Genomic DNA, 144179 nt, shown 5'->3' on the forward strand with positions numbered 1-144179 from the left:
ATAAAAGCAGCTCATGACGGGGGCTACTAATGTGCTAAACACCAACATATGGTCAAATACACAATAAGGCAAAAAATCCTCCCTCAGCCAATACTACATTGTAGACACAACTAATTATTAACATGCTTATGAAGTTAGTAAAGAATGGTTTAATTAAAGATCTTTTTGTCAAATCTCTCAGCTGACATGTCTTTCAATTTTGTTGCTCAGTTGTGTAATCATAACTTTAATTAATATTCTTTAGATGACTTCTTGTTAAACAAGAAATTGAAACACCACAAGTAAGAGCAGTGCAGCAATTATGCTAATAGGCATTGCTGCACATACATCAACACTGTAAATCTGCCCAAAGTTTGGGGAATGAAAGGAATGAAATAGAGCTGTTTGTGGTCACACCATCAGCCATATGGCAGTCATTTGGGTTCAGGAAGGTAGGAGAGGGGAGAGAGCCTGGTTTGCATTCAGATCTTAGGGGATTTTGTTGTCATTTTTTAAGTCTAAAATGCCAAAGTGAAATACTACACGAGTGAGATTAGATACTACCAGTTTTTCTAGCCCCTCGCAACACTGATGTTGAGCTGGACTATCCCATCCAAAGCTAAATACAATTGGGCCTACTTCAAAGCCATCAGCTTTCCGTCACCATTCTTCCAGTCTCAGATTAATGGTGCTGCAGGCAACAGGTGATATATACACACACAGAGAACCAGCAGTCAAATCAGCCATCAAAATCATGCTTTGTTAAAAAACCACAAAACTCTCTGCCCATCAGCAAAGGTACAGCTTTGTCATAACTGATAGCACATCGATTTTGACTGAAAAAAAACCCACGAAAAAAATCAACACATGCAAAAGATATTATACATTAATTCAACAGATCCCTTAACGCAGCAGAAACAATGTTTTAGAGTTTACCACATGTAAGTGTATAAATTTCCATCCATGTGCTCTTTAAATTTTGAGTACTGTGAAGACGACATTGAAGTTGTTCAACTTGCAGTGTTACCATCCGAGCAAAATTAACGTTTCATACAAAATAAACAGCACTGAGTTCACCTGCAGTGCTTAAACAGACTGTAATGGATGATTATAAGCCTACTATGTTTTAGGTCTATCTTCAAAAAGCAGACTACAAAAATAGTGACATGTGAACACCAAAAATCTTTCCAATCTTGCACAACCGCAAACCAGTGAAAGTTTGGTAGCAGCAACACATCCACATAGCATGTCAGATTCTGCCTGTGTCCAGTTTAGAACAAGCCTTTGATAAATAAAATTTACCCATGCAAAAAACCAACCCCATATAGCATCAGCTGCTGGTATTTGTTATAGAAATCCTCAAAGAATGCAGATTCTGTAACAAGCAGCACTTGCACAGAAGAAACACAGAATAAATAAAATGCTTTTAGGTTTTACTTACATGCTGCTGCAATTGAAAAGGTTCAGCCAAAATGCAAATATACGTATGGGGGTTTTTTAATATGTAAAATACATTTTTATATATAAAATAATAATGCAGGCTTCATTGCACACACAGATCCTTCCCTTTTCAAAACTCCTGATTCTCCTCCCTCTCAGCCGTCAGATTCTCCCCGACCCATGAAATTCACTTCTCACCCCACGGCATGGCAACCAGAGCCAGGCCCTGCAAGCACAGAGGCTCCCTTGCAAAGTCACTTCCTCCATCTGTGGGCACTGCAGTTCAGGCACCCGGCTTCCTCCTGGTGCTGTCATTCTTAGGGCAAGAGAGGACTTTAAGAAGTTGGGTATAAACTTGGTCTTCACGGAAAGACAGGGATAAATCTGAAAAAGAGTTTTCTTAAGCAAGACTTAATACTTTAACTTTTCTATTTAAACTACATCTGCTATTTCGTCCCTGAAAGTAACAGTTCTAGTGCAATTCCACACATACACACATATCTGCCTGTACACCCACGTTTGCTACATCAAGGCCTCTGCCCCAGCGTCCTAAGCTGTTTGCTGTGGTTTGCTTGCCTTTCTTACGCTGCTTTGTTTCTCACTACGCATGACCTGGCGGCCAGTTTTCCCCACAGTGTTTAGATATTTAAACAAATACTCATGAAAGATTTTGGAAAGCATTTAGAAACTTAACTCATATTATATGACTAGCATCTGTCCCCTACTTTCCTGTAACTATAGTATCAGAATAAATAGGACACACAAGGGCTTCCAATCCAGTTTTATTGCAAGAATGGTGTGTTCTTATGTGTGCTGTAGACTATGCTTACTTTGTGCCCCATGTGCTTTCCACGTCCTTGTTATTAGATGTGAATACACATTTTGTATTAGGCCATATTCACTTCTTGAGTTACTAGTTTATATACATCATCTGAATTCCTTTCTGCATTAGGGATTATTCTGAATACAACGAGATGATTTGATATGTTAAAAAACCCCTTCTGCTCATTCTCAAAAAACAGAGCAGCTATTATGAAAGCAATTATTTTCAAACCTCCTTTAATTAAACAGAGCATTTGGGGAAAAAAATCATGTCAGAAAGACATAGGAAATCAAAGTCAGACTTCACCAAAGAACTAAGTGTTGGGGAAAACATAACAGCTTGTATTCAGATCATTATGATGCAGGGGAAATAAAAACTACTAAGAGAAAAGAAAAATTTTGTGAGATGTGGGCCCAGGACTGATAATTTTAGAGAAGTATCTGACCAAGAGGGAGTCAGCCAGGCAAAGTTATTTCAGCAGTCCTGAGCAGAAAGCCCCAGCCAACAGAACTGACCGTGTTCAGATGGGATACTTAATGAAGGGAACAGAAAAGGTCCACACAGCTGTGGTTTACCTGAAGATAGTCAGAGCTATAAATAGAAGATACTAAGTGAAGATATACAGTTGAAATCAAGTGCTCTTTTTTGATTGTTTTTTTTTGGTGGGTTTGTGTTTGTTGTGGCTTGTTGTGGGGTTTCTGTTTTGTTTTTTTTAAAAGCATGATTTCATCCCATTTACGGAACAGTGGCTGCTTGTTTAATCTAAAGTTTCCATCTTTCCACTTAATGCACCTGCTAAAACAAAACCTCAAGAAAGATCTTAGAACTATCAACTGGAAATTTATCCCTAAACTTTTATGTAAGTATACCTTGACAAAAAAAAGGTTGAAACTAGTCATGAACCTGTGTGGCCATTCACACACCACAAAGTGCATTATCACAAAACTAGAGCTGGAACAATCTTGCACAGAACCATCTCAGTTCAAGACCAGACTTGACCATAAATCGGCAGCTATTCAGCTTCTTGCTGAAGTCTTCTGAAGGGACTAAATCCCTGGGCAGCTTGGACAGCTGACTCGAGAAAGGGTGGGAACCAACATTTTCTGATCCTTAGTCCCTCGCTTTAAAAGATGGCCCTCCTCCTGCTACACCAAATACAAGGATATACTCTACAAAAAAAACATAGACCACAGATACCACTACAAAAAAACTGGGGTGAACAATTAAATTCACAGCAAGATGCAGCACCGCCTGCACAGGCTAGTACCAAGTGTACTTGCATCCCAATCCTAAATTTTATCCTATTCCTTTTACAAGGGGGAAGCGGAAGCACCACCCACCAACGCGCTCCAAAACTGAATTTTTGCTTCAACTCTCAGCGCACCACTTTTCCCAAGCTTGTTGGTGCCGCTGTGGTGCTGGCCGCGGAATTTCTGTCCCCACTTCTAAGCTGAGCACTGGAATTGGGGGCAGCTGCACTCTACAGCGTACAAGGGGAAGGCAGCTCACCGCAAGGCAGATCAGAGGCTCAATCCTGGTCCTGGTTGGCTCCTTTACTTTTTTCCTTCTTTTTTTAAAAAGTTCTTGAAGGGCTAAGTCTATTCTGTGCTCCCTCATATTGAGCTGTCAGTGAGCAGAGCTAACTGTTAAAAAGTCTCCAGGATCATCACTTCTTTCATTTATGCAGGAAAAAAATAGTTAATGCACAAACAGTATTTTCAGAATTTAGTTCCTAAACATGTGTTTACATTCCTGAGTAGAAATAAGGTTGTTTTGAAAAAGTTCTTGGAACTTTCACTTACGTAAACAGGACACACCAGTGCCTTGAATATTGAAGTCTGCTCCTCCAAAGATCATACAATGGATTTGTGTGCCTGGGGAACTTGCAACCCTGTTACACAATGCCATTTAAAAATGCTGCTCCACGCCTAACCAGAGATTACAGAGCCTAACTCTGAACACCATTTGTTTCAACATTTTGGTCTCACCTGTGAATAATTTTCTAAAAATAACTAAATATGTACGACATGATTTATACGTATTGCTATGAAGACAACCTCAGCGGAGGGCTGAATCGTATTTCGATGCAATTAACTCCACGCTCAAACTGAGGTGCTCCAGCAGGCCAGTCTGAGGCATCTCAGGAAAAAAAAAAATCCTAAACAAACATTTCAATTAGTCTGCATAGTTTACAAACGTGTAACTCCACAGCAGAAGTGCACAGAAACAAGTAGTGATAACTTCTGCTAAAATATATTCCCTGAAAATAGCATAAAACCATGAAATCTTGTATCATTTGAAGTCTGGTAGGAATTCAAGAAAACAATGCATTATACTTTCCTCCTATTCTGGCCATCTGATTAAAAAAGTGTAGTAAAGGCAACTTTCAGCTGCCTGGTTGTATGTGCTCCCATTCAGTACCAATGATCAGCTTTCTGGATACCAACGCACTTTCTGTAAACAGGGTTTCACAACAGAAATCTGTACTTCACCTGTCGCTTTAAGTGGTGTTCCCTGGGCATCTAGTGGCACTATTAGATTATACAGCTAGTCACTAGCTGGTTACAGCTAGTTCAAGAACAGCTCAACTCTCCTGCAATGTCTACAGCTAAACTTGAATAAAATACTGAGACGCCCTCTGCGAGACTTTTGTTTCTACAAACCCAAAGCATTCTATTTCATACTTAAAAGTGGTCAGTTGATTCTAAAAGTCATACCAAGCCCGGTTCTACTTTGTATTGCACCTTTTAAATATTTTTAGCTGGATTTCCACACCATCTCCCCAAGTGCAATCAAGTTCTCCGGGTACCCTGTGCAAACCCCATGTACACACTAGCACCCAACACCAGCCAAAAAGAACCTCAAACAGTATTTAGTGTAATCTTATGATAATAGTAGGATTCGCCTTTTTCAAAACACATTTTCTTACTGTTTCATTGCAGGTATAACTTACCAGGAAATGGCTTGGCGACAATGATTGATCCTGTAAGAATCTTCAAGAGCGAATCACAATGGTTACTACAAATGCTGAATATTTTGAGAGTCTCCATTTTAACAACTTTGTATTTTATATTCTAAACTGTGTGGGATTTTTCTTCTATTCCATTTTACCATAGTCAACTAAAATATTTCAAAATTAATAAGTTTTTCTAACATTTACTTTTTGTTCTTAAACACAGAAGTAAAGGGCATTGGCCCAGGCCTTGTGGTTTAGAAACTGAGAAATAATTCTACGGGCTTGCTAAATTTGGCATTGTACCGAGATACTTATTTTCCAAGTTGGTTTTACCAAAACGTTTAGTGTTTTTGAAGTTACGTGTGCATGCTGCAGATTACACAACTGTACACTTCAGCTAATTTGTTTCTTATAAAAAAGTTGAAGCAAACAGAGATCATTCCTTTCAAATAAAACATGGGAATTTTCTTTTAAAGATCATCTAAAAAGAAAACCACTGGCATCAGAACAGTCCAGCTCTGTTTATCTAACGACAAGATGACAAAACCCTTTCAACTAGTCATGCATCAAGTACCTGCTCTTCTCCCACTTTTGTTACTGAAAATTAACATCAAGGATGCTGAACCATAAACATATACCGGGAAACTTTTAATGTCAAAGACAATGTTCATAACCATCTCAAGCACCTTTTTTTGTGCTACTCTGCACCTCATCAGGTTGAACCCGCACCACATTGCTTGTTCAGTTAAAACAAAAATCCAAACAAAAACCTCACAACTCAGTATTTGGTTCATCTACACCCAAGCAACACAATGTTTTTGTGGAACATTTATTACAGTAAGTGCTGGACAAGCTCTTTTTTTTGTGGTCATGGACCACATGAGTATGTTCCCATGTAATAAGACAGGCAACAAGAAATGAATGTTAAGAAGTGGTGTTTGGTGCAATACACAGAGATGTAAGAAATATAGAGAATAATCTCCAAATTTAAGTTCACCTGTGGATAGTTCTCAGCGTCTTAAGAGCTATAGGTGTAAAATATCCAAACAGATTAAGTCATATTATTGCTATCTAAAATTACACACTGATATTGTATGGCAATACCTTTTTCCTGAGCAAAAAACCCCATCCTTTGGCTTTTCATGACACAAACCACTACAGTAAAAGAAGGAATAGAAGGTTCGTTCAGAGCTGGTAAGTTTCCAAAGTAGTTTTGCAAGACACTATATATATAATATATAAACTGACTGCTGCAGTCAGTAATAGCTAAGCTTGAATTTCACTGCGATAAAAATCTCGCTTAGCTCACAGAGCGGTGTGACAGCTATAGAGCTGCCCATCGTTCCCCATTTAGCTACATGGAGCAATGAATTCTAAATTACTTAATTAAAACCGCAAGACTGTAATTTGTCTGTATGCCCTATGTGTGGCACTATGTCACAACTGCCATACGTGAATGAACTGTTAATATTTTTTACATAAATATGAATGTCAGTAAAGTAAAAAAGACTAATGGTCACATTTTTATCTTTTTTAATGTCACTTTATAAGTTTTTAACAGAACAGAACAGCTGTGTTTGCACCTCCACTTCATGATGTAACAGTGATTATGTCACAGTGTGTAAAAAGTGTGACCATTGGTACTTACCAGATAACATGTTGTTCAGATTATAGCACGGTGCGATACCTAACCATCTTTAGAGTCAATCTTAGTGCACAAGGCACCAAGTTTTTCTTTTGATTTTTGTAAGCACCATTTTGTGCATTTGTAAAAGACCTATAACACACACACACATTTGCAGTTTAAACTGCCTCCTATTTACGACACTTACAGCAATGAAAACTATATCCACAACTGGTAACACATTGTTTTAGTGAAACAAGAAAGAACTTGGCTGTTTGAAGAACAACACTTGGCAAACAACAGTCACAAACTACTTCTACACTGGTATCTACTGGAGTTTCCACCAGCACCCATCTCTCTCATTAGTGTCCTCACAAAGCTAGTAACTGAAAGTTACACACAGTTAACATCTGTCTAACTTGCTTTCTACCACCTACAGTTTTAGGATTCCCATTTTTAATTTAATGTTCACACCCTCAGACTATCCAAGAGCTCAGACAGACCTGCAGCATGAAGCCCCACGCTAGCTTTATAGGTGAACATGACACGTATTATCCAGAGTTAGTATCATGTCTCTGATTCTGAACATACTTTGGACAACATGTAAGTTGAGAAAATGTACTACTAGAATTGGGGGGAGAAAACTGCTTAGAAATCTAGTTAAAGAGAAATTTCATACTATTACTTAAAGCATTATACTGTCTGTACAAGCTGAAAACTGCTGTTTTCCTTAACAAAAGGAAGGGGAAAAGCCTAGAAATTAAGACTGGGTTGTGAATCATAATAACAGTTAGCATTGTGAATGCTGCCAAATCAGGAAAGAGTAAGTGCAATCTGTAAACCCAGGACAGGTATCAGCAAACTTCAGAGCAAAACTACTTTGTATCACTAGCTCAACAAGAGAGGCTAGCCTAGGAAACCACTTCTTCTAAGCATTTATACTTCACTGTCACAGGTGCTTACAACACCTGAAAAAACAGTCTGGATACCTAAATATAATCACCACTGCTTGATTACAAAAACCCAAAGAGTTTTAAAAGTAATACATAGTTGTGTAGTTGGTAAATGTTTCAAGGACAGATGGGTTAGGGATAGGTAAAAGATGAGCAGCCCTTCCAAACCTTCTCCCTCAAATTGCCCCGTCTATTGAGAGAATAAAGAAACATGAATTTGAAACATTCCAAGTTCACCTTACTCCTTGGCTGCGCGCATGAGTGTGGGAGTCCAGAGTATGGCTGCTTCTCCCTAATGGCAAGCACCAAAACAATTCTGTAGGATAGACAGCAAAGTGATTCTCTGACCACATCTGTTAACGAATTACAGGCATCTCGGCAGTGGAGATGTACTGCTGTCATTGCACTGATAAAACGCCTAAAGCCAGTGTCCTAAACCAAAACTAACATTAGTTTAGTTATCAAATGCTCACCATGCCTATGGGTGCTTCAGCTGTAGCATCGGTGAAGAAGAGTTTATTACTGGATAGGAAGCCCGTCAAAGCAGAGTTGAGCTACAGCTTTATGGATTTGAGCTACTTTTGATTGAGCCATCAAGGTCCCCTGGCTCACATCACTTCTGCTGGCTCCCAGAAGACTGGGAATTCAGAATATTTGGCTGCTTGGTGCAGGGTTTTAAATCAGAGATTGATTTTGAAAACTGTGTTAGCTGTACATTTTTTTGAGGCATACTAAGAGGTAATCTACAATTTTGCAAAGTGTGGTTGGTACCGAGGCACTTCCATAGACGCATTAACATCCATTTGCTGTTTAACAGGACAGAGTTTACACATCAAAACTGAACAACTTGATTTATTTAAAATTCACCTCAAAATGCATTTTGTTTAGTTTCTTCTTTAAAATGAACATTCAAAGCATCAAAATATTACTAATTTAAAAAGAACCTTTGTTAAGTACAAGATAATTTACATACTGTAGCTTGTGGCTGTGAGGGGAGAGAAAACAACCAATGGTATTTTAGGCACAGTACTAAGGCCAACATGCCAGAAACAACACAGCTCTATACTCAATTTTTAAGTGATCTGGACAAAATAGAACAATTAGGTGGGAAAACAAAACCAACCACTTACTTGAGGGTGTTTGTGTAAAAAAAAAAAAAGTGTTAGTAACTTTTCTATCTAGACCTAACTCATTCACGTATTTAAAGAACTCTATCTTCTTCCAAATAACAAAAAAACATTTCTAAACCAAGGCAGATTATTATTTGGAACTGGCATAGTAAAATAAATGATCACAGTATACAGAGCTTAAAATCCTGTACCAGGAAAGAGCAACAAGTGGTTTACAAGGGGATCATTTATGTATATTATCTAAATTTTAAAAACAGAGATATAAAATATCAGTTGCATAGGGATTTAAATATAAGGCCAAGCAGGAGATTAAAGTAAAATAGAGATCATAAGAAGGGCACTATGGTGTCAAAACATAGTATTTCCATTTGAATTAATGTCTAATTCAAAATCACAGTATTTTGCTAGTACTACGAACAGTGAATGTCAAACTGTCCCATTAATCTCGAACTGAAAACTGACATTAGAACTTCTACATAGTACAAAACTAAAGCTCATTGTCTAAACCTGATCAGTGTATTAGCACAATAGTGCTTGGTACGTACCTGATTTATATACTCTACCTTCTGTAAATAATATAAAGGTTACTTCTTGTTAATAAGTGTGAGATCACAATATTACTGCATGCCATCAGTGGTTTGCAGGCTTACTTGATATTTAATTATTCAGTCTTTAAAAGTGTAAGATCCCACCCTGCAGAATCTTCACCCATTGAACACAGAAAACTGTCATTAATATAATACAATAGAAGTTCCACCACTAACAACTAATATATAAGCCAGGATTGTAGGTCTAAACCCAGTACAGTTCATTATTATTAACTCACAGCAATTTTTGTTAGGAAGGTAACCTGTAGACTTACAAATAATCTTGCGTGTATTAAATATAAACAAGTATTTAACTAACGGTTGTCTCTTGGTATTTCAAGTAGATTATTCAATTGTGAAAGTATTTCCGCAAAATCAATTTTAAGTTGTTAAAATGAAGTTCAAATATTAATTTCTGTATCTACATGTAGCTTAATTAACCTAAAATTGTAAGGAATAGTAGTGTAAGGAAAAACAAAATTCTCCAGATGAATTAGGCGTTAAGGTACACTAACTGGGAATACCTGAACCAACATTGTAACTGGAAAAAGTGCATAAACATCGTAATACTACAAATGTGTTAACTAAAGAACAAGAGGTTTTCTGAAAGCTAAGCAATACTATTTTACATGTTATTTACACATTGCCGTTTTTCCAGAGACCACAGAGCCAATTTACGATCTTAAAGTTCCTTTGATATATTCAAAGTATCCTTTGGCTTCTTCCATCCTATTCGGTCAAGAACCTGTTCACACACCAGTGAATCAGGTATTGTACAGTCGAACAACACTGCCATTGTGGTTCTGTAATTCTTCAAAATTCACTCCTTTCTGTTCTTTGAGGAAAAATTAGCATATTCATTTCACACTTTTCGTAGGTGTTTCAGATTCTGTAGACTGTCTGCCATCAGTCCATGCCTCTCGTGTGCTCTTCAGCGCCAGCGTTTTCTGCTGGTCGACCACAACGTAATCAACTCTTTCATCTGCCACGCTGCTGCCTGAACCACTGCTCTTTTTCTGGCAAAGGCAAGGGAGAGCGAAAAAAATATGTTAAAATAAATTAACAACAGAAAGTTGATGTCCCAAACAGACACAGAGCAAGCACAAGCTTCTCTGCAAGGTCCAACACAGGCTCTCCGATTCACCATTTGACAAACTAGTTAAGATGATCTTGCTGGAGGCTCCCTCTTTCCCAGCAACTACCTGTGAAGAAATTTTCAGCTTTTGATGGCAGAAATACAAGCACTGAAGATTAGCTTACCTTACGAGGTGGGGTAGATTTTCCTGAATCTAGGTCCAAATCTAAATATTCTACTTGTTTATCTCCTTTAGGTTTTACCATAGGGCTGCTTCCTCCATCAAGACTGTTGCTTCCAAACAAATTCTGAAATTATAATATAAATAACTTCAGCTACAAACGTACATGCTAATGGTCCGCATTATCAAATATGCTTACTATAAACTGCCTAAATATTAAAGCACTGACTGAGAATTCTTGCATTCAGTTAAACCATGCAAATTTTATTGACATTTTATAATAAGGGATATATTCTAAGTCAAAACTGAGACAGAGTTGAAAGCCAACGGGGGAAAAAACCCAAACCCAACCCCCCAGATTTAAGGTTGCCACCAACCAATCTATGCCTTTCACCTAATGTCCCTTTCATATCATGAGGTAAGAATGGAGTGTGCTTTGTTCTTTTTAAATGAAGTTGTTACATCTCAAATTTAGCATTAATTATAAACTTTTAAATTTCCTTGAACTGCTGTTAGATACCTTACAAGAATTTCAGCCTTACAACAGGGGCACAACTTCAAATGAAACTTTTACATTTCATTCAAAAGCCATCATGATTAAGCTGAAAATCAAAAAGTATTATTCAATTGGTAAGACCAAAAGACTAAAACTTTGGAAAATTCGTGAAAGGCTGCCTGAACTGAAGTTGCCCTGTATATACCTACATTTTGATTAGCCCAGACTTATACAACCTCACCTCCTCTGTCCTCTCCCAGCCTGATCCCTCCCTCTTAACAGGTGTTATAGGAACAGTACAATAGAAGGACTCTTCTCTAAAAGATAAAGAAAAAAAAGGAAGACAGAGGGCAGCAGTCAGCAAAAAATAAAGAGGAAGGCAGAAGGAAAGACAGAAGGGTAAGGCTGACAGCAACTTGAAAGAAAAAGCAGAGTATTGCTGATTTCATTAAATCAAACAGAAGTATGACATGTCCAAAGAAGATGCTTTGAAGCTGAAGACACAAAAAGATGAAAAAATATGGACTCCTTTGTAAGATGCAGTTGGAACAACTAAAAATTTCCAAAACGGCTATGTAACTGGCACATTTTAAAACAAAGGCCTTGAGATATCTGGAAACATTCAGGTTCTCTAGGAAATAAAATATTTTATGGGTTAAAGCTTAATGGGATGGGCCTTTTTAAATTGAAGTTATGCATTAGATCTGTATCATCCAACTCACTTAATATTAAGTGGTAACAAGGACAAACACAAACAACTGAGACAAAATTCATTGTTGTTGCCCAAATTCTCTAAACAGATTTCTGCACATTTAACACACAAAAATCAGGTTCTCTATCAATGTTTCCAGCACAAATAAAAAAGCTACTACTCTTTAAACAAAAATGTCATTTCAAACAAACTAGACAGGCAGAACATACGCATTAGAAAACAGGAACTTTAAATATACTTAAATGAAAGGAAATTTGTAGAACAACCTTACAGAATGAACAGTGCAAGCAAACAGAAGATATTAATGACAGGCTGTCTGAGCTGCAATATTAATTATACCATCTTGGCTTGAAACTGCATTGTAAGAATCAACAGAAATCCCCAATTTGGACTGTGGCTCTGGTGCAGGGAGAACTGCGGGCATCGGTGATTCTAAACCTTTGTGCAAAATAGGATGTCTGTTGCATCTGCAAAATGGGATGTTACTGATTACTTACCAATGCCTCTTGCAAGAGAGTGGTAAAGTTTTTACACCATCAGCTCCCCACTGCCAAAGCACACTTCACCTGGGAAGCGCGCCCGCACTGCTGGCAGGTCAGACACGGCACAAAGTGCAGGCCAGGATGCTCTGCAGGTGCCTGAGCTTGCACTGAGCCAGAGCTGCCGCAGGGGAGTCAGCAGGAGGGGGATGCTCGGGGGGGACCCTAAGAGGCAGCATCCAGAGGCAGCAATGGTGAGCTGGAGGGGAGGGAGACTGGAGGAGTTCAGGGAGGGTATCCAGAGCAGCAGAGGATGGGGAAGCAAGCAGCACTGGGAGAGGAGGTGAGTCCAGGGTGGAGTGAAATGGGCTAGCACATGCCATAAAAGAAGGCAGACAAACGAACAGAACAAAAAGGGTGCTAGACAGGCCCTCCCCAATGAAGGTCTTTCATAATTCTTTAAAGATGAGACGTGCTGCTGTATTCTCTACTTACAAACCCAAGCTGTGAAAATGTGGTGAATGCATTGAATTATACTGAACAAAAAGCTGAGCTCAAGATATAGGTTTTCCTCCAGTGATTTATGGGTGTTCTGGACCACATTTTAGTTTAGGCCTACGTCCACTGCTACTCTCTTACTTTAAAATAGTATTACTGGTTCTTCTTTTTCTCTCTCTCCTTCTGTCCCAACCAAACAAAAAACACAGCACACATAATTAACTTTTCCTAAGTAGCTCTTCACTTACTGCACTGCAAGCTGAGTATCTGAAACTTTATTATCTGAGAAAATTCTCCCCCAAAGGGAAAAAGTGCAGACATTCAATACACAAAGACCCTCTCTATCTTCTTTTTTTTTTTTTTTTTTTTAAAAAGCCTAACAAAACTACACATGGGTCAGTTTTTACAGAATGTAAACAACAAGTACCAATCCTCCACCTCCCCCACCCCGTTCCTTCCACATTTCTTTGAAGATGTCCTTTTAATAAAGGTTTTTAAGCATGTCTCATAGGTCCTAAGACAGCTTATTTCCCTTGATGTCATAATACTGAACTGGTGCATAGCCCACCAGAACAAGCAATTACATAAAGGAGACAGTTTTTAGGGAAAAGGAAAAAAAAGAAGTCACATATTGAACTGTTTTGTACCATAGACAGGTATAGTAACCATTCTTTTTATATATGGTTATGCTCTTAACTCCTCAGTGACATCTTACCAAAATTAGTTTTTCTACAGAGATTTTTTAATTATTATTATTACTTTGATCTAGAAGTATAAAGGGAGTGATGTTGAGTGGAAGTATCTGTGTTTGCATGATTTAAAAGTAAGGACTGCACAGGAAGAGAGTAGTTAAGATGTAGATTTTACATACTGGGTCTTCAGTGGACTGATTTGGATTCATGGATACATAATTCTCTTCACTGTCGTGCGAGTCACTGCTGGAAGTTGTGCTATGAACTGAATCCGGTCTGGGAGACATGGGAAACCTGGAGGAGCTAATTACCAGGAATTATTTTTACAAACAATACATCTCGAATATCTTAAACCTCCTGGTAAACAACAAAAATAAGCATATTAGAGCTGAAATTTTCATTCAAGTTACTACAGTGTCACGTTTTTTGATTATACACAGTCCCTTATATTTAATATTACAAAATAAAAATTCATATGGACACACTTTGTTTCAAAGCACATGAGCATATATATACACACACACATACACACACAATTCCAAAGGAAACCTCCATTTGTATTTCACAGGTTAAAAATATAATACAGACATTTATTAACTCTCTAGTCAGCAAAACCAATTAATCTGAATGAGGAAAGCTGAGAAACTTACTCTCGTGCAAAGCTTCTGGTAATAGGAGATCTCACTGGGGCTTGTAATTCTTCCCATTCAGGCAGAGGTTTTATTTCTAGTGGAGCTGGTTTTGCTATATAAAAAACAGACAATCTTAAAGCATGGAACATTCTTAAACAAACTTCAATTTAATAGATTTTCAAAGCCTAAATACAAAAAACCCACTATTTTTTAAATAGTAAATACTAGTTAGGTACTAGGTAAAGGAGACACTGTTCAGTTCTCACAAAGCCATGATATATTAATTTATATTTTTAATCTTTCAAGCTACTGACAAGCAACATCACTTAGGAAAAAACCTCACAATTTAAGAATTTTGCAAGATACACTTGTACATAGTACTTCTGTTTTGAAAAGAAACTCTGAAAATGGCAGCATCACCTTCTGCCTTTACTCTGCCACGATGACTTGTTGAACTGACAGGCCCAGGACAAGGCTGATGGACCGTTTCAGCAGAGCCAACCCTGGGTACTTTTCCTGGCTCACGGACAATTATCATTATGCAAACTCTGCCCTCGCTGCATACATGTGCCCTCACTGATGAGGCTTCACAGCTAAAAGTGTGGGCAGGATCTGCAGCTACAACTAAGTTTGCAAAAGTGAGAGATGAGCCAATACCCAGCTTCAATTCCAAGAGCTGCTTGGCTTGCTTCAGTGCTTATCAACAGACAAGCAGAGTAGCAGCATGTTTGTGCTATTAACGAGAGCTAACATATTTCTAGAAAATGTGCCATTTTAAAATTCCATTTTCAGAACAGAACCACAAATAAAGAATTACCAAGAAACGCATCATTCCTCCCTCCAGCTTGTATGTTTCACCCCTCCTAAATGTTAGGGGGGGAAAAAAAAAATGTAAAAGGACTTGTGGAAAAAAAATTTAAAAAAGAAAATTAAAAAAAAAAAGATCACACGAACTGTTGTCACAGTTTGAATCTCAACTTCATCCTCCCCAAAACTGTTTTTAGAAAATAAAATTCAATGCCATTGTAACACCCCTTCCTCTCCTCGCCCCCACCATCACTTTGCTGCCTGTTGGCAGATTTACCAAGATCGAATGTCAGCCATGTAGCACTAGTTCATGTGGAGTAAGAGCTGTCATAAGTGACCACATGAGGAACTGACAGAAATCAGTTGCTTAATCAGCGTGCTTGTCTCACAAGAAAAAAGCAGAACTGTACTCATACATTCATTATACTCGCTCTTCAGATTGAGTTTACTGAAAAGTCAGCAATTGCATATTGAACATAAGGACTCCCAGTTCAAATTTTCTGGCTAAGTATCAGTCTTTAGTATCCCATGCAGTTTTCTCCTTTTCTCTGTTAAGAAGTCATAATTACGCACTCAAAGCATATCAAGCCTACTCCAGTAGTTCTGCCACCATAACTCACTTGCTCATAGAAAAGCTGTCACCACAGACTCAGAAGAGGAACTACAACGCATCTGTCTCAAGATGTAAGGTATCATGAGATAAAAGTGGCAGAACTGGACATGACGTAGGCATGATGATACTAAAGCATGAGTGTCACAAAAATGATCAGCTTGGCTTAAACCCTCTATAAAGGCCTGCGACTACCTGGCAGGTCTAAATGATGGGCAAGGTACTGCTACAGCAGAAATAGAGGCAGGACTTTGTCCAAAGCCCACGGAGAACAGCAGGAATATTTCATCCAGGTGCAATGGGCTTTAACAACCAAAGGTAATGATCAGTGACATTCCTGTGAGATATTTAATGTTATTTGTAATCACCTCTACTTCTTGTGACTATACAAGGCACCAACTCAGCACCTTCAATAAAGCCCATCAGACTAACTGCAATATTCATTAAGATGCATAAATAAATCTCTGTACTAGTAAACAGCCAGAGGATCAATATTTTGCTTTATTTCAGTGTTTAGCTAAAAGCAAGAGACCCAAGTCAAGTGCGATTTCAGGTTATTGCCTAACAAAAGTTATTTCAAGCAACTTACAGGTAAGCCATACATACTTGCTTCTAAATAAACAGACAAAAGTAAATTCAAAACATGAACAGCTACAACTTAAGAGATCAGAACACCCATGTTAATGCCAAGGAAGTGTTTCCATGTGCTATTCAAGCCAGAAAGACTTTAATTCCTTATATAGGAAACTTTTTGCTTGGCAAGGAAAACGCATCCATGATCTTAGATATAATAGAAGTAAAAAGACTATACAAGAGTTAAAGTTATTCTAGAATAACAGTTTTCTTAATTTTTGTTTTACTTATTTTTATAAAGCTCCATATACATACAGTGCTAAAGTACATACCCTTTCTTCTTGTAGTAAAGTCACCTATGGTTTGTGAATCAGTTCGCTCTAAACCATGTGGTTTAGGTCTTAAAATTTTAGGACTTTGACCTAATTGGTAAAAAGAAGACTCTCTTAATAATATTCTATTTGTAACTGGAAAATGGAATTTTGTAAATAAACAGCACAACCCCCTGCAGAAAGGTTAACGCCACAAGCATAAGCAAGCTGCTGAAGGAGAGTTTTACATTCTAGCTAGATCTCAAACTAAGGGCTTAAGCACCAAACCAGAAACAAAGAAAACACTGCATGCAAGTAATTTGTGGGAGGCAAGCATAAAAGGTGTACAAAAAGGCTAAAAAGTGCATCAACAAATATTGTAACCGATCACTACTATTAACTGGTTTCAAGCTGCGTTACATAAAAAAAAAAGAAATCTGTATTTGAGGAATATCTGCATGACAGCAGAATAGTTATGTTTCAGATGCAAGCTGAGGTTCCCTCAAAGAAATTAAGTCTTCTTTAGACACAGTATTACTGTGGAAATAGTGATACCCTTGGAAGGCCTCCTATCCATCATGCATCTCCCACTTGAGAAGCCCCAAGAATCTATTTCCACACTGTACTTGTTAAACTCGTTCCCCAGAGGTCTATATCTGTACCAAAAACACTTCTCCGACCTTGCAGACACAGGGGGACTTTCTCTCCAGGCTCCCAGCCTGCATACTGTCCCCTTGCCATGGGGCAACCCAACCTCCACCACAAACAACTGTCATAAAACTACATTCTCTAAATCTTTTTTTAACTGTATATACCTATATACAAGTGCAGTAGACACTAATCATTCCCCAATATGTTATGCTAACATACGTTATCGTGCGGTTATGTTATCAGCGTAACATTCCCCTAAGTTATGCTACCACACAACACTTCAGATGAATCTGGTATCAAGGTGAAGAGTACAAACTAAGAGAACCTTAGAGTCAATAAGCTCCCTACAGGCAGTAATATAACCCCTCTCCCAACAAGGAAGTTCTTAGCCAACTTGACCAAACTCTGTAAGTGTTTCAGGTCACATTGTCTATTTTAAATAAATGCAATCAATAATGCATAACAACCCTGACCTTTCATGAAAGTCTATCTGACGAAGTGTTAATATTAGAAAAGGCGAGTGCCTTCAAGTGGTACACCAAGAAGCAGTATGAAAGGTAAATCTTTACAATAAATCAAATGGAAAGTTTAAGTCTGATTATATTAGAAAGTTGCCCTACAGCACAAAATGGAAAAGGACTGGTACAGACTCAGATGTGGGCTGGTACTACCAGCAATGAGTGAGAATGCTTTGTAAAAAATAAACTTGGCAACAAACACCAGAAGTTTGCAAATCTCTACCCCAAGGGTTTTGCATATGAAGTGCTCTATTACTGTTATCACTGAAGTACTGGGAACAATCAAGTAACAACAAGAAAGGTAAACAGAAAGGTTTTGTACTGTATCTTAACTTCTACACAGTACTTCTGAGAGACCATACAGGTAAGACAAAATGTATTTATTTATAGTAGTGCTGCATAGCAACTCCCTTAACAAGAAAAGGACAATAAATGATTTCACACAGACAGTTCTTTTACAATTTCAAAATCAGATGCTCCCTTAAAAGGCTCGAAGTGCCGATAAACAGGCCGAGCAGTTGGGCCATGCTGACCAAAGACCCAGAGCATAAAGTGGTACACAAAGCATTTCTGTAAAGTTTGATGTTGACAGGAGCTATGTCAAAAGCATGACCCAAGATGTTGGCATAGTTCATTCTGAGCTGATTTGATATTGTTAAGTACCTTGCCTACAACTCTATGATAAAAGCTTGCCTATATAAAAAGACCAAGATCTTCAACTCAATTGCATAAAAGTAGAAGTTCAAATTCATACACCTTTTGTTAAGAAAAATTTGATGCTGAATAACATCAAAGTCATATTAATTTTGTGTTCCACAGTTTTATAATCTGATTTAAAAGAAATTTGGCCTAATACAGCTCAATTTAAAATGCCAATCAGTGTATTGACATACAAGCACAGATCCTAAGTATGGTGAGAAATCTAGCAGAGGTAACAGGGTTAACGAAATTATTCAACCAGTGTGTACCTCATAACCTCTCTGCTCTTACAGCCAAACATAGGCTGAAGTTCCTGAAACCCGCAATACAGAAGATAAGCACAAGGAACTCAGGGCTATGACTCATTATTTCTACTTGTGTTAATGATGCCATGTGGTCTCGTGCAGCTAACCTTCCCAAACTAAGATTATCCCCATTTGTAATAAGTGGATATTATGTAACTGCTTGCCTCATACTTAATTTAGCACTTATAAACCATTCTGAAAGTTACAGAAGAGCTATATAAGTAAGTACAGGTCCCTATAATATTTCTTTTCTGCATCAGACAAGAACACACAAAATGTTCCAGCATAAAATAAACTCACTGAGCTTTCATCTCTCACTGCTGAAAGATTGTTCAGCCTAAATAAATTTGGTGGCAAAACAGCTTGCTGCTACCAACCAGCCAGGATATAATGCAATTCCTCTAGTCTTAATATGTCAGAGAATTAAAATATTTGTGCAGGGTTGTGCTGTTTTTCTCCTCCCTACAAAGCAAAAAACAAGAGGCCTAATCTCTGCCGAGGAGCTTATACTATGCAACAGAAGAGACCTGACCCCAGGCAAAGGAAAAGGGGAGGGGGGTTCACAATCACAAAACTGAGGTTACTTATTTGTGTTTGTAGTGCAGAATTCCTCCACTCCAGATCTGTGAACAGAAATAAGATATAAAGTTCTAAAAAAATATGTGAAGTACTGCAACTGAAATTCCTGGTGCTGCTCCCAAGTAACCTCATTAATTTTTTCCAAGAGCACATCCTAGTACCTCTGAGAAGCAACCAGCTGGTTATAATACAAAGGACAAAGTGCCTCACGCCTGTACAGCAGACTGGTCTCCAACATCTATTCTATTTAGAAATAATCACTAAAGGCGTCATAGGGCTGTTCTCCAAAACAGCTTAGTGAAGGTGGAGGGACAGTAGGTCTCTATGGAAATACAGCACTCCAACAGCAGCAATACTGAGGAACACATTTCCTGTGGTTTAAGCCCACAGGCCCAAATTTACCTCATCTAATGTTTAGGCATTCACATAAGACAATGCTTTTAACTTACATGCCTATTCTGGGAGAGATAAATCTGGGTAAAAAAATACAGGGTTTTTTACATATAGATTTTTTTTTTCTGTAACTGAAAAGGAAATAAATTGCGTTCATATACCAATGGATGCAAACCTGCAAAGGGGAAAAAAAAAAACCCAAATAAGTTAAGGCAACTGAAACCAACCAAACAAGAAGTGAAAACCTGGATGTTTCCACTGTTCAGTCACCACCTGTGAAATGCAAAGTGCTACAGCCAGGAGACAGAAGCTTGGCTTCTGCACATTCTATCAGATGAATACTACACAAGGGCACTCTGAGCTGAAAAATCACTAATGAAGTCTATTTTTCTAACAAATGGCTGCTTGTAAAAACTGCCAAGCAGAACAAGAGATTATGGATCTAGCATTAGAGTGCACTCAGATGGCATGAATTCTGCTCCTGGCATTTTGGTGTGTGTCAATGCTGCCTTTGTCTGAGAAGTCATCAGGAGAAGAGTCCATTTCACATGTTGGATTTACTTTCAAACAATGGTTTAAACTGAAAAACCTTTTGGTTTTTCCATTGGCTAGTGTATTCTCTCTTTTTGTTTTCTATAAAACACTTGGACTATAATATTGGGTGGAAAAAAAGCGCTCTCACTGCAGCAAATTCCTGCAGAGTAGGTGGGTCCTAACATTTTTGGTTTTGAGGACATAAGCCACTCACTGAAGAGCCTCATTTGTTTTCAGGCTATCGCCTTGAAGCACTAGTCCTAAACAAGATTTCCATTAAGAACACTTCTTTTCTGACTGGCTGCTTGCTCCATGGCTTGCTGGCAAGGGATTTTACATCAGGAAATTGCAAACATCCTCATGAAAGAGGCCAACGCTCTATTTAAGTACCAGCTATTTAGGGTTTAAAATTTTAAGGTAAATCTACTAATGTGACATGAAATTTAAGAAATGCGTGATCTGTTAATGCTGTTTCCCGGCCAACAGGACTAATCCTCATGAGACAAGAAGATCAGACGTAGGAATGCTAGAGCAGTGCTTTACTTGGGATAGGAGGGGGACAGCAAAAGGCAAAAGCAGCCACATAAGTGCCCTGCATCCACAAAAGTACTTCCAGTGAGACATAACTAACAGCACTTTCTCATTTCCATTACAAAACACGCATCGTTCCCCCTTTCCTCTGTAATTAGGGGAAACTGAAATTTGCACTGAGGTCCAAGAATTCCAGTACTCAGAACCACTGCAGAGTTTTCCTTAAAAAAACAAGGCTGAAGCTCACGGTCTTACTCCCACAGGGTTTATTATTTGGTTTTCAATTCTGCAGAATAACCTCCCCCTTTCCTTCCCTTCCTCTTCCTCACCCCAGTGAACTCTGATTCTCAAGTACAGAGTCTTCAGCACAGAGCTCTACAAATATCCTGAATTTTCTTTTTCATCTCTGTTTTTATTAAGACTATTTCCTGCCAAGGTACTTCTAATTAGAAACATGTATTTAGTTATACAACATTCATATCCATTTCCATACTAGTATCCAGCAATAAATAGGAATATCAATAATGTGCTTAGTTCTGGTCAGTGATACCACATGGATGGTGGTAACTACAGTCTCAATAGGACAGTAAAAACAAGCTGAATTCAACTTATTCTTTCACTATTATGAAATAGAAAAAGCAGTCATCTAAAGAGAGGCTCTCCAGTCTTCTTAGACAGCTTTATCTTCTCAAAACAACTTCTCTCAGAGCATGGGTACTTTGAATGCTCCAGAAATTAAGAATTAATTGGAAAAAATACCTGATTATAAGGAAGTCCAACTGCATCTGACAGCTAAGGTTCACTGGTATTCAGAAAATACTCTCCAAATGCCATAAAAACTATTCACAGAATACCAAAGCTATTAATCATCCAAATACTACATGACTGCTCTAACTGGCGAGTAACTCTACATGTCTGTCTTTAAAAAGGCCCCAAAGCATGATGAACTAAAAGCATTCAATAACAAAGACAGTGTTTTAGTACCAAAGTACAGTGTTCTGAAGTGTTAACTGATTAGCAGTTTAAAGCTGCACTAAGATTCATGAAGTCCAGGGTAAAGGGATACTACTTGAGATTTTTTTTTTTTAAACCAAACAGAAAAAACTAACGGAGTTTGTTCACTAGAAAATCAAGCCTAACACTAAGTCTATAAAAAAGCCAACGGAATAGCACGATAAGATGTTTATCAAAAACTATGGCTCCTTAAAAAAGCATTAAGCACACAGGGAAGAAAACAAAAATTGTATGGAGGGAAGAAAAAATAGGGCACTACTACCTGCGTTCTCTTGTTCCTACTCTCCCTGGCATGTCTGGAGTTCAGTATCAGCGCAAGTCTTGCAGTTCATCTTCAGAAAACTCCTGTGTTAAATTTTTTTAAAACCATTACGTCCAGTAAGCCATAGCTTCCTTGGCAGCTGTGATGCAGCCATCCAAAAGAAATCTTTACTTGAGATTTTGTGTTGTTTCAAAGTTTTGTAAGACAAATCACAGCTGCGATTTAAGAATGGTGTATCGTAGGAAGGAGCTATATAAACTTAATTAAAAACTAGCCTTGTAGAAGTAATTTAGTACAGCCATGGAGGAAGCACAATTCTCAGCTAAATGGAAGTCTTTGGAGCTTGTTTGTGTGTGTGGAAATTAATAAATTTGTATTCAACCTGCTTTAGGAACTCTGAGGAAGCACCAAATATCCTCCAAAGTCTTACTTTTTCCTAAATGGAATGAACAAGAGCTGTAGCCTCCAACACTAAATGGAAGGATTAAACACATGGATTTCTTAAAAGCAAAATGAACTGTACTTCTGCTCAGAAAAGTCATCATGAAAATGACAGTTTCTTTTTCAACAGATCTTCAGTTCTTGCTGCTGATTGAAACCACCATTCACAATTCTTCCACGCCTACTTGTCCTAAAGCTTGAGAAAATGAGTGGTCCTTTATTTAAGAGTATGCAAGATGATCATGATAGGGTAGAACACAAATAATAACAATTAGAAGTCGGTAACGCTGCGGTGAAGAAATGTCAGTTCCTGTTTTCACAAATGCCTTAACCGTTTCTCTGTATATTTATTTCAGGGTGGTGTGGTGCTCCTGCTACATCAGGACATGCAGTATGTTCACACTGTCCAAATCAGACACTCAAACACGTATATATTGAACAAGGAAACAGTTCAGTACGCTATTTAGAACTAACTTCATGATTAATGAGAGTTCTTAATTTCCTTACCAACTACCTACTTTCATTGGGATTTTTACATCATCATACTACACTAGAACAACAGGCAATTACACCGATCATCCAGAAGCATCATAGTGGGTCCTATGGGGGCCAGAATGCAGCAGATGCTGCCTGCCACATGAAAGCTCTGTACTCAATTACCTCTTCAAAGTGGGCCTATGCTCTCAAATAAAGAAAATTGAAATTTTCTATGAAGTTAATCTGTTTGGGAGATGTTCATAAGTAGCCATGGCAAAGATGTAGACTCATTTTTATAAGCAAGCCACGTATTTGTAGTTTAACCACACAAATTATGTCTTGTAACACCTTAAATGAGAAAAATCTATAAGAAAAACAACAAGATAAAATTTTAAACATTTTTAAAAAGTCACAAGTCCCAACTCCATGAGGACTTTTCTTCCTCTCTCTTGGTTTCTTTTGTTTGTCTGCCTTCTTGTTTTCAAGTTGCAACTGGGTATTTTGTTGGCATGAAAAGAAATGTGTGCATCATTCACTGTCTCTAAATCCTAGCTTAGCACTTGCTGGGCTGAAAATTACCAGGGCCAGGCAGCGGTCTCTTTTAAAGGCAATTGTATGGACTCAAGTCGCAGGAAGTATCTCAGACTAAATGCTAATATATTTTTGTTGAAAGATAAGCCTTTTGTAATAAAAAAAAAAAATTCCGCCATCACCAATTCCATCAGTGACTTAACTATTTGATTAATAGATTGAAAAATGACATTTTGTCAGTCAAGATGGCAAGCACATATTTCTAAAGAGCTTTGAACTTTACAGATGAGATGTACACACACACGCATGAGAAATGTTACATAGCTCTAAGGAGTCCTTCTGAACAGCTCCTAAACAAGTATTTTTTTAAAAAGTCTCGTTTTATAGTTGTTTGGTCTTAAAGTCTTGCTTTAAGATCACAAACCCCACCCCCAGACACAAATCATGGGGCAGGAGGGGGTCATTATCATGCCCAGAGGCTTACAGACACCCCCCATCTCTTAAATGCTGCATCACTCAAATGCTGCTGCCTGACCTATAAAAAAAACCAAACCAAAAACAATTCACACCCTACCCCTTTTATTTTCAACCATGCATTTTCCTTGATCTCTGACTTATGTCACGTTTGTACTGAAGATTAAGATCGTCTAGACTCAGAGACCTCTGTCAGGCTTTAAACCCTTCTTGTGGGCTGCCAGCACAGCCACCCGGGATCTGCCTTGCTACACAAAGTGGTTCCCTGTGGAGCAGCGAAACGCTCACTACAATCCTGCAAGCTGTCAGCAGGATGGAGATCACAGGATCCACTGCCTTCTATCACAACATTCTTCATATATTTTGAAGAGCCCCAGGGAAAGTATGAGGTGGAGCAGAAGAGAACCTGGCTGTTCTATGCTGGTTTAGCTGTCTAGGGAGCCTTCACCTCACTGCATTTGGGCACCTTTAATTCTACTGCTCCTTCTTGGATAAATGGTATTTTGAGGAAGGAACATGTGGCTTTCAAAACAATGTCACATAATCGCTCTGTGGCAGAACTAGTCACAGTCTTCGTACAATTCAGAGAGTAAGACTCAACTGCATGGATGGATGCAATACTTCTTCTGCTTGAAGCCTTTTGCTAGCAACAATGCTTCCAATTTAGCATCACGACGACATGCAACCATGGCAAGCTAAAGCAGCCAAAAAGCAGGAATACAAAAATCAACATAGACAATAGTCCCTTATAATAAAAGAAATAGCACCCTGAAAAAAAGAAATTAAAAAAGAGATTATTTTTGTCATTCAATTATAAGTGAATGCAGAAAAGCACCTGGCCAAACGCCCTCCACTTTTTCCCAATCAATATATCACTTACCTTTTGGTACACTTCTCTAAAGAAATTGTAAAGTGCTTTGGTTGAAGATATTGGGGCAGGAAGCCAACACCATGTTTTGAAATTACTTTTAAGACTTCCAGAAAGTACTGGAAGCTCCCCACTTTTACAGAAATGGCTGTGAGCTAGAAAAATGAAACTATATGAAAATGTAGTGCAGTCTCAAGGAGATATACACATATCTATAGGATATATATATATTTATTTTTTAAAAAAATATTATTATTTTTTAACCCATTTTCTAAAACAAAGCTCTCCTAGAAACTGATGGAAAAAGACACGGGGTATCTTGCAGCTCACCATGGCTCCTGGCCCAGGCTGCTCCTACAGGTGGGAATACTGAAGAGCCCCAGGCTCTCACAACAGGGCTGCACAAGTACCCTCCTCAGAAGAAGAACGTCCACATCCTTTAGTAATTTTAGACCTATTTACTACCTACATTTAGTTACCCATGTTATTGGTTTTTCATAATTCAGTTCTCTGTCACAGTCACCACCTCTACATAACTGTACCTATTTTTAAAAATTTGGAGAATTGTAACAATTTAATAAATTATCCAGAATGTCAGGTGCTTATATCAGAGCTGCGAAGACATACACATTACAGTCACTGCCGCTAACAGACAGATTGCCAGGTCCTTGCTGCCTGACACATTATTCTACAAAGACATCAGAAGCAGAAGTAACCGACTATGTGTTTCACCTCAGGTTTACAAAACAGAAACAGCAGAGGGAAGAGCAGGCTACATGCAACAGAATGGCTGCTGCCATCACCGAGCCCTCCATTTTCTACCCTTATTAAACTACACTGCCTGTAAGCAGTAAGCCTTTAAACTGAAGAAAACTCAAGGAGATGCTAAGCATATACATTTTACAGCAAAAAGCAGTGCATTCTTTACGTGCTAGTTTCACTGCATTGTTTCTTTGTCAAATGTATTTTTAGCACCGAACGTAACAAAGCTCCCTGGCCAACTTAGAAACGTTATTGAGCTAGAGCTAATGCTCACGTGAAAAGTGATGGTGATATTTCTCAGCAACAAGGACAGCTACCAAAAAGGAATTGTTACCTGGAGGCAGCGCAAACACTATTTTTGCAGCAATCTGCAAGCAATAAAAAAAGATACAGCAGCTTCTTCAGACAGGACATGAGACAGGCCCTCGTATACCTGGAGGCCTTGTCACCGACACACTTGGCCTCTGCAGTAATACCATCTTTTGGAGAAGCAGCAGTGGTCTTCAACAGAAATTCTTGAACCAATGGCATATTTTTAAAAAAAAAAACAAAACATTCAAAGGAGCAATACCCAGAAAGTAACTATTCTCTGTACTATTTCCTCCCTTTCTATGTCTGCCTAAGTTTTACTGAACATGTTGGCCAACTTGATACTTTCCATTCACTAATTTGTAGCAGAAGACCATCGTAGTAATCAGAAACAACCTGATAATAGAAGTTGCTACAAGAACTTGAAAACTGGAAAGTAACACAATAGAATATAAAGTACATACTCATTTTAGTTAGGTAAGGGTCCGTTAAAACGAGGTTTATCCTATTTTAATTCAAAAGGAACCGCAGTTTTATTTTGCCAAAGGTATTTCTGGAAGGAGTTATTTGCATGGAGAACTCAACTACTGAAATGTGAATATATTACCATCTTGATGTGTCATCATATCTGCTCTTCACAATAATGGAAGACTTGCAGTAGTACACTCGATAAAATTTGTGTGAGCCAGAGTGTGTGTATTGCTAAGATAAACCCCTCAGAGATAAATCAGAATTGTTATAATTCTGGGTAGCTTGAAATCTTCAAAGATTTTTGTCAGCCCCTAAGCATTTACTATACAATATTTACTTTTGGGGACAGTTTTACTTTAAAATTACTTTAATCTTCTAAATTATATTAAATAATCATATTATTTTACAGTGGTAATAGCTTCTAAAAGTCTACAGGCAAAAAATACAGCCTGTCACTCTACACTCATTAAGACATATGTTACTAGATCTAAAAATCTTTTCCCTGATGTTAATTAGTCTTTCTAGCTGGAAAGCATTTGAGGACCGTAGCAAAGCAGTAGCCTTACACCGCCACACTTAGAACACAAAACACTAATTCAGTTTAAAGAAGAGAGATGCAAGACCAGCCATGCTGCCCCAGCAGACATCTGTGTGACTGCTTTGCACTGCCAACAGCAAAAGTGAGCAGCTTTTCAACACAGAAATTTACTACTTTTGAAGGTCAAACATCTTATCAGTAAAATACAGAAACTTGCCAGTCAGGGAAAATACTTTAAAGCAGTTCAGTGTTTATTTTGAGAATGTTTTCCAGTATCAGCTTTCATCAATCTGTTACTGTCCAGTATTTCTTAAGAGCTAAACGAAACTACTGTCTGGTAACATGGAAACAATTAGACACAAGCAGAGCCAAGGTCTTGAAAAAGCCCATGGCTCCTTTTCTGAAGACGGACAGCCAGAATGAGATGTGGTACTTCCATCACCTATATCATCATAGTATTATCTACTTCACTACAGGCTGTTTTCACTTAGTGGTAAAAATACTAATTTAAAGGTTTAGTTAGTGAATATTTTGGATCATCTGCATATATGCCATTGAGTTTTCCCCAAAATTAAGTCGGCCACTCTCAATATAAATACTAATTTTTCGAGCACGCAATTTTAAAAATAGGACTTACTTGAATGCAAAATAGTGCAGACATTTGACCTAATGTTCTTTAGGTCCCAATTCGACAAGAAAGTTAGTTATCTTGTCTGAAAAACTGCATAGTAGGGAAATATCTTCCTTAAACATTTACCTGCATTTCTGATAGGCTGGCTGATAAAAAATTTTAGATTAACTGGAAAGTCTAAGCTATTTATTAGTGATTCTCTATACAAGTATCTCTTACAGACACATCACAACAGCATCTTCTTTGTTTCTTAAGAACACTGGTCACCCAAATAATCCTTATTTTAAGGAAGAGTAAACACAGTTTACACCAGATTCAAGAGAGTAATTTTTTAGGATAGCTTTGAAGGGGCTCTCTAGAATTTGGTTTGGTTGGTTGGTTTGGTTTTTTTTTTTCAGCTTTGTCACTGAACTTATTGCAGCTTCCTCAGACTCGGTCATCTTCCATGCATTCAGCAGTTTAAAATATTTCCACATAAAGCTCATTTTCCTTTCTCTTTAGGACTTTAATCTACCACACTCTATAAAGGCAAGGAATTTTTCACCTACTACAGTTTATACAAATTTCAATATAAACATGGCACCCAGTTCCTGTGATAAAGCAAACATATCTTAAGAGCTGGCTTGAATTAGCAGTTCCCTCCTCTCATTTGGATCCCAAGGAAAATACATATGGTAACCTCACTGCCCACATGTTAAACATCTTCCCATGATTGCCCTATGTGGCCACTAACACTGAAGCATTAAGCAGCTCCAACATCAAGCGATTTTCATTGCTTCTACAGACTGAAATGAGGAGTTAACATTACCTACTTAGTAGTAAACACTATTTCTTCAACCTAATTCTTCCTTCATTTGAACATATTTGTAAGAATTATTCCATGTAAGAATTGTAAGACCATTGCAAACTTTGAGTAGGACTAAAAAGCAGCCCAATATACAACTTGTTATAACAATTAACTTTCACTTCATACAATGAAAACGCGTACCGATCCTGTAACAAGCATTGTTATGGCTATAAATTTGTATTCTATCCAATGCCTTGTGTGCGCTCTCTCCATCACAAATCGGCTAGTGTCTTCTACGTTTAAGGACTAAAACTGACCCTTCTGAGGGTTAGCAATTCTATGTCATTTTTTCATTAGTAAATATGGCAATAAAATTTAAGCCTATGCTTTCATTTCGCACTGTTACTGTGATGTTTTAATATGGTTAAAAATAATCCTAGGATTCCTTCATGTTACGGCTCTCTCATAGGATAAAAATTATATTGTTAGAATTTCTAAAAATATGATAAATTTCCACTAATCAGAAGTTGGAGACCCACATTATTTTATTAGATGATAAAAGTGAACTTCTACTGGGCATTTTCCTCACCTTTTCTGTCTGGTTTGAGGTTCCGATCCACTGGCGGTGGCTCACATTCTGCAACAGGTACTGACCGTCTGGGAGGGGTCTTTGGACTGGACCTGAAACCCATGTGAGCAGGAGGAGGGACTTGCTTTCCAAATAACGGAAAATCAAACGTGCCTGGTGTCATTGGTACATAGTTTGTTTCCTGGATGGGTTCAGTGAAGCTGCTGGAATGCTGTCGTGGAGGAGAGTTGGGATTCATTGGGACATAATTCTCATCTAGTTCTTCACTTGAAACACTTCCCACTGTCAACATGCTTCTGTTTTTCTAGAATTAACATATATTTCCTTTAACAAAATAAGTTATGCAATCAGCTGTGAATCATATGAGTTTTTTAACCTAATCTACTCAGAGTAATATATTCTACTGAAACTGAAAAAATCACAAACACCGTACAGCTTGCTGTTATACATAGGAACAAAGAGCATTCAAGCACTGTCACTGTCGCCTCTCATCAGATCAAGTCATACTTACAAAGTGGTTATGGAAGCCCTCCAATGAATTAGATCTGTCATTCGGAAACGTTCGTGGAATATCATAACAGTCTTGAGAACTAATTTCTAAAGAAACAAGAAGAGAAAGTGGCTATTTATCATCCCTGTTCCTGTCACTTCGCACCAGGCATCCAGTGTCTGTTGTTATTTACTGTCTGCTTCTGAGAGCATACAAACACACCTCCTGAAGCTGCGGCACATAGATTTCAGCTATATACTCGAGAGGCGTGTGTTCACAAACAAACCTGGCACTCATCAGTCACAACCTGAAGCTCTTACAGTGGCATTTTTCCATGGCAAGAAAACAAAAACTAATTCTCCCTTTTAAAGCAGCAGCAAAGTCATCCTTTCAAATAGGCAGGTGTAAGAACTTAAGGTAAGAGTGGGATTTGAGATACTGGACCCTCAAGAAAAACCTATTCTAAAATAAACAAACAGCAGATGTAATTTAGGGTCCGGAGAAAGGTTTTCTGACCGAACACCCTTCCCTTGGAAAATGCTGATTCAACAGGATTCAATCTGTTGCAGGAACAGGTGAATCCCTGCTCTCAGCTCCCCAGTGTGGTCTCCAGGGGTTTTCAGCTTGAACAAACTGCTACAGAACCTAAGATCACCCCGTTTTCAGAGTCCTGGCTCTTGGCAGTCCACGTTAAGAAGGTACTCAGCTTTGTGGCTGCTTCTCTGGTGGAGAGGAGTGTTTGTGAGACATGTAGCTCCCAGGTCCTGCTCACTCATGCAGACGACAGGCTGCCTTACGCTGCAACATGCATGTCCCTTCTCCTGATGCAAATACAGAAATTGTGGGCAAACTCTGGGTTTTATCCCTGCCTTGGCCTGAAAAAAAGCTCTAAAGTTTTCTGAAGATTTCCACCTCAGAGGAAAAATAAACACTTCTGTTACTAAGTGCCAAACTAAAACTATTTTCAGAAAGGCTACTTTTCCTGATGCTGACAATCTCAGCTTTAGTGGAGTACTCTTACAAACTTAGCAAAATGAGAGATGGTTAAGTGGAGCAAACAAGGGTCTTTCAGGGTGTTACTTTGCCATTCTAAAAGACTAACAACCGCCAATATTAATTACTCAGCCTATAAAATTAATGACAAATAGGATAATACTATCTGAGCACCTGTATGATCATATCCATTCTGTATATTGCCTCCTCTAAAAGCCCTGTCCCCATTCCCCTCCTCATTTCAGCTGTACCTAGCACAATTCAAACAATTCTCCTCTAAAATCCCCTCTAACATTAGCATCGACCCTAACCAGTTTAAAATTTCAATTTAAAAATAACACTGTAATGCCCACCTGCCCCAGGAACCTGGAAAAAATGAAACTCTTGGCTCAAGAGTGGTTAACAAGACTAGAACAACTGCTCCCTGTAACAATAAATATTAGCTTCCCAATCTCTACCTCTCACTGCATTTCTCAAGTTTAAATCCGAGATAATAAGAACAGGAGGAACAAAAACACAGGCAGAAAAAAAACCCCAAGAAACACTAAATTCTTTAGGTAAAAGTAGCTCCATCAGATTTGCTAGGACCCAAAAATACACCCAGCTGCTAAAGGAAAAACAGTAAAAATAATGCACTAGCACATCTGGAATACCAACGTCTAGGTGACTATAAGGAACAACTTTTACTTAAAAACTGCAGTATGCATTTCTATCACCAGGAGAGAAATAAAGGTCAGTGGCAACAATCACCAGATCAGGGTTGATCTCAAAGCTCCGGGTATACACCAAGTCCCACTGACCTTCATGAAACACTTTCAGCTTCTGCAGATTTAGAACACTGTATGCTAGGCTTACTTTGGTTGTTCTGAAAGACTGATAATGGCAGTATTGAACTCAGCTATATGAGCTTATTAGCAGAAAAAAAGATGATTAGTTCTTCACTGCTGTTTTCTAAAGATAAGTAACACCACAAATATGTCTAAAAATTCACATATTCTTAGCTAAGACTGAATGCCACAGTGCAATATACATCCTTTACTGATGTTCTGTGCTTTGCTGTTTTGATGGTTTCCTTTAATACTCTTCTCTTTTTCCCCTTTCTTACATATTTTAAGTACTGTGACCACAGGCCACTTTGTGAAGGGCTACAGACTTGCTTTTAAAGCCTAGAAATGCCCCTCATATCATTGATATCACTCATATCACTTGATTCATCACAAGATTACATCATTTAACACAAAAATCATGGAAGAGCAGGATAAAATATGGAATACTGACCTTTACGAAAGATATTCAAATCTACAGTTGAAATGGTATTACTGCGTGAGGGTGGCATTCCTGCTGTAGGGATGCAATAACTACTATCAGTGTCTGAAGTAGTGCGACTAATGCTACATGTTTCCACAGGAGATCGATCTGCAGTGTGATGAGGTTTTGGTGGCCGAGGTGGAGGAATATCTGGAATAGTCTCCAGTTTTGAAGTCTGAGACAACGTTCCCTCTGGAAAAGTTCGTGGAATCTGGTAAGTACCTCCAGGTGTGGGGGGAATGTCATAGCTAATGGAGATGTGTCTCATCTGTGCGTCTAATGAAGATGTTGCTGACGGGGTACTGAAAACATGTTGCTCTCCTTCTGCATCTGTCCCAGATGGAGATGCTGCCTTCGGTAAAACATCCTGTGAGTAACTCCTAGGCAGATTATAAAGGCTGCAGTCTGCCAGCGTCAGTCCAGTACGAGAAGGCGGAGAGTCATAGACACCTTGCTGCTGAAAAAAGCCATTCACAGCATGCTTGCTCGCTGATGGAGCAGGGTTTTTGTGGGAGGGCACATTATCATTGCAGTCTGTTTCAGAGGAGCTGGATTTTGCCGAGTCAGCGTGAGATCTACACGTAAGATTGTAAGATTAAAATGTTGATGAACATATAAATAAAAACAAACATTACAAATAATAAACACAACATTTAAAATGTAAACAAATAAAAGGCTATCAGTCTCTTCCAATTTTTAATATTTTTTTTTAAATGAAATGCAGGAACTCAATTGTTAAACAAACAATAGTACTTAAGAAGGATCCTAAGTAACTACATACATACAAATCCACGCATGTGAAACAGATAACACAAGTGTGGAGCTTTAGCAGCAGCTAAACAACAAGTTGATGTTTCATAAAGCAAGTGATTTCCGTGATGCCAGTTTGGAGCAGAGTTTGCTTGGGGGCTGGGGATTTTTCTCTTTTTTTTCCTTTTTAACCCATAATGCAAACTAGCAGCACTTTACTTTTAACAGTGTGATTAAAAATAATCCACTCTACCCTTGGGTTTACAGTACTTGCTAGTTCTAATCAGTATGAAAAAAACGTTAGAGGAAAAAAATACAACTGCTTGTAACACCCTTAAGTGCATAAAGTTATCCACTGACCATATAAAACTGGTTTGAAATACATAAAGGAGAAAGAAAAAACAGATAAGAACAGAAATAGGAGGAAGACAGCATACTCTTTGGGGGGGAAAAAAATTCCATAGGATGTATGTGAAACAGAGCACTTTTGTCTTGAATGCAAGTTAAGGCAGCATTGTTAAATTAAACTGCACAGTAGTTTACCTTTGATTTCTTTGGAAATTCCATCTTTTACGAGAATAGCACTCATTAATACTGGTACTAACTAGTACCAGTAAACTTACATGGAAAGTAAACACATTGCAAACTTTTTTTTTTTTTAAAAACTTCCCCAGTTACCTTGCTCCAGGCAGAGAAATTCTGTCATCAGTCTGACTCCCTTGCTTAAATGAAAGTCAAGACAGTGGCAAAATACTAACAACACAGGTGGAGTTAATGCAGTCCATACACTTTTTGATCAATCCTACCACGATATTTCCTATTTTCATTACCACAGTACCATACCATTGTGTTCATTTATACACACGTATGTAAATATTTCAGCATGCACGCGTGTCAATGAAGAGCTGCTACACTACTCTTACTAAGCTCTATTAAGCAACTGGACCATGCAGTTACAAAACTACTAAGGAATAAAATACATAAAAATGCACAGCATGACTACCACAAGAAGCATTTTCCCCTTTATTTTAAGAGAGTCTCTACGTCAAAGTGATCACAACCAGAATTTATTATTCAAATTTCAGTTTGTTAAGATCGCACAAAACTTTCTTTCTTAAGGGACAGCTGGATTTATCTCCAGGGGTCCTGGTAACCTGAGGAGAAAGGAATCCAGTTCAGCTATTCATTTAGGTTTCCTCTGCAGTCATTGGAGAAATGGAGACTATGTGAAACACAATCTGTTGTTCTTCGATATCCATCTAAACCTGATGAATCACTCCCGAAGTGCCTCTCTGCCAGCTATCAAGGGAACTGACACGATTAGCTTAGCCCGGACATTTGCAGGCAAGAAAAATGTTCACCTAACCAACTGGTTTTTGTTCTGTTTAACAGCAGAGATACAATCTCTCATCAGTCTGAGCTTTCTCTGGCTTTAATTATATTACCTTTTCCTATTAGATTGTTCTTAGTTTTTGGTGTGGGTTTTTTCATTAGAAGTACATTAATTTTGCTCTGGTTACTATTTTAAACCTAGATTTAAGTTCTGTCTCACTGGTTGGAATTGGTTTCTAGATGACTCTGACCATTAACCTCCATTTAGTTTAATAGACCTTGAAAAAAGAAAAGAATGATCTCATTAAGTATTTATCCTTGGCACAAACAAGGGAGTGAAGCTTCCTATATTTCTTATGATGCTGACCATCAAAAACAAATCTCTTGCTTGCTAACAGTTCACTTCCTTTGCCTCAGAGCTTCAAAAATTCACTAGTGAACCACTGGAAGTTTAACACACTTGCAAAAAATAGAGCATATAGGACTGAAGGAACTACATGAGGTTCAGAGTGCATAATAATTGTGAACATACTGTGTGACTAGTAACACTCCAAGCTTAGCCCTGTTGCAGCCCTTGCTCTTTACTCAAAGGACTCATTCAGGAGTTCCTCACTTTCTAGATGTACTCTTCTAGTTCTATGGTATTCATTCAGACCAAAATCCCAGCAAAAGTTATGTGTGTTTTACATGAGCAAGTATCACAAGGATTGTGATCTATATTTTATATGCTATAAAAATAAAGTGGTCAGTCTAGAGAAGCTGGACACTGACACTCAATTGTAGAACCAAAATTATTAGTTCAAGTCCACTAAGATATACTTTAAAATGAAAAAATTTGCAAAACTACAGAAATAAAATATAAACACTACATTTATCTTACAAAACCATGCAGGAGTATATAACCAAAGCTCAAAATGCAACAACAGCATATGTACAATGCCAGTGCTTGAGGAGTACCCATCATATGCAAGCAACAAATGCTATCATTTTTAAATCTAGGAGTTTTTCTGGGTCTAAATGAATGCTGCTGCTTCTTTCTTGACCACAAGAAACAGAAGACTTTCAAAAACCATGACATATGAGGCATCCAGGCCTATCATTTGCTTAGCTGATGGCAACTTACGTTTCTCATTATAAGAGGGCATTTCTGATTTACTTCGCATTTTCAAAAGTAACCTTTTGGAATCAACTTCTTAGTCTACTGAAATCGTTTTCAAAATACAAATGGGTTGTAACCAATCTGATTTTGCAAGACCAAAAGTTTGAGGACAGTCTGAAACACGGGCCAAGAAAGCAGCTTATGCCAAAATGAGGACAGGAAATTCAGCCCCTGAAGTTTAACTGCTTCTCAAAAGTCAGTATTAACCACTGATCATAATTTGAACACCATGTACAATTTTTAAAATCTACAATGCATAGTTGATCCATGGTGCCTTGAGGAAATTTAGGTTAGGACTAGAGTTCAGGGACAGACTTTCCTCCTTTTTTTTTTTAAAAAAAAGGATCTCAGATGGAGGATGCTTGATGACTTCTGCACTTATGAAAGCTACCTGAAAATTTTAATTTTTCCCATGCACTTCAGAATAGCTCAACAAAAAAGTAAACTGGCTTAAATATTCCATTAACAATTGGTTATTAAGCTAAGTACTAATGTTTTTTTACACCTCAGTTTAAAAGAATGGCAAAGTTGGATATAGCGCAACGAAAACTGCTCACTCTATAAGCAGAGGATGACTGCGACATGAATTCAGTGTTATCACATGTGGGCACCACATATCTGCAAATTACACTAAGTGGCCAAACTATTCCTTACTCAGTGCTAGGACTGGACATCTCTTTCCACATATCAAGAAGAGATAACTGTACAGCCGGCTGACCTGTAAGGACTGAACGTTAAGATGCACAGAGAAGAGGTAGGGAATTGAGGCAGGAGGAGCCCAATAAAAAGCCTGCCTCCACATATCAAAAACTACTTGTTGACAGAAATCCAGAAAAAATGTTTTAAAAGCAGTTTAGTCTGAGGGGCAATCATTCCATTTTTGAATATGCTGTATTTGGTCTGGCTTGACTACTCATCCTTTCAAGCTGATTCTTTTCCCATCTGCAGAAATTGATACAACCAATTAAGCAGAATATTATGAACAAAGTGGCAGCAAAACCACTCTTGTGTACCAGCAATCTGGGACAGAAACAGCAAGCATAGTAAAAACGTGGATGGATAAATAAAAAAATAATAAACCAGCTCAATTTCTGGAAAATGCAAGTCAAAGTTACATAGTTTTTCTGTTAAAACTCACAGAACACCATGCAAGACATCTCAAACAAACAATATTTTCAGGCAAGTTAATGGCTCTAGGATTAATTTCTCACACGCATTCCAAGAATGGCTACTGTTCACTCACTGCAGTGGAAACTTTTTACTTTCAAAATCTTCTAATAGCAGGTATTCCTGCCCTTCTTCTGAGAGAAAGGGTGACCCTTGGCTTGTTCATAAACATAGGAAAGATGAGGACAGCATTTAGTATTTCAACATACCTCCCGAATGAGCCAGAACAATAAGGGTTTTAGAAACCGTCTTTGGCAGCATTTTCTTATTTAGGATCCAAACATGAACCTTAAAATCTCACTAAATGCTACAGTTGAACAATGCTCTCTCTGAAGTCAACAGTGATCAGAGCATAAAACTATTTTAGACAAAATACAGCATGATTATTACAGCTGCAAGTGCTGTGTCCAAGATGTTCTCACAACTGTATGTGGTGCATTGCATGACACCGTAATGAAGCCTTTCAGAATGGTTTGTTAGTTCTGAAACATCACAATTCCTAAAAATTTCAAAGAGGCAGCTCGGATACTTCCTCTATGTTTCACAGTTACCTGCCTCACCTGGAAAAGAATCCCAAAGCCTTGAAAAAAAATTCAGTCGTTCCCAGATTATCTATAAAGTAACATGCAAAATTAGAACACAAAATGTTCCCTCTGCACATAGGCAGCTTTAAAGTCTAAAGGGAAAACGTCATAGAAATAAACCATTCAAGTAACAATACCTGCCTATTTAATTACACATATAAAGCTCTGCAATTTATACTAAGGAAAAGAGTTTGTATGACATACACATGTAAATTGTTCCCAGTCTTTAAATTAATGGAAAATGAGGCAGCCGTTTAATTTTTTTTTTTCACCTGTAAGGACGTTGATGGGGGTAGTGCACAGAATGCCCTCTAACTGATCATCTTAGTAACATGCTGCACAGATACAGAAAACTAATTCCAAAGGGAAAGGTCTATATCCTCTATACTCTGGCCTAAATCCAGCAGAATACCTACTGTACCAGACATGGAACACAAACAGTCCTTTTCGGTGGAACTGAAACTCCAGCATAACTATTATTCTGAATTTTCGTTATTACAGCCTTCTTAATAAAACGACATAGCTAGTTAACTATAATACACTAAGTCTATATGATTTCCAAGTAATCACAATGCCAATGTTTCACTGTCTTCAAATATTCCTATAAAAACATAATTTATTTAAACAATCTCTACATTCTCAAAGGCTTTGTTCAGTTCTTTCTCAGTTCCCTCGGAATTTTATCTCCTTTGAACCTTCTGCCTTCCCCAACACCCAAATACCTTCTCTCCTTGTCACCAGTGTCTTCCTCAAGAAATCTTGCAGGCTATTCCTGACTCTACATCTTGCCGCATTTTGTGCCCCCTTTTACGGTCTCCTCATACTTTACTCCCTCTACTTAACCGACATGTCACACAACTGTGGAAGTCAGGTCAGAAAGTCAATTACACATCCCAACCATGATCATTCCTAAAAAACACGCTCCATGTAGTGGTGTTAGAAATCCACTCTGTGCCCATCCCTTGCAGAAGCAAACGGGCACTCAGACACATTTCTGATGAGCTAGGGCAGTGAAATTAAGCAGACAAGATTTCTCTGCCAAGCTGTTCTGGAAATGATAGTAAACTTTTTGATAGCTTCTGGCAGGAACGGTGAAATACCTCTCAGGCACCATCAGCTTCTAAACATCACTAAACACTGAAACCTTTAACACTGAGAAAGCAAACACTAGGCTTGCCTTTCTCTTGCAGGAGGCTTTGGGGTATGTCGTGCTGCCCATAACCTGCACATTCCATACTCTGGGGCAACTGCAGGCTCATTCTTTCATTTCATAAGAAAGATTGTTAACGGGTGGATGCTTTACTACCATGTAATCACTAGTAAACAGAGCAGGAAACTCCTCAGGCACAACAGAGCAAGATAAAAATACCAAGGGAGCAGAGAGCACATGGCACAGGTAAAACTGGCAAAGCATCAAGGTGTTGATGAAGAAGGCACTGCCACTAAAAGGTATGGCCCGAAGGGAGTATGTGAAATACTCATGAAAACACTTTCAAAGGAAGCTCTCTTCAGCCTTCCATGTACTTGTCTGCAATCACAAAAAGAATATGACGTTTTGTTTATTTTTTTGGAAATACCCCAGTAGATTTTATTTTAAATTACTGCGGTAAAGAAGCTTCCCAGAGAGATTTTTAAGGTTTTCCCACAGAATACTCAAGACTGGAAGTGACCTCTGAGATTATCTGGTCCAGCTCTTCCAACACCTCTAAGCAAAACCAACTTCAAAGTCAGGTGAGGCTCCTTAGGAGCTTGTCCAGTCAAGTTCATTTGTGGTTGTTTGTTGTTTTGAGGGGGTTTGTTTGTTTGGTTGTGTTGTGTTTTTTTTTTAAGTCTCAGAGGACAGAGATTCCACTAAGTCCCTGGGCAGCCTGCTCCACCATGATTCATTCTGAAAAACCATAGTGAAATTTCCCAGGTAGCTACCATAAATATATCCTCCTACATAGGAGGTGCTGTATATCCATTTAAGTTAGAAGTAGCAGCTGGAGAAATAAATATACATTTAATTCAGTAGAAGTTCTCAATTCTTTCCTTAAAATTTCCTATTGCACACTCCTCTGAAGAACTGACTGTGTGGGTACTCTTTATTCAGTAAGAAATAAGGTTTATTTGATTTTTTTTTTTTAAATATCTGTTATTTGGAAAAAGTTAAAATTCAGGATACAGAAATTCAATGGGTTTAGTCTCCTGCATTCTTAGTCATCAAAAAAATAATTATCTTTTACTCTTGCTTGAGAGTCTGAACCATGTTAGTAGTAGTCAACAAATACCATTTGAGGACTACTATAGTCAGTGATGTGATAATCTGTCAGGTGATGATAAATATTGGCATGTTTTACTGAATTCCTTCCACAAAAGCCTTAACTAGCAATACTGGGGCACCAAATGCCAGAATGGAGAAAGGCAAAATTTCTCCACCTTCTTCTAGTCCTAGACTGGACTAAACACACCAGATTGTGGGTAAAGAAAGGGTATTTCTCTGTTCTGTGATGTGCATCACTCCAACTTACAACGAAATGCTTGGATCACTACATTTATCTGACACTTCATGTTGGCAATTGCTGTCCACACTTGCGAAGAATGCATTATGGGTCTAGCACTGATCAAACAACTTACTATTGCTGCAAAAAGTTTAAGCACAGAAAGAAAAGAACAATTTGCAGGCAGCTTCCCTCCCACAGATTACGTGCATCTAAATGTTCAATGACTCGGCAATAAAAAAGTGCTTTTAGCACAAACATTCTTGGCCTATATTACAAGTAAGTGATATTAATAAAAAAAAAAAATTACACTTACCTCATAGGTTCAGGTTTTTTACTTTGACAGTTTATTAGCAGTAGGTAATCTTGAGGATCTTCTTGACCAGAGGAAGACTCCAGTGGGGGGATGTTAATAAGCTGATAAGGAGGAGGTAGGGAAGATTCTGCTTGCATGGAAGGTGGTGAAGTGCTGATGGGCAAGGGTAACTCAGTCGATGGTTGTAAAGAACTGACTGGTGGCTTCACAGCATCTGCAAGCACAAAAGCAAAGCATTCTTTTTAAAAGGAAGAAATAGTCTTACAATACTACCAAAAAAATTATTAATAGATGATGAGAAAAGTCAGGGGGTTAAATTCAAAATTGTAAAATCAGTGCACGTAACATCTGGATATTAACAATTGTTTCAGAGTATTGATATATAAATCTTTATAAACCCTTTATGTTTTTTCAAACTATAAGCAATTTCTTAAGTATGCCTTGGAAATAGAGGTTAGGCCTTGTTTAATGACTTATTTAACCTGTTTTCTGGTCACAGAAAGAACAAAGATGCTGACAGCTGTAGCAAGACAGCTAAGAACACAAACCTGTTGTTTTAATCCAGAGCAAAAGCCCATAGGTTATTACTTGAATATGGCAACCTGAGTCAGCACTTGCACGTATTGATCCCTTTTTAACCAAGGTCACTACAACATTTGAGATTAGCCACCAGTCAAGAACTGGCCTCTTTCAGTATCTGAAAAGCAACAGGAAAACCACTGCTTCTGCAATGGAAGATCCCTTACGACAATAAAAATAACACAGAGGTACAATAGGTACCATGTTCCACTAAGTCCTCTCATTACACACCCCAACTTTTTATTTTAGTGCAATAAACAAAGTAGTTGTGGTTTGTTGTTGTTTGGTTTGTTTTTTGGGTCAGGGTGGGGGAAGGGAGTCGTTGCCTTTTTTTTTTTAATAACCCTGTCTTTATAATTCTTATCCACGTCCTATTCATGTATATTCTACAGTAACTTCTTCTTTCCTTCCAAATACATGTATTCCGACTATTAAATTATCTGGGAGACTGGAAAATATTGACATTGTCAAAGATTAAACAATCATTTAGCTTTTTCATTGTTTTAATGAAAAGTGACTAAGAACACCATAATTAAGCAAATTGTTCCTCAATTATCAAGGCTCCCTTGTACTTGCAACTCATTGTATGTTCCAATTTGCACATCCCAAGAATGGATGCTGATTATTAACATTGTTTAAATGAACTTCTTATTATCCAATGCAGACTGCTCCTATTAGGCTTACAGGCCAGCTATGCACTACAAAGTAATTTCTTCCTTCATCTGTTTCCCAGAACTATCCTGGGAAGAACCAGATGAGCAGACCAGAACATAGTCCTCCTGCTTCCAGTGCTGTGTACACCAGGTACGAGTGATTTAGACGTGGAAATGGGAACAGCAGTACTTGCTTTGAACTCCCAGGCACTTACAGGGGCTCAGAAATTAAATCCCACCACACCCATGTGGGTGGAAGAAGTCTAGGTGTATGAAAATTCCTCAACTCAACCTACCTGAAAAGGTAGGATAACCTAAAAAAAAAAAAAAAGAAGTTTTATAAAAGGTTGTGTCTGACCTATCCACCAAACAAGTCAGCAGAACAAAGGAAAAACTGACTGCACCCAGTGATCACACACACACACAATAAAATGGTTTCTTTACTACATGCCAAAACATTAACATATGAACCATTTTCTATTATTTAGGAATTTCAAGAGCTTGAAGGAGTTTATTTGAGGCACCTACTGATACTTCTTAATTCCCCTAATGATGGGGTTCAAAAGCAGGAACAGAAAGGTGCCTGAATGGACCTACCAGGCATGCATTTCTTGCTTCTGGAAAAGAGGTAGTGGGAGAAAGGACAAGCAGCTCTCTGTCCTGTCCCCTCCAGAACTGAGGAATGCAAGCAAATTCATGCATGAGTAAGAGCAGAGAACAAAGGTTTCCTGCCAGATGTATTATCATTTTTTGGCCACACTTACAGACAAGATCCTTAAGAGTTTCAGTGTACCACAATCCCCACCCCCGTTCCTTGTCCCTGACTACACGTGACCTTCACATCACTAGATCAGCTTGGTGCCAAGTTCACACAAGGGGAAAAAAGAAATCAAAGAGGACATCCCTGCAGCTTCCAGGGAAGATGGGTGTGTCAATTAGACCACAGGTAGTCAGGAGAGCTCAACAGGTATGTAGGCAGATGCATGCCTACGTGAGGCATTTAAACAAACCATGCACTAGCATTCCCAGGAAGAGTAATAAGACTCAAGGGTAACTTCCCAGAGAAAAAATAAAATCAAGAAGCTTGAAAGAGGACCAATGCATCCACCAAGTTTGGAGAAAGAGTTACTTTCTTGGGGGAGTAAGAAAAGAGTGTATGTGTGAGAAAGAAAAAGTAGTTAAAAGGCTGGCTATAACTTGTAATTGGTGAAGGCAAGGTGGTGAAGACCATGAGGGTAAACAAACTGGCTCAGATCTGCAGTCTCTGAAGCCCACAATGCCATCTCCAATGGTGACCTGTTGCAGACAGACTGAGCACAAGCAGCAGGGCAAGGCTGCCATACCGCCCCCAGCTTCTGGGGCTCTACAGCTTTGGGGCACCACTACAGAGGCTGCACCCACAGCCTATGCTGACCAGCCTTCGACAAACTTTTCTCTGAATTTGTCCTACCCCTTTTGAGTACATTTATATTTTTGGCCTCTACTACCATCCTGTGGCAGTGAGCTCCATACCTTATGTATGGCATGAAAAAATACTTCCTTTTATTTTAAACCTGCTGCCTGATAGTTTCACTTGAGATCCTTCAGCTCCCATCTTCAGAGAAACAGTGAACAATTGCCTCTTATTCACAATCCCCATTCCCAACTTTACACAACGTGGTCACAGCTTTGCCGAGTTGGTGCTGCTTAATTTTTATTGGTACAGAAGCCATTTCATTGCAGATCTGATTTCCCTTCACCGACACCTTTCCTAGCTCTACTAATTCTTTCCTAAGAAGGAAAATGAACTACTGTATAAAATGTGCAAAAAGAGTCTGGAACACACTTTCTGATTTACGAAGACATAACAATAACCTGTTCCCACCCTAACCATTTGCCTTTTGATTGTTACTGAGTATTAAAGGCGACACTGTCCAACTGTCCAGAAGGTTCATGATCTCTTCTCTGAGCAAGGATTTGGAGCAAATTAATGTTAATGGATCGTTAGAGATATTTCCCTTGTGATGAGCTGCCTCATTTATTTTGACACAGATACCATTTGACAAAATCCCCGAGTCCTCCTGCAGATCTGTTGTGGGGTTTTGTATGTGATTTGGTTGGATTTTTTTTTTTTTTTTGCACTGAATAGAGCACAAAACTATTCAAACACCAACATTCTGATCTGAAATTCATCCTCATATAGATACTCTGTACGTGTTATATAGTGTAGGCTAATGCCTGATTTAAAGAACAACTGATCTAGGGCATTTCACTTCTTATTTGCTTTACGCACTGGGCTACTTCTTACTTGCTTTACGCATTCAAGCTATTTCGAATTTGACTACGAAGCAAACAGTAATGTTAATGACTTTCATCACTGAGCAAATGAATGCTGTTTGCCTATCTGCACCCGCCCAAATATTCTCTTTAGCCATGTACTTCAGAAGCTGATATGAAGGAGTTTCTCCCAGCAGCCTATTATGATTTCAAAGAGTACAATCATCAACTTGCTCCATTTTGGACTAGCAGATTTTTAGGGAAGGGGTCATCTGCACACCAAAGAGCGTTGTAAGTCATTTGGTTTGTTCCCCGAGCCTTCAGACACTCGGACTGCTTTGAAATAACTGGGAGCTGGAAAAACATCCAGAATATTTAACATGCAAATGAGTGTAACAAGAATCCTACTTTGTTTTTATAATTCCTGTATTCAGTACAGCTAGAACAAGCAGCTTTCTCAAAACAGGGCAAGAGTTTTATCTTTTCTCAATTGGTTTGTTAAGAGCAGTTACAGGCATCATCTTCGCTAGAATTTATAGTTTTTTGCTCATAACCATTTTTGTATTTGCCTCACTAATAAAACAATCATAAAATTAATGAGGTAAAAAGAACATTTTCTGAGCAAAAATAATAAATGGCTCCCCTCTCTTCCTTGTTAACTATATAAAGCTTCTTTATTCCACCTGTTCCTATATCTGTGCTTCATGAACAATCTAGAAGATTTGAGTGTGGGAGTTTGCATTTAGGGTTGGTTTTGTGTTTTTTGGATTTTTTTAAATGAGAGCAAAAATTAAATTGTTTCCCGCATTATGACACAGTTTCTTAATATTCTAATTATGTAAATACTTGAAATGTTCTCATAGTGAACAAAACACAGAAGCCTCATTACAGCAAGCATTTCTTTAAATCTCCCAATTGCAATCAAAATAAGAAAAGGCATTCTTTGCAGATCATAGGTAGAAAGACTAAAATAGAAATGGGATTTTCCCCACTGTAACAGTGAATCAGCAACAGATATGCAATCATATGATTCTACTGTTCTGAGATGTCTCATTCAATCCATTTACTACGATGCAGATGTTACTAAAACAACCAATGGCCAACGAAATATTACAGTAATAACCTTGAACAAAGATTTACATATACAACAGTGGAAGCCATAATAAAAAACCAAACCAGCTTCAATTTAATCCTTAAACAGATAGGTTCTTTCCTTTTTTTTTTTCTTTTTTAAATTAAGTCTGTTAAGTCATTATCTGTGCTGCTTAATGTAGTGAGATACATCCTGAAATACACTGCTGGAGTTTCATCTAGTGACAGCTTCTACATGGTCTCAACTGAAAGATCCCGACATCAAAGGGCCACATGTGTGTGCATGTGCACGCACAGAGCACAAGCATGTGTATGCTGATGGCCACAGACAAACAAGCACTCGCTCTGTTCACGTACTTAACTCAATAGACTCCAGGCCAGATGATGCATGGACACATTAGTCTGCATTTGGTTTTCAGCATAAGTGACCAGCTTCCAATCAATATGAAATCTATGCAGTGAGCCTCATTTCTGAACCTTTCTGCTATACCAGAGAAAATGCTTTTAAATACTTTAATAAATAAAGTTCCTGTGCATTTTGTAAGTTTGTTTTCTTAGTTTAATATAATCTCAAAGTATTTCTCTCCTCCTGAAGATAAACACGATACCCTATTTAAAGAATGCTAACAAAGAATTCAGCAGTTGCTCGTTGTATATTATGCTCAGGACAATCCTGCCTCCTTTTGCATCCAAACCAGAAACATGACTGACTGCCCCCAAGTTCCTATCACATGTTGAAGTTCCAGGCTTTCAGAGCTCACATCTAAAATTTAACACTTACTATCTGCAGTTCATATGTAATTTTGGTTACTCATTTAAAATTTGAAAATACCAAAAGCATTTCCACTCAGAATTTCTTCGCCCTCTCCACATGCAATCTTCTTTTGAAGACTATTCTTTCAAAAGGAGGAAAGATAGAAACATCTGTAGCCTGTTCTCTCCATCTTCAGATGGTACACAGGCTGGGTGACACAGGAAAAATAATCAAGGAGTCCTGCCATAGACTAACTTCTGTAGGTGCTTGTGAAGAGAAACAGTGTAGCCCATCACATTAAAATGTTCAGGATTTTTTCTTTCACCAAGAAGGCCTGGAGCTCTCCTTGGCAGAGCAGGCTGCTCTAGCCACATGGTGAGTTTAACCAGCTGGGGCTGGAGCACGCTGTCTGCAACTGTAGGCACCTCTGGGCTTCAGAGAGGTTTTCAGCACTCCACATGCTGCCTCACAGCACCTCATGACTTGAAAACTAGCAATCTGCAGTGTGGTTTTCCAACCCACCCTCTTGCAATCTCCTTCTCCTAGCAACCCAAGAGATGATGTTAATGCCAGAAAAGGTGTCCAGCAGGAACCAGGGAAAACTAAGTTAATTATCTAGGCATATTAGATTCAGTTTATTTTTCATTAAGGAAGAGTAGAAGCACCTTCTATATGAATTTTTGTCACATGCAGCTGGCAGTTTAAGATTAAGATTCTGACTGCACTCCTGATAGTAAATTATATATTTTTAATAGATGTATTTTTTCCTCGCATACTTGTAAGGGAAGACCTGCTGTTGCAGACTTTGTGCTCTATCCATCATCATCTCACTTAGCCACCCATCCTTTAACAACATCATCTGAAGTCAAAGACATCTTAGTTTTCTCTGCTGTCTTCTATTTCTGCTTTGGATAACAGGCAACAATTATCTCAGCTTTGCCTTCCTTTACTCAGCTCTTTAACCACCACCTCTAGAGCTACTACCTCTACCAAACCTGCTATGCCAAATCTCAGCTCCTTCTGTGGTTCTGCTTCTTCCAATTTTATTATTCCTCTGCAATTTTGCCACATGAAATCTTGCAACTCGGATAGCCTTCTTCACAGTCTATCCTCACCTTCCCCTTAGCAATTCCACCCTCAAAAGAAAAAAAAAAAAAAAAAAAAAAAATCACATTTGTACATCTTAGTGGCCATTAACCCCCACTTTACTTCCTCAAAGCAAGTAACCAAAAAAGCCTCCAGAAAAAGAGATGCTCTTGTGCCACTATTCCCTCTAAACCTACTGCCTCACTTCTAAGACAACAGACCCACAATCTTTATCCAGAAGGTCTCTCACCTATTGCTTAACTCAATCCTTTCACATCGTTCTTTACTGCAATCCAGGCCACCAGTCCATCATCCTCCTGGCATGTCATATTTGAGCTGACTTTCTGTCTAGTTAATCATATCCAAGAGATACAAAAAAATCTCATCATTAAGTACATCATCTCTATGGTGCAACTCCGTTGTACAGACTTTTAAGCTTACTACTCTGTCATTGTATTTCTCTTTACGCTCCTTCAGAGCCTCCCTTCCTTCCTCTAAAAGTTCATGCTATTTCTCCTCACTTTTGAGCCCTTTCATGACCAAAGTCTCTAATATTCATCGTATGTTATTGAGATGGTGATTTTGATTCGCCAAGTGTGCCAGCCTCTATCATCCACTTGTTAAAGCTGCCAAAGGAGAGCATTTTCTGTTTATTACAGCCTGACCCTTCACGCAGGAACGGCACCCTGAACACCTCTAATGTCCACTATTTATTTATCAAATAACCCCGGAAAATTTCTTCTCAAAACCCCCAGAGTTCAACAACAGTCCAACAGCTAAGTCTAACACTAAGACCACTTATCTGTCACAATGGTCAAAACCACCTTATTTGCTTTCACTTCTTCCCACACCTCTGGCTCCTATGTTGATGTCTCTTATTGCAGATACTAAGTTCTTAGTGGCAAAGCCTGTTTTCTGTTCCACGCTTGTGTTACAGGCAGCACAGGGTATGCTCATCCGATACGGAGACCTCCCACACAGCACAGCAGCAGTGACGCCTGATCATGCTGCAGAGGGGACACAGGAGTCAGAATCGGAAGGCAGAGTTATGTTCATCTTGCCAGTCACTGATACTGCAACCCAGGCTACAATCAACCTGCAGCGCATGTATTATCAGAACACCATTTACAAAAATGCTTATCTGAAAATATTTTTACTGTTCAAAATGCAGAAGGCATAAGAGGCATACACCAGATAGCAGCTGCCTGAACAGAAATACTGCAAACCTGGAAAGTGTTGTGTGTGAAGCAATCTGTAGCTCTTTCAAAGCATGGTCCTTATGATAACACAAACTTTCTTTAACACATGTAATTATTTGTGTAAATGTAATTGTAGATTTCAACATCTTGTACTTCCCTCCTTTTTCTTCTGCTTTACTTTGTTATTTCTTCTGGTTTACTTTGTTATTGCTATCTTTATTCAAATGAATACATGCAAGTAACATGTTTGCATATAGTAAGATTACTTCCTCCTTCCCTTACTCTGCCAAGCACGCAATTCACTAAATTACAGAAACATGGAGCTGGATCACGTATAAAACATCCATCACAGATGTCTACGGAATTCCAGGGAAGGGCTTTCACAGCCTGTGCATAAATATCCTTAGAAGGTTTTTCTTTATCATTACATCGCTCACTGAAAGAGAAACAAATTACTTCTCACTTCAGATAACAACTGATCCATGTCCCGCTTATCATAGCTTTTTATACTTTGGAAGTCGGCTCTTCCCTCAGTATTTTCGTCTCAGGAAAAACAAATCCTTCAATTTTTCTCCTCATTGATCACTTTAAAAAATCAATTTCCTTTATTTCCACCATTTTTAAACATTTATCGTCATCATTTTGGAAGCTCAGGCCACAGTATTTTGGCTGAGGTCTCCACAGCACCAGGCAGAGGAGAATAGTAATTTCCCATGTCCATGTAGTCTCTCCATCCCAGAACATTTCTTACTGGAGTTCAAAGCACACAAAACACTGGCAACACATTTTTGTTTACAGTTACATTTTAACTTCTAAATGACCTATTATATTATGACCTTACAGAGAAAATATGAATATTAAAAGTGCAGTATGAAACTCAGTGGTAAACCTGAAACCCATAGTCATTTATAGCTCCCCCCATCTTTGCACATGCATTTTAAAAGAAAGATGCTACATAAACAAGCATTTTACAGCTTCCATTTGAAAAGAAGCATTAGCTGAAGAAAACATAAAAAGTACCCAGAAATTTCTTTTAAAAAGTAGAATTATTTAGCTTAAAAAAATTCCTTCATGTTTCCATCTTCCTGTAAATTTAAAGGACCTAAATCACTGTAAACCCTTCCTTAAAAGAAAGCCCCTATAAAAAGCCATATAATGTAATTGTAATGTAATCATTACAGATTACACTATACGATGATGCAATCAGAAAGCTAGAGACTCAATGGCTTGCAAATATAACTAAAGAATATAATTATCTACTCAGTCCAAACACAAATGTAACATTGCAGATCTCTAGAACGAACAGATTTCATGTGCATAAATCCAATTCTAATTGGAAGGTCACAACAAGACATTAGATATTTAGAAATTACAGTGAATACTCATTTTTAAGAAAAGCAATAAAAGAAAACAGAAACTTCATGTCACAGGAACTTCTGAGTCTTCACTAAGTACGGAAGGACCAGCTCAGAGCTAGTCTGAAGCGATCTTTATTCTCTTGGTCTCTCCACAGTTATGATTAACTCTTTCTCCTCCATTCCTCCCAACACCAAAACAACAACTCCATATTTGTTTTTTAATAGCACTAACCATCACTATCTCATTTTTTTTTTTCCTTGTAAATCCAAAGAGGCAATTAGACCGGGCTTCCAAACAAACACCAGCAGGTACAATAGACCAGTAATGCCCTCAGTCCTTGATCAAGCAAAGGATGCCAATGATAGTCTTCTCATAACAAGGCCCTTAACCAGTCTGGCAAGAGACATTTTGTGCAGCTTCAAAAGAAAACCACCTTCTGCTTCCATAGGCTAAAGGGAAAGTTGGTTATGACCCATAAAATCTTTTTTTGTTTAGTTCCATACTAAAATAATAGTGCTTTTTTTATTGTCTGCAGTGAACTTCACCTACTCTAACTTCTCAAAATAAACTGTAGGTTAATACAGATTTTATAAAGTACATTTATGACTTGCTCTTCCATTAATAGGAAGATTTACCTTGTAAAAATAAGAACTTGGCAATAAACAGACACGCAGCAACTAATTTTCCCATTTTCCTTTTTTAATTCTTCCTCCACACACATTGCAAGACATTACTAAACCCATAAAACAGAGAGTAATGTCAACTCTCAGTTATGTAAAGTAAAGGTGTGGAATAATTCAGACAAATCTAAAACGTCAAAGATGAAACATGCAGTCAGAGTATAATGGGGATGTTACTGATACAACTGACTGAAGCAAAACCCACTGCTGGTCCAAACAACCAGTGAGGGCATAGTTAATTGTCTCCACATTCATAGCACGTTTCATCTTCAGTTCAACAGAAAGTTAAGTATTAGCAATACACCTGCTCTCAGCAAGGGAAGGCTTCACGGCCTCTCCGTTCCATTCAGTGGCAACATGCTCCTTTGTGCTCTCACATATGCAAGAGCTGCCAGGTAAACACATTTCCTCTTTACTTCCCAGATTCCTTGTTTGTCCCCAGTACGAACGATTTCTGAGCACCTCCCGCCCGTGCTGCACTGGTGCACTAGTGTATTATCCACTGCAAAGCAACCACCTGCCTACCTCTCTCCCGTACGTAACGGATGCCTGGCAGACTGAATACTGAATCACATGGCAATCACTCTTAGAAACATGCTGTGGGTGGTCTCGGTTATGTTCAGGATGTCATAAAAACAGGCTGGAACTGTCAAAACAAGTACCCTTCACTGAATTTGCTATTAGAGTGGTAATTCATACATGTTTTCGTGACAAAGTTTTAGTACAAAACTGCAATATGGAGAAAGAAAAGGCTCCTTCTTCAGAAAGCAACAATATTTTCCAGTCATTTTTAAAGATTTTGCTGGAGTAGAAGAGATGCAAGGCCTGTTTTCCCCACCTCCCTCAATCCACAATCCTTTAAAAATCAGGGATTTACTTCTGGTCCATTCAGTCAGGCATGCCTTATTTATAACCCTCTTACCATTCCTATTTAATCTTTTCTTGGGACCGCGCACAGAGCTACAGCAAGTCATGCAACCCACTAATCTCCACAAGGAATGCAGGAATAATAAGTAAATAAATAAGGATGGATTCAATACAAGGTATTTGGAGGAATTAAACACACCATCCTGTTTCCTACAAGCTGCTTTCATACAATGTCTATTTTGGTAGGATTAGAGCTGGATAGTGGAGAACTACAAGTTATTTTTCTTTGTTTCAGTCGGTGGGGGGTGGATTTTTTTTTCCAACTTGCAAAGCAGATGGAGAAATGGTAATATTAGAAATCTGATATTTTACACTCATTCCTGCTTGCATAACCATACGTTTTTATACCAAATGGGATTCCTTTGATGATTATGATGATCTTCTGTTTTGCATGATTTTAAAGATTTTTCCTATACTCTCAAGACCTAACATCATGCAAAACAGAAAAGCATTATCCAAGTTCTATCGCATGCTTAATTTGTAACAAATTCTTAATATCTCCCTATATTCTGATTACTTTTTTTTCAGAGTAGTGAGGAAGTTTCATAGCCATTCATACAAGCTTTAAAACACATGCCAGCTAAAGATAGTCATCTGATCTTTGAAACATTCTTTTCACATGTAGGCATTGCACTTTCTCAGAAAAGCCAACAGAACTTACCCTCATCTGTAGGGTTGAACCCACAGATATCACAGATACATCGAACCCACTTATTCATCTCCTCTTCACTGTCTGCTACCAAATAGAAAACTCTGTCTATAGTGTTGATATCAAAAATATAACTGTTTTCAAACTCTTTTTTGTTGAATGTTAATCCAGCATCCACTTGTTGACACAAGTTTAAGTCAATAATGCGGATAGGCTTCTTGGCATGGTCATTTTTGTAGTACTCCAATACATCTGGATCCCCCGTTAAACGGCCGCTGCGAAGCACAAACCATCTCCTCTTCCATGCCTGAAAATTGGAGAAAGAAAAAAGGGAGAAAAATTAGATGAAAGAAATCATACTTTAAGACTGTTACTATTTGTGCATGGTTTCAACCTGGGTTGAACTGAGTAATAATAAGTAGTTCAATTATAATTCTGAGATTACACACCAGCAACCTACATTTAACACAATCTATTTGCATATCGTTACAGCACTGGACTACAGGATTAATGAATTTTTATTTTGAAGTTTATTCCTTCTGTATTTGAGCTTTGCTTTTAAGAAGGGGACATATAATTAAATCGCTGTTTATGAAATGAGAAAGGATGAATCCAATGAAGAAAAAATGGGGAGGGGGATCAGGAGAGAGGAAAAAAAAAATCATACCAAAAAACCTCTGAAGGAAGCAGAAGTAGGCACGGAGAAGACAAAATAAAATACATCTTTAAATGCTCCACAGCATCTTGTTTCCCATATCTGCTTCTTCAGGCTGAGGCATTTTAACTCTTGAATTTTTCACTAATACTTAACGATAACAATGTGCATTTAAAGAACAGACAACACTTACATTGTATGCTCGCCTCGATGTTAGAACTCTGCACTCAGAACCTCATAATATTTCTACAACAGTACTTCTTACAGAAGAGCTACATTATTATTTTGGAAACCATTAGAGAGATGGAGATGGAGAGAATGACCAAACACTATAGTTTCACCACATAAAAACAGTCCCTGCAGAAGGTATGTCCACAGAAGAAATACATTTCACCATCTGATGCCGTGCTTGCTATACCAGCCTTCCTGCCACTGCAGAGAGAAAGGAGCTGGTCTGGGAGAAAAGCACAACTAAAACATCTCATCTTCCAACTAATTCCCAGCTGCCTTTCATTTTCACGAGCCTCCATCACCTGGCATAATTCTTGCCAAAGATGCTAACTCAAACTACGAAATCAAAGTTTGCATAGAACTGTCCTGGTGTTACCAACAGCACCTTTATTGCCCCACTTAGCTGCATTTTGTTCCTCAGCTCTACCAGCAATACAGCATTCTATGCTATAAGCTTCCTTATATGCACAAATGCCAGGACAATGGGCACAGTAGAAGAAACTAGATGTACTACCATTGCCCACAGGAAGAGCTGTACCGAATCCACAGTTCAAAATCTGAAAGTAGAGCCTGGATACAGTGAGGAGCCATCACCGTTTTGTCCATTTGTTTTTATGCTTTTCAGAAAAGCTGGAGATCAAGGCAAGTCAATGCAGTAGCCAAGCCACTGCGCATTACACCGCAGTCTTATGTCATGCCCCAAGGCACCCCATTTAATACTTCTTTAGGATATTCAAACAAGGTCACCAGGAAGTCCTCTGGAAGGACAAAAAAACAACAGAAGAAATAAAATAAAACAGAACAGGTGAATGAGTCCTCCTTTTGGCCAGCCCTGGCTGCATGCTAACCAAGGAAAGGAATGAAATCAGCAAGAATGGTCCCAGAAGAAGCCAAGACGTGCGACGTCCTTTACACACTGGGACGCAGCTTTGAAAACAAGGGTTTCTTAATATGTGTTAGGAAAAGATTTAGACCCATTTTCATGGGGCACAAGAGTGTTTCCATTTCATTTTTACGTAGCTCCTACCTTCAAACAAACTAGTGGAGGGAGGACATTATGGACAAAGAGCAAGAACTGCACTGCCATCTTCCAGCTCTGAACTAGCACTGTCGGCTTTGCACTACAGACTCACAAAACCCTCATTGTCAAGTGGGCACGCCTTTTTGGGGTATCAAGCTTAGGAAGCTATTATGAAAAGATAATACAGAAAAGAGAAGAAAGGGAAAAATGCCAGACAGCTTAATAAAGGCTTCTGATCCATTCCCCAACTACCAAGTCTCTAAAAGTTATCTGATTTTAAGATAACTTTTATACTTTATAAAACAAGTATATTTATTGTAGTTGTAAATACAGCATCTGCCTTTAAATGCTGAACTGTGTGAATCACATCAAGGTCTCAAGCAACTATTTGCACAGAAGCAGTAAATTTAACTGGGTGAACAGCAAAACACAGAAGCAGAGAATGTAACAGATGAAACCCCTTCGAATTTACATTTCAATTGTGAGCATCTTCTAGTAGCACAGCTGATAAGCACTGTCTAACAGTGACTCAAAATCACTGGCAAAGTTTGTTTAGTTTCCTGTTTCCAAATCAAGTGACAACTTAGATACTGGGATAACAGGAAACTTCAGTATCGGAGGCTGTCTCTCCAGACAAGGTCGATCACAGATAACTATTACGAACCAAACTGCAAAACACTGTTGCTTCAAAAACTAGCTTTATCTTTAACCTCAGTCTTCAGTCATTCAGATGAAATTTTCAAAGCTTGAGTCAGGAGGAAAGAGATTATAGATATTGAGAAGCACAATGCATTTTTTCTCACAATCTGTGTAAGAAACAAACAAAAGTCAACTGTATCAAGCAAGCATACCTCTTCTATAAGTTTATTTCTAGTACTGTGTTAAGGAATGAAAGATCCTTAGCAATCCTGACAATCTCTGTTGAGCACTGATGAGTAAATAGGACTCCTAAAAATTCAGAAAATCAACCAGCTAAACAAAATTTGCATTCAGCCCTTCAGGCTACAAAATAGCAACTATAAAATACTTAAAACATTGAATTTGGCCTACCAGCACCTGCTACTATTTCTGAAGAGTTTTCACATAGTGCATATGTGAACATTTATTTCAGTCATATAATGAGTCACACTCACTGAAACTGGCACAGATTATATTCAAAAACAAAAGCAATTCCATAAACTACACACTAATAAGGCAGATACAAAGGTTCTCTGGATTACAGTACAAAGCACAATTTAGCAGCAGAATAAAGCTTAAAGCTAGACAAGCGAACTGACATCAGCACCCTTGCTAATCATAGTACAAAAGCGCCTCTATATTTTGTCAAAGTGCAGAATGAGCCCACATAAATCACTCTTTGTTATTTGAAAATATCTGGGATTCTTAAAGCTTGATCTATTTTTAACATTTCAGTATTTGTCATTGTAACAAAAGCTGTATACTGCCTCACTGAAGTACATAATACTGTGCTGCATGTGTAAGGAAGGGAACTTCTTCAGTAATGGCTTTCCAAAAAGAAATCTCTAAAAGAGAGCACACGCATGTGAAAATACATATTTACACAATTTTATTTATTTATTTTATTTTTTTTTTACCCCTTTGGACACTTGTTTGAAAATTTTGCATTTTCTTTTACAGAGCATGTTGCAGACTATTTCTCATAATCACAAAAAATATGCAACTGGTTTAAATCACAGGAAAATTACAGGTACTAATTATCTGTCACGTTACTGATGTTACCAGCCATACATTACCAAACACTGGTTTTCTGTGCTAAAAGTCAACTTTTGACATGTCAAAAAAAACAGCTAGTATGGGATTTAAACATCTTGTCCTAATACCAGTATCATATAATTCTGGAAAGATATTTGAGGAAATGGAGACAAGGTGAGGTTTTTTTAAATGAAAAATTTTTTTCATATATAAAAAACATGTTATTAATGTAAATAAGGTTTTAAAAATATACTTTATAAATACACTCACACCTAGTTACAGAACACTGCATGCAAATCAAAAACCTAATTCAGAAGTAAAATTGTTCCCTTTAAAAGTGTAATGTAGCAAACACCACGGGAATCAAGTTCACCAAAAGCCTGCGTAGGCTTTGTAAGTTATTCCAAAACAAGGTTTAACGAGGTTTGCTGCTTTTGTTTCAGACTAAGAAAGGCCTTGTGTGCCTCTCAGCTTGTTTTCTCCTCTGAGCTGCAAAGCATATCAGCTGGCCCAACATAGGACATCACCATTCTTGCCAAACATTGTGCTGTTTGCATCATGAGACCATTGTATCATGAGACCATCATAACTATAGAAACAAGCTTGTTTGCTTGTTTTTGAGGTAGTCCAAAATGTGACAAGCTGCTCACCCACAGAGCATCAAATGATCAAAGCAACAGTGGAATTCTGTATTTTTCACACAGTGGAGTTCTGTATTTTTCACAAAGCATTTTGAGTAGGTTACAAAGCAAACCCATGAAATTTCTACTATTAGTTTTTCCACTCACATATATGCTGATTTAAAAGCCAGTGAATGAGGTAAAAAATTGGCAGAAAAGATCATTTAGCAGTATTGGGGTTTGCCTTTTTTTTTTTTTTTTTGAAAGACTGTAATTGAACTTCTATGCAGTACACAGGATTTACAATATAATCTTCTTACAGGAAGTATATCTGTTGAAGAAGTTGTAGCTACACCTCACTTAATCTTTACATTTCTGGATTCCTCCCCCACCCCATCCTCCCTCATATATATTCGAGATGTACCTCATTCAGCTGCTGGCTGTAGTTCAAAGATGTAGGAAATAAGGGATGTATGTGTAAATGGAGATGGAAAGGAAGGAGGAAGGGGCAGGAAAGAGTAGATAATTTACATTTATATTTTAAAAAGGATTTAACCTTCCATTTGGATCCCCTCAAGCTGTTGCTCAAGAGGCCAAAATAATCACATGAAACGTTTAAACAAAAGCTTAGAAGCGTTAAATCGAAGACAACTTTTTCTGGTCAACTTTTTTTACAGCATTTGCTTTCATGTGGTCAAGTAACTCTGCTTACCGATAAACTGGTCAACTGTCCTTTGGTTTGCTAAGTATTATTACCCATAATCCTCACAACATGCTGATTTTCCTCTTCTAGCACATTTACCACCTTTTTTCTCCTGGGTAGCATCCAGTCAAAAAAACCCACAAACCTCCAAAACTGTTGAGCACTGGCTAAGCCAAAGAAGGTATCACTTACACCCTGCTTCAGTAATACCACTAATAAATCTTTCCTCCATGTATGACCAGTAGACCCGGGAATAAAATTACAAATCTCAGAACTTCCTTCTCATCTCTCAAGTGTGCAGACATTAGTGCTTAGGTTTTCATCTCAGTACTCCACAGAGAGTACTTTAAAAGGGCAGTATTTGGCATCCTCCTTTCCTAGAGAAATCAAGAAACCTGGAAGAAAGATGTGACTTACCCAGGGGCACAGGGAAGGATCCAAAAGAACACCTGACGTTTTACAAACACAAGACGAAACTTTTCCTTGCTCTAAAAGAACTTATACAGTAGAAGACATGCAGAGCACAAGCCAGAGAGAAGTTGGGGGCGGGGGGGGGGGGGGGTGGGGAGTGGGTCAGTGGGTCAGGAAAGACAGCCCAAGGTCATTTCAGCGCACTCTTCTGGACATTTAAGTCCTGAACCTACAGTTGAGGTCTTTTCGCTTGTCTGCTGGCATCAAGATTTAACTTTCTTTTGCTTTTTGCTCCCATCTATTTCATCTATCCCTCTTCCTTTTTTCCCAGTGCAAATGTTAAACAATAGGGAAATTGCTACATGTCTGACAACAGGAAGAAGGATCACAAACAGAAGTCCAGTATTTCTTCTCCTTTTTGCCTCCACATTTCTAGTGTTCAGGTGTTCTGTTTATTGCAGAAGACAAACACACCTCTGGCACAGCTTTACTGACTCGTGCATTAGACCTGTGCTCTGCATCCCACTAGGAGCTCCAGTGAAATAAAAATAAGTGTTCCTTCACACTATGCTTCTTTTTTAAATCCTGCTTGTGGTAGGCATAGACCAGCAACAACTGTCACTGCTCAGCTTCATCCCACAAGGCACGTATTTCAGAGGACTGCCGGGAAGTAGCCAAAAGAGGTCACATTAGGTAACGGTACTCCAAGCACAGAACTTTACTTTTTCCACTTGCTACTCTTCCAGCTTGCAGAACTCACTCCAATATGGTGAAATCTCAAAATTTCGGCTGGTATTTTCCCTGAGAAATTAACACTTGCATATTTCTACAGGAAAATAAATTAAGGGATGTTTTTCAGAAAGCATTTTCTGGAAATCTTTTAAATATTTTATTTTTTTTTAAAGTCCATACTTATCATGAGCACCAGAACTGAAGAATATGCAATTACTAGTTACTTCTGAAAACCACTGTTATAACATCTACTGGCAACTGCCTGCCCTTCTCTTCCCTAAAAATGTTGCCATTTCTGGTTCCTTTGGGTTTTTTGGTTTGTTGGGGTTTTTTTGTTTTGTTTTGGGTTTTTTTTGTTTGTTTGTTTTTTGTTGGTTTTTTTTTTTTTTAAATGTAAGACAGAACAACTAAAGCTAGCACAAAAAAATGCATGTTTAGTGTCTTAATTCTAACAGCAGAAACTGCATTTCCAAGATTTGACAATAATCCAAACATTCTACTTTTAGTAGCGTTAAATACTAAGAAGTGTAAACAGATTGCTGCAAAATAAACAAATGCAATACGAGGAAAATACTGAATACATTATGACCTTCTTTAAATACTTAAGACTTGTTTTCCAGGAAGCACCATCTTTTCTCACTGAGCAAAATAAGGAAAAAACAGTCTCAGTGGAAGTTTCCACTCTCCTGGCCATCATCCTGATCATCTGTTCCGAATACACACAAGGCCAAAATTTCCTGTTTTCAAACTATTGTCACCATTTTCTAGTCTTGTGCTGCCGATTCTAACTTTAGCTTGTTAAATAAACAAAAGAAAACACTGAAAATACAGCAGAACAATACTTCCAACACAGGTTTACTGCGAGCACTGTTTCGTAACTGATGTTTCAGCATGGGACTTAGTCTCCCAGCATTACCCTATTAATTAAAGTGTCAAAAAAGGTGCAAAACACAATTCAGACAATGTAGCACTAACTGCTGCTTTATTTTGTGAATCTAAAACTAACTGAATATTTTCATAGTCCTTTCCATTTCAAAAAGGGGGTTTTGCCTTCTTTTTAATTTTAAAGCCTTATGTGTATTCCCAGTGTAATTGTGCAGCCAGGTCTGTATTGTCAAATTCACACTGCACTGATCGTTACTATGACTGGTAGCATCAGTCTCTTTAATAAACACTTACTTTTCTGCAGCATGTCAAAAACTTTCTAATGGCAAGCACAAGTTTCTCTCTACCATAGTCCTGCACATCAGAGAATTATCATCGTCTCTTCACCAAAGAACCGATTCAGAGAGCTATACAGAGCAATAACGCAGATCTGCAGCAAAGCCAGGACATTATTTCACTGTCTCCAAGCTAGGACCAGTGACCAGATCATCCCTCCATCATCTTACTCACTTCTTGTACCTATAAATATTCTGTCATTTCTGATCACTTGCAAACTCACCTTATCACTTCCAGTTGTCCTACTTCACAGCACCCACCCTGCTAAGACCTAACTCCCTAACAGTCTTGCCAGCAACATCTTCCCTATCGCAGATATTAGCTTTGCCATCTCCTCTCACTGCTTTGTCAGCAATGACAACATAACGCTTGTCATGCCATGACGCTTGTCACAGCATAAGGAGAAGTGTATGTGTTGCAGGTCCCTTACTCACACATCTACATGGTCTTTGGTCTGCTGCCCTGTTTCTCAGTCTTTCCTAAATTTGATCTTTTCCTCTCTGATCATAAGCATGCTCTGATCACCTCCCTCTCTAGTCTTTCCCATGTCCTATCCAAAATAATACTGCTGGGACAACCTCCCTTCTCTCATTCTGATCACATCATCTTCTATTTTAAAGTTCTCCAAAATGGCTTTATTGCAGTTTTGAGACGCTTTTCTATTTTTAGGCTTTTTCTTCTTAGAAAAGTCAATGAACTTACTTGACTCCCTCCCTCTTGCAAGTCACCTCCTATCGCTTTGCTCTACCACTGATACTAGATTTGGTTCATTTTTTCTTCTCTCCCGCATCTCTCATCTTTCTTAACTTCTGAAGACTCCCTGAATCAATAAGCAAGGGCATGATATCACCTTCCTTCAGATTCTTCCTAAAGATCAGCCTCTGTGATAGTACTTACAATCACCCAACCAAATTACAATTTCGCTTTGCATCAGATGGATTTATTTTAAAATTAATGGTTTTGTGTATTCATCAGACAAAGGTTTGTTGTTTTTTGGGGTCGTTTTTTGTTTTGGGTTGTTTTTTTTTTGGGGTGGGAGATCGGGTTTGGTTGGTTGGTTGGTTTTGGGTTGTTTTTAAAGTTGCTTCAGTCTTTTCATCAGTTCTTAATTAGAAGTCACTTCCCTCCACAAGTCTTAATTTAAAAAAGCAAAACATTCATTCAGGGTAGGTTCTGCTCTTTTTTTTTTTCCCCCCTAAAGTTTCTGTACATTATTGATCACAAGGTTTACTTCAGTGCTGACAAGACCCCCTTAACAAGACAAACAGAAAAGACACCAGCCATGCTGTTTGACTCTAGTTCCACTATCGTAAGCTCATGGGTGTATGTTGTAACAAGTTGCATGAGAGCAGTGCACAGAACCTGAAAAATTTAGGATTTATAAAGACATAATAAATCCAAAGCTGAAAGGTCAAGCCTACAGTCCATTGATATCAACAGCTGCATTCCTACTAATGGCTGTATTTTTCTCTATTCATTTCTCATTTCCTAGGAGGACAGTACTTTTGAAGCGGTGTTTGTAACAAGTTGCGAAAAATCCCCATTCTTCCAGATCACAAGCCCAGTGTTTTTTTATGGTATTTTGCACAGATTTACAATTTTCCTTTTTTCATTTCCTTTTTTTCCCACCCTTACTTGCCTGTGTGGGTATCTAGCTACATCATCTGTGAAAGGCTTATATAGAATGAAAAGCAAAACACTAGAACTGTGTAAAAACATGCAATTCCTGATGCTAATTTGGATCCTTTAAAGGACACTGCAGTTTCAACAAACACAACACATACTTCACTTCTTCATGTTTGGATCACTCAAGCATGCTCATGCTGCATACAAAATAGAGACTTCTACAGACGACAGAGGCCAGCTATTCTGCACATCATCTCTTCCACAAAATAGTCATAGGTTTTAACTCTGTGTTCTGTACTCCCCATAAAAGAAAGGGGATTTGAGCTACAGAAGCAGCAGCTTCTCCAACTTCAATAGGGAATGATGATTTAAGGAGCATTTAGCAATGAATTAAGGAAGTTGGTACAAAGATAACCCATAATTTCTACAAATTGCCTCTCAACTAACTAGCCTGGTTTAAGCTACTAGTTGTATGCAATATGAAAGAAGCTCCTACACATCCATTAAGACACATGGAAAAGTTTGCAAAGGAAATTCCAGACAATGTTTTAAATAATCCCTACAAATTAAACTCAGGACATGTTGACACTCCATCCTTATCCATTCCTTGTGAGAGCAAGGCTGTACACTAGCTGACATTTTTGCAAATCAAGTATCTGCAGACCAAAGCAGGAGCCTCTTTTGTAAATGAGTCAGCTGCTATTACAGCAATGAAAAGACTGACACTTATTCAAACTGCTTTACTCAGGCACAGTAAAGGGAAAGCTAAAGGAAACCTATTGTTCTGCCAAGGTATTAAAGGGAGAATAAACACAGTACTTTTTAAATACCGTAAAGCATTGCAAAGAATTCCTTATTCTAGGAAAGGGGAAGAATTAGGAAGGGCATACCCAGTGTTTACATTTTAAGACCAAAATTATCAGCTTTTCCATTACAAATCATCAGATCTGCAATATGCATAAACTGAGGAAGAACTGCTAAGAAAAGTAAAAGCTAAGGTAAAGTAAAAGTCAACATTGTGTCCAATATATACATTCTTGCTTTACATGACTGACAATATTTACCAACTAGGCTCAGCAGAGTTTTTTCTGAACAGAATTGACCTAAAGAACTCCAGAGAAAAATTAATTTCAAAATAAAGAAGCACAAAGTCAAAATTCTTCACAAGACATTATGATACATAATTTGCTTTTACTATGCTAACTAAATTGAGTTTCTATTATACCAAAAGTATTGTTTTTCCCAACACTACAAACAAGATACTTTTAGATTCAAATAACCCACTGGTAGTAACAAAATGGAAACTTAAAAACCAGCTACATCACATACCAATGGTAAATTTAACTACGTACCAGCATACTTGAAAATTAAGATACTTCAGTATAATTATTTCTATTAGCTTACAAAACACTCCTCTTGCTCTCATCAACTCACATAAAGCTTTCTACTGCTTCCTAGACTGTAACAGTACTCTCATGCCATATATTATCAGGATCAACAGCTTTGTAGATTTTATCCACCACAACCAATTAATTTATCTTTTTTCTCCCCACCCCAGAGAAATCTTCTGAATCTAGATTTGTTCTGAAACCAAATCCTTCCAATAGTGTTGCCACAACTGCTTACCACAACAGCTGCGCTGCGCCGCCAGAGGAACCTGAGCACCAGGACCAAGCCCCGCTCAGCCGGCATCTGCTCACGGCAACTCGCTGCAAGCCTCCCTGTTGACAAAACTGAAGTACTCGCACTAGTGTTTTAACAGCCAAGAAATCACAGGTTGTTCTTGAACAACGATACAAATATTAAGATAAACTAAGTGTTTTAGAGGGCTGTAATAACGCACCTACACATGCCCATGTATGCCTGTAGCATACTGAAGCGATACATCACAGAGCTTGTCCTTGCACTTCATGGCATAAAACTTTTTTTTTTTTTCCTTTTTTGAGTTAGTGATACAAATGAACGAACAGGTAGAGGTTTAGGCTCATGCTTAAGAAACAGAATTTACCAAGTCAATTTGTAAATCAAAACAAAAGCTACACCTCTTTTTGAATAAAAAAGATTTTTCCAGCAAAAAGATAACATTCTTTAAGGAAGCCCCTGTTTACTTACTCCAATTCATTCTCTATATGCCTAAGTTACAAAGCAGAAAAGTAAACAAGATCAAGAACAGGTTTTTTTCCAGTTTACCTCTTCAAGTCTTCAGAAAATTTAAGCAATGTCCTGGCCATTTCTGTAGTTGTGTCTACCCCAAAACAAGCAAAGCTTTCTTTTTCCTGCCAGCTTCCCACCTCATGCTACACCACCCTATCCTCATAACCTTTGACCGACAGGAAGCAGACACAATGGACTGAAAATAACAGCAATTGTAAGATTTCAAATGATTTAATATGTGAGGGGTGGGCTTAAGATTTGAAAAAACTTGCCTTGCTTTGGTTTTTCAACAGTTGCTTAAAACGTGTTATCTACATAGACTTACAATATTTGTTAGAGATCCTAGGTCCAATAACGCTAAAACCTGCAAAACACACTATTAAGGGCACAGAGGTACCAATTCTTGCATATGTTGAGATTCTGAATTTAAGTCATAGTCATCAGGCTGTTACATACAATGAACTTAATTTTCCTACAGTGTAAACAATAGCAGTTGAAGTTTCTTAGAGCTTTATGTCTATTCTTTCAAAAATTTTTATTAATCTCAGCTTTTAGATCAATAATAGGTATAAACTCTATGTCCCATAGAATAACATGACACTCTGGTAAGAAATGTAACCAGCAATCCATTTAAACAGCTATAAAAAAGTATGGCGATGGGAAGTCATAGTACAATTCCCTAATACGGAAAGGACCTTTGCTAATTCTAAGTAGCTAAGGTAAACTTTGTGGTGGTGTAGAAGGAAGGAACCATGAGCCAGCCATGTGCCCTTGTGGCCAAGAAGGCCAATGGTATCCTGGGGTGCATTAACAAGAGAGTGGCCAGCAGGTTGAGGGAGGTTTTCCTCCCACTCTACTCTGTTCTGGTAAGGCCACATCTGGAGCACTGTCTCCAGTTCTGGGGTTCTCAGTTCAAGAGGGACAGGGAGCTACTGGAGAGGGTCCAGCGGAGGGTCATGAAAATGATTATGGGACTGGAGCATCTCTGTTACGAAGAATGGCTGAGAGACCTGGGGCTCTTTAGCCTGGAGAAGACTGAGAGGGGACCTTCTCAATGCTGATAAATATCTACAGGGTGGGAGTCAAGAGGATGGGGCCAGGCTCTTTTCAGTGGTGCCCAGTGACAGGGAAAGGGGCAACCAGCACAAGCTGGAGCACAGGAAGTTCCACCTGAACATGAGGAAAATCATCTTTACTTTGAGGGTAGCAGAGCACTGGAACAGGCTGCCCAGAGAGGCTGTGGAGTCTCCTTCTCCAGAGATATTCAAAACCTGCCTGGATGTGATCCTGTGCAACCTGCTGTAGATGAACCTGCTTTAGCAGGCGGGTTGGACTAGATGATCTCCAGAGATTCCTTCCAACCCCCACAATTCTGTGATCTTTATCTTCTCCTCACATAAAAGCCCAAGCAATGACTGCAGAGATATCTTCATGACCAGTAAAAAATTCACATGCTTTAAATTGTACTACCATCTTGGCATGAACACTGGAGGATTACAGATTCCAAAGTCCAGATAGGCAATTAAAACATTTCTTTTTATTAGTTTTAATGTGTTTCATCTTACAGCCCAAGTATGAGCTGATTATTATTTTGCAAACTCACAATCATGTCCTGTCTCTGTCACCCCTCCCCAAAGCCCTCAGATTCCTCCTTTGCGGTCACATCACAACACATACAGGTCACGATGGTAAGAGCAGAATGAGCTAACTCACATAAGAGGCAAGTCCCTCTCCAAGAGCCACACTGTATTTTCTGGAAAAGGAAAATCAGGAGGGGAGGCGAGGAATAAAGAGTCAGTATCATTTTTACAGACTACTTATCCTGAACACAAGATGACTAAATCAAAGGTTCTTCCACAATCGCATAAGCTGGTAGTGTCCTCTGCCTTATAAACGCCAAGCAAAACTTCAGACTGGGAGCATACACAGGGGAATAGCTACAAGCATTATGAAACGCAAGGTCATAATAATGTTCCAACATAATGCTGAGTATGTTTGCTACCCCATGCACACATTTTATCAAGCATTCCCTGTACCTCCATTGCACATGAGGTGCTGCTTGTCTTTAGAGGGATTTTAATCATGAAATTACACTAGAAATATTCTTTGCTTGGCAGGGGAAGCTCAGGCACTGCATTTCTGCAGGATAAGACTGGATCTAGCTTGTCAATGCAGTATTTCATGAAGGTCTGCAAGTGCTCAAAATAAACTACACAGAAGCCCCTCATGATATATTTCAGCACGGTATCCACAACAACTTCCAAATATACAACATCCATATTGCACATGAGAACGCTTTTGAGCATAGCAGCAGAAGCCACCACTTACAACACACATTATAATAGTAGCTTGAAGCAAAATGGTTCAACAAGGAGAGTAAATAAGAGGTCCTCTGCAAGCCTGCAGTTTAAGAGTCCCTTGAAACCACTTTGTGTGCTAATAGGATCCTCCTTTTCCCTTCCCCCATTTTAAGACACAACCTGATGCCATCACACCAATGAATAACAGAGAAAGGATATCCTGCCTAGATTTTCCATTATACAGATCAAATCATCAATTCAGAGAGGTCTCTGCTTACACATAGGATAAAAAGAAGATGCTTCCAACTGATAAACCCTGAAAGGAAGCAAGGTTTGATCCATGACTATTTTTAAGTAGTTAGCATTCACACAATGGCCTGAAATTAATGGCCAACCCCCAGGGTCCATGAAGCCTTCATTTAAAAAAAAAAATAAATTAAGGAGTTAGCATATTGGGGGGGGGGAAGTAAACAAAAGAACTAGAAGGTGGCAGATACAATTGTGCTTCTTCCCAGACTCACCTTGAATGAAGTTTGTATGCCTAAGTTTAAGTAAGTGAAAAGATAGGAAGCTTTATGTTGTTCTCTCTTAAAATGAAGCATTTCCTTCAGCTATTGCTGAGAGAAATCTTAGTTCACAGCTCTCGTCATTTTGACTAATACTCTTTTGCTCTAAGTATCATATGACAAAAAGTAAACACAGAAAAATAAGAATGTCTTAGCTGTATTATGAAAGAAGGAACTTGTTTCTCAGCCCTAATTTCCAAGGCCAGCTACCACAGCTGTGCTGCAGCTCCCAGCTGAACAGCTCCCTACATCTCACCACCTAATAGACAAAGGGCATTTAGTTTGCCAAATGGCCAGTGTTTCACATTTAGTTCAGTTAAAAGCATCCCACATCTAAGGCTTCATCTAAGTATGATAAGAAAAGTCATACTTTGTGCATCTGGACAGATGATGAATACAAACATCTTTGGTATCATCTAAGGATAAATAATTTAAATGGCATTTTAAATGGCATAATTTCAACATTAAATGCACTGAAAATGCAATTCTCATGCCAGGCATTTCTTCGGATAAAGAACAAGATGAGGCAAAAGGCTCTTTAAGATCACCTTTGTAATCTAGGAAATGCCCAGAAACTCAAGACATTTTAAATACCACCATTCACCTCCACCTTTTAGTGCTAAGAAGGATCTCTTCTTAGATGCATTTATCCTTTTGGAGGTCTGTTGTCGTTCTTTTTAATAACAGCATCCTTCTGATGAGTAACTAAGGGAATCATGGAAAACAAAAATTGCCTAGAATTTCTGACCCCATCACAAACTATTCCCCTCCTCCTCTGTGCAGTAGATAAGAAGTGAACAATTAGCCTGCTGTTTGCTCAGTACAGTGAGATTGTTCATTTCTTCATTTGTATCGGATCACATCACAGAATACAGAAAAATATTAAAAACAGATTAAACAAAACCAAAAATCTATCATTAAACCACCAACACTGCTACAACAACTTAAATGCCAACCGATTTTTATTATTTATTTTGTAGTTTTGAGCAGATTCAAATGTTACAGTCCCTTTACCTTATCTGGCTTGCAAAGCACTTCACATTTTTAAGCTCTCTGACATGAAAAGCAAGCACTGAATTATCCAACTGCTTTTTACACTATTTTGTAAGAGTTTCATAGATAGTTTCACTTACTATAAAAATGTTTAATTTTTAACTTACAGGCAGCAAAGGAACTCTAAAACTGGACACCTTGTTACTTTATTTATTGGCTCTCTATACATCTAAGTGGCATCTACTTTGTTTACTGACTGGAAGCTCTTACTACTGCCAGCACTTCAGGAACAATGTGACTGTCGAAAGGGGAAAACATGTTTTTCTACATTTTGTTTGTCATCTAACAGAATTATAAGGTACACACATACCAGTTTGAAAATATTTTTAATAGCTGGTAACCTCAAAGGGACAAAACAACCTACCTCAGCAGGTACTTTGTCTCAACTTGTAACTTAACCCTTTTCTTTCTGGAGCTATTTATAAGTAATAACGACTGCCAGATTTGCTATAACATTGATTACTTTTCAATATCTGTATCATAATGACACTGAAAAAGTGTATTCATTTCTAAAGATGATCATTTTCTGATCCTTAAAATGGTAAGAGCTTTGGGGCAACAGCAAGAGGCATGAAGTCAGAAACAAGATTTAATACCTTATACAAAATTTTCCAACTCTTAAAAACATGTATCACAACACCATCTATATGGACCCAGTAAGACACACAAGTGATTTAATTTAATTTTACGTACAGACGTTAAAAAAAAAAAGATATGCCACTATAACAACATACCAAACTTCAAGCAAAAAAAGAAAGCCTCTCATTTTCCCCACCACTTACAGTGGCATCCAAAGTCTTTCCTCCCTGAGGGAATTCTGTATAAGGCTGGGTGACAAGGATCCACTTGGCTGCGGGGTACAGCAAGGTGAGAGGGATGCTGCTATCCCAGCCAGGTGCCACTCACCAAGTCCTCTGAGTACACCTCCTTCCTGCCAACCAGCACTGACAGCAGTCCTGACATAAGAGAGGCCCCGGTGTTCCATTTCAAACAGGTGAGATTTGGCAGAAGACTGCAGTTTTACATCCAACATCAGGTCTCACACAGGTTTCCTAAGCTGTCATTTACCCTTGATGCTAAACAGATGTAAGGCACATATTGAAGTCTCCAAGTGGATGGCTTCCCTACTTCCACAACCAATCATCTACCCTCCCTTCCAGACCTGAAAGGCTAACAAAATACAGGAAAAAAATTAAATAGCTACTCTAAGCAATACTCAGCTGACCTTCACATTAGCACACATTGGTTTTGCCTCTGCTGCAAGCCTCCTCCTTCTAGAAAGCTGCAGAGCTGAAGGTGCTTATTCACAACATTAAGAGTGATAGAAGAACTGGTAAGACCAACAATAACCATGTCAAACCATAATTTTAGAAACTGCTGATGTAGAATGATTATATCTTCACTGTCACAAACTGCAAAGACAAGACACCTACTAATGTCACATTATTTGTACCGCTGCAGTCAGCTCCCTGTCAGGCAGGTGCCACTTCACTGAAGCTACTACATGATTTGAGAGCACTTGTTTTTCTTGATAGGCAGGGAGCCCAAAGACTGAGAGATACGGAAACAAATACACTCTCACTTTCAATAACAGGCTGACGTGCCAGAGTGGCAGGAACGTTCATTCGTAGTCTTCATACAAAATTTTTCAGAGAAAATAAGACAGATTTCAGCAGATTGAGCAAGTCAACTCAGATTTTACTAAAAAAAAAAATATACCACAAGATCAGAAGATATTGAGCACAGGATGATAAAGCTAGAGTGCTGAAATTTTAGTATCACTTCATTTTGGTTCAAAACCGTGCATTGCTTCCCCGCCCCCCCGAAACTATAAACTTTAAAACATGAGGCCCCATGGCATGTTAAATGTCTAAATACTACTAGGACCGCTCACATCAGCTACTGATGGACACCATCCAAATTGTTTCAATCCAGAGGAAAATTATTTTGGTGATCAAAGTCACTGAAGTAACAATAAAGAGCACTTATACCAAAGTCTTGGCACCTTAACCAAAACACGTTAATCAATCAATTTGTTAGTCACTTTGTGACTAATAAATAAGCATAACCAGTATTAATTGTGTGCTTTCCACCTCTCACAACTCTGCACAAATACTGCAATAAAAGCAAAGGCGAACTGTTTAATAGTTCACCATACTATGAATGCCCTCCTCACAGCAGCAGGGATAGAAGACTTTCTGCAATAACATGTGCTTGAACCAGACATACAAATTAAACACCTTCTGCCTGAGCAAGGTGATAACAGCATGTGATGCTGCTTGGAGAAAAAGCTATAGCTGAACTTCTCTGAGCAGTTCAAAGAGGTATCGCATCACACCAACAGAATTGATAAAATTCCCACAGAATATAAGAGAAGTTTCAATGATTTTATCAGACACAACAGAAATGAGCTGACAGGGTAGAGACTCATATACAAATGACTGCCTTCTCTTTGATTCACAATATTTAGATTGTTATTTCCAGCCCAGGTTAAACAAATCAGTGTTATGATACTATTGTTAGGCTAGATACATAAACACACTCATGCACTTTTGGAGGCAGGCCAGCCAGCTCAACAAACAGATTACAAAAGAAACAGCGAAGAGGTAGAACACAAACTGCTGCTTGGGTTCACCCACCGGGCTGTTATGGAGAGGGAGCAGGGGGTGGGAAGGAAGAAAACAGCACAGAAAAACAGTGGAGCAAAATATGTTGTGAACACGCTATTTTGAGAAGTGTAGACCATTTCTTTAAAAAAAAAAAAAAAAAAAGGAAAAAGGCTCAAGAGTTCATTCATACTCTGCAAAACAACTCCTGAACATTTCATACAGATACATCAACCTGTTTCATTCAGCACGCTTAACTCAAGGCAAAAGAAACAAAGAAACACTGGATATAAATTTCTTACAGTGAAAGGAAAATCAGTGCTCAAAGCACAAACCATCAGCAAAATTTTACTTGGTAGAGAAAACTATTTGTTTTCTTTATGAACAAAGAATAAGGACAAAATATACGTTCTGGGTAGTTCAGATCTTCCACTTAGTCCCTAATGAGAAGGACCCAGACCTACTCCCCTCTCTTCTGCAATGGCTCAGGCACTTAACCCCAATTCTTCATTCTACCCAATATTTCTCTAAAAAACAAAAAGACATAAAAAAGATTTTTCTTCAGTCAAAGGAAAGGTGTTTCGAGACAGGCTACTTACAGTTATTTACCAGGGCACTCAGTTTACAGACACAGAGTTGAAAACAAGTATATATCAATGAACAGAGATGACGGATTTTTTCAGATACTACAACCAGCCTATGTAAGCAGACAGAAAATTGTAAGTTTTAAATAAGAAAGGCAGAGTAACAAATACAAACATGAACAAATACAAACAAATACCAAACACACTGTCTTGGTGAACCTGAAGTTACTTATCTCTTCCTATAGCCAACAGGGCCAAGATATCATCCCTGGGAGTTCATTTTCTAAATGGACCCAACATACAGAAAGAAGAAAAGAAAAGAAAAAAGAAAAAAAAAATCACATGAAGTAAAGCCAGTAATCCATTCCCTTTGAAAAGGGCCTTGTGAGATTTCTCATTTATGATTCGCTCTCCTCTGATCATGGCAGATGCTCTGGAAACAGTAAGCTGGGTTGCAGTCATATCAAAGGAGGTTTCTATTTTCATAATCAAAACACTTGCCTGTTTCACTGGAAATACTCCATAATTTTCAGTTCTATTCAGATGAACAGGTCCTTCGCTGGCCAAACACAGCTTCGCACCAAGGCCTGCCTTTGCCCATAAAGTAAAAAGTAACTGCAAAGTAGTGCCATTAACTGAGTATCCTTAAACACCTCAGGCAACGTCGGGACTTGACCAAGGTTCCTGAATAGAAAATCTTGAGATACTTCAACTCAGCCAGCCCACTTGAGCAAGTTAAAGTTGAAACAGAAAACGTTTCCATACCTGTACATTACAGATATTGTAACAGTCAAGTAATTCACTTTCATCTACTACACAGAAATATAACTACACAAAAATAATGCTTTGTGAAAGGTTTAAAAGGGGGGAAAAATGCAATAAACAAATCTGTAACACTTGCCAGTTCATTTATTTTTCTTAAGCATTTAGTATTTGATGAAATTCAACTTGATTTTGCACATAAATTAATGGCCTTCCTCTTACTTACATATCATTGATATCCAGTATAACCTTGAATTTTAAAAATCATCAAGTTACGCCATTTTTACTAAACTAGGAAAATTAAACCTGAAAACTTGGTGTATTCTTGCTCTGCTGATTCCATTTCACAGAATATTGTTGTCTGTAACCCATTAGTAACTTGTGAAAGTTTGTATTTTTATTTTTTTGTCAAATACACTTGAAAGAACATTCTCCTCACCATGTGCATATTCCCCCACTTCTTCACACACTGGAACAGGTTGTTGTGGGCTTTGGTTTGGGGGTTGGTTTTTTTTTTTTTGGTTTGGTGGGGTTTTTTGGTGGGTTGTTTTGGGGTTTTTTTTTGACACCAGATCCTAAATAGCTCTTAGACAAAGATCACTTCCTTGCAGAACTGCTGAATAAATAGACCACATCTGACAACAGAGTTCAGAAGATATTACATTGCTGGGGTTCCCTTGCCAAAACAACAGAGTATCTCTGCTTTTATCTCACTGGGTATGCATATGTCCTTATTAATGTCATATAGTACTTTCTCTAAGCAACAGAAATGGACCAACTGCTCACAACAGAATGGAAATTAGAAGTGTTTCTTCTGTTTGTCCTGTCCCCCCACTTCCAACAGATTACTGGGCTATTCTTTAATACAGAAAAATACGACTATACAGTCACAGTAGCTACTGCCACTCCAAGAATAGTAGTCGACCTTTCAAAATTCTGTTCTAGTAACCCTCACATTATAAATACTGTGACACTGGAGTCCCAGAATTAGAAACATTTGTTTTTCACTTTAGCTTGCTAGCAAAAACAAAGCTCAAGTATATGACTAGTCAAGTATACTACTTTTCATTTGAAATTCAGTGTTTTTCAATGAGCTCCTTAAAACAAGTAGCATATGACCAAGTCAGATAGGATTTCTATATACCACCAGCTCCAGTATGAGCATGTGCTGCCTGACATGCTATTTGTAAACAGGACAGACAAGAGGATAAGGAGTGCCACTTACACTATACCTCATCCTAGGTCAGACAAAGCCAACCTTCAGAAAAAAAAACCCAGTTGCTTTATAAAAACAGAACTGTAACATGCACTGTGATACTCCCCTTTGCTGTAGGGATATAGGAGGTAACACAAAGCAGAAACGTATCCTTTCAATACTACAGAATTCCACAAAGAACAGCAAAGCACGATAAAACTAAACTAATACAAGCCTGACACTGACTTTAAAAGAAAACAACCCCATCATCCAGAATCTTACTTTAAAACACAGAAAGATGGAACATCCTTCATCAGCCTCCAGCTGCTGCAGCTTTTATCCAGGAGAAAAACCCAGCAAGATCTCCATTTCAGCATCGCTCCAAGGAGAGCACTACACTTATTTAGCAGCAGTTCCCAACAGCAATACAACTGAAAGCTCTGCAATCTGGTAGACTCAATGAAGGTTTTAATCATCTAATGAGATTACCTCATCCATGTGTGGTTTCACAATGCAGTCTCAATGGTAGCCCATTATGCCAGTCCCCTGACATGCAGTATCAATCATGCTAATCGGCTTACTCTGCTATCACTCCTACAGCTAGGTAACTGCCACGCACAGAAATCAAACCCGTGAAGAGTTTCGACCTCACAGGACACAGAAATTATGAACTAAGTACTGCCACAACAGTGCAGAAAACATTGCTGGCTCAAATCCTAAAATTAACGTCACTTCTGTCCAACAGGCTAGGAGTCACATTCCATTTTTAAGTTTTACATACGTTCTACACTCAATCATAGCAAAGTACAAGAGCTCCCTTATGGGGAAAGATGAAGTTATGTATAACAATTTACGTGTTTATAGTCAATAAATTTCAGATTGGAAGATCATAAAGCTTCATAGAACATCAGTAGCTGCCTTTTCTGAAACATAAGTTATCATCAAATGGAGCTCACAACGCACGGCACACTGGCTGGTTTACCGTTACCAATATAAAAAATGTTATAGTAATTAATGCCGTTCACTTACCAAAGCAAGAAGCATCCAACCTCAAAGTAACATAACACATGTACAAATAAAACTTGTTCTATTTGTCAGATGAGGCTAATGAGAAAATCTAAATATTAAAACTAAACTTAGCCTATGTTTTGTTCTTCTGTTGCAAGAGTAAAAAAGCCCTGAGTTCTGATGTCGTCCTAGGTAACACAGGGATCCAGTTGTACACACAGTTAAAAAAAACCTAGCCACACTACACAGCTCATAAGACAAATCAAACTCCTTTAGTATCAGCATTTTATACAAGAGAGATTAAGCAGCTTGCCCAAAGCAGTACAAGAATCATGGGGAAAAATCTAAGACATACCTGTTAAATTAGCACTTCCTTATCATACTGGCTTTATCTCTTACGCTTTTCCCAAAGCACTTGAAAACATTAGGGCTACCAGAATTTCAACACATCTTCATGTGATACAAGAAAAAAAAAACCCAAACAAAAAAACAAAAAACAAACAACAGACAAGCATAAGCACAGATATCAACACGTAGTTAACAACAGGATTTCTTTTTAAGGCTACACATATCTAGACTTAACTGGGGACTCTAAAACAGGTCTCCCTAACTCAAAACACCATCTCCAGTGTATCCTTTTACCATTAGCTGCTTTCAATAACGTGAAGGAAAGGGAAATTAAATAAAGGAGACCAGATAGTACATAAGGCATATATCTTGTCATATTTAGGTTGGAAATACACAGAACCATTTAAAACTTGACACAACCTGTAAAAGCAAGAATCTCAAAATAAAATAAAAAAAACAACAAAAAAGGCAGAAAAACAAAACCACACACACACTCAACTAGTACGAAGCAGCTTTAGACCTTTATAACCCTGCTGCTAATTATCAGCCCATTTTGCTGGACCAAGTATCCCCAAACTCTTTTGAAAGCATCTCAATTCACTGCCAGGATATTAACTTAAAATGGGAACGTAAAAAGGGAAAACCAGCATGGCAACCTCAAGAACGAAGTCTTTTGATCTTGTTATCCAAAATTAACTGCCTCATAAGCCACTGACTCAGTTGGCTCAACTGAATGTCAGGATCTGACTCGGGACTCTTGCCTTGCTGAGCAATCCTTTTTTTTTTTTTAGAGCAGATACCAAAAGGTAACTTTGGCATCTGACACTCCAGATAACACAGATAATATTTTAAAAAGCATCTACATTTTCTCCTCTGCTTTTCCACAAGCGTACTCGATCCAAGCAGTTAAGTAACTTCACTTTTTATAGCATAGCATCTTTGCAAATCCCAAGTGAAGGCAAACAGCTCTCCATTTCAAATAAGGAAAGACAGAGTTACAAATAACTTAGCCTGCTACCCAAATGCATACAAAGCCTCTAGAATAGAACACAGAACTGGGTCATGCTGATTCTCTCGCCCAGACTTGATTACTTTTATACATTTACCACTTCTGATTTCTCAAACTTCCAAACAAATGAAGGACAAAACTACGATCAAGAGTAGTCAGCATGGATTTATCAAAGGAAAGTCATACTTGACCAACCTGACAAAATTACTGGGGATTATGGGCAAACAGCGAATTATCTTGACTTCAGGAAGGCTTCTAGCACTATCTCCTATGACATTCTCATAGACAAACTCAGTGAAATATGAGCTAGATAAGTGAACAGAAAGGTAGACTGAAAAGTGGCTCAATTTCCAGACTCAGACACTTGCAATCAGCAGCACGAAGCCCAGGTGGAGGTCAGTTACCGGCCATCAATACTGGAGCCAATACTGTTGAGTATCTTCACTAGTGATGGGACAGAGCGCACCCTCAGCACATTCGCAAATGATACAAACCAAAAAATTGATACACCAGATGGCTGTACTGGCACTTAGAGTGACCTCAACAAGCTGGAAAAACGGGCCAGTGAGAACTTCAACAAGGGGAAATACAAAGTCCTACACCTGGGAGGAATAACACCAGACATCAGTGCAGATTGGGGGACAGCCAGCTGGACAGCAGCTTTGTAGGTAAGACAACAGTAAGCAAACTGACCGTAAGCCAGCAATGTGCCCTCGCAGCCAAGGCAGCCAACAGCTTCCTCAGCTGAATTAGGCAGAGCATTGCCAGGACATCAAAAGAGGCGATCCTTCCTCTCTACTCAGTCTGGTAAGACACATCTGGAGCTCTGAGTCCAGTTCAGACACATCTGGGCTCTGCAAGAGAGACATGGACATGCTGGACAAGGTCCAGTGAAAGGCTGGAGAGATAATTAGAGGGCTGGAGCATCTTTTGTATGAGGAGAGGCTGAGAGAGCTGTGACTGTTTAGTCTAGAGAAGAAAATGCAGGCAAATATCCGGTAGGTGGAAGTAAAGACAGTGGAGTCTGTTGTGCCCAGTAAGAGGACATGGGCACAAACTGAAATACAAGAAATTCCATTTAAAGATAAGAAAAGCCTTTTTATTGTGAGGATGATTGTACACTGGAGCGAGTTGCTCAGAGAGGTCTCCATCCTTGGAGGTGCTCAAAACCCGACTGGACAAGGTCCTGTGCAACTTGCTGTTGTTCTGAGCAAGCGAGTTAGAGTACATGCCCAGTGGTTCCTTCCAATCTCAGTAATTCTGTGAATATATAAATAAGCAACTGTCAAACATTGTATTTGTTGAGTGTTTTGATGTTTTACTTTTACCACAATGTCCAAGCCAAAGGACAGTTTGCATAAGCAAAGACCTTCAAATCCTTTCCCATTTGAAATGCCATGTACTGACCAAGAGCTTTCTGGAAACAATAAAATTACCTACTGTTTACAAAGCAATTTTGAATGCTGAGACACACCAAACAAGGAATACAAATGAAACAGCAAGACAGGTAGACAAGCTACTACACAACCTAATCTCTCCCCATTTAGAGGTTAACACAGCTCAAAAAAATGCACAAAATCAAAACTTGAGAAACAAACAGCATTGCTTCTTCCACTATTCCATCAAAATAATTGTGCTGATAAAAAGGAGACAAGACAGAGGAGAGGAGGGAAAATGTATTTGACTTAGAGTCAAAAAGATATGAGTAGGAAAAATATGTCTCTAATAATATTATACTCCATCTAAAGTATCAAATATTGACATGAAAAGCAATATTATTATTCTGCCACTAGCACAGCACTAAAATCTAGCTAGAAAGAGCAACATAGCCTCTGTAAGCATGGAACACTGGCAATGCTCAAGTGTCTGCGTTTAAACTTCTGCACCTTTAATAGACCTAAGCATTTAATTCTGTCCCACCCAGTGACTTAATATGGTTTCCAAATTTGAACAATATTCCAAAAGTCTGCTAACAGCCTTCTGAAACAAAGATGTTCCTTCCCACTCCCCCACAAAAAGTTCCTGTTGAAAAATACTGAAATGCCTCTCGGGGTCTCTCAGCCTTGCTACTGAAAGAATTTAACAGGGGGGAGAGGACAGGGAAGGACATCTTCCTTAAACAAACCAGTAATTATCTTATTTTCACTCCTTTTCTCACACACAGTCAGCTTATGACAGATATCCAGGACAAAGTCATTAGCACAACCAGTTAAAACATGATTTAACTAAGACAATACTATAATGGGAGATGTTAGGCAACCTAAAACTTTGAAATTCATTGGTTGGTCTATCTGTAATAAGATTCCTGATGTTATTATGTTAGTTTCCACAGGGATCCAAAATGCCAATTAAATGAAGTCAAAAAAGTATGAGTTGCGCTCTCAGTGTGGAAAAAATACCAAAAAGAAATCAACTTCATATGAAGTTTGTTTCACCACGCATCCCAAGTTCGCTTAATGCCTCTGTTTGATGTTCTATAAAATTGTCATTTAGATTAAAGTAATTCTAAGCCCAGGTAGGAGAGTCACATAAAGCCTACGGAAGCTGAATTAGGATGCAAGAATTCATTTCTAATAGTAGAGTGCACCCTTTATTAGGTTGCTGTCACTCATTTATCAGTAGTACCATTATTTTCCCACAAACGGTTTTGTTATTCACAGCAGAAAGGCACACACTCTCAAACAAGCACTGTATATTGCTGACTAAACCCAGTCTGAGCATCACACAGATATCCAAGTACTTGTTCATAATGGTAAAACACCAGTTAATCACAAAGAGTGCTCAGAGGATAAAAAAGGAAAAGAACTATGTTGCCCTGGGAGGAAAAAAAAAAAAAGGTATTGAACGTATCAAGTCATTATTCACCTTGCTGCTTATTTTTCTTGGAGATTTGTAATGGAGGGGAGGGATTGAGGAAGAGCAGTAGGTAAGAATTTACAGTCATGCACATGACCTATCATTCAGAATAGACTAAGACTAAACTAAGAAGTAGTCACCTTTTTGATAGAAACTAACAGATCCATGCAATTCCTTAATTTGGTTGTTTTTATTGATCTCCTAGTTCCTAAAATACTTTTCCTAGTGCAAGGTATTCTATAAGCATGCTAAAATTGCACGAATATGTATGCAATCAGCGAATGGAAGAGTGAAGGACAGGAAGAAACTGATTTGCAGCACAGGACAAGCAGCAAACAAGGATTTGTGAACTTCAGTTTTAAAAATAATTAAAAAGAGTTTTCCAATTACTGCCATACATCAAGAAATTATTATCTCAAGCTTCATATATAAGACCATAATAACACTTGATGTCGACAAGTCACTTTGGGTCACAAAAACATGCCATTTCTGACACATTTCTTGTCAGTCAGAACTTACAGATTGCTCCACACTTCTAACCAAGGCATTGCAGTAGGCACAAATGTTGAAAGAAGGTTTTAAGAAATATCTTCCCACCTGACAGTAATTTCTTTCTGACTCCATTATGATGAAGCAGAGCGTGAAGCTGTACTGAAACTTACACCCACAGAAAACTTTAAAGATGAGAAAATGCTTCTGGAGATGGACATTTGACCACATTACGTATGGGATTTGGGTTGTTTGGGTGTTTTTGTAATTTTGCATATTTAAAAGACTCTGTCCTGGGAAAGTGCAGGTGCTCCTTAGGCCAGCATGCTTTCAAACCTCACCTACAGGATTTACAATGGATATAGTTCTGAACCACAAACCTCAACATATATGCTGTATGGCACCGCCAAGACCACGTCTGTAAAAAGGCGTATCTCAGCCTGCCCTTGCAGTTCCTGTCTAGTATACTGAAAAACCTAAACGAACAGCACTAGACAAGGTACGCACACATACATACAGGCTGATAAACACACTGTATTCAAACAGCTCAGAGCAAGGACGCCTGATCACTTCTACTGATATTATTCCCTGACCAACTCTCAGACAGGTAAGCAGTGAACAACCATTACCAGAGGACAGACCATCTGAAGAGTAACAAGCTCCAGGGCGTTGCCTTACTAATAGTCAAAATAAAAAGCTGGCCTAGACAAGTCTTCAGATGCAGCAGAGCTCTAGCAGAATGAACCCTAGGCCTAAGACATTGCTAATAAGCAACCTGCAGTACCTTCTAATCTCTGTAGTGGAGATTCAGGTCCGAAAATAAAGGATAACATTTTTTTTTTGGACTCTGCCTCCTGCCCCTAATTTCTGATATATGTTATTACAGAGATACGGTATGTATACATCAGAAACACCATGATTTTACAATTATAAACTACCAACATTTGGTAAGACCATTGTTGCGCGACTACCTAGTCGTCATTCGTTAACATAAGAACTGAAACTACGTAAGATTTTATGGTATAAATTTACAGCCAAAATGCAAAACAGAACAGTTCCATTATTTAACTTCATTAAAAGCACACTTGAAATATTTCATAAAGTACAGTGGGTTTTGTGGAAGAGGGGGAAGTACTAAAGTGCATGCATGAAACAAGAGACAAGACATATGTATTGGTAAACAGTTCCAGGTGCAAAGTATCATGGAAGAAATAGACCTGCAAGAAGAGGGGAAAACCAATTAATCAGCCCCAAGAAAGACCCGATGAAATAACTTTGCAGTAGCAAGCACTAATACACCATGTATATTTGTGCAAAGCTCTGTCTGCTGAGGACCAGCTTTGTGCCCTCTCCCACTTTGAAGAGAGATGCGCTGCAGCACACACCTTACCACCTACTTCTAGGGCCACAGTTTTCTCTCTGTATAGACTGCATGCGGCTGTATATTTGTCTTCGTGATTCTGTCTTAAAAGGGAAAGCCAGTTGTATTTATTTATACTTGATCAGAGGCACCTCTTAAGATCATAAAGAAATCAACCCTTGCTCATCCTTCAAGAATCTCCCAACTGCCGTGCATGGGTACACACATGCTTGCCGGCATATATTTTGAAAGGAGAGGGAGAACAACAATCGATTTCCTGCAAGTGTAACATCCTGTTGTTTTTCCGAGGTGATCCAGAGAATTATCATAATCCCAGATGTTTACAAGGGGAACGAGAAACTGTAGTAACTCTGTACAGGATAAGACAGTTGATTGCCTAAGCACGTTATTCTAAATGCAAATACAAAGCTTCACTACTTTTTCTGTAGGGGCTCTCTGTTCCAAATCCTGGAATTGCAAGCTGTAGGATGTTAACAAGCCTACATTTGAGTTTCCAGCCACTTCAAGTGTGTATGAGGCAGTGAACTTATACAAGGTATTTTTAGACTTCCTGCAATCAACTGTCCTCCCAGCGTTGCTCAATATGACGCACAGTTGTCTGAATTATGCAGTTGTGCTAACACATGCTCTAATTTTAAAGTTTCATTTCTGTGTTTTCCATAAAATAAGTACTGTCAAATTTGCTCATGCAAGAAGTTGAATCACAAGTGATTAAGGGTCATCTAAGCTAAACCATATTGAGTAAATGCTTATTAAATTATACTTATAAAAAGTAATTTGTTTTATCTACATAAGATAATTGTGTAAACTGAACAAAACACTAGTAATGACTGGGCGTGTATAGAAGAAGAGGTGGCTAAATTCTGCACAGTAAGTTTTGTCATTACAGAGTCATACAAGCTTAAGGTTAGTCTTGCTTGGAGATAACATACATCTTCCGTAAAGAAAAATAAAGAAGAAAATGTTGCCTCAACTTTACAGATCTGCAAGATAGAACAGCTGAACTCTTTAAGAGCTGTCCTATTTCCCGGCATGGTTTAGAAAATACTCAACACGAATTGTTTTGAGGAGGAGTCAGGAAACAGGGTGACTGTTTGTATCATCTAGGCATTTCACGTGTACAAGAAAGGATCAAGTTATAGGTGTATCAGTGCATGTACAACAAGCCAGACAGAAGTATTCCAATACAAGATGTTCTTGCAAGAAATAATCATGGACAGGGTGATTACTGGAACAACCTAGTTATTCAGCAGAATTGAGTAACAAATCACTACTTGATGCAGCTCGAGACTATACACTATTATAATAAATACTGTCATTAACCATGATCATGCATTATCATTAATGAAGAAACTTCAAATGAAGGAGCTTGCAAATTAGCCGTGTCCTACTCTCAAAGCCCAAAAAGTCATTTTAGAAGTCTTCTGGCACCTATTTGCAAAAATGGGTGAATAAGATTGGTCCAGTAAGATTCTGATGACAGTTCTTCTACTAAGAAAACAAAAGATGCCTTCGAGATGTGGTTCTACGACTTTAAACTGGTACTGATGCATTTCTTTTGGACTATGACTGCTCTTGGTGTACTTTAGCACTGGCATTTACAGAAGAAACTGATCGCAACTTCTGGTGAATGCCTCAATTCATCATCCCCTCTTTACTACCATTATTATTAGAATACTAAGCCATAGAAAAATTGATCACAGCCACAACTATTCAGAACAAAAACGAGAATTTCACAGACTAAAGCTGATATCGACTGAACTGACTTGCCTTTGATCTAAAACCCAGCTGAAACTTCAATGCAAAGAAAGTACTTAGTTGTGAAGAGTAAGTTTTCATAGTGACCTGTTAGAAGGAAATTTGAATTCTTTCTAAAGAACAAAATCAAAATAACCTCAGTTTCACATTGAAAAGAATGACTGCTTTCTTCAGATTAAATGGTGACAAAGAATTTAAATGAAGGAAACAGTCTCTGGGTAGGTGTCCTCTAAAAATGGTGAAGAACTAATCAAATCAATCAGAATTACACTAACTGATTCAATACTGCTGAGGCTTACTACAGTATGTGCTACTGACAGCAGAGCATCATATTCCTTTTTTCCCAGTTACAATCTTGGTCTTGGTAAAAACAAGACTAGTTCAAGGAGTTAAAAATTAAGCCGCATACAAAGTTAAGCATCCTCTTTTCAGAAAGCACAGAAAACACTGTTATAATACAAAGGGGTTGAATTAACTGTGTAAATAAATTTTTTAAAAAGTCTTTTTACCATTTGAGTTTTTAGAACCTCGCTGTCCTTCTGCACAGCACAGCCAGCAGCTCCGCAAAGAGATTATCTAAAAAGAAGCTTTACTAATTTGAACAAGTTTTTTTACATGTGGTAAAGTGTAGATGGCTCTTCATTGGGCAACATTCATGCAACCTTTTTACATGCTGTTCTTTCCCTTTTGCATCACATGCAAGAAATTTTCCTGAAATATCTTCTCAATGCAAGACTATTCTTGCTATCACCTGCAGGTCCAAAAGTAGCACAGCAATTTCAAAGAGAGCTTGCCCACACCTGCAAATTCCAAAATTTTGGTTATAGACCACTGCTTTTACCAGTGAACTTCGTCCATTTTTAGACATTCAGCAGCCCTGCACAAACAGCCGTAGCTCTAACAACAAACTAAACTCTGAGCTTTCCAGAAGTCCAAAAAAAAAAAAAATCAAAAAAAAATCACCAGGCAAAACTCCATCTGCCATACTGGCTTTGGGTTTGCATGTGTGGAATATCAACAGTGACAACAAAGGGTGACACAGAGAATCCAAACTCCAATAAGTCTTGCATTTAGATAAACACTGTCATAGTATTAGCCAACTGACTCACTTCAATCGCTGGGAAACTCACATCTATCTTATTCACTAGGGATGCATTAAGAAAGACAGAACCCATCTTGTCACTTTAACGCTGTTAATGTAGAATAAAACCAAGTTTGTAGATCAAACAACTCAAAGGAGTCGATATGAGGAGAAAGCATTGGCTCCTAAAGAGAAAGCAACCAACTCCTGTCACACATCACGTCTCCTTTGTCTTTAGATCATGACAGAATGAGAAAAAAATACTTCACTAAGGCCTATGTAAGTGTTTTAACAGGAAATTATAATGTAAGAGCTACAAATAATTAATCTAAAAACTATGGATAAGAGCAGAGCATAAACAGAAATTTTTGTTGATGACAAATCCATATTGAAATAAAGCAATGAAGTTGGTATTTATGCCAAGAGCACATACACTATTTGTAATAAAGCACAACGGATAGTCCTGGTACTCCTAAGAACTACTACAAAAAAAATATAGACACAAGGAAAAGCATGCACACAGAAACTACTTAAAACCACAAGAGAGTTCAAACACTCAGTTTTATGCTATCTGGTTTGACAGACTGAGAAGGCGAAATGCCCTGCCATCTCCCCAGTCCCCTCTGTTTTGTCATTTAATACTCTGTATTTCTTTTTATTAAGCATACAGAAAGACTGACTAAGTCATATTGAAATAAGTGTCTGGAAACTATTTCACTTCTCTCTACAGATAGTCCCATTTTGTATTACTACCAGATCCTGAATAAGAAAGCCTACTTATATTTCATGTGGGCTGTTACAGACACCTGCTACTCAAAACATACTGTTTCAAATTATTCTCCTGTGCTTTTAACTGGATAGTTAATTGCAGCCAGGGGAAAGTGTTCAAGCCTTATAGGAAAAAAAGCAGTTACAGGTAAAAAATACAAGTATAGTTTTTATGTATAAGATTACTTTATTTGTGTAAATTTCTGTATATTTCAGATTCCAGTCTTACAAGCACATATCCAAAAGTCTACAGTGAAAACCAACCAACCAACCAAAAAAAAAACCTAAACCCAAAACACACAACACCCCACACAACCTTTTGCATGAGTGTTACTGCTATGTAATTTGTTGGGTAAATTTGAAGGCATAGTGGGAGCTAAGTTCCTTCTTTAAAGCAGAGTAGGTACAATTAGTCCTAAATGCAGAAACAGTGCAATAGTTAGGTTTATTTTCAGTGTGAGAAAACCAACACCTGGAATGTGACTGCAGCCATGTTTAGTTTTCCCTTTCCTCTCTTGAGGAAAGAACACCAGGAATCTCTGGACAAAACATTATCTCACAGCAGCTTCTTTAACACAGGTGCTGCACGAGGGGGGAAAAAAAAAGTCTGTTCTTCGCTGGGAGAGACAAAGTGCGTAGGCCATCTTCAAAATAAACTTTCCTTCCTTTTTTCTCTTTGCCTATCACGACATTTTTCTTAAGAGCATGGAGTGAGTCACTTGCCAGATACATCTATCCAATCCACCAAGAAGAAACAAAACGTTTTGCACCAGTCTTGGTAAGCTAATAGTCCCAGATTTAAACACAAACACAAATCACTGAGCTATCACAGAAGTTTAAAAAAGTTACTTTAATAGCAAAGACTGTATTTCAATTATTTATTAGGCTTTTTCAGATAGTAATGAGAATCTAGATGGTTAGCAAACCCCCAATAGGATTTCCCTCCCCACCCTGCTTCAAGCTAAATGTTCTAAGGAAGCATAACCTATGAGGATTTTTTCATTAGCCTTCTTTGGTATGTTTTCAAACATTCTCCCTTTTATTGTTATAGTTCTTCAGAAGAACTCATAAAAAGATTATGAGGAACTGCTTTCTCTAAAAGTTGACCAACATTGTTTCAAGGAAAAGTATATTAAACACCATAGTAAATCCAGTTAGCATTTCACCACACATTTAAAATCTCTTTACATCCAAGTAACAAGTCATTGAGATTACAAGCAAAGAGAAATACCAATTTCTAGGCTTGGGAAATGGGTTTATGGAATTATGACACAAAATCCCTGTCAAAACTACTTCAGTTTTCAGGGTTTTTCACCACAGTTTAGTAACCTCTATAAAATTTTACGCAAAAAGCTTGATTGCAAAAGTTTGACTTTTTCCAAAAGAAAAAATAAATACAAAAACTTTCAAGATTAACAGACTTGCTACCTCTATTTATTGTACCAGTAGTTGTGATGTGAAAAGAAACTCCTGCTACAATATTAAAAGATTTGGCTTGTATGATATGCTTATAGCTGCACACCTGCCCTTTTGTTATACAGAGATAGTCTACTGACCTTAAACACCAATTCCGTTGAATGAGACTTTCATCAATGAAACGCAGTTGCTTAATGACTTAATGGAGACAGACCATTAGCTTACAAAACAGCGTCGGTTTGTCTAACCAGAAAGAAAGTAAAATTATCCCAGTGGGATAGAAAGGGAGGCTAGTAATGAGAAGAAAGGAAACGTCAAGCGCATGAGTAGGATTTGGATATGCTGAAGATGGCGGGACAGAAAGACAAGACATACCTTTCCCTCGGCGCTGCCCCTCTATCTCTGACTCACATCACCGCTCGGCGCATTAGAGTGGTCTTCACAGAAGCTGCACATACAGCACAGGCTGGCTCACGGCCAACTGAGTGACTTCAACTGCTCCATATTAATACAGCCACAGAAGCAATAGGCAAGGGACAGCGAGAGAAAATGGAGGGGGCTGCACCCTTTGCTCAGCCCCAACTCCACAGCCAGGAGGCAGCTGAGCACAAAACCCGCTCGCTCACGCAGGGACCAAGCACTGGAGCGTCATCGATGCCGGCACCTGCTGTGCCACCTAATGCAGGCCACCATTTGGTTCAAAAATCCCAAACAAATCCAGACAGACATCCCCACTCCCTGCTGGGTAGCTGTCACTGTTCAAACACCAAGGTATTTACAAGGCAACCGGACCCAGCCTCCTCAGTTTCACCACAGTAAGCACATCAAGGTGCACCAGCCACACGATTGAACACTTCTCATGGACACTTGACAAGCAGAAGTTCTTCATGGGAAAGGGTAAGATTAAAGAGATGGATTTTTAAAAGGCCTTGAAAGTTTCAAAGAGTGATAAAACGCACTAAATTCCTGCAATAAATTATCTTGCACATTCTGAGCTATTTCCTGATACACGAGCTGTTCAGTCAAAAACTTAAAGGTCAAATTTGCATCAATAGCCTCGCCAAGAAGTTTTCTACAGAGAAGAGAGGAGGAGGAAAGACCATAGAAGCAGACATGACAATAAGAAACCAGTATCTATATCTTACGCAAGATAAAGTCACATGTAGTACAGAATCAGCCTGAAGAGGCGAGTTACTAGTCTTAGTAACCAATATTCTTTCCCTTTACGTCTTTCTAATTAGTGACACTTACTCTTTTCTCCAGTGTAACTTGGAAAGTCTTCTTTCTTTAAAAAGAGGGGAGGGGGATTATTGACTGTCTCAGTTTTAATCCTTCCTCACACTCCCACACAGAAAACTTTTTTTTTTCCCCCTTAGGGACAATTTACAAGTACTTCGTTATGTCAGAATTTATTTTTTTTTTGCCCAGTATATATAAAACAGCTACTCACCATTTTAAACTCATTCAAGCTACAGCCAAGCATCTCACCACAGAAGTTTAAAAGTTCTGAAGACCTCTGAATGCTTAAATTATAATAGTTTGCTTAAGCAAGCAAACACATGGAAATGCCAAATGTAATTTCTTACCTGTGTCACTTGCAGATTTCTAATGAGCCCACATGGATTTAGTTGCTTTTTTTTTTTACACTTCCTTTTAATGAAGGAGAAATGGAAGCACCTGCATCTTCTAGGACCAGCACATACCAATAAGAAAACTGAAAATCTTAAATTACTCAAACTTGTCAAGTTCACAATTAATCAAGAATGCATGACATTAAATGGTCCCACATTCAACCAGCTGGTATTTTAGTGAGATGATATTCATATTAAAGCTGATACACTACCACGCTCAGATGGGGAAGGAAAAAAAAAATGCACGGACACATGTATGCCTTATTTTCACACCTCATACTGTCAATAAAGCTTTCCAAGAACAAAACACTCAAAAAGGAAAACCCTGTCCCTTAATGCAACCTGGCACTGTGATTTGCAAAGTAAACAGAACAGTATTTAAAGCTGTTACAGCTTAGTACTAGTTTTGCAGTGATCAAACCACAATGAGCCATGCACAACCAATATCCAAGGAGGAAGACTTCTGAGCAGCACAGCTTCCAGGCTGCCACTCCATCCCCCGCAGCTTCTCCACCTGAGAAAAGCTGCAAGGTATGTACCCAGCATCACTTATGCTGTGCTGCCTAGTACACAAGACACACAGAGCCTTAACTCCATTCAGCCCTTCCCTCCCCACTGCAGAAGCAAGGGAAGACCAAGAACTCAGCACCTCTTCCACAATTTGCTTCACAACTTTCCCCTGTAAGGTCACCACTTCCCCCTGGGACACAAATTTAGCCCTGAAAAAACACCAACCTGTTACCATCAGGTGCTGTGATCCACCAGAATGTATTACTGAAATTCCCCAAGAGAACAGTTTTCAGCCCAGCTGACAGCAACTGTAGGTCTGAATGACATATTAAAAAGCAATCAAGCTGATTACATTATGCATCAAAACACAGTTAAGTGGTACGGTTTTGCTGCAACATTAAAAGAACATCTGATTTTCCTCTGAAGAAATATGGTTTAATTGTCAAGATACAGGCAAGGAAAAAAAAAAAAAAAAGATAAAAACTGCAATGGAAGAAACAGCTTTTCTTCAGTAGTTTCTGGATTATAAGGCTAACGGCTTCCCACACCAAGTGAATGCTTTATGGAAGCAAAGGGTGAACCTAGTGACCTTGCCTTCGGCAGATGGAAGAGACTGCAACATTACAGAGGTCTCCTATTCCTTTTGGGGGGGGTTTGTTTGTTTTCTTAGGTGAAGTTATTCCCACCACTCCCTTCTCACCAGATGTAGGTTCACTTCTGAAGCTGCCAGTAAACCTCCTCTCCTCTCAAGCACAGCCTTTTTGCTGTTGCAGGCCTGCTACTCTCCAAGTTTCTATATTCAGAGCCCAAAATAAGAACAAAAGCTTCTGTCTGAAGTAGAAATATTCATCAAGTCAAGAGAAGAGGAATCCAGCAGAGATAAGCAACAGCAGAGAAAGAAGTCCATCTACATATCTCGTTCTACATTTTTTCTTAAACTGTCATTCAATGAGACAGCAAAGAGCTCCATTGTGGATGTGTTACACTTCTGCTGCAGACAAAAAAATCCATACACACACATTCCCCCATAGCAACTATAAACTCAGGGTGGTGACAGAGTTGTAGAAGGACCACTTTGCTCCAGGAAAGGGAGAAGAAGCTTATGAAGAAAGGACACTGTCAGAACTTCACCTGCCTTTCCAAATGCAAAGGCTGCCCTAGACACAAATAACAAATTTTTGAGCCCTGGTAAGTTCAACCTAACAGAGAAGCATCTGCTGGAGATAACCAGCCAGCCACCAACAAGATGTCACTGTTGCTGAGGAGTTCAGGACAATAGTCACAAAATGCTGTGGAAGATCTCTTGCTTATCCAATTTGGCAATATAGAGCAGTGATTTCAAATGCAAGCTCTCCTGTTATTTTTTAATTGAAGACTTTCCACTTCAAGTTTCCTCCACATTTTGGATGCTTGACTAAGTGAGAGTGTATTAGCTTAAGTCAAAACAGCCGGAGAGAGAGAGACAGACACTTTACAAGTTCGTACACACTAATGCATGCCTTTGCATTAGTACTCTTAACTTGGTATGGCTTTTTCTTTGAAGGCCTAGAAAAACTTACAGAATAATATTGTGAAGGTTAAATTTATGCTTGGATTCAACGCAGGGTAAAGATTAATTAGGAATATAAAAGTATGCTTTGTTGGACTACCACCAAGTCTATCTGGAAACCTCACAAAGCTCCAGAACCATACTTCTGAGGCTCCACTATTGTAGCCCTGGGGACAAGTGAAGTGGTCCTCCGGTGTTTTGCAGCCACATGTACACACAACGGTACATCCATCACTCACATGACATTTGGACCAGTGAGCATTCACCAGCCCACACTTGGATTTTGCTTTGGGTTTTGGGTGGGTTTTGTTTGGGTTGGGTTTTTTGGGGAGGGGGGGGCGGGGGGGGGGGGGGGCAGGGGGAGTTTCCTGTTTTTAACCCAAAAGGGTTTTGCTGATGCCTCTTACAAAGAGTAATGCCACAAGGCAACTCCCAAGACTAAGGCACTCTCTCATAAGCATTGCAATTCCAAAATGCAGAATTTCACAGGCAGCCAAGAAGATACAACAGGACCAAACCAGACAGAACAATCAATGCAAGACTTTTCTCACAACATACTGTTATCAGTCTGTGGGTCCTATGCACAGCCTTGCTTCGCATCTCTGGAATAAAAAGCTAAAAAGTAATTTTCCAAGGAAAAATAGATTATGTCCCACAAAGCTTCCTGCAGACAGCAGAGGAGTGGATGTCTCCCCTTCCTACAGAGCAAGAAAGAAACTACCAAAGAAGTGGTTAAGTCAGCCAGCATGCCAACAGGAAAGGTTTCACATTTCAGCATTGCAAAAAAACCCAAACAAACACAACAAAAAAGGAAATTCTGCTTCCATGCATCAGGCCTGAGCAGGAATATTCACTAATGAAGGCTTCTGAGTCAAGTAATAACTTCATCAGAAAAGTTCTTCCAAGTTAGTTTTTGAGTTATTCAGTTAAAAGCCTTTGCATTTTATATCACGATCCAACTAACAAAATTCCTTCCAAAACCCCACCCTTCCCTCCATGCCAAAAGTTCACAAATTTGAAATTCTAGCCCCATCCTGGATTAAGAATTCACTGCTCTGTCACCAAGCCGTATTTCGCAACCGGCCTTTAATAAACTTGTAGCAAGAACGGTCTATAAAATCCTAAGCTGCCAAGACCTGCTTTGAAGCTCCCACTCCACTTGCTCCCACCCTCATTCAAGACACCAGTGCAGCCTGAAGGCAGAGACACAGGAAAAAGCATCTCTGCCAGGAGTCCAGGTATTTTTCTGCTACAGCTACTGAGGTACCTATCAAGTTAAATTGAAAGATTCACAACATGTCAGTAAGTCTGAAGTAGAATCAATGAAGTTTTGCCTCACTTCATTCTTCCCTCATGAATTAAGGAAAAGGAACAACTATTAATCAGAGATCAGTCCACCAGTATACTACTGCAAGACACTGCAGATCACATAACTTTTGGAGTATACACTGAGGATAATAAATGAAGAAATTCTCCAGAGCATAGCACTCACTATTATAAAAAAATACATGGTTTCGCTATTCTAAGCGTATGCTAGTGTCTATTTATTCTTAAATACTTTAAATTTTATTCCTGTAGGTAGTTCTTTCTGAGAAGGTTTGGCAATAGCAAAATTGATTTCTGAATACAAGGAAAGAATGCTGTAAACAAACTGAAATTTAAAGACTAATGAAGAGCATTTTCTTTTAGGATTTGTAATTATTTTTTACATGATAGTATGAAATTCAAAGATGAAAAATTTTAAATAGCAAAGCTATCTGGAAGCAAAGCATCTTAGGAAACAACACGACAAAGGAAGTATATTTATAGGTCTGCAAACGGGAGAAAAAAAAAAAAAATCACTGAAGCAGCTGCATGGTTCTTGCACAGCAGACAAAAAATAAAGAAGGAAGAAAAGGCAGATAGGGAAGAAAGTGAAGTAGTTCAAAACAAAGGTCCCAGTGCCTAACTTATTCCTGTCCCAGGTTATTGTGAAAGTGTTGTTTTGTTGGGTTTTTTTTTGTTGGTGGGTTTTTTTTTTTAAAACTTTAAAACTAGTGCTTTTTTTTTCCCCTACCTGATCCAGTTTTCATAAGTGCCTTTCCCAGTTTTCATAATTAAACTCATTAAATAAATAATTATACAGCTATGACGCATGTTGCTATGGCAAGGATTGCGATAGCAAAGATTCAAGCTTTTATGACTTCACTACAAGGTCACACAGAAGCCTGTGAACAAGAAAAATGTGTGGCAAAAAAGGTTACTTCCATCAACATCCACTGCAAGGAAAGATATGAAGTACGTGTCCGCACGCTGGAGAGCTTCTGAAGCGCGGGCGTTTCATTTTTCACTCCTGTCTCTGCAACAAGTCACAGAAGGTAGAGAAATGTGACTACTGACTATCTCATCCTTCTGGTTTTGTCTAAAAGGTACATTAGCACAACCCTCAAACGGCGCATGAGGCCCCAGGGCCACATACATTTATTTGCCCACTAACCCAGTTGAACACTCTTTTGCCTTTCAAAGTATCCATAAAAATACTGCAAGACTGTGATCTTTAAGCAGCGTGCATTCCCCGCCAGCTACCTTTAAAGTGGCGTTCAAGGAAGATAAACACCACAGCCTGCCTTCCCATAGGAACACGGGCATCTTCCGCACCCACCGTTCCCACCAGCAAAGTCCAGCCCAGGTGGGAGAGACATAACAAGGTGCACAAGCAAATCGGTGGTGCCAGCCCAAAGCACGTGGGCAGGCACACCTGGGGGCTCTGGACAGTCAGCTGCACTCAGGAGCTGTGTGGTGGTCTCCTCGGAAGGTGATATCCAGGGTAAGACAGGGCCCCACAGAGGCCTTGGCTGGGGAGGGAGGGAGGGAGGAGCAGGGAGCCTTCAGCCCTACACTGGACAGGGTTTAAGGAGAGGAAAACTTGCCCCAGACTACCAACCAAATTCCCTCCCAAAGCAGTTAGAAACCGCGCTTCACTGTCACCAAAGGCCATGACTTATGAGAAAGAAGCTGCCTGTTGCTGGTGGCCTGGCATCAGCCCTTTGGGTGACAAATGCCGCCACGCCTCACAGAGATGCAAAAACATCAGTTTCAAATGAAAAGCATAACTAAGCTAAAGCAAAGTGCCTCTAACTTGTTACTATTTTTACCAGTAAATCTCGCCCTAAAAATATTTGCGTGGGGGAGAAAGAAAAAAGCAGGATTTAGTGGGGTGTCAACTAAAAAACTTCTAATCAAATACATACATGTATTTGAAGGCAAATAAACCACTTTGATGCTGCTCCATGGTGAAGTCTATAACTTAGCATAGAGGACGAGGCAAACAGACTTTCACATTAAGAGAAGTGGTGGGAGATTCAAAAGAAGAGATGAGAAAAAAGCACACACTCGTACTGAACTTTCAAAACAAGTTATTCCAGTTTAACATTTTTCTTCCTGAACTGACGTAGCATAAATAAGAACCAATGAACTAATGAAATGCAAAGCTTATCCTGAAGCATGAAAGTATTACAATTGTGCTGTGCTTTGCTAATTTTAGAAGACGAAAAAGAATGACTATACTATAATAAGTCAAATGTAAATATACAAGGCCATCCAATCACCTGTAGTGCATTCAGCCCACTTATTCAATCCTCTGCATCTTCTCAATTTAAGGCAGTAAGAGCAGCAAGGAATTCCTCTATTACCTCCAGTTTGCTAGATAAACAAATCTTACTCCAGAGAAAAGTTTACGAGTCACAATCTCCTTTACTTCAAGGCTGAACTTCTGCCTGTAGCTTTCTCTATGCAAGACACACAGAAATGTCAGACAGTGCAATAATGAAATGTGAAGTCTAGCATCTTCATAGTGCTCCAAGCCCCTCCTTTGCTCCACCATCACCTCTGGATCCCAGGGAAAGCCAGATTTTCATCATGGTATCCACACACTGGGCATTAACATCAGTGTGGTCTGAAGACTGAGGTTACATGACACTCAGAACAATTGCACTGAAAATGGAAATAATGAAAAACAAAACAAAACAAAAAACCAAAAAACCAAAACCCTACTGGGAGGTTTCAAAGAAGGGAATAACCTCCCTTGTAGCCACTATTTCCAGATAAAAATCACTATGGGTCATGGCCTCTCCTGTTATAAAAGCCAGTGTTTCGCACAAACCTTCTTCCAGTAACACAGATTAAGAAGGTGAGATAACTACACAGAAAAACTGAGGTACAAGCCACAAGGTAAGATATACATGAGTATATGCTTACTATCTCTGCTTTAAGTTATCCTGAAAAACTCTGGACAATCTAGCCTAAGCAAACCATGACATGCACATTAGGAAAGGTATCAAAATAGGAAAAATCAGGTAACCCCAATATTATGAAGATGTGTTTCATTCCAACCTTTTGGAGAGTGGGGACAGCAGAAGGGAAAAAATAATCTGGAAATGTTTTGTTTCAGTGGAGCTGTATTTTGAGTCTCATGAAGAAATCTTATTCTTGTTTTCATGTTAAAATTAAAATACCTAGTTTTTTACTGCAACAGAAATAACAGTTAAATATTTCTATTTTATCAAAACATTTTCCTACAAAGGTCATTAAATCAATGGGTTATAATGAAATATTTCCATTCATCTAGATAGCATTTCTGACATGACTCTCTTGTTGGAAGCTTTAACTTTCTTGTTTGAGAAACTTCAGGTTCTTAAAGACATACAGATGTTATATGCTAATTTTCAAAAAGGACAATAAAAAGCAATTCTAAGCATAAAACCCGCAGCTTTTACAACAGACCAGATTCTATAGCTGAAGCAGTTCTCATGAACAAAACTGACAAAAAAATACATTAACTGCAGAACTTGGTTCAAAACCAGACTTATTTCATGTTATTCTGTTTAACAGAATACTGATCAACTTACAGTAGCTCTGATTAACTGGCTCACTTGAAAAATTCTTTACTAAATTAAGCTTAGTCCAAGAGGAAAAGAAAAAAAAATGCAACTGGAACAATTTTCCTTAGTATTCGAAGTGTTATGCTGAATGACTACTACATTCTTTTCACACTAGATCTTCTCAGCAAAAGAAGTTGTTCATAGCAGCTATATGATACAAAATACCAAAAATATTCCTATGATGAACTCCAAAAGCTCACCAAAAGACCAAGGCAGCAGTGAGCTTGGGGCAGTGGGGCGGGTGTAGAGGGATTAAAAAAAAAAAAAAAAAGTCATCTCCCTTTATACAAACTGTCCATCAATACAAACATTTTCAGTCCATTTCAGAACAACCCCAAAGGCCATGGAAAAGAAAATCTTCAATCTTCCATTTACCTTCCTCAGAAACTCAGTTCCCTGCCCCCCACCACCTTTGATTTACTTTTTAAATACATAAGGATAGTTACGATATTTTCTGAGTATGTTTGATTTCCCACAATCTGCAAAAAAGTGATATCACTATTATGAGGTGTGTCTCAAAAGCATATAGATTTCATATGCCATTAATGTGTCATACCACAGGGGCATATTTTGTTAATGCTATGTAAGATATTACAGTACATTCACTGAGCTCTGCAGACTTCAACCACACTCACCTAACAAGACAGGCGAGTTTGGCTTATACAATACGTAAACAAGCCTTAGAGCAAACATGCAGTAGAACAAGTTGAAACATTGGTTACATTAGTTAAACCCCATTACACCTGAGTAGCCTCTTCATTTCCAGTTATTCCCATTAAGAACACTGTAGGTTAGCAAAATAAGAAAATCATCATGTTCTTCATCCCCCCTGTTCCAGGAATGCCTTGCACAGAAAGATGCAGCAGAACAACTGCAAGAGTGCACAACAGCTCTGGACCACTTCCAGGTTACTTTCACATCTATACGCAGAGAGCTCTATCGTTTTCCCCCAAGCACAGTCATTGCAAAACTCAAACATACAGGCTGAGCAGTTTTAACTCTATCAGCAGCAGCCTTTGGTACCTTGAACTACGTCGGTACGTGCAGGACTCTGGTGAGATGGCTCATGTAACTACTCCCTTTTGAACAGCAACAGGCTTTGATTACATTATGGCATTTGGGATCCAGCAATTCCCTCTTGTGTAGAGTAATTAATTCTGTTTTGTCACACATTGTTTTTAGAGCATTTTTAAAGACCTGTGAAAACAGAAAGCAGTAGTTCCAGTGGTCATATCACTACTGTAAAGGTACCTCACAGCTCCAAATCACTTCAGTCTTGCCTGACACAGGTTGGGAGAAGAGTACCTGACAGAGGCTCAGTCCAGGGAAGACAAGACTGACGCTGTAGGAAGCACTCAAAGACTCCAAGCTGTTTACCCCATTCAGATGAGAGAATACATGTGGTGGATTTTACTGGGCTTTGGTTTTGATGGGTTTTTTTCTGGTTTGGGTTTGGGTTTTTTTTAATATTTATTTTATTATGAGAGTAGTGAGATCATCAAACAAAAGAAAATTTGGCTTTATAGTTAAAATTACATTCTTTCAGGGGTCAGCTTTCATATTTGTGTTTGCTTTTATATCTCAATGGAATTTGAATCATGTACACTATTTGGGCCTTTACTGACTGATGACCACAAAGAAACTTTACAGCTGATACAGAAGACAGCAGCTTATCTTGGCAGCACTCCTAACAGAGCACAGATAATTCCCATGCTCTCCAGTCTGTATTCTGTCAATTGTTTCTACGCACAAATTCAAGCCATTTCGGCCTTAATGGATCTCCATATAGGCAAAATCCTTGCTACAAAGGACTCTCTCACTCTACTCAGATCAGACTAAAAAAGATCAATTATGTTTAAAGCCTGCTATGTGCTTTCCAAGCAAAGAGAGAGATGGGACTGTTTTTCACCATGAACTCTCACGAAAACATAGTCTGCAGTTCCCTCTCTTAGTAATGTACAATCGCAGAAAGATAGAAGACAGAAGAAAAACGGGGGGAAATAGTTATTTTACTCTATAAGGCACTCATGCCCATGAATGGCGGGGGGGGGGGGGGGGGGGGGGGGGGCGGGGCAGGGCAGGGCAGGGCAGGGGCAGCCGACACAGACAGGACAGGACAGGACACGACACACAACGGAACAGACAGGGGGATGCTTTAATTGTCATTTTTAAACATGGCAGATAATAACATGTCCAAAAAGTAACATGCCCGGAGTAACAAGTATATTCAATGCTAACATCCTCCTTGTCCAAAACCAAACCTTACCCTTCTAGACACAGGAGTATTCCACAAAAATGCGTAAGTGAACAGAATAACCTTACAAATCCTTTGTACATGTAGTAGAAGAAATTTGCCTTAAGAACTGAATGAAAAAAATACACAAGTTTTAATAGTCCAGAAAAGAGTTTAATCAGTTCACCCCAAACTCAGCAGAGACAAATCTGTTAGAGCACACAGGAAAAACAATGAGACATAAGTCTCTACAGAGACATAGTGCAGTTATGATAGGCTTTAAATACAACCTTCAATACAGCCTCTGAATTTCATGAATTTATGAAGAAACGAGTCATTGCATTTAGAGATATACAATATGGTTAGCAAGCCTAACTAAAAAACATGACACCTGCAATAGTTAGTTCTGTCTGGAAAAAGTCTACATGCCCACCCAATGGCAAACGTTCCTGCATGTTCCAGGAATAGGCAATTCTAGCGGTCAAGAGACTTAATCATTAGAAAAATGTGGTTATATTTTAAAGGAACAGAGAATGTGAACCACAGAGGCAACTTCCAAGAACACAGAAGATATACTTCATTTGATAGCAAAACATTAAAGATAGCAGCATACAGAAGACAAATCAGAGAAGAGGCAGCCTTTAGGAGCAGAGACTGAAATACATGCCATTAATTTAATGCTTACATAAAGTGAGCATGGGAAGTCATACATGGACAGGTCAATGGCAAGAAAAAGCAAAGATGAAGAGATACAAGCTAACCCAGAAGCTGTGGATCCCGAAGGGAAAGTGAGACCAAAAGGAAAAAAAAAACCACAAAACCAAAAACCTACCACCTTTTAGCAGAGACATGAATCAAGTTACCAGAGAAGCAGGATACAGTGTCACAAGACAGGCAAGAGCTCAAGCAAGGAGTTATTGATTGTTTCTGAAGTGAATAAAGATGAAAGGGGAAAAAAAAAAATATAAAGAGTGAATGAACTACCGACACAAGAATCAGCTTGGAAAAGGTCACCTGTAGGCCTCTGCAGACATCTGTAGAAGTCATGAGGAAAGACTGAACCAGACAGAAGCCAAGGCTTCCCAAACATGGAGGTGTACTAGTTGATAGTTTTCTGGGAAGCCTCTTGGCTCTGAATTTTGCTCCTGCCTCTCCCTTACATATGTCCTTCTGGGCATACTGCAAGGCTTATTTATTTACCCGGGTGTTTGCCTGAAGGGTACAGGCATGGTTGTGATGATTTTCCTACTAAGAAGGCAAAGAGGCTGGCACCTCACTAATTTCTAAGCTGTTTAAATAGTTTTAATTACTGTATACACACCAAGAGGTTATGGAAAAAGCTGAAAAATATACATTGTGCTTTTTTATATTTAGAATATATACTTACTTGGACATTGAAGTTCAATATGTTCTTTCAAACCATTTAATGAACAATACTTAATTTTTAATCCAGAACTGTGACAAACTTAGAGGACTTTGTCATTTTGTCTTTTTAACATCAATACATGACTAACAGAGCTAGGGTTGAAACAATATGTCCTTGTTATCACATACAATAATTACCCAAAACAAAGTTTCTGAATTATGGTATTGAAACCTGGGCAAGCCTGTGAAATTATCCTTGTAAATCAAAAGCTCCAATCCTGCAATTGCATCTGCATCTGGGGACCTTCTCCCACAGATGAATAAGCAGTTGTTTGAATGCTACTGGGAATAACTGCAGTTCAGAGGAATTACATTTAATGGCCTCAGTGAACTTTCTTCCAATCAGTCTCTTTTTACCTATGTAGCTAGTAGTTTAGGGATCTGTTAAAAAAAAAGAAAAAAAAACCAATCAGTGTGGGATGCTGCACTTCTTCATGAAAAGCCAAGATTAACACATTGAGTCAACAACTTCTATTTTGAAATAGTTTAATTCTCTAAGGAGATGACTGCTTTCCCCAAATGATGCAGACATGTCTGCTGTTGTCTGGGCCAATTCAGAGGCTTGTTATTCACTACTTGGTAGATTTCAAAATCAGACTACCCCTTCAGAAAGTTGCAGAGACTATGACATCACACTTATGATAATTTATTGCACAATTACAGTGGCTACATCCCTGTGTTTTATTTCGTGGGAAAGCATGTTTCTACTACAGTCTCATCCATTTTCTTGGCTTACACCTGCCTGCAAAGTTAAAAGTTTTGGTATAAAGCTTAGTGTGATTTTTTTTCTTTTTTGTAACACTACAAAGGTGTTTTATAGCAACTTAAGGCTGTGTAGTTCAACCGCCTAGAGAAATATTTGCACTTCAAATTGAGACCTACTGGAATTTCACAAGCAACTCACAGAAGTACTGCTTAACTATTTGGTTAAAAAAAAAAAATAAAAAAAATAAATCAAACAACCCTCCAACAGATTTGACTTTAATGCTACTTATGTCTTAAAGAAACAAAAAGCCCAACATCCTTTGAGGAGGCAAGATTGTCATCACCTTAGATGAATGACAATAATGCAATCGCTGCAATTCAGTGCAAGAGTATAATTTAATAACCTCAAGTTCAAATGGTTAATTTGCACACCAATGTGATATTTATTGACCAGAACTGATAAAACAGCACTGTGGAACATTACAAGACACCTTAAAGTAATGCAAATGATTGAAAAACTGGGTTTCATTATACTTTGGTCAGCGTTATCTTCATTGTAACCAGAAATACTTTATATTACAAGCTTAAATTAAAAGGCAATAGTAGACAGGTCCTGTAATACTATAATTACAGGACCCAACCCTTACATTTTTGCTTCTGATTCAGCAAAACTTTCACCATACAGTGTACAAAGGACACAAAAGTATTTTCTATGTTATTTAACATGGCATTTATTTGTATATGTACTATTTAGTTTCAAGAATCCCCAAACGCCAGTAACAAACAGATAAAATAAAAATATTTTCATATAGTTGTTTCCACATTCAGTTCCCATATCTATGGTGTTCAGAAATAGGTTGCCATCATTTTAGACTAGGATATATTATAAACTGGATTGTCTTCTATCACACTTCTGTCTTCCCAATTCCCTAGCATTGTTCATTAGCCAAGTTACAACTGCAAGAAAATTACTTTCATACTCCAAATACAGAAAACTCATTTCAGCCCCAACCATCGGAATCAGTAACTCCTCCCACTAATGTGGAAAGAAATGTAATGTCTTTCATTACAAAGAGGCAAATAGTTTAAGTAGGTGATGATGACAGAAAGGGTATCCAACCTATTTACAACTTTAAAATGAGCTACCAGGTCCAAAATCTCTCAAGCTTATCTTTTTGAGGAACTCCATCCTTTCTTTTACTGACCAGACAAGAACAAATGGCACAACTGAAAACCCCACGCTGCTGTGCATATGCAACATCAGTCAGGAGAAACTAGAACATGAGGCACTTCTATGGCATGTAACAGCAGGGTTCTTTTGCTTCAACTGTCTTTTCTGAAATTGGTATTAAACTAAGCTAGAGTAATATTCTGTTGCTTTGTTTTATTGGCACAATCTGCCAATTTTTTTTTTTTTAAATCATCTGCATGGAGAATATGCTTCCCATGCTATACGAAATATGGTCAAAAATCAAGATAAGTTGTAACTGTTGAAAAGAAGGTGAGCGTGCTTTCTCTCTTTTACAAGAAAGCACAATTAAGAAGTTGGTATAATATTCAGGGTGTTTCTACCCCCTCTAGTCTGTCCTAAATATATTTGACTTATTGTCACCTTCTTTCCATCTGTGTATGAGGAATCAGAGAGGAAAGTGAGGATGCACAGATGGATGGGAAGGTACAAATGCAAAGTTGCCAAAACAAGGACTGGATCTTTCCTCTGCTGTCTCCATTTACCAAGTCCACTTAACAGTTCCACACGCAGTTGCAGCGTAGGAGCTGTAGCGTTCAGCACACTGTGAGGCTGGTCTATCACGATTCAAGACAAACTTTCCCCATAAGTGACAAAAACCACCAGAGTGCAAGTGCATATGAAGAGGTGGGGAGTCCCACGGGTGTTAGCTGTGTCTTCTATGCATCACTCTGGAGTCACAGTCAATTTAAAAATAAAATGAAGGATTTTAAAAGTTTAGAAATAGGAGTAATAATTAGAGCCAGCAGTGTGCCCAGGTGGCCAAGAAGGCCTGTATCAGGAAGACTGCGGCCAGCAGGAGTAGGGAAACGATTGTGCCCCTGTACTCGGTGCTGGTGAGGCCGCACCTTGAGCACTGTGTTCAGTTTTGGGTGCCACAGCATAGGAAAGATGTTGAGGTGCTGGAGCGTGTCCAGAGAAGGGCAAAGCTGGTGAGGGGTCTGGAGAACAGGGCTTAGGAGGAACGGCTGAGGGAACTGGGATTGTTTAGTCTGGAGAAGAGGAGGCTGAGGGGAGACCTTATTGCTCTCTACAACTACCTAAAAGGAAGTTGTAGTGAGGCCAGTGTTGGTCTCTTCTCCCAAGTAACTAACGACAGGACACAAGGTAATGGCCTCAGGTTGCGCCAGGGGAAGTTTAGATTGGGTATTAGGAAAAATTTCTTTACTGAAGGAGCAGTTAGACATTGGAACAGGCCACCCAGAGAGGTGGTGGAGTCACCATCCCCGGAGGTGTTCAAAAGACATACAGATGTGGTGTTCAGCGATATGGTTTAGTGGTGGGCTTGGCAGTGCTAGGCTAATGGTTGGACCTTGTGACCTTAAAGGTCTTTTCCAACCATAATGATTCTATGAAAAGTAAGGATGACACACTCATACTTTGCAGCTTTCACAAATATGGCCTAAAAGGTCCAGCAGGCTGATGGAGGTGGACCACAAAGCACCCAGTGTTATCTTCTTGCCTTGCAGTAAAAGAATCCAAAAACTGAGCAAAGCCCCAATGTTAAACCAGACAGTGCTTATCACTAGCGACTGGTTAAATGGCAAACGCCACGTATCTCAGCAGTGTACGTACACGCAAGGTATGAGAGAGAGAGAGAGGAGAGAATAAGCAATACCAACAGCAGGAAAACTTGAGGCAACCTTGTTGCTATTGTTATTAACTTCAGAAGCTTGTAACCCACTGTTTATACTCTATTTTTATCATCCGCTACCATTCACCTGCTCGTCCTGATCAGCCGAGCAGCTACATCAGTTTAGAAGATTAGAAAGACAAGGAAAACGGCTGGCCACAGAGGCGTGCAGTAAGTAGCTTATCCAACCCATATGCAAGTGCATTAGCTTCCCAAGCACATTGCCAGAGGGACCCCCCCCCACACACACCCCCTTCATAAATACAATTTGAGTGTTTGGAAAGGTGCCAGGAGTAAAATGTTTGTTTAATGCAGGCAGGAAGTGCTACCTATGATTCAGACACTGGGAAGTGACAGCAAGGCCTAATTTATGCAATTTAAAAGTAGGAAAACAAACACAAAATAGTTGCAATGAGAGGAAGGAGGAGGAGGAGGAGAAAAGGACATGAGAGACAGAAGTTTTGGATCTTCTCTTTCACTTGTGCAAGGGTGAAACGATCATTGCAGCAGGAGGCCCCAGTAGGATTTCTTCACCTTTTAACCCTCATCCTACAGCCCCTAGCCAGGGACTTTCCTCCTTAGCACTGAGTAAGAAACATCTGTCCAGCTCAGTCTCCAAGCTGGAAAGAACAGATCACGGTCTTCCTTATTCCCTATTTTGTTTAAGCAGATAGAGATTTCAGAAAACAGTACTCCATCTGCACTCCCATTAAACAACAGCTACCAGAACCAAAGGATCGAAAGGTAGACAGAAAGAAGGCTCATTTTCCAGCCAGCTAATGGAAGCAGGAATATACTTCAGCTCTGTCAGATGCTGGTTGCAGAGACTGATAGGAAAACCTCTTCCCGTAAGCAGAAAGCAGGAGAAGCACCCCGATGGGAATAGCACTGCCTTCCCAGCAGTTGTTGGAAGCAATCAAGCACCTTAGCAGTGCTGCTTACAACTTGGCACCTCCCCTCCACAGTTTGTTAGAACAACTCCCAACAGTACATATCTAGAAAAAGTTCTAAGTTTGTTAAATTGTAGTAATAGTGTGCATAATTAACGTGCCCACTCCAAGGATAAAACAGCAAACAAGAAGATTTGAGTCACAGTCAGTTATGGTTGCATTATAAGAAAATGCCACCAAAGAACATTATAAAATTTATGTAATGATGATGGTCCCTCCTTTACATAATCAGTAAAGATCTTCCTGCCACTCTCTTTATAAATCAGACAGTAAATTCCTGATCTTACTCCCCCCCACCCCCCCGACCCCTTGAGCTACAGAGATTCATAGATAAACAGCCGTCAGGTCAAGGAAAAATGCGAAGGAGTATGAATTAATTTAGCACTGAAGTACACACCATAGCAGAAAACTCTGTAGTTACTTGTCCTGGGACAAAATTACCCTGGGAGGAAACCAGGGTTAAGTTTCCCAATTTACACTAATGACTCATTTGAATGCTCGTCTTCACTTTATATCTTCCCCCTGCCCCATTTCTCCCTTCTCCTCCCTAAAACTCCACAAAGTAAAAACCAGGTTTTAAGGCTTTATCTCAGAAGTTACTGACTCCTGAGTGCAAATAAGTGTGTTCTGCCAGCCGACAGACCTTTAGTAGTGAAAAGTAACTGAAGTTATTTCTCACACTGCTGACAAGCTTATGCAATTTAACTTCATTTGTGCACACAGACAACTGTATTAGGTCATAACTAAGAGCATGACATGACCTCAGCTTTGAGCTTTAAGGGCATTATTTCACACACTGAGTAACAAGTCATTATACTGCAAAAAACTTATCCACATAGCATGATGCAAATAATTTCAGCAATAATTGTGTAGAACCAGTAGATGGGAATGTATTAGAACATCCAAGATTCAGGAAGATACACTTATTGTTATACCTTGTGCCTACTCTTGCACTTCTTAAAGTTATCTCCCTTAGCAACAGAAAAGGATTTTGTAAACAAAAGGTTTATCTAATGCCACCATGAGAACATCACCCAGTATAACATGTAATTGAAAGAAAAACATTTTTTAACGAAGAGCACCACAAGAAATCATGGAATTATGTAACAAGTGATATATTCAAAAGGGGTAAGTTTTTCTCAGTTTGGGGCCTATATCTCAAATCAAGTTCATATAGATGACTACTTTCTAGGAAAGCAGAATTGCCAGATGGGATCACGCCCATAGGCTACCTCTGACACTTCCAGCACGTCAGCAGAATTGGAGACTGGATCGCAGAAGTGCACCAAAGGAACAGGTTACAACACAACATTTTAGAAGTCTCCTCTTATCACAGCCCAGACCTCCAAGAGCTCACGCTTACAACTGAGGGCTTCTCTCCAAGCCCCCAGGAATCTCCTGCATTCCCAACACAGGCAGCCCATGGCAGGGCGCTCCACTGCCTCATCTGTCCTGGGAATCATCAGCCTCTCCTCTTTCAAACTGCACTGCATACCCTCTCTTCTTCCTGCGCCCCCCCTTTTTATTATTTTAATTAAACTATGCAAGGACAAATTGCCAGTTCACCTCAAGTCTATGCATTACTTTCACACCTTCTCTCTTAGTTGTCTCTTGATAACAATACCAATCCTCACAACAAACACTATAAGCATCAGATAAATTGTCCCCACTCTTTCCTAATATGTTCCTTACTTTTCAGTGTTTGCTGGGAAGAAGCAGACTTGCTGACAGTATTTCAACGTATTTTTAAGGATCACAAACACTTTTTTTCAAAATCATCATTCTTTGCTAGATTCTGTATACGGACTTTGGAGTTCATCAAAATTAATGACTGCTCATATGCTCTACACCAATTTGTTTCAAAAAGCAGTCCTTCTGAAGTATCAATCCTCCCCTGCACCATCCCAGAGCCAGGCGCAGCTTCTCTACTACATCTGATCCTGCTTAATAATCTACATGGAAACACAAACATCAGAAAACCGTAACAGAAACATGCATTAAGAGCGAACAGGAACATTTATCTAGCACATTATGTGACTCAGTGCAGTTATTCTTCACACAAAGGGAAAATGACAAACTGACACATTATTTTCAGAATTCCTTCTTTTTTATAAACAGGTATCACTCCATTTTGAAATTTAAAATGCACTTTTCATCTGCTATCATGTGTGTATTTACTCTTTTAATAACTCTCCCAAATGTACTCTTAATTCTTGTGTGTTGATTGCATCAAAAGTCTATTTGAAGGCAGGGGTATTAACTGTGTTTGAATAGCTTCCTGTATTCTTATTCCATACCCCAACTCTAATCCTGTGAACTCCTACTGTCAGCAATAAACACCTACGGAAGGTTTATTTTGTTTTTAAATCCCAAGCCCCAGACAACACAGAAAAATAAACCAAAGTCTCTGTGGTTTTGTGTTGTCCTTTTTTTTCCTTTTCTTTTGAGGCAGAAATACTAAAGAGCCTGGCGGTAGCTGTAACACCCAAGAGGAACGTGCTGGCCTGCACCACTGAAACCCATCACATTCCTCCTGGGGTGGAGACAGGCTTACCCTGGAGGAAGGCAGGCAGCAGATGTGCCATCACCCTGCCCCAAGGCTGGCTGTGCTGGAAAGTGGGTGGGGAAGCAGATTTAGTTTGTGACAGCCACTATCTCCACTACCACGAAGGGATTATCTGGTGTTGTTCTCACTCATAAAGCAGGAGGATAACCCACATATGACCACCTAGCCAGCTGGAAACCAGCAAAGAGACAAAGGTGCTTTTCTCCTGCTAGGCAAGGTCATCCCAATACCCAAGGTGCCAACCTCAGCCACCAGGTACAGCCACAGGCCTTGCCTGCATACAGCCCCACATCAAGACTCCTTACTTGAGCTAGCCAGCATGTGGCAGAAGACAAAAATTACCTCTTATTGAAAAGCAGGGAAGGCAAAGCTTTCTTCCAGCTTCCTAGAAATTCTCAGATAAAAGAACAAGCACAGTTCCTGAAAAAGCATTATTTTTTTTTTTAAGATCCGCCAATAAATTGCTGTACAAAATAAGAACAAGCAAAACCTTTTCATTTAATTCAGTTCTTGATGTGGGGCTTAAACTCAGCTGTCCAGAAGTGACAACCTGGTACACTCACTTGGTACAGTCCCCTAGCAGAAGTATCACCTCTTTTTCATGGTATGTTTTTATACAGAGCTATTTGTATTATTATGTACAGATCTTATATATAATAATAGACAAGCCATATGGACATAACTGCCTGAGATTTTTTAATTACATGTTGTTATACCACCAGTTCCAAGAGAGACAACTATCACGCTGTCATTTACCCCAAATAACTGCCATTTACCAGGGGAGGGGAGAAAAATGTGTCACTGCAATCTCAGGGAGTTTAATCCTAAAGTTGTCATTTTGGTGCATAAAATGCAATTAAATATATTCCTTCTCCTCAGTTTAAAAAGGAAAAAAAAAAAAAGATTAAAAAAAGATGCTTAGAGAGCTCAACAGTTAACTCTGTCTCTTTTAGTCATAGAAAGTTACCTTATAAACATTTCCCTACTGGACACTGCTAAGGAGACAGTCAGAGACTACAGAAGATTGGTTTTTACAACTAAAAGCCATGTGGCATGTACCAGAGCCTCAAAAGTTAATCACCAGAAACAAAACTTTGCCAACAGCTGGAAGCAAGACCAAATACAAGCACAAAAAACAGACTACGTAACCTTTTATTGGAAGTCAGGTTTGTGGTTTTTTTAAAAAAAAAGCTCAAAAATACAACTAGCACATTGCACTGAGCAATATTTGCAAAGCTAAAACTATTTGTACAACTATGTATGCTTTTCCTAAAGAAAACAAGCCAGAGAATTCATAATAGAGGAACCGCAATAGCCTAATCAAGAATTGATAAAGGGGGAATTGAGAATAAAAAAATACTTTATTCTCAGTCTGGAGATGTCAGAGCGTGTGTCATGTCCGGTTCCCCCATCCCCAGAAAAAAAAAAGGGAAGAAAAATGTAGTGCTGCCTTGGAAATACTTGTTTGTGCCTATGAGGAGCTGAATTCACATTAGTGATTCTTAAAACAGCAACAAATTACATTGGACTAACAATATTCAGCTGTACACAACACCTGCCTTAACAAGATTATCCCTTTCTGTCTGATCTTTCTGCCTGCCTTGCTCAAGCAATCTGCATGACATAAGGTCTGTCCCTCCTAACGAAATACTGCAATTAAATTGCAACAGTTGAAATTGCTTCTATTGGCAATAAAATGATTAGTCATTGAAACACAGAAAATTTTAAAATCAGCTTGAAAAAGTCTCACAGAGTCTGCCACTGCAACTCTACAAAAGAAGCTGGGATGAAAAAAAATAAGGAGGTATATCTTTGCTTCATATTTATTTGCTCTACATCAAAACAAAACTTGCACCTCATCAGTTGTACTCACCTTCTTGATTTAAGAAAAGATTTCACCCAATACAGTTTGGTGTCATCTATTTTTAAACTAGGAGAAGGTGACAGCAAGACTAAAGATGTACGAGATACCCAAGTCAGAGCCACCTACAATACACAAAATTACTCCTTCTCTTAAAATTACTTTTTGAATCACTGATGTTCCTTCCACTTTCTGCCAAGACTTCTGTCAAAGCCATGAGCCAAATTTAATGGGAAATAAATGTGTTCTAAATGTCCGCAAGAGATTACATTTGATTCTAATAATCTGATCCAAAAGTCATGTCAAAAATTAAAAAAAAAAAAAAACAAACAAACAAACCAAAAAACCTACGTTCTTCCAGAGTATCCCAAACCATCATTCCAAGATTTTCAAAATTTAAAGAGAGAGAAAAGGACACTGGAAACAGTTTTATGTCTGTCACTTTCCTCTCTCTAAATAAGGGACTGCTGAATACCAAAAGAAGATGAATGAAAATGGAAGGATTGTCTCTCACCTGAAAGAGTGACCTGGCAACCAAAGGCCTCCAGAATTGATGCCCATGTTGACAGTCAAGGCCTATACTTTTTTTTTTTTAAGCTAAACTGTCCAACAAAAACATTCTTTCCTCAATATATCCAAATCACATTTCACACAGCTGCTTTGGGCTTACGATTGACTAAGAGGCATGCAAAACAAGGTCATCTGTATATAATTGGAAGCTAAATTCATGATATTTCGTTATTTCCTCTGGTTAGTACATACGTTGCTTATACTGAATGTTCAACACTGCAAGACTTTATGCATACGTAGAGGAAGCCACTATGTGGCATCTCACTAAGTGGGAGACATCAATTTGTTTCTCCACTTCCGCCCCCTGGTTCCTGTTAGATCTTCATCGAATTGTAATCCCCTGCGATGAGCTGCACCAAATCTTATTAACATACCCACCAAAAGACAGAAGCATAGTAAAATGGTATCCATAAACTGCTATGCATTCAACTGAGAACATCACAAAAAGTCAGAATTTGACTATTTACACAGCTATTACGGTCCCAAATTAAGGGACACTATTTAACGGCTCTTAAGAAAAATTGTTCATATCAAGAAACATCTTTAGAGTATCCAGCTTATTTCATATGTCCAGTAGTTCACTTGCACTTCAAGAGGAAAACAGGAAAATTTCTGTTACTCAAGTCTCTGACTTTCCTATGTACACCAAATAAAGAAAAGCATTCAAGCAGTTCAGGTACTGTCTGACCTTCCAAGCTCAGAAATATTTACATAAACAGTGTACAAAGCGTGGTATACTACATGAAAGTTAGAAATAACCAGTGGAAGATATTTATCTTACTTAGTGCATGTACATTACACTTCTTAATCTCTTTTATATACTGTCCTGCTCTTACCATCTGAAACCATCCACCAGTAGTTAATTCAAAGCATACACCACAGGTCAAGCACTAACAGTGCTGTAGCTTTGGCAGCAAAGTCAACACCAGCTGCTAACGTCCTGTCAAAGACGATAAATACTTGTATGATGAGTTCCATGCTCCTTGAGTGAGACTTACACCCCAACAGCAAGCTTAGGAGGTAGGTATATACCCAAAGTCATACCCAAGATCGTTTCAGCATCTTCAGTTGGCACTCAAAACAATGCAACTTCCTTCTATAAACAACAAAAACATTATGTTTAGTCGTGCTTTCGAATTCACAGTTTAGGGTTTATTAACCGGGGTTTAAAAATACCAAAAGTCAAACTACTGCTCCTGAACAGTGCATAGCAGAAGGGAAAGGACAGACTTCCTTCCAGAAGGAAAGGTTTCTGCACAAACACAGATTCCTCCAAGGTCTTCAGCAACTCCTGGAGGAGCACAAGCACAATCAAGTTCAGAATATTAAGATGTCACACAATGTTACTTGATTACACTCATCTGTCTTAAGTTAACCTGACCCAGCTCTACAGGACAGCATCAAATGAGGTCAAACAAGCTCATCTTGTTTTATTTCTGTAAACCAACCAGCTTCTTAAATTTGCTCACTATGCTGATGCAAGATCACAAAAAAAAGCTTTAACACAAACAGGTGCCTTCCAGAAAAAAAGGGCTTTCGTCAGGCACTGCAGCTTTTACGAGATTACAACCATTCTGCTGAATAAAACATTTCTTAACACTATTACATATCTTAGCATGTTTAAGTATTACTCAAGACAGAAGAGGCACCTATGTGATTAGTGCCAAACAGTAACTGCCAAACAAAACCACAGGAAAATATTCCACTTCTGTTACTTTTGTACCTATACTATCTGAGCCTATAGTGCAAATATCAATAACTAGCTTAATAGTCTGGCACTCTGTTAGTCGCTGTCTACAACTGAGAATATTAGAATAAGTAAGAGGATGCTATATGTAGCCTTGTCTGAATTGTATCAGCGCTCCTTAGGTCCCAGGGAGATCAAGCCATTTAAACTCTCATTTTTAAACTCTTTGGTTTTAAATTATTAAATGCACAATCAATAGGAACAGTCAGATAACCAGAGGATTTTTAGTAATTACATCAAAATGAAGGTTTCCTAATTTACTGTCAAAATCATCTTATGAACTCTCCTAAGTACAGGGAAGCCTATAAGAGAGAGAAAAATCTGAATCGACTGACCCAAAAGAGTGTTTTCTCCTTTCCCAATATAGTCTATACGAGATGTTTTTGATGAAGTTTAACCTTTTATCAAATAAAGTGTATTTCACTCGAAGTGGCACATGTTAGAATATCGAGAATTATTATATTACATCAATAGACTTTCTCCAAAACAGTTCCATAAACCAACCATCAACACTGCAATCCTGATTTTAAGAACATCCAGTTGTCCTACTGAGCCCTAGCCACCCCCTAGACGAAAGCACAGTAGTTCTACGTGAGAATTTAGAAGACTTATTCCCATTCCCTTGCTTTTCTCCCTTGCTTTATCAAGGACAGCTGTGTTTAACTATCTGGTGGTTTCTTAGCATAATGGCAGTAAAAAAATCCTCTATGCTGCTACCACAAAGAATCAGCTATTTTAACTGGCATGTGCACAGCAGAACTGCAACGTAGCAGAAAGCCACGAAGCCAAGGTTTGCTATCCCATTTAATGGACAGATGGGGAAAAGCAGGCTTTCCAATTACATCTTTAAAAGTAACAGGACCAGAGCAGAAAAACTACAGTAGGTTAAGGTGAGTGCATAAATGTTTGCAAAGTGGAAGGCAACAGAACAAGTGAGGAAAGAAAACAAGAGAGAGGGGTAGCAGAAGCTGTGAAACGTAGCAGTCCTCCATCCCTATGCCCAAACAAGTTTTTTCATGTACTCGTGTAATCGTAGCATAGGCTGTAGAGACCTGTGCAGGATTTAGCCCCAGCTCCCTTCACATCTACTAAATCCACATCCTCACCTTGGACCCCCAGCCAACACCAGAAGTTACTTGTATTTTCCAGAGATCCGCTGCTAGGAACAACTAGTCTATTCCAGCAAACCGTTATGAATACCAGCTCCAGGGAACCAAGAACAGGTGCCAATGGTTATCAGAACGTTACTTCCGTACCAAAAACGCACGAACAAAATGTGAAAATAGGACTCCTTTTATATAGGAGGAGAAAGACATCCATGGCATTACGGCATACATGCAAGGAAATCTGATTTTTCCACCTGCAGACCAGGGTTGCTTGGGTTTTTCCCTTTTTTTAGCCTCAAAATGATTGTAAGCTAGCTTTAATACCATGTCCAACTGTTTCAAACTAAAAATTGAAGTCCCTGTGAAACACATGTCTATGTACTAGCTTCAAAGTGCTCCTCTTCACCCTTCCTAAGAACTGAAACCATATTTAACTGCAACTTCAGACTTTTTATCTCCCTTCCCAGATGGTAACCTGGGTTTGCCCCAACACTTGCATGAAAAAACTAATAGAGCGTGAAGTTACAATTTTCCATATATATATGTGAAAAGTATGCGCTGCAGAAAAGCAGTTTCCTATTGAAATCACTTTCCCATCTTTTCATCTGGTGCAGCCTCTTGAAATATCACCAGTACAAATACAGCTTTAAAAAAAAACAGCTCTTCTGTGCCTTCGCCTAAGCGTGGAATTACAGAGAGCATAAGCCAACACTTCAACTGGTGCACTCAGTTAAAGTTCATCGTCTTAAGCGTGTCAACTTTTTGTTTGCTTGAAGATGGCAATCATGATGTCAAGGTCACTTTCAGGTCTTTGAAGGGAACCTTTAGCCTACAACTGATCAGGCACTACAGACAAGCAGGAGGAATTTCACTTTTAAGTCCTCCTTTAAACAGTATCTTTCTTTTATACAAGCAGAAAACAGTCTAAAAGCATGTGCAAGATTTAAACTTACGACCTTATGGCCTACAGCGCATGCAGATGTTAAACCAAGTCATGCTCATATAAGCTTGCCATACTATCACCCCTCAAAAATCAGGCAGAGTTTCCTTTCAAGTGAAAATTAAGGAATTACTTCTTAGGGATGGGCAAACATTTGATCTACACTGCAGTTGCAGTTTTCCCCCCTCAAAGGTTCTAATGTTATTCCACTATGGAAGTGGAGCTATAAATATACTGAAAGGGCAGTTACTTGGAAAAAAGCTAGCATATTTAGGGACTGATTTATGGTGTCAATACAGGAGGGCAAACTCTTACTTACAGCTCTGTCCATTAACAGACAGTGTAACTGTACATGACTTAGATTTTGAGTGGGAAATTTATGCAAACTTTAAAACATTAATACTGCTCTTAATTCCTACACATTGGTAAAGCAGCATCCTGTGAATATACACATACGCATGGAGGATCAGCCAAAAATACAGCCCATGTCCAATTCAGCAGTGAAGCACAGCCCTGCCATGGCCCATCAGGATGTTCTCTTTGTAAGTCTGATCCCCCATTCTTCGCGTGAATGGGATTTTTGCCATTTGGAACCAGAGAATAGGCTTTTCCAAATATTATTTTTTTAATTTAAAAAAAGAGAGTCTCATTTCACCAGTTCCCTGGCATTTAAAGAATTGTCCATAACAGCAACAGTTCTTTTGAGAGGTGGTTGTTAATCGCTAATAGATGAAAATAATATGGTCACATTAAGACCCACATTCACAGATTCTCAAACGAATCTGAAGGTTTAGCTGCTTAAAAAGAAAAAAAAAAAAAAGAAAAAAAAAAAGGAAGAAAACCCACTGATAACTGCAAAGACCATTTCTATTTAAATACCACCTAACTGGCTAAATGAATATTGAAGAAACAAAAAAAAAAGGCCCAACATTTTGTACCAATTACACGGATGCCATGAAGCGAGGTGGGTGCCAATAGGACAGGGCTCAGCAGAGATGACTCCTGGCATCACCCATTCCTCCTACGTGACTTGACAGCCTCTCCGCCAGCACCGAGCAGCCCCAGCGCACCACAGCACCGCCGCTGCCCTGTCACGAAATCTGCCCTCTCAGCAAACGCGCTCCATTTTCCTGCGGGCTCAATGTCAGCTCCGCTACAGCCCCTGCTAACATATTTACTTCGGAGCAACAGTAGGCTGAACTTCGAGGAAGAAAAAGGCACTTTTCTTACAACTCCCTCCTCCACCACCCCCTACGCCCCCCCCTTTTCCCCGATGCAGAGGGCTCCAGTCCCAAGGGCAAAGGGCCCCCCGGCCCCAGCGGGGAGGGCTCCCGGGGCATCCCCGGCTCCCGCCGTCTCTGGGCCAAGCGCCCCGGCGGCTCTCCCGCCAGCAGAGACTTTCGGCCCGCGGCACCGAGCCCAGTTACGGGGCGCCCCCCGCTCTCCCCTTCGATCAGCGGGACGGCAAGTGTTTACGTTTGAAAATACATATATACCGAGCCCGGATCCGAAGGGAAGACGGAAAAACTCCGCCCCCCTCCCTCTCCCGACTCCCTCGGAAAGGCGATAAAAGCAGGGCAGAAACATCTGACCGCTCGGCGCCCCTTTTGTAAGGGGGAGGAAAACAAAATAAATCAAGGAAAAAAGAAAAAAAAAAAAAGAAGAAATAAAGGGTCGGGAAGCCTCGCGGGACGTAGCGGGCAGCCGTCCCGGCCGAAGCGGCCGGGAGGGCGGCTCGTCCGCGGCGCCGCCACCGGGCCCGGCGGGACCGCGCGGGGAGGCCGGGCCGGGCCGGGGCGGGCGGGAGCGGGAGCCGAGCGGGGAGCCCCGCCGGGGAGAGAAGCGGGGAAGGGAGGGGGAGCGCGGACCGCGAGTGGGAGAGGACACTCACGTAGCGTTTCAACTTCTTCTCCGGTGGGGACTTTCGGAGCCAGCCCGAGCAGACCACCTCCCCGCCGCTCATGGCTGGGCCGCCTGCCCGCCGGGGCAGTCCTCCTTGTCCTCCTCCTTCTCCTCCGGTAGCAGCGGCGCCCGGGCCGGGCCGAGGGAGCCCCGAGACGAGGCGGCAGCACCGCGCCCGCTCCGGCCTCCCGGGGCTACGGAGCGAGTGAAAGGGAGGGACGGGGGTGCGGTGTGTGTGTGTATGTCTGTCTCTCACGCACAACAACCAGCCGGAGCGGAGCGGCGAGCGGGGCTGAGGCGGGAGGTTTCCCCCCTTCCTCCTCCTCCTCGCCGCCGCGGAGTCACACGAACATCGGGAAAGACGACAGGGGCGGCCGCCGCCCCGCCGCAACTTCGGCTCCGGCGTCCCAGGGCAGGATCCAGCCGCCGCCCCGCGTCGATGGCACCGCCCCCCGCGCCGCCGGGACCCTCCCGCCGGGGAAGGGCCGCAGGGGGCTTCCCCTCCCCTCGCCCCGCCGCCGGGCCGAGCTCAGCGCCGGCCGCCGAGGCTCCACGGGCTCTCTCCTTCCCCTTCCTCCTCCCCCTGCGTCGGGAGGAGGGGACCGGCCAGCGCTCCTGCCTCCTGCGCCCTCAGCTCCGGGGGGGGGGAGGAGGGGCGGGGGGCGGCCGCGGCTGGGTCTAGCCCCGGGGCTGGGGCCGGGTCCTCTCCTCCCGGCGAGCGTGGGAGGGGTTTACCCTGGTATTCCCGGCGTCGAGTGTTACCCCCCCCGCCCCTCCCCAACCCACTTTTCCCCACAGCGCCGGCCGCTGCGCCGCGGCTCCTTCGCTCGGGGCGGGGGCAGACTGGGCGGGGAGGGGAGGTGCCGCCGCTCGGCTGCCCCCCGAAACTCCGCCGGAGCCTTTTCAAACAACAAGGGCCGGGAGGGAGAGGGGAGGGGACGCGGCGCCTCCCTGAGGGATCCTGGGAGCTGTAGTCGGCGGGAGGCAGCAGCCGGCGGGACTGCGGCGGCGCGGCCGTCAGGGGGGCGCGGGGCGGGGAGGGGAGGGGACGGGCCCGCCGTTTGCCGGCGGAAGGGAATAGGTGTGAGGGACGGACCCCGACCCGTCGCCCGAAGGCCAGCGAGCCAGGTCGGGCTTCTTTTCCGTTCCAAAGGACGAGGCGCGTGGCGATTTGAATAACAAATCTTAAAATCACGGCTGAAATGGTGATTCTTTGAAACCCACCGCAAAATCGTGCGTTAGAGTTGGGGGGGGGGGGGGGGGGGAAGTCACACCAAAACAACCCCCAAAGCCCTATAAAAACTGCATTAAAAGCAACTGGGCATAAATAAACACCTCTTAGCGAGTCTGCAACTGCCTTAGCAAAAAAAAATTTAAGAAGTTAAAGAAGTTGGCGGGTGAGCGCAGAGATGCTCCTTCCCGGAGCCAGTCCCCGGCCCGGGGGGTGATGGCCCTTCCCCGGCCAGGAGCTGTAGCCGGGGCCGGCCTGTGGCAGCCGGGATGGACTCGGTAGGGTGGCAGCGTCGGAAAGAGGTTAAACCCCCCTGGAACACCTAGCGCCCACCCGAGTGGGTGCACCCCCCGTTGCAGACCCCCCCCAGCCCCTCCGCTCCACAGCACCGTTCCCTCCCGAAAACCCACCAAAAAAAAAAATATTAAAAACTAATAATTAAGTTTCGACTGCTCGTGCCTGCTTATTGAGTATTATTGCGGCGTCTGTGATACGATTAGGTGGCGTGTCCGTGGGCTGCGAGGCGGGCCCCAGCGGCGCTTGCCTGGGAAAGAGCCGCAGCCCCCGCTGCCGGGGCGATCCCAGGGCGGCCCCCGAGCGGGCCCCACCGGCGGCGGCGGCGGCACCTCCCGGGGGCGAAGCGGTCGCCGCCTCCGCTCCTGCTGCCGGGAGGTGGCGGGGATGGCCCTCCGCCCGCGCTCCGCCGCCGGCACCCGGGGCGGTACGCAGCGCCGGTGCCGTGTCTTCCGCGCCGCCTTTCCCTCCCGTCTGAGGGCCGGGCGATGACCCCTCGGGGCAGGGCTTTCTGGTCCGTCTGCGCACAGAGAAATACCCCAAACCCAGAAAAAAATAAAAAGAAAGTGATATGCAGAGCAATCCTAAACACTATTCAATCAAAAGGGAAAGACCAACTCATTCAACAGCTCCGCTGTTGGTGCTCTCTGTCTCTTCCACTCTGCCAGAAAAGATCTCCAAAGAAATATATTTTTTAATTCTTTCTTTACAGATTACTTAAGTGCAGGCTTCTGGCACCGGAACGCTGTGGTGGTTGTTAGCACCGGTGCTCTTCCACTGCAGAGAAATAGTCCCCCTAGTGTGCCGTTGTTGAAGGGAGCCCTGCGATGCCGCGATTCATCAAGATATACTGCATTAAAAAGCGGTTGTAGCATTTTAACACAGGCATTTGCAGAAATAACAGGAAAAAGAAAGGTGAAAGCCTAGAGACATTAAAATCTGTGCATCAATTTCACCATAAATCTTTTCACCATAATTATAACAGATAAAGCACTGTTAAGCACTAAAGAAAGATCGTCAAAGAAGATATTTTGCCAAAAACATTTGAAAAAGGAAAAACGGTGGATGTTGGTCATTTAGCAATATTAGAAGGGCACAAATCCTAGTATCCAAACCTTCCTCACATGCATTTCTGCACATCATTTCAGCTGCCTCAATGAGGCTACTGGAAAGAGTAAAAAAGTGATTTGATGTGTGCAGATGGTAAGCATGAACTTGAATTGTTCCATTACATTTAGATTTCAAGATGGGTTTCAGTATAGCTCTTTTGCTTAAACCGTTAACGCCATTGTTAATCTCAATGTCTGAGATTATCCAAGCATCAATAAAACCACAAAATTTTCCAGTTTCCTTTAGAAAACTGGAGATAGTATCATCAGAGCAAGAACTCATAGAAGCAGTGTGAACTTACTAAAAATGCCATTTGCATTAGGGTGTCATAGCATGATCCAATGGTTCATTTAAACCCCAGTAATTAACCCATGTCTTGAGGGCTAATCAAAGAAAGCAAGAGTCTTTTGGCTTAAGCAGACTCTATGGAGGCACCACCAAACAAGTTATCTGATTCAAAGACACAAAATTGTCCCTGAGGCCAAATTTCAAAACATTACATTTGTGTTTTAAAACGTGCTGAAAGCAGTATTAGCCTGGAGTTCAGCATTAGTTTTCATATATTTGCAATATATTCACTTGTCAATTCATTTCTTGAAAACAGCTATAGGGAGACAAATTTTGTGTGTGGGTTTCATCCTTGCCATATAACAATAAATCAGGGGAAGTTAAGGAAAAGGAGTTAATGTCCAGAATAGTGATAAATAATAGGTAATAAAAACTGCCTCTTAGACCATACCTTGTTGTTGAGCCTAATGACAAATCCAAACAGTGGACATAAAAATTGTTGAAGAAAATATGATACTACAAAGAAAGATTTCCAAAGGATGTTGTCTGATGGACTGCTCCCTTTCTAGTCATGGTGGTGGATTTCCCTTTCTGCTGTCAAGTCTCTGAGTTACCCATTCAAGTTCTACCAGCACTTCCACTAATCGTTTCAAGAGAGGGCTGCACATAGCTGTGCCTCTCTTCCCAAGTAAGTGAACAGCTAGCAAAACCAAGAATATTAATACCACAGATTTCTGTGCATAACCAGCAGTGCTCCACAGTTTGTAATTTAGATACCCTGTATTAGGGTAAACCGAAGCAATTAAGAACACTAATGAAATGCATGAGCAGTGTGGTATTTAGGTCTGAGTCTTAATATCTGCATATTTACAGCTGTAAAACTGTCTATGAAGAGAGTCTAGTGGGCACAAGTGAAATAACTATGCCAGCCAGTTTTTCCATGCAGAAAAATCCTTACACTCAGCTAAATTAGTCCATTGGGGCATAATGTCCTGAAATTAGCATAAAAGTCGCAAAGACCTCTGTCAAGAAGGAATGGTTCAGCTAGTTTGCCTGCCACAGTTTTGTTCTGAAAGTTTAAACAACATTGAGTGTGCTCCATTTTGAAATTCTCATGCAATATGGCTTGTGCCCAGAAGTACCGAATACCCCCTGGGGTAGTCACTGCTTGCAGGACTGCTGTAACCCTACATCAGGGCACGACCACCCTCTCCCCTCACTTTGTCCCCGCAGGTTATTTCTGTACAAGCTTCCTCAGGAAGCCCAGAGGATAAAGGTTCTTTGAGCTCAATGAACTGCACTATGGAGGTCTTTTGTGTTTCTGTGCAAGGCCAATCCTGGAAGAAAGAGGGTTTTCTTTGCCTTGCCAGTGTATCAGCAATGGCCTAAAAAGCTGCAGAGGTCTCATTGTGCCTACCAGGATCAATCTCGCTCTTTTTCTTTGCAAACAGTCAGTGTTCGTGAAGAATTGCCACCTTGTTTTTCAAACAAGGTTCCCTTGCTTTAGACCCTCTTTTTGGTTTTTGACTATCAGCAAGAAAACAACCAATGGCCCTCAGCCATCCTGGAGACAGTTGGGTTACTAAGGGGTTTTCATCCCCATTTTTTAAAAGGAGCTTGCTGGTGGCCAAGAAGAGGATGTGCCCAGCAGAGCAGCTAGAGAAGGGAGCTCAGAATGGATCCATCCTCGCTGCCTACAGCATCAAAACCACTTCACACCCAGCTACCGCACCGTTGTGTGTATTGCTGTTTCCGAATGTTCTGAATGTTCTGAACATAGCTGTTGCCGTCCAAAAGAGTACCTGTTTTGTGATCAGATACCGTGGCCAATGACACAGCACACAAAAAGCTGAATAAAATGCACCTCAACCGGCAAGATGATGCTGTGCTCTGCTATGTGATAACTACACGCACGGTCACAGTGCTTGTGCCACCTTCCAGCTCACTGCTCTGGAGTTCAGGCTCCTCTGACAGTGTTTTCGTCTCAGTTACCACCTCCCTTCCATAAGCATGTGCAAGACGCCACAATTCCTCCATTGACTTTGTGTTCTTTCAGAAGGGTGTTTCAAAGCATTTGAAATGGTTTCTCCAAAATTTCGGAGTAGACTGTATATATATCTCGCCAGATAAAGTAGGTCATGTGGAAATCCATTTGCCTCTGGTTTGCCTGCCAAGCTGCCTTCACAAAGGAAACAGGAGCTGATAGAAGAGGAGATTAAATTCACATGGATTTGTTTTTAAAAATAAAAATTTTGCTAATTTCTCATGCAAATAGCTTAGAAACTCTGCACTCCATAAGACGACAGTGCTTGCTACAGCTCTCAGCTTTGTATCATGCTTAGGGTGTGAATACCTAAGTATTCGGTCAGTAGTTTCACATTGCAGTCACAGCCAGCCGTGGCTGCTGACAGTCATCCCTAAACTCTTCTGTGCCCTTTCCTTACATTTGTAAACAAAAATTTGTGCTTTATTATGACACAAGAGACAACGCTCTAATAAAAAATGTAATAAAAAATTAATGTAATGAAAAATTTCACATGTCAAACTATATCCCAAAACATCTTTAGGTATGTATGCAACAATGATTCAGTGCAAAAAGGCGGTTTCTTTTAAGCTTGAAAAAACCTGGAATTAGACATTCGTTTTCATCTCAGCTGTTTCCCTTTTGGTTCCAAAATTATTCCCAGGTAAATTTAATCTGCAGAGTTATTTTGGTCAGTTCATGGATGACATTTTCTACTGTTTCTTTCAGATTGTATTTAGATTATTTGGCAAAGAGATTGAGGAAAGTAATATAAAACAGACGTAATTAAGTGAGATGACTGTATGTCCACACGCTTCAGGGTTGTTTACCATTTGTTAAGCTACCTCTTATCTCTTTTCTATTACTCCTTTTAACATTGATGTAGGCAAATAAAGGCAAGGGTATACTGCAGAACTTGTACAAAAAAGGACCAGTTTTCAATTCTGCATTGGTGTAATACATTGAGATTTCCTTTATGATATTTGTAGAAAACTCTCCTTTCCACTTCTGGAATGGAAATTCACTGGTAAATGTTTGTCCTCTGTTTTTTTGCCAGGGGATCAGTTGACTACCTTACTTCATACAAGGGAATTTCCCTTTTCTTGCTAAGCTAAGCAAGGAAAAAGGAGCAGGCTGGCTGGTTGGCCAGCCATGCAGAAACTTCCTCAGGTCTATGCCGTTCAAAAATTAATCAGCAAGATTTTCCCTCCGTAAGGACAATATCTTTGCACCTATCCTCATGTACTGAAAATGCGTGGGCTTTTTCTGTCATAGGAAGCATTTTACAAGTTCAGCACAATGGAAACTTAATAGTTCAGACGTGGTTGGTTTGGTCTTGTAATAGAAATAAGAATTACTGTAGAGATGACCATGTTTTCAGGGAAAAAATTAATGCATGGTCATATAAGAGACCAATAGTCCCAATGCTATGCATAGTCAAGAAAGCATCACCCAAGCTATTTGTTTGAGCATGGTTTGTCCTCCAAAAACACAAGGTGGAAGATGTATTGAACAGCTCCCAGAAGATAAATTTATTGCAATGGAGAACAGCAGGGAGAAAGTAAAGGCTAAAAGGTAGCAAACATGAGGACATTGCAGGCTGGTGGTTTCTGTTACAGCATAAAAAAGCAAGCTCATATCAGAGACTATTTTGGTTAGGCAGCCTTTTCACACAATACAACAATTTCAGTAATTCAGCTTACAATGCAAGTATAATAATGTTATGTCAACTAGATACTCTGCTTTATCTTACCTTTCTTTGTTCAAATCTCCACGCTTAAGCAGTTACTTGCAACTGGTATTTTGAAAATAAAGTAGAGAAATCAAAAGATTACCTAGAAGTATCTGAAGAAAGAAGGAAAAATGTCTGAATGACAGGCAGGATTAGATGTGTTTAGCTGAAGCTGCTGTCTCCCCCTAACAGAATAATCCAAGAACTATGCTGCAGTACGCCCAAATTTAAATCATTAAAATAATTTAAACCAAAGATTAAAGTCACCAGATGACTTGGAATATTTTTGATAATCAGTGGGCACATACAGTCAAAACCAGGGAAATTAGGCAGTAAAAAAAAAAAAAAGAGATGCTTTTGAGAAGACGTCCATCTAACAAACTCACAAATGGCTCTGCACGTTGCAAAAAAAGGACCTACCATCACAAGACATAGATGTCGCCAAGAAGGTGCATTTCTAACATGTTCTCAGACTATAAGGTGACACATTAGGGCCCAAACTCACATTGTTTGGGACCTGGTACTTTGCAGAGATATTAGCACCACTACCAGTTATCTTCTCTGCAGACTTCAGGATGCCTCCATCAGAAGTGCTTAGCCCTCATTCTAAGCAATTGCTTTCCAGACAGCTACATTTACTTACCTTTTCTCTTACTGAAAGAATAAGAAATGCAAGCCTTTCACAACACTAATACTTTCTGCTGGATTAAGGGCAGTTTCAGGGTTAGTCCTGACACTGACTGCAGCCTCAGCCAAAGGGGAGGGAGTCCTATTGCATTAAGCCTACTAGCAGCACAAGTCATCTAGGCTGGGATTCATCTCACTATAGTCACATACAGTGTGGTAGTTTGCATATCTGCTATTCATCTACACCTTTTTTATAGTCAGTGACAAGATACAGGCAACTAGGACATATTTCATCTCTTGTGAAGGCAGTTGTCTAAATTGATTAGGTGACATGGGTTCTCAAAGAGCTTGTTTATCTGCATTGACTATAAAAAAGAAACTAGACAACTAGCTCAGAGGCAGCCAGCCGTGCTTGTGACATGTAAAGTTAGGTAAGATGAAACCTTAGCATGTGAGTGAGAAAAGCAGCCATATTCTTAGACGTGAATGCCAGTCCTGAATGGGATTTTATTTATTTATTTATTTCAGTTGAGTGTTTTTGAGAATTTTGAAAACCCTCAGCCTATATCAATAGCAGGGATAGAAGGTCTAATGAATTTACAAACTGGCTTAAAAGATCTGAGAGCCAGAGTCAAATACTTTGCACTGAAGACAGGACAGTCTTTTCCAGGCAGAGCACACAGGAGGGACATAGCCTTTCTGTAGTTATTTATAAAACCTTTAGTGCTTTGGCTTGAGACTTCCAGAGTCTGAAGCTGAGGAGATTTAAATTTTTTAATTATTATTATTTTATCAACCTCTACCATAATATCTAAGATCACTATAGCATTTAAAATTCACAAAATACAAAACAGGAAGGTGTACTTCTTTTCTGGCTTTCCAAACAGGGGAACATGGATTTTTTTCTTTGCAAGATTTCCATTATTTTATATTATTTTGAGAGTTTTCACACTGGACTCTGGCTCCATCAGAAGAATCTTTTTCATAGATCTGAACTGTTTCAAGCTCAATCTGATCATTTCTGGCAAGAATTATTACCTTGTCAGGAGTGCACTATAGTGGAACACAGCAGACTGTCTCAGCTAAGCGAGTGGAACATACCGTATTGCCTGAGCTTCAAATACATCTTCCAAATGTTTCTGTACTCCTCAAACCAGAAAGAAAAAAATCAGATCGGAGCTGGCAGGTTAGAGAATGTGTGGTGCCACTGTCGAGGGAAGATAGATGCCTGGCCCCGAGGTCACACAGTGTCTGAGACAACATAAACACATGTAAGAGAAACAGGATGGCAGGAGGACAGCGGAGTCACAGCTGCTTTTTCGGGATGTCTCAGGCCAAGTCCAGAAAAAAAGGGAGGAGAGGACAATTACATGTAATTTTACAAGTAGCATCAATTATCAGGTTCACAATTGAGGGACATTACTCCTTTCGTCTTGCATTATTTCCAGTACTTCTGGAGGAGTTGTCAGTAATACACAATAAGATGAATTGGAGGGATAGTGGAGAGAAAAGTTTGAGACAGGTACGAACTCATTCTTGCCAACACTGCAAAATTTAGATGAAATCTGAAGAGCTCAGTAAACGTCACTGAGGTAAAACCTCTCTCCTTTTTCTCCTTGCCACAAAATAATGCCTCTTTGACATTTTTCAGTGGAGTTGGAGTGTTAAGAGGGTTTGTCCCTCCTGCAGCTCCTCAGTCATGTTAACAGGAATGCCACTCTCCTCTTCCTTCTTCCAGGCACACAAAAATATTTTGATTAAAAAAATAAATCAAAGGATGGGAAAAAATATTTCTAAATTACAGGTGAATAGATTGAATGTTCTACTTGTATTTAAAAGCAAAAATTTAAGTTTCCTAAAAATAACCATATATCCTCTCCTATCTCTATCCCTTCACTGTTTCCTTGAGGGCAACAATATCCCAGTTCACTGATTAGGCCATCACCTTGTCCACAAGGTCATCCAAGGTGGCAAGAAATAAAACTGTTGCTTGCTTGATCAGCCACACAACTCCAATATTGGTAAGTGAATAGTCACCATGAACAATTCACTAGCAAGCCACAGTTTTCAAAAAACGTTGGCAGAAAACTTGTGATCAGGTGAAAGAACTACATTTGACCCGAAAATAAATATTTTCCACTTATTGATTTGTCTACCTCTAGTGGAGATTATTACCTCATATATTAAAAGATTTAATGTCATCATTTTTTCTAGAGTATAAATCTTACACTCATCTGTAAGCTGTCCGTATTTACTATGGGCTTTCACAGACAGATAGCTCTTTGTGGTTTTTGAGCTGTTAGCCTTTAGTAAGTAATCTGGTATTTCATGAACAAAATACTTATTTTTATAGATTTTTATGGCATCACTCTTATGGCATAATCTTGAATCGGTCACTTCATTTGCTGCATGCTGAAATCTGTTCCAGAACAGTAACTGTTGCAGGCAGGCAGGCAGGCACAGGCATTCCTGCCACTCAGGATCTATTACACAAATACTGTAGGAAAAAGGCTTTCAGCTGAGGTTCATCCTAGGGCCATTGGTGTAGGCCTCAGATATCATTAAGGTCTTTCATCACATGTGCTGAATGTTTCACAAAGTGTTCCTCTAGTGTTTTTTTTCCTGAGGAAAAAATAAAACTGTTAGAGTTTGGATGTTAAAAAACCAATTCAAATAATTTTGCGAAGTAGTGGTTAACAGCATTTTTTTAAAGAGTAGCACTAAAATTCTCTTTAAAACTGTTAATGTTATTTTTTTTAATGCTGCTTCTTCTCAGTGGTTTTAGATTGCATGAAAGCTTCCTATGGGCATTCCTGTTCCTCTGGAAGCTGAATGTGTTGCCTGTGTTTCTTTTCTATGTGGAAGAAATCAGTGATGCAAACAAAATCCTCATGGAAAACAGAGAGAAGGATGCAAACAGAAAAACATGGGGTAAACAGTGGTTAACTCACCTCCTCAGAGTGTGGGAAGATGGAGGGAATGGAGAGGCTGCTGTGATCTGATCAAAATGGCGAAAACCAGCAGCTCAAGACTGGCCTGTAGACAGCCAGCATTTTTAGCCAGACTCAGAGCGATTCAACCCTTCCCATGCCAGGTCCTACACCACTAGCAGAGACTGCCAGCAAACAAAAGCAGGTAACATGGCCAGACATTATTTAATTACTTCTTTGGTTTAATCACAACATTTCCTCCAATGAGCACAATTGCTGCTTGACAATTTAGTCAGAATGAAAGAAGGAAGAAAGAGCTCTTTTTGACACATTATCTCCCCAAAAGGGAGAAGCTTATCCATAAAAGAGAACGGCTCACCCACAACACCATATGCAGTACGTTGTACTGAATATAAAGATTTAAGACCAGCATTGCACTCTACCCAGTGGGTTATTTCACAGACAGTGTGTCTCTTTGTCTGGCAAAGCACTGAAATTTCTTCTTCTGAAAGTGCGTTGCTGAAGAAAACTCACTGTTACGCTTGTTGCTTTTTAATATTTCTAATGTGTTTATTTCCTAATTTCCTTCTCAATATTTCTAATGTGTGAATTTTCTATAGAGAGGCAGCACAAGGCTTTTCAGTAATGTAGATAAAAATTACTTAGACTGTCTTCATCCTCAGAAGTAGCCACCTGCAGTTTAGCAGGAGAGGCAGACTGCATGCTCAGAGCGAGGATGGGTGGCTGGGAAGGCTCAATGGGAAGTTTCAGGAGGCTGGGAAACATTGCTGTGGATGGGAAGGGACTGTCTCTCTCTCCCCCAGCTAAGACCTTTCCCCATCTCATTGGAGGGACTGAAACCCAAGGTAGAGGTTAGGGGAAATGAAACTCCAGTTCACTGATCAGGCCACCACCTTGTCCACAAAGATGAGGTCATCCAGCACAGTAAGAAGTAAAACTGTTGCTTACTTGATCAGCCACACGATTCCAGCATTGAGTGTTGGAAAGAGTGCATGACAGGGTGCTCCTGACCCTGTCAAGAGGCTGTGCCTTGCCAGGGGTGTGAAATGAGTGTGGCATCTCGGCTCACTCCTCCGTAGAGAGACAGAGAGAGGTTTCACTCTCTTGCTGTGAGAGAGGGGTGTTGTGAAGTGTGGGAGAACAGTGGGAGAGTGGAGGGGCCAGGCATTTTGGAGCCAGGCATACAAAGATGGAGGACAATGACCTATCTATGGCTATCCTGTTGTCCCAAGCAACTGCGTGTGTGCAGGAAGATCTATCTCTGAAAGTTGTCTTGCCACTCGTGTTTTAACCTGTTATGAACCTTTCTATGAGAATAACACATCTGTTATTATACGTATGTAATTTCGCAGTCATCTAGTATGCAATACCGCAGTCACATAGCAGGAAGACCTGAGTTTGCAACACTAAATTATGTGCTAATCCTTGGCCTCCCACAGACAGCAAATTAGAAATAATCAAGCATTGTGATCAAAAAGGAGGAAAGTCAGAGACTTCTTTCTGCAGACAGCTTGGGTAGAGAGAGAGGAGAAGTAACAAAAAATAAAACCAAAATTTTTCAAATTTTTGGACATCTACAGACTTCAAAAGCATACAAAAAGTCTCCTTCCCCCCCGCCCCGCCCCTTAATTTTTGACGGTAAGCCCATGACTTTTGCTCCACAGTACCAAGACTCTTCCAGGAAATGAGCAGCTTTGGTGTGCCTTTCCCAACACTCACAGTGTCCCTTCCCAGTGTGCCACAGGATGAAGGCACCTTGTCACATGCAATGGTACCTTTTCTTTCTTCCTGGCCCAACTGTTGGTGACTTTATGGTATTAAAAAATGAGGTGCTTAATCCCATTTGAGAAATGCTCAACACACCTAATTGAGCAAAGCCAGATAGAGTAATAGTGATAATAAGCTAAAGTCTAATTTGTTACACGCATGTGCAGACTTGATAAAGACCTATCTATGACTTAACCAAAGGTTAAAAGTGACTTGAAATCACTTCACATGATAAGGTGAGAAGTGTCATAACCTCAGCTGTATTTTATGACCTCAATCACTTTTGTGTCTGTCAGTGATTATACATCTCCATCTCTGTGGAGGAATTGGACTCTTTACTTCCAAACAGCAAAATTTGCACCACCACATTTTGTTTGATAAAGGTTTCACTTGCAAGAAGCAGTTGTTCTGTTCTGGGTATACAGTTAATCTCATTTAGTGTAACACAGTATCTTGGTTCAATATAGCATGTTCTCCCCTTTGAAAATGATCTAGCTTCTACACTAAAATTTTCTGGCTGAAAACTGAAAAGTGTACAAACTGTATCTAGTTCATATTTTCAAGTGAATGTATAATTACAGGCTCCCACAAAACAGGTTTATGGAACATGAACTGTTCCTGACTAGTAATGTCAAAGTTGTTGCAATGGCTTATTTCCATTAGTTGCAACATCCTGTAATCTTAATAAGAACACAGTAACTTCAATATGTGATAAAAACAGAGCATGAAAGCATGAAAGAAACTGATTTCAGAGTCTATTGATATTAATGGGCAACAGTGATTTCACTTTAATTTTATTCTGTAGCAATCTAGATATACACTATTCACAAAACCACACTGCACACAAGTAAGGAAGGTGTATTTACTGTAGGACAAGTGGATGATGTTATTAGTCAAGAAAAGAAAAAGACAAAGTAAAAATCAAAAATGAGAAGTAAGGATAGGGGAAAGTAAATAGAGCTGCAAGCTGAAGGAGAGTGCAGTGCCTGTATTGCCCTTGAGGTTTTTTTTGTCTTAGATTGTAAATTTTTTCAAACAGGGAGCATCTTTCTGCCCTGTGTTGAGATCTAACTCCAGAACTTCTCAGGCATTAAAGCCAATTTCATTCCTCTCAGGTGGACAGGAGGGGTATTGGAATAAAGGGTTGTGGGGCAGAGTTCTGGGGGCTCATACTCACTACACCTCCTGGCAGATGCAGGATTGGGGGACCATGTCAGAGGCTCTTCTGCTTCAACACCTTTCTGACTCACAGCAGAATTTAGCATGACACCAGTGTTTATTATGGTGTTACAGAGATGCGATAGAGGGAAAAATATGCTATAAAAGCATGTGTGTTTTGCATCCAGATCAGCCTCTTGCCATAAGCAACTGCCAAGTTTTTCCATGCTTGCTCTCACTACCTGTGTTTGTCCAGCTCAGTAGAGAGTCAGTCCTTGTTGCTACAAGCATGCAAACAATAATAACAACGTGGACTCTGATTTTGCAATTCTCAAAATAGCAATGTTTTGGGAAAAACCTCAGCCAACATGTAAAAATAAGACCTAGCGCTACAGGTCAGCACTTTGTTGACTTCAAGAGTGTTGAATCTTGTACTTGAGCTTTCCAAAATAACAAAAGCTTTACTCTAAGCACACAGATACACGCTGCTCTGTCACGCTTCTCCAAATGGGCAGACTTCGACTGGTGTAAGGTGAGCTATTTTGGGGGAGCACGTTTTGCCTTGTAGGACTGGTGCACTGAATATGTGCATAAGAAACAGCATGCATGCAGGCCTAGCTGTACCAGTGGCAGATGCTAACTTGAGCCAGCTTTGTATTTGCATCAGCATCTGAAAGATGTTCTTGCAAATACACATCTTTATTCTACTTAACACACTGTGAAAAGCCCAAATATAATGGGACATTATGATTATGAAGTTAAAACACTAAAAGGTTCATGTGCAACTATAAATCTGCTCTTAACACAACCATACATCTGTCCTCCTGCTTCCACAAAGGCCCTGCCAAAATCTCAGCATAAAAAAAAAAGAAATGCCCTGCAAGTTGCTGAAGCTAGTGGGAACTGAAGTAATTTTGCACTATAATAAAACGAGGGAGGAAAATGTGTGACATGCTCTTCAAAGCTGCATAAAAAGAAAGTGTAAATTTAAATAAGAGACATATCATGGTGCAAAGTTAGTGTTTGATCTAAACAAGCTGTAACTCAGTGTTTAAAAAATGCAATTTCCTAAGTTTCTCTGAGGGAAAACAGCAAAATGAGAAACGTGCTGCATTTGCTGTTTCCTAGTCAAAGTGCCTAGACAGCACCAGAGATGGGGAAGTGAAATTGCTTGGAGTAGGTGGATCATACATTAAAAATATTATAGAAAATGTTTGAAATGTCTGGGATCGCAGTCACCCCCTTAGACGCTTAGCTGCTGTGTGGTGTACCTGAGTCTATTTTGAGGATCTAGACAGACTCTGTGTGGTGGCACAGGCCTCATTCTAGTGCTTTTTATGGGGATGCATTTCATCCCAGTTGCATAACTGTCAACAGCTGCAGTCCATAATAAATGTCATATATGACAGTTGTTAAATGGACCTTTCTCACTTGCTGTGATCTAACTGGCATGGAAAAGGTGGAAAACACAGTAACTGGGAAGCAGCAAGTAAACATGTAATGCTTCAGTTGCTGTATATATCTTTTCTGTGTGAGGTGAAAATGTTTTTCACTTCAAGACAGTATATATACGCTGACAGGAATTCAGTTTAAACAGGAGATGCCATGGGTAAGAGGCCACAGACACAAACACAGGCTTGCACCATGTTGTGATCTAGCCTTTTGGAATTTGTGACCTTCAGCTCCAGAAACATGGGCTTGGTAAGATAAGAAGAGCAGGTCTCCTAGCTTAGCCGTAGATAGGGAACTGATAAATACTAAGTAGTTTGACATGCCTTTCTGCAGAGTGCAGGGCTATGCATACATATGATATAATTACAGCGCAACTTTTTACGCTGGTAGTTTTCATAAACCATCATCAACCAAGGCAGACCTCCCACATCAGGAAAGCCTGTATATCACGGGAATCAGCAACATAACTTTGGTAAAACAACACAGTTTAGAACATCAGCAGCTAAGAGATCCAGTAAAGCAAATATCACTTTGATTTATAAGTCGTTGCGATTGTATTGAACAGCACTGAGGTGCACGTGTCTGTATCCATAACTATATTCCTGTAATGTTCAAGAGTGTTACAGAAGGAGCTTTGCCCTGCATAATCCCCTGGATTTAAAAGCATTTTCAATATCCACAGATATAATGGGCTTAGAAGACTGAAATAATCAATAGTCTTTATTTATGTTTTTCTCATACACTGAAACAATTAATAAAGGTTTGCAAAGCCTTTGTGGGCATATTGTTACAGACATCAAGACCTGCTACTGCTGATGCAGCAGTGCAGCTTGTGGGATGGGAGGTATATACCCCTGAAATGAGGTTTCCTCGGTGGTGGGGGATATACTATAGGGTAATTAAAATCGTAAGTGTGCACGATACCAAACAATACTGAAATGATTAAGTGCTAGTGTATTGCAGCATGTCAGTACTGTAACAGTAGCAGCTTTATGCATTGTTCTGCATTGCTTTTTATGATTTGTAGATCCTTCTGCACAGAACAAAAGCAGTGGTAACCACATCGCCTCCCTGCTCGTGCAGGGTCATGCTGCCTTTGCCTCCAGATTCCAGGACTCCTCCCTCTGTCCCACTGAATGCGCTGCACCTTGGGTTCTACTGTGGCATATAGGACCTAGGAGGCAAGTTGATGAAAGAGGAGGCTGGCCTTCGACATATAGCTGTCTTCTGCAGAGGCTGTGGGGATCTGGAGGTGCTCCAGGGTAGCTTTGAACCACAGCTTTCACCATAAGGTGAAGTTTCCCAGGATGGATCCATCAGATCCAATGAGAACAGGAAGCAAAGGCAGACAGTCCCTCATACAGCCTTTGAATCCCACTGATCCCATATCATCCTAGTTGTACCATGAGACTTAACAATGCCATATCAGCTTTTGATTTAGTATCATGACAGACTCAGATATCTGTCATCACTAATCTTCCCAAACAGTGAGCCAAGTCTGAAGTGCTGCTCAAGATTACCTCATTAGCTATAATCTTTCTCTAAAGCTAGCAGTAAGCTGTATCACATGCCATGTAATAAGTCGTTCTACCACGGTATGTTATAGAGTGCTTATGGACTGAGGCTCATAACTTCGAGTTGCATCAACTCTTCATTTTCTTTCCAAGAAAGACTATCTTTGCTTTGGATGGATGAATTACATATTGGCAGAGCGGATGATAACACTCTCTAGTTCTTTCCATATAAAAAACCTGACATTGTATTGGGCACTGTTTCACCAGCAGAAGGCTTAAAAATGAATACCCTTATTACCACTGATTGCAGACTTTGGTGTGCACACTGGCAATGCATTTACACACAGTGCAAACCCCTCTTGGTGGAGGGTTTCACAAGTGAAGGCTCAAATTTGGGGAAAACGCCAGAGGAAAAACAACTTTTTGAGGAATCAGACAGCTTTAGGAAGTTGCAAATCTGTCCTCTGAGCTCTGGAGTGAACAAAATGTGCCAGAAACACAGGAACATCCAGGGGCCAAGATTTCCAGGGCAAAAGGAGGATTCAGTTGCACCTTCCTTTAGCTCTAGCTACTCCCTCCACTTGCAATGGGGAAGAAGAAAGGCTAGGAACAGCCATCTGACCTAGCTTCCACTAAAGGAGTTGCCTCCACTCGCAGCTCCTTGTGTTACACTGATGCAGTGGCAGTGAATCCAATTTGGACTCACTTCTAGACTCGCATTTTAGACCACTGTGATTCTTCGTCATTTGAACTGCAGGTAGCCCAGCGATGCCCTAGTTAGGGATGTGCTTCTAGGCAGAGGAATAAAGCGAACTGCAGTTACACCTGCTGGACTAAAGTAGCATTTGGTTCTTGCTGTGCAAATTACATATATTTCATCTTTCAGCCCCACCACATTTAACAATACATTGCACATTGTGATCCAAGCTACATTGGACAGACATGTCCTCTCTTGATATTTGTACCAGTCTTAACACCGAGACCAATGAGGCCTCAATAACAAACAGAATAAGTAAGAACAACATGATATAATTGTATTTGGCTTGCTAACAATGTGCAGGTTTTCTGTGTATGCAGTGGTTTCCATCATCCAGCTCCTATTGCACAGCTTGAACACATCCCAAATCCATGTGAGGACAAGGCTGTGTTGTGCATTCAGGGCTGCACAGGAGCCATATCATGCTCTGACAGGTCCCCTGTTTGGGAGACCAGAGAGTTGGGGTGTCCCTGTTTGTGCACCTGCCTTGAACGCAGATAAAGCACTAAGTGCTGTATCTACAAAATGGATGCATTGCTCTCTGCTAAGATGGATTGGCTGTTCTTTTCTCATTCAAGTCACTAGTTCTTTTATGTGAAAGAAATCAGGATTGGGTTTTTTGGAGTTGACTTAAAATAGCAAATATCTATCCTAATACTAATTTTCCTATGATAATCACTTCACGCCATTAATGAATAAGCACTTCTGTATCATTTTGGAGAACTGCCACCCCTAGGAAGTCTGCTTTCTTCAGAAGGAAAGGTCAAAGGTAATTATTTTGTCTAAATGATCATGACTATTTCTTTTGACAAGCACTATAACAATTTCTGGCATGATCCTTGCACTGAATGAAAACCTAGCTTGAATAGCCTTGTCACTGAATGTTGGGAATGTAATTTTCTGTCCTGACGTTTTATTTTAGACCAGTACTGGAAATGAAAGAATAATGCTGTCTTGTTTCTTCTCGAAATGTACTAGCCAGTATCTCAGGGCTTCCTAGTTCCTTTTGTCTCCTGTTACTGTCTGGAGAAATCTTGGGAAGAGCTTATTTACTGGGAGGGGGAGAGTCTTTTTCGAGCCCTTCTAATAAAGAATGTCCCGCTTAGTGCAAGGTACAATGCAAAGTAGTTACCAAGTGTTCCTGATTCAAGACTGTTTGAAACTATCCTAGATAGTCTAGGAGCAATACATTTAGGAATTTCATTAATTATATGTATTTAAAAGGCACAATTGAAGCAATCCCTTCTAAAGCTCTACCTGACACTCTCTGCTACTGATGTTATCTGCTTCTCACTTCAAAAACTGCATAGTGGTAAGCTTTGAATGAAATTTTTAGGTATATTCACCCCATGTAAATTTACTGAAATACAATGGACCATCTCCCCATTTAACCTGAGGAACAGGAGCAGATCAGTCTATCTCCTACCCCCAAGCCTTACCTTGAAGCCTGGCTGCATTTATGCAGAGCAGCCCCAGGTCTGCCCCATGCATTGCTGCATTCTTGCATGTCCCAATGAGCCAAAAGGGGTTGTCGGAGATCGCACAGAAACAGACTGTGTTGAGCCCTTTACTCTTCTGTGAACAAGAGCAAGTGATGGCAGTGACAAGTAGCATTGTTGCAAAGAAAATCTCAGCAGAAAATGCTACAATAATAGGTTTTTACAGTCAAACAACCTGAGATTCTGCAGAGCGATCATAAAACTGTCAGCTGCAGTTTTGTTTTCCTAAAGTTTTTCCATTTCTCTCATCAGCTGTTTATACATTAATGCTTTTGCTATAAGAAGCCATGGGAGGAGTGTAATGTTCAGTGACTTGTACATTAGACAAAACCCGGAGCAGTAGCTTGCAACAATTGTCATGTGAGACATCTCCATTGGGGCATGATAAACTTTTTGACTCCCATTTCTTGATAAGAGCTGGGAAGAGGCAGTACAGATTGCGCTGTAGGGAGAGTTGCAAAGCAACCAATTACTTTGCCACTTGCTTCCCATCCCCCCTCCTTCTGCTTAGCACCCCCAATCCCTGCAAAAGTGTACCTAATGACAATAGTAATTATAAAACCAACAATAAATAGAAACTCCTTCACATACAACCGTGTGAAATTATATGAAGCAAGCCAAAGGTTTATAGGACAGAAAAAACCAAAGACAAAATAAAAAGCAGATGGGAATGTGGTTAATGGAGAGGAAGATGTTTTTGATACGGTAAGGCAGCCTTGCTAAATTTTTGATCAAACATATCTGCACTTTCAATAGAAACCAAAGTTAGGGTGTGAACCCTGAGGCAATGTGTTCATATGAAAACATATTTTCCTTATGTAGTTCCCAAAGGCTAAATATTCTGGCCATTGAGAATCCATTGCAGTTGCTTCTGCACCTCTAATGTTATTGCCTGTAAGAAAAGTTTGTAATAACATATTTGATAGTTTTCATTTCATTAAGGAAATAATAAATCATGTCATAGGATTCTGAATTCACACGCATAGGGAAGGAATGACTTTTCCAGGACAGGATTTTTTTCTGTTTCCTTCCCCGCACATGCAAGTCTGGCCGGTTCCCGTAATGAGCGTGGAGCTGAAAAACAGTGTTTGTTGCCTAATCTCATACTTCTGTGTTCTTACACAGCCCATGCTTCCAGAGGCATGTCAACATGTGGACATCGGAGCGCCCCAGCTTCTACTCTTTTCTAAAATGTCTGAGATTTCCTGGTTGCAGATAAAAGTTTGGAAAGATGAATCCTAACTCCCATATGGATCTGCAATTTATCATTCAATCAGTTTCATGATTTTGGAATACTTAAGGTTAGCAAAACTATTTTCCCACCCAATTCTTTGCCTCCTTTTTTCATGATAGGGGGGAAAGGAGGAAAGGGAGGAAGGCACAGACTGAAATTTTATTTTACTTCTCTGTGAGCCGTGTGAGGGGAAAGGCTGGTAACTTAGACTCCTTCCTCCTCATTGCCCTCACACACATAAGGACCAGGCTCAGTTTGGCTCCTAAGGCAAAACCAATCATGGTAACAATTTACTGAAAAACATGATGAAATAAGATCCTTAGAGCTGACAGTCCCTGGTGTTCGGAACTAATTAAAATATATTTTAGTTCATGCAATAGCATGAACTAGACTGCTTTCCCTTCCTCAAAAATACAAAAATAATAGGAGGCAGCTTCCCATCAGCCAGAGCAAAAGATACTTTATGCCTTTGGACCCCAGTTCCAGGCACCAGCACATTCCAGATTCTACTGGGGTTTTGGCCCATGTTACATGGACTCTTTATTGCTTGAGTTAATCTACAGGCTGGATTAAATTCTTGTTTTTAAATCTGAGAGCAAAATGGACAAAGAGTAATCCAAGAAAACATGACACGAAGGTGAAATCTTGTTTTCCACATATAGGGCCAAATGTGAAGTCAGTGGAGTAACTCTGAACATACAGTGGTGGAGCTGAAGGCAGGATTTGGCCCTTGAAGCTGTGGATTACTAGGTTTGGAAGAGAATGCTGGTTGCTCCATTGCATCTTGGCTCTGAGAAAATATGACTTCTGGACATAGTCCCAACAAGACAGGAATTATTTCAAACAATAATCATTTTGTTTGCATAGCATAGGATTTCACTCAGTTATAAATGCATCTTTTAAATAGAATTTCCCTTGAAAAACAATGATTTAGGGAACAAAGTGGTTAGTTAAACTCAGGGTATTCTCAGTGAAATCTAGAACCTGGGGTGGGGGCTATCGGAAGCCCAAACCACTGCTTAGTTTTTGCCATGACCACAAGAATAGGATGTTGAATCTCAAGCACAGAGTAAGCTGGCCTCATGGTTTCCTTTGCCTTTCCTGTAGCAAGACAAAAAGTTCACAGGCAGCAATGGCAGAGGGCTTTTTTTTTTTTTTTTCTCTCTCTGCTTGGTGAGGACAGGCAAACCATGGCTTTCAAAACACTTCATCTGTGGACCACACACAGCCTGAGGTTAACGCTATTATTGCTCCTTTGTCAGGCCTTTTTTGTCTGCTCTGCCAAATAAATCGCTTGTTTCTTTATTAAATAGGATTCTTTTCCAGTAGCTGTCTCCCTTAACCTCAAAATAAACCCCCTCCCTAGAAGAGAAAGATCATCTGTATACTCATGTCCCCTTGGTGAATTGGCAGATTCCCTTCACCAAGGGAAGTTATGGAGTGTTCCCTGAACCTCTTACTGAAAAGACAAAGCAAAAAAACACTAAACATATTTTTCCTCTCACCTCGGGGCCAAAGAGTAACTATATGGCACTTAGGTTGAACTCTGGTTACTCCTACTTCTTTAACTCATTTCAAAGACAACTGACCCTTTGGAAAGTAAAACTCAAAATAAGACCTTTTTACAAAATATTCATTTCCTTTAAATTAATAGCTATTTAGGAGATATAAGAAACTCTATCTAGAAAGCCTTTCTGCTGTCTGAGATTTTTCAAGGAATGAGCAGGATGGTTATCTGAAAGAAAGATTTCTGCCTATATATTCAGAGTAGCTATCACTTAACGTACTTTTTGTCATTGCCAGCATTTCAAAGACTTCAGAAGGTTCCCTAAAATATCTACAGGACTATCAGTATCTTCCCCTGTTCACAGCTCATATCCATATTGACTCTCCTCATTTTCCTAGGGCTATGAAAAGAAGTTCTGGATCCAGGGGTCCAACTTTCTCTTTTGATTCTCTGTACAGTAGATTTCTTTCTAATGTAGTCTTTTTTTACCCTTCCTTTGTCTTCCTCTTTTCTCTCACCAGTTTTGCTTTCCTAATTGCACATTAACCCCTCGCTTGTTCATCTGCCCCATTACATGTTTGATTTCATCTTCAGTCTCTGCTGTTTGTCCTCATGATCAGCCAGTGCCTCCCTTTCTGCCACTGCATTACGTAGCATTCCCAGCTGTCCTGTGCCTTCCACTTAGGGAGTCCTGTTTGTTCTCATGCTGGGAGCAGAGCACCATCCAGAACGGTGAGGTATGGCTCGGTGTGAACCCCAGAGCTAACGGACCGCAGGCATCACCCTTTCTCTGTCCCTATGCTTAGTAGCTCTGCCCAGAAGGACTGGGCTAATAAATGCACAGTCATGATCTAATGTCATGATCTGATTTCTTCTTTCATTGACTGGCAGGTGACAGTTAAATCTTTCCTTTCAGACTCACTCAAGGATGTGGGAAATATTTTCATTTCTTCCATCTGGGATTTGTACTATATGAAAAAGATAATTTCCTATTTTTCAGAGGGTATGCCATCAGGAAGTGTGGTGTATCCCCAAGAAAGACTATTTTTGCAGGGGTTTTCCCCCCAGAAAGGACAACCAACATGCCAAATTTGGTCAGAAATGCTCTGATCAAAACTAAACTAAATTAATTTCTTGACTTATTCTGGTTAATTATGCTGAGCTTTGGAGCCTGCACTGTTCTGGGAAGAGGGGAAGCAAGGGCAGCTGTGAAGTGAACCTGCTGCCTCTGCAGACACAGGAAGGGCCACCTCACTGGTCCACCTTCTTATTCCTCTACCACTTCTTGCACTGTCTGTGTTCTTCGCAGAACCAGAGTGTTTCTTGGCTGTGCTGCTTTGGGAGGCAGAGAAAGACTGAGTTCCTTGTTCCGCAGGATGGATATGTAGGACCTCTGCCCTTGCATCGAGGCACAGATGGCTTCCTAGGCTGACCCACGAGGGAATAGCACAGGAAGTTCACATCTCTGTTTCTCCTTTGGAGCAAGCAGACACAGACAAGGCCTATAGAGACAGAGAAATGTTTCTTGGCAGGCCTTAAACTGGGGTCACTCAGCATCTTCTACTAGAAACCCCATGAAATTAGCCAAAGAGACAGATTTCTGATGACTTTGAGTAATAGCATTTCAAAGGTATGCAATTCAAAGTATACATAATTCCTGCTGAGATCTGTGTTTAAATACTAAACCTCAGTAAAATGCATATGCAATAAAGCTGTTACAAACTGACATCTATGTTTTTCACTGGTATGTGGCAGTGCACTATTTTAAAATCAATTTTCCAGAGAAAAAAATGAACAGGAAAACGTGGTTTTGTACTGTTGAAGTTTCCCAAGAGAGCGGTCAAATCAGCTGGCTACCTCAAGTAGCATCCAGCAGAAGAGTACTGAAAAGAATCATCCCTTCTGTCTGTCGATGGAGTACATATTGCTGAAGGAAAGGGGACTTAGGCAGTGGCATCCACAAAATGCTTTTTTTTTTTTCCACTGGGATAAAATAAATGAAAGCAAACTCCCAAGGACAAAATAATCTATGTGTGTCACTGAGCGATAAGACTTGCCCCCTGCAAGACAAACACATGGCAAATTATACTGTGGGAAGCACAAAGCAAGGCTACTGGCTGTGTTAAGACAGACCAAACACATGGGGAAGGAAAACGTAGTGACATCTGCACTGAAATATGGACTGTTCTGAACTTGTGCAAATAAATAATTAATGTCATAATATGCAATATGTAGTTTCTGTGTGAGAGAAGCTTATATTTATAGGTGTTATATGTATAGATATATAGATATAGAACAGAAGAGCTGTATGGAATAGTGGGAGTTTCTTGTTTTCAATTAGTAGATATGAGGAGGACCACCACAAGAACAACAGGAAAAAAGAAAAAGAGCTTGTTTTATCACACCCAACTGGAAATCACAGTATATTTCTGAATAAGAACCAGTTGGTATTAAAATCCTATTGGAGATTTGGAGGTACTGCAGAGATGTCACTTTGACCGCCACAGCAGAATTGTTCATAGTGTAGGAGGTCAGAAGAGAAAGTATGGATCTGAAGGCCAGACACCTGTTTCTTGAAGGAGGAAGTATGGAGTTACGAGCCCACCGCTAGCACTGCCCAATGCAGACTGCATGCTTCTTATCACATGGATGGCTTGTAGCTGCTCGGTCCCTGGCAGGGGCACAGCTGGACCCAGCCTTATGAGCCACCAAACTGACAGGAGGAAGTGGTAGCTGCTCTTCTGAAAAGGGAGCCTGGGAAAGCACCAGGCAGAAGAGAATATACCAGAAAGCTTGTTGTGAAAAGCAATTGGCAAACAAAATATTGTTCTCTTCTGGTCCCGTGTAGCTGGCTGTGTAGGTGTCTGGGAACTGGCTAACCGGCTGGATGAAAGGAGTTGCTCTCCCTGAGGAGATATAAGCAGAGGAGTTGTACTAACTGTGTGATTTCCTTGATAAGGCATGCAAATCATTTCTGTTCAGCAGAGAGAACTGCACCCAGGATCACAGAATCACAGAATGTTAGGGGTTGGAAGGGACCTCGAAAGATCGTCTAGTCCAACCCCCCTGCCAGAGCGGGACCACCTAGGGTAGATCACACAGGAATGCATCCAGGTGGGTTTTGAATGTCTCCAGAGAAGGAGACTCCACAACCTCTCTGGGCAGCCTGTTCCAGCGCTCTGCCATCCTCACAGTGAAAAAGTTTTTCCTTATGTTAATGTGGAACCTCCTATGCTCCAGCTTGCACCTGCTGCCCCTTGTCCTATCATTGGATATGGTGAAGTGAACAACAGAACCCAAACTATCATCCCTAGGTATGATCAAGTGCCTGCTGTGGAATAACAAATGTGTCACCGAAAAGGGCAGGGAGCACTCCTGAGGGGAAGTTTCCCTAACAGGTCTGCAGTAAGCTGTGTTTGGTACCGTCCATGGAAAACACTGGCAGGCACAACATTTTATCACCAGACTCATCTCAGGTTGACATGTAAGCAAGGGTCATGCCATAAAGAGAAGTACATCAGAGTGAGGCTGTCAGATTTACATCAAGTGTGTTAAATTAATTTTTATAATTTTAGAAAGATTTTTTTCCCCTCCTTCAGTAGCCCATCAATCTAACAATATTTGCTTAAGAACATATTAGCTTCCATTTATATGGATGGTCTTGCAGGATCTGAGGGATCAGCTTAGTAGTATTTTGTGTAACAGTCGTTCTGCAGTCCAGTAACTGCTGGCAATCTCGGAACTTATAGATCCATGTAAGCGAACTGAATATATGTAAGGGCGTATATTCTTAGTGGATAAAAGTTCTTGGCAACCATCAAGTAAAGGGAAACTTACTGGCTCTAAAAATTGTTGAGCACAGCATTTTTTAATTTCTCACTTCTTAGAGATCTTTTCCAAAGGACTAAGTACATCTTTTCCAACCAGTGGAATGCAGCTTAAAATACAGATGCTTGCAATAAATGTCTATCTAGTCCAGGAAAACAGCTTATGTTTTTAGACATATTAGCAAAAACTGTATTAATTAACCCATTTTAAAACCTCGTCTAGCCTCCTGCATGAATAATGAGGGGAGCAAACTTAATATATTATGCCTATGAATAACTAACGTATTTTCTAAAGTCCTGACTGTAAGGGGAGCTGAATTTTACCTTAAAACTCATTAAAACAGGTCCCAATGCATTAAAAAATATTTTTCTCTCTGTCTCCAGATAAAGTCATCATAGCTGGCATTGTTTCATCGGGGCTGAATTATAATTCTTGTGACAATATTGGGACGCAAATCCCAAAATGTAGACATTTCTGTATCTCCTGGAGTTTTTGACCTGAAAGTCAAAAGAGACAAGCCAGGATACAATGAAGGATTAATTTGGAAAATTCCAAGTTTGTTTGTGTTTCTCCCTCCTCCCTCTCTTCGGTTTGATGGTGGTCTGCAATCCTCTCAACCCATATCTCCTCCTGATGCTAATGCAGTGGTGATTGACTTGTCCTGTATTGGCAGGAAACCAACCACAAAGGGCTTCCAGTTTGCACCTCGTGGAACTGGCTTTGTCACTACGAAACAATGAGTTTAATGGAAGGCAAAATCCTAAATTAAATAAAAAGTAGTGCTTGTGATTAAGAAATCTTGATATAACTTTTGCAGAGCAGAAGTATAATCAGTATATCAACCACATCTGGAAGGTGGTTCAGTTTATTCAGGAGGAGACACTGGAATGTGAATGCGGGCTAGGTTGGGCCATTATAAACTTGAAGAATGTAGGTCAGGCACATTACAAATCTGTTATCACATCCTTTTTCAAGAATCAAGATGAGAACATTTGAAAAATAAAAGCCAAACAAATCCCTAGGGTCAATTATTGATGTTACATCATGGTTGAATTTGACTCAAAGATCAAAATCCATCATTTACAGTAAATAATCTTTTATTTGTGTAGTTAGGTGTCGATCAGTATTTCACATCTGATGTCTTTATCAGCAGTTTCTTATTTTCCAGATCCTTGATCTGCACTGCATATCACTAGAAGAAATTCTCTTCTAAAAAAATCTGCTGCTTTCTCTGAATGTTACAAAGGTTGGGAGCAGAGAAATGGTGGACAATCCTGATTGCTGGTGCTGTGACAGTGTCTAGAAATGGAGGCTCTTAGGTAGAAACTTATAATGGTATTTCCATAGATAATTGCTGGTTTTATGTGTTTGTCTTGGTGATTCCTTTAGCAGGACCCTTCTCTCTGGCCCTTCCTGCAGTCAGGTACACTTTCAGCAGATGTGAAATCAGTTCTTTCTTTCCCATAGCATAGATGGTAATTTTCCTCCCAGACCTCATTTCTGAAGTTGTTAGGTAGGTGGGAATGGACTGTTTAGGTATCTTTTGAGAATTATATTGTAGTTATATAATTCTAGCCTGTTTTCTGCTCTCAGTGGATATGCCAAGGAGTTAGGAAGCTAAAGTCCCTTACAGACCTGCAAGACAGAGAGGCATCTCATTGATCCTTCCATTCACAGTTCATGGTGCTGCTTCATCCCATGGGTCTCTCATCCCAACATTGTCAAGCTTGGATGTTCCCTTCAGTATTATCTCTCTCAGAGTAGAACTCCTAAGAAGGACAAGACTGGTTCTTGTCCAACATCTAAGAGTGGTTTGAGTGACAACGGCCACTGAGAGATGTCAATTCTCCAGAACATTTATTTGTGGATTTGTGAGGCACAAATCACCAGGGCGTTGTGCAGATTCAAGGAACCAGTTTCTCCTAAAGCACCAACCAGTAACACCAAATCTTCTGAACCAAGAGGTTATGTACCCCCAAATTTCTGCCAGCTCCAGAATCACAGGAATTATAGGTGTGCAAGCCTGATTCCTCAGGTTCCCTATCAAAAGCTTGACTTTCTTGTTGTGTGGAAATGGTAATGAAGTGTAATTTTAGTTTAGTGCAACATTTATGTTCTGATAGCTTTTGTCCTGTATTTTTCCTTTTCCCAGATGGTAAACATTGCAGCAATAATGATAGCAGTAGAGTGGCTATTACTCTTGTCTGCTAAGTGTTTAAGCACTGAAAAATATACCTGAGACATTAGGAAGTAAAAAAGGGTGTAGCCTGTTTTAAAAGGCAGTTATCCAGTTCCAGGTGGTTGGAGGGCAAGATCAGAGCATTCATTCATGATGTGGGTGGTCTGGACTGAGAGCTGAACTCTGTGCAAGGGAGTGGACTGCACACTGGGAGAAAGAACAGTTGAATTTATTACTTTCACTTTATTCTGTTAAGTAGAAGTTATTCATGGAATACTTGTAAAGGCAAAGTTGTTGGTAGAGCTGGCAATACATAGTTTTAATGTACTATATATTTAAGAAGACCTTGGGAGGAAAAGAAAGAGGAAATTGATTTTCAAATTAAAAGTGGCTGTGGGGCGAGTGCTCAGCTCTAAGACAATTCTGAATTTTGGAAAATCTGGATCCAAATCTCTTGGGTCATGGCAAGCTCCATTTCCTTTCTAACATCTTTATTTTATATCCTCAGGGGTCACTCTGGGCTCATTTAATTTATAGACCATAAGGGCTTTTTTAGGAGGGGCAGGGTAGGTGTTTTCCACTGGTGATGGCATAACAAGGCCCCCACCATAAAGGGAGTTTTGGAAGTGCTACAGTGGTGTAAATTAGTAAAATCAACTTTCTAGCCAATGGGTATGGATTTCAATCCATTACTCATAGGCAAAATACTCCATAATCATATTACTTGTTTTACTAGCAAAGCTTTTTCAACCACATTTTAATCTGGTAGCCACTTGTCTGTCAAAGAGAGGAAATGCTTTCTTTGGTGGGTTTTTTTTTTGTTGTTTGGTGTTGTTTTTTTTTTTTTAATTGTACTTCTGCACTCCATGGAACATTTACACCTGAGTTTGTGATGCACTGAAGATGGGAGCAGGTGCCTGACTTCTGCAGCGCTGCTGGGAAACACTGGACCAAAGCCTCTGTCAACATCACTGAAAAAACCCCTAGTATTAGTGACATCAATCTCATGTATGACAGCACAGAGTTTAGCCCATTATACTTTCAAGGTCACTAAAGAAAGATCACTAAAGACAGCAAATAGAGAAAACGAAGAAAAAAATTATTCTAGAGCAGCTCAGTTGGAGCAAGTGAATAAGGAAGCACCTTTACCATCCATTTTGCATGTAATATACACTTTCAAAGCTATAACTGGTCTAAAAGGTTTAACCTATTTGAGGCAAGTTTAAGGTTGGAATTTTGTTTAGATAAATAGAAATTAATGTTTCCTAAATTCCTGGGAAAATAGTATGTTCAACTGTGTTCTATTTAGCTCTTGTTATTAGCTATTCCCAAACAAAAACGTAGAGGGACCAGAGACGATGTGGAGTCTTCGTCCCTGGAGATATCAAAACCCATGGACACGGATCTGGGCAACCTGCCCTGGTTCCCCCTGCTTTGAGCAGGGACTTGGAGAAGACCATCTCCATCGGTGACTGCCAGCCTCAGCAGTTCTGTGACCCTGGGACTGTATCCTGTCCTATTTTAAACAATATCTGGAGAACATTGCTCCCTGAAACTCTCGGGTGGTTTAGAGTTGCACCCAGACAGGAGTTTAATTCTGTTATCCTTTGGTTGTGGGTTAACCCCAGGAGGCAGCTGAGCCCTACACAGCCCCTCACTCACCCCTCCCCAGATGGGACAGGGAGGAGAATGGAAAGGGCAAAAGTGAGAAAACTTATGGGTTGAGATGAAGAAGTAAAGCAAAAGCTGCAGGTGCAAGTGAAGCAAAATAAGGAATTCATTCACTGCTTCCCACCAGCAGCTCAGCCATCCCCAGGAAAGCAGGGCTCCATCATGCCTAGCAGTTCCTTGAGAAGACAAACACCTTATCACTTAAGCCCCCCCCCCCCCCCTTCCTCCTCCTCTCCCCCAGGTTTTATTGCTGATCACATCATGTGTCCCTTCTGTGCCCTCTCCCAACTCCCAGTGCCCCCCGAGCCTATTTGCTGGTGGGGCAGCATGAGAAACAGAAAGCCTCATCACTGTGCAAGCACTGCTCAGCAATAGCTTTCAAGGGTGTGTTATCAACATTGTTTCAGTCACAAATCCAAAACCTAGCACCATGCAAGCTACCACAAACAAAATTAACTCTATCCCAGCAAAAACCAGTATACCAGTTCTTTTTATTACCATAGTGCTTATTTTCCTCAACTATCTCCTATGGTCACTTTACATTCAGTCAGCAAAACCAGTATTTTACAGTTATTCCAGCATTTTTACTTCATTTAAAGAGCAATTCCAACAAGCTACTTCTGTAGGTTTTTTTCAAAATAAGTTTTTGAGTGCATCGGATGTATTCAGCAACTCTGTAGTTGTAAAAGTCTTTGCCAAAAGAAACCCCACGGCCGACTGGCATCACACATAACAGCTCCAGCAAGAGGAACTCTTAGCTACTGGCTCATTTCCATTCTCCTTTGCATCCCTATAAATCAGGAGTCAGTTATTTCAGACTCAAAGAGCGTGAGCGGGAACTGAAACAGGGTTTAGGCTTCCCTACTTTGCACTGGTATCAGACTGTTGTGCTGGAGCAGCCGCAAGCTACCAGGTGTCCCAAAGCCACATTGCCTGCAGCTCGCTAAAGCTGTTGTAGCTTACAAACTCACAGCAGTCGCCTGGAGGGGAGAGATGTGCATCGCACACATTTTTTCTCGTTATGCTAACTAGAAGTAGTATTGATTGAAAAAAGAAAAGAAAATTAGAAGGCACTCATTGGAGAATAGCAAAAAGGCAACTGGGACAGACTTGGCAATGAACTGAAGAGGAAAAACAAACATTAACACGGGAGACTATTAGCTATTGCACGTAGCAGTGGAAGGCTCTTGGATGGCTGAAGGCAACCAGAACACCCCAAAGAGAGAAATGTAGCGATTACCAGCCTCCTCCTATGTTTTATTGCCTGGTGTATAATGTCCTGAATACATTAGATACTACAGGCTCATTCATCACAAATGCGCTTTAATGGAATCAGAGGTCACGGGCAAAATTAATGCTGGGGAGAAGGAATGGCCTAAGTGTGTGTGGAAGTGGGGAGATGGTTATTTCTATTTTAGCTTAAGTTAGAAGATTGCCGTGTATTTTTGTATGTGAAGCTTTTCACTAATAGCTACTGAAAGGCCACAAAAGCAAACAAAGAGTACAGAATTGCTGGGCTTATGAGCATACAGATGACAGTTATTACAAAAGTCAATTAAAAAATCCTAGATATAGTATGTAAACATTAAAAGATGGGTTTAAACTAACAAAATCAAAAAATAATGATGCCAAAAGGCACAATCCATCCCTGTTGCGAGAATTCTGTAACACTTAGCCACAAAAACAGGGGACTTAAGCATGCAATAGGAGCTTTATCCCAAAGTATTTCATTTTGCTTTGCCAATTTAAATCAGATTTTTAATGTACATTTCTGACAATCACGAGAAAATTCTATGTAGAAGAGTTAGCAAGAGACTCTTTTCCAATTGAGACTTCATGAGATGTCAGAGAAATAAAAGTGGCAAAGACTTCAGACATCACTAGGGTCTCCAGTTGAGTCCCCTGAAGAAACTGTAAGCAAATACTATGGGAACCAATAAGTCCCATTAGAGGCTGTATGCACATTTCTAACTTACTCTGCATGCAAAAACAGCTCAGAAAAAAAATTCATATTTATGAAATCTGAATTCACTTCAGAATATTTTAATAACAATAATAGCTTGATTAATATCTAAGTGAAAATACGAAGCTCTAAAATGAGTTATTTTAATAGTCCATTATTTTCCCTTTTGAAGCTCTGCCTAGAAGGGAGTTAATCCTCATGGACTAAAGAATACAATACACATAGGAAAGACCTTTTGAATGGTTATTCATTTCTGTAATGTTAATGACACACAAGCAATTGTGCAGGCCCCACCCACCCAATTAAGATGGCAAAATCAAGCTCTCTTAAAACTAGGTATTGCCAAAACTTAGATTGCCTATACAATTGCTGTTCGGCCCTCTTCCACATGAGCTTTGTGATAACATTATTAGTTTTACGGGTAAAAACTATTTCTTTACACTGGAGTCTACCTTTAAGTACAGAATTGACTGTTCAAAGAGCTCAATAGCTGTAAGATACTTAGTCTTCACAATTCAGCTACTGACCTACTTATTACCTACCATACGAAGCCTACACAGAAGCTTTAATTTCTGAATGTGAAGGACAGCTGCAAGAAAGATCATGATCATGCTGCTGAAGAAGGTACTGTAATGCACACAACACAAGAGGATTAAATTAGGGATGCTCACAACCTCGAGTTGCATTTTCAAGCATTTCAGCACTTCCTAAATATATTTAACCTAATGATACGATTTCTGAATGTTATTTCCTGGGGGTTTTTTACGTCTGAAGACCCAGTAATAAGCCACCATCAAGAACAGGGCTGAATTCTGATACACAGTACTGATATACAATTGAATAAATATAAATAATAACAGTAGAAGATTTATGATAGGGGTTATTCTTTCCCCAACATATATCCTGTGTCAAAGTGATGAAGCAGAAGAAATTGCCAAGGATATCCAGCCTGAATCTCTCAACCCGTTGCCCTTGAGAAGATGTGCGTTCCTACAGCTCCAAGATAACTAAACACTGTTGTTTAGGTCTGGCCTGGGACCACAACTTCCCAAAAGGCTAAGCTGAACCAAAGTTTCACAGCCACTGAAAAAGAGAATTTGCTCTCCCCTCAGTCCCCATCCCTTCGCCTCCATTCTCCTGCTTGCATGATGCTACTTCTTTCCTTGTGCTGCCTATCCTGCTTAATGGATCCTCCCTTGAACCAAATCAGGATGTTCACTGTTTCGAGTCCTTGCTGTGGCAGTTTTCTGCCAAATTCACGAATTTGGGCATAGCATGAACATGTGGGTGTTGGCACAAACTGAACTGGCAGAGTACGGCCAGGAGCAGAAAGAAGGGAGAGGCAACAGAAGACCTTTGTCTTCCGTAGGTGTTTGTTCAGGTCATCCTTGCTGGTTAACCTGGAGCCTCTCATTCTGCCATTTTACCGAGAGTGCAAGAGGCAGAGTTTTAACTTGAGCTTAAACCAGTGTGTGCCTCAGCTGCACCTGCGCAGAACAAACACTCCTCTGGCTCAAAGGTGCGCTCTCTGCATGAGTTTCAGCGACTTCCAAACACAAAGGAAGAACTACAGCTTTCCCAGACAGCTCAAAAGACATTTTTACAGAGGGAAGCATCTGGCAATCCAACTGCAGGGTTGCTCCCTGCTAGTCCTATAATGTTTTGCTCAGGCTGCTGGGTTTTGTTCACCACCCACCAGCACAATGCTGAGCTCTGTGAAGCCTTAAGTTGTTCCGTTTCCACGGTCTGTGGCACCTAGCTAAACCGATGACACTGTAGTGATGTTACAAACTCAGACAACACTGCCTGTGACATCAATGTATGACATCACTTCAGGAAGTACTGTCTTCTGAAATAAGTTGCAGCTCATAGCTTCCAGGAGATTTCTATGTCCCCAACTCTGAGTGTGGAAGGCATGACTAGGTCTTTCATTTCTATCACACACCTGTCTAAACACCCAGTCTCTGACGCGTACCTCGCGATTAGATCAGGGCCTAGCATAAAGCTGCATTCGATTCTGTTTTGGCTGTCCCCCGAACAGGCAACAGGGGGCAAATTATTTCGCCTCCCTTTGCCTCATGTGCCTGGCTTCAGAAGGTTGTGTTGCAAAGTGCTGTTCATTCGTATCTGTGATGGGAGTTTATATTTCTATACATTCACATGTTTGGATTTCAGGCAATGACTTGTGCGAGGCATGACAGTATCTCATCACTGGTGTCACATAAGCTCATAGTTACAGGGATTTATTTCTTGGCTATCTCAGAAGGAAATGATCTAATTACAGACTAATATAGTAGGATCATTATTATGTTAGCTGCCCAAGCCTTCTCATTATAAGACCCCTCTTTGCATTGTCTGTAATTTTGCAGTTTTAACTTTCTTCCATCCCATGAGGCTTCTTCACTTATTTTTTTTTAAATAAAATTTTCTGCCAAAACCCATACTAACTTCCAAGAAGGCAGCTGAAAAGAGAGATGCTATTTTCCTGACACTAAATCTTCCCTATGAAGACTCCAGCCTACATGTACCTTTGAACAGGGACTAAAAACTTAGGGTCTAGGGGGAGTTAAGGGATTGTCCTTTGAAAATAAAAACAAAATTAGTGATGTAGCAAGTGTCTGGAAAAACTGCAGTTTGCACATGTTCAGTAGACTTTCCAGAACTTCATAATATAACTGTTCCTGTGCAACCAGTACACTAGATTTCATAAGGCTTTTCTGTGGCAGGAAGGTTTATAACCTAATATCTCTTAGTATTTGCTCCTTCAGATCAAGCTGCAGATCTGTGCAGCAGATTTAAAGTTTCTAGCCTGTTGATAAAACCTGTTATTGTTGGTACAATTACACAGTTGAATTTTCTTGTTTGCATCTTTCATAAGCTTAAGAAATTTGGCACA

General features: G+C 39.8%; 1 protein-coding gene across 3 annotated transcripts; it reads right to left on the reverse strand.

Annotated features, from left to right (window-relative positions):
• Positions 1 to 9602: 9602 nt before the first annotated feature.
• GAB1 (GRB2 associated binding protein 1) lies at positions 9603 to 110559 on the reverse strand. 3 transcript variants are annotated; one of them, XM_086464149.1, is made up of 12 exons: positions 110488 to 110559; positions 50748 to 51042; positions 39502 to 39715; positions 36198 to 36278; positions 31684 to 32288; positions 29434 to 29519; positions 28923 to 29226; positions 16580 to 16669; positions 14276 to 14369; positions 13805 to 13928; positions 10753 to 10875; positions 9603 to 10508 (listed from the first exon to the last, which is right to left on the reverse strand). In XM_086464149.1, the coding sequence occupies exons 1-12, from the start codon at positions 110557 to 110559 to the stop codon at positions 10350 to 10352; spliced, it is 2247 nt and encodes a 748-aa protein (XP_086320275.1). In that variant the 3' UTR covers positions 9603 to 10349. The 3 variants fall into 3 exon arrangements, with proteins under 3 accessions (XP_086320275.1, XP_086320276.1, XP_086320277.1); XM_086464150.1 differs by lacking the exon at positions 36198 to 36278; XM_086464151.1 differs by lacking the exons at positions 16580 to 16669; positions 36198 to 36278.
• Between the last annotated feature and the right edge of the window lie 33620 nt (positions 110560 to 144179).

The sequence above is a fragment of the Leptosomus discolor genome, chromosome 4 (genome assembly GCF_034619465.1).
Source record: "Leptosomus discolor isolate bLepDis1 chromosome 4, bLepDis1.hap2, whole genome shotgun sequence".
In the NCBI taxonomy this organism is placed as follows: domain Eukaryota; kingdom Metazoa; phylum Chordata; class Aves; order Leptosomiformes; family Leptosomidae; genus Leptosomus; species Leptosomus discolor.

Excerpts from the sequence above, each read along its gene's own strand:
- GAB1 (XM_086464149.1), bottom strand. The coding sequence starts at position 110,559 with ATGAGCGGCGGGGAGGTGGTCTGCTCGGGCTGGCTCCGAAAGTCCCCA. Across the intron at positions 51,043-110,487 it reads AGAAGAAGTTGAAACGCTAC|GCATGGAAGAGGAGATGGTT; the intron begins GTGAGTGTCCTC and ends TCCAATTTTCAG. Across the intron at positions 13,929-14,275 it reads ACCAGAAGCTTTGCACGAGA|CTCCTCCAGGTTTCCCATGT; the intron begins GTAAGTTTCTCA and ends CCTGGTAATTAG.